This window comes from Callithrix jacchus, chromosome 21, assembly GCF_049354715.1.
Source record: "Callithrix jacchus isolate 240 chromosome 21, calJac240_pri, whole genome shotgun sequence".
Lineage (NCBI taxonomy): Eukaryota > Metazoa > Chordata > Mammalia > Primates > Cebidae > Callithrix > Callithrix jacchus.
In genome coordinates this window covers 2,704,197-2,848,375 of record NC_133522.1, presented here as the reverse complement: position 1 = coordinate 2,848,375, position 144,179 = coordinate 2,704,197, and the positions used below count along the sequence as shown (strand labels likewise).

General features: G+C 36.6%; 1 long non-coding RNA gene across 1 annotated transcript; it reads left to right on the top strand.

Moving 5' to 3' along the window:
* The first annotated feature begins 61,892 nt into the window (after positions 1-61,892).
* LOC118149901 (uncharacterized) lies at positions 61,893-118,614 on the top strand. The gene is made up of 3 exons (XR_013530626.1): positions 61,893-61,942; positions 62,120-62,234; positions 113,175-118,614. It is a non-coding gene; the product is annotated as an uncharacterized LOC118149901 (long non-coding RNA).
* The last annotated feature ends 25,565 nt before the right edge of the window (positions 118,615-144,179 follow it).

Below are 144,179 nucleotides of genomic sequence, written 5' to 3'. Positions count from 1 at the left end.
AGAGGGAACTATACCTCATTATTATCACATACAGTAGAAATTTAAGCTTCCCATAGGGTTGTTGCTTGTACCTTGGTGGCTTATTACAGCTTAGTGGGGATGAAAGTCCCAACTCTCTACTCCACCTTCCAGCAAAATCTCTACAGTAAGGGGTTTGGGCCTCCTTATTACAGCCTGGCAAGTGCGAAAGTCTAGGCTATGTCCTTGGTATTTTCTAGCACCCCACATGGTGGTTAGAGTTCAAAACAGGAAGAAGACCATCAAGCTAGGGTACTATACAATAGATATGTTTAAACAAAAATTTTAAATATGAAAATTATTATTGCAAATAAGCAATATGATATCTAGTACTTTGTAAACAATTAGGTGATTGCATATTAGTCAGAAATAATGCAAATTTGAGTATCAAAAAGAAAGTGGATATGGTGAAAAATGACTATGACATTTAGTCATGGCAATTTCAAAGTAAACAATTTGATGCTATGAAAGTGGGACGGAGAATCAATTGTTATGCAGTTATTAGAAAAATCAAAAATCTCTCAGTTGGAGACGAATGTTATGTCCTAAGGAAGGAAGAAACAGGATTGCAGAACTTAGTTTATTTTGACTTTGTAATTTGTCTACAGGACCAAAAGGAATGAATAAAACTTAAGTTTATATTAAAAAAGCCAAAAACCAATGATTAGCATGAGAGGAACTGAATATAGTTGACAATTAACAGAGCAAATCCAGGCCAAAAAGCGTGGAATAAATGTCCAGCTGTAAATGACAGCAGTGCATCAACTTCATTTTTCCTATTTAAATTTGCTGTTGCAATGATAATATTTACTGATTTGCACACATCCAGCAAGAGAATAGTGAACATAACTTTTGTCTAACATTGTTAATATAGCCTAAAGAATGGAAGTTTTTTTTACTATGATATTATCTACTTGCGTATTCCATTTTGTAATTTTCCATTCAAGAATACCTGGTATTGCTTTAAATAAACACATACACACACACGTATATAAGCACATCTGCCAATAGACTCATCTACGAAACACAGTAACTGCATCGATATTTTTCTTCCCTTTTCTCTTCTGTTTCAGCGGCATAAAAGGGCAAAAGGAAGTCAACATTAATTCATCGAAAATAAATAGTAGTGTATCTTCAGAGCACCATCTTTAAAGGGCTTTAAACCGGAAAGGTGTTCTGGTTATGAAAGGAAGACAGAGTCGTGACAGGACTTTTGTGTCCACACTGCAACATTCAACAGGACCTGCCCTATGGCTTCTTGTTTTAAACCCTTTTGACATCTTTTTCCATGCTGTGGTCCAGGGAATTGACTAGCCTAACTCAAAGCAGCAGAAATGCAAGTTAAAAACAACCTTGGGTTCATCCTAGAAATCAAGCTTGCCCAGGCGAGAAGAGGTAAGGAACCTCCTGAGAAGCAATTACCAAAAGGAAAAGTTCGGTAGAGTCTCACGAATTTGATTCATATTTATTGTGTCAGCACTGGAGAGAAGGGTGAGTCTAAATGGCAGAATGTTTCTGCTAGTCCCAAGGTTGTCCTCCCCGTAAGTTCTGATGGGCACCATGTAAAAAATATTCATGAATAAAATAAAATGTCCAATAAAATAAAAGGGGAGGGAAAGAAAATATTTGGCACATTGAGTGTTGATGATGGATTCGCCACCTGTGAAAGACAGTTTACTATTCTGTTTCATTATTCTGAGCATCAAGAGAAAACAGCTGCACTGCTACTTACGTGGTTGTTTGCGGTCCTGCTGCCATTGTTAACTCAACATTAACAACCCAAAAGAATGTTTATGCCCCAGTGGCTTCAGACAGGAGAGAGAAAAAGTGACAGATATAACATGGCAAGACAGAAAAGAACATCATGAAGCATGGGTGAGTTACAGCCACTAGTGCTTGGAGCATTTATTTTGTTCGATGCCGTTCTTAACTTTTATTTGAGATTCAAGTGCATATGTGCATGTCTGCTATAAAGCTAAATTGAGTGTCCAGGGGTGTGGTATACAGATTATTTTGTAACTCAGGTAACATGCATAGCACCTGGTAGCTTTTTGATGCTCTCCTTCTCCCCAACCTCCACCTCATACAGGTCAGGTCCTGCGGTGTGCTGCTCCTTTTTTTGTGTCCATGTATATTCAACAGTTAGCTCACACTTACAAGTGGAAATATGTGGCATTTGGGTCTCTGTTCTTAGTTCACATAGGAAAATGGCCTCTTGATTTTTTCTTTCTCTTTTTTTTCTTTTTCTTTTTTTTTTTTTTTTTTTTTGAGACAGAGTTTCGCTCTTGTTACCCAGGTTGGAGTGCAATGGCACGATCTTGGCTCACCGCAACCTCCGCCTCCTGGGTTCAGGCAATTCTCCTGCCTCAGCCTCCTGAGTAGCTGGGATTACAGGCTCCCGCCACCATGCCCAGCTAATTTTTTGTATTTTTAGTAGAGACGGGGTTTCACCATGTTGACCAGGATGGTCTCGATCTCTTGACCTTGTGATCCACCCACCTCGGCCTCCCAAAGTGCTGGGATTACAGGCTTAAGCCACCGCGCCCAGCCTGATTTTTTCATGTTGTTGCAAATGTCAAGATCTCATTGCTTTTATAGCTGCCTATTCCCTGATATACACGCACCACGTTTTCTTTATCTGCTCTATATTGATGGGCATTTGGGTGGTTTCATATCTTTGCTATTGTGAATAGTACCATGAAGAACATACAGGTGCATGTGTCTTTATGGCGGAAAAATTTCTATTCCTTTGGTTATGTACTCAGTAATGGGACTGTCCAGTCAAATGGTAGTTCTGTTTTAAGTTATTTGAGAAATCTCCACACAGCTTTTCAAAACGGCTGAACTAATTTCCAGCAACAGCATATAAAGCATCTTCTTCCTCTGCAAATTCACCAGCGTCTGTTATTCTGACTTTTTAATAATAGCCATTCTTAGTGGCATGAGAAGGTATCTCATTGACAAATGCAAGTTTTGATCTGCATTCTTAGTGGCATGAGAAGGTATCTCACTTGACAAATGCAAGTTTTGATCTGCATTCTTAGTGGCATGGGAAGGTATCTCATTGACAAATGCAAGTTTTGATCTGCATTCTTAGTGGCATGGGAAGGTATCTCACTTGACAAATGCAAGTTTTGATCTGCATTCTTAGTGGCATGAGAAGGTATCTCATTGACAAATGCAAGTTTTGATCTGCATTCTTAGTGGCATGAGAAGGTATCTCACTTGACAAATGCAAGTTTTGATCTGCATTCTTAGTGGCATGGGAAGGTATCTCATTGACAAATGCAAGTTTTGATCTGCATTCTTAGTAGCATGGGAAGGTATCTCACTTGAGAAATGCAAGTTTTGATCTGCATTTTTCTAACAATTAGTGATGTTGAGCGTGTTTTCCGTGTTGACCGCATGCGTGTCTTCTTTGGAAAAGTATCTGTTCCTGTCCTTCGCCAACTGTGTATTGGGCTTGTTTTTAGTGCAGTGGCGCAATCTCGGGTCACTGCAACCTCCGCCTCATGGGTTCAAGCGATTCTTCTGCCTCAGCCTCCTGAGTAGCTGGGACCACAGGCGCTTGCTACCACGCCCAGCTAATTTTTTTGTATTTTTAGAAGAGATGGGGTTTCACCGTGTTGGCCAGGATGGCCTCTATCTCTTGACATCATGATCCACCTGCCTCGGCCTCCCAAAGTGCTGGGATTATAGGCGTGAGCCACCGCGCCCGGCCTAATTTAAGTTCCTAATAGATTCAGAATATCCGACCTTGGTTGCATGCATGGTTTGCAAATACTGCCTCCCATGGAGTAGGTATATTTAGTCTGTTGATAGTTGCTTTCACTGCGCGGAAGCTCTTGTTTAGTTTCTATTTGTCGATGTTTCTTTTTGTTGCATTTGCCTTTAGTGCCTGTGTTAGATTTTTGCTAGAGCCTGTGTCCAAAATGATAATTCCTAGGTTTCTTCCGGTGTTTTTATCGTTTTAGGATTTACATTTAAGTCTTAATCCATCTTGAGTTATCTTTTCACATGACATAAAGAAGGGTTCCGGCCTCAGTCTTTAGCATACAGCTAGCCACTTACCTCAGCACTGTTTATTAAACCGGGAGTCCTTTCCCACTGCTCGTTTCTGTCTACTTTGTCAACAGCAGACGGTTGTAGGTGTGTGGCATTACTTCTGACCTCTCTATTCCGTTCCATTGGTCTGGATGTCTGTTTTTGTACCAGCACCTTCTTTTGCTGGGTGCTGTGGTTCACAGGGCTCCTTCAGGCAGGGCTCACAGTTGGAAGACAGGCCATATCTTCGCCACATCTGCCCTATTTTGCTGCCTGAATGTTTGGCTACTAGTGGAGGGCGTTGGTGGCGTTGCCTGTGACCTACCATCTGAGCGCTTCCTGGGACACTAGGAGGCTGATGCCCCTGGCTGAGTTCACGCAAAAGTGGAATCGCTGTGCTGGAAGCTGATGCTGAGCTTCGTCTGGTGAGTAGGGGTAGAGCAGACTTACAGCTTTCGGGCACTGTGGCTGTGGCCTCTCCTGGGGCTATCGCACCAAGGATTGTTTGCTCTGGGGCCCAAGGCTTTTAGAGATCCCTTTGGGCTTAAAATTTGCTCCCTGCAAAACGTCTGCATGGCCCTCTGCCTCAGTCTAGAGGCTCAGTGAGGAGGTGCAGGGGTAAGGGGGATTCTCCCACTCCCAGTCTTGCATCTGTCCCTGGGGAGAGTAAGAATCCCCTAGAGGGCTCTCACTCACTCTTTTCCATGTTGGAGAGCTTTCCCTGGCTCCCAGCTAAGCCCCATCAGGCAGGTTCCCGGGTGTGCACCTGCCTCTACTATGTATCCCCTATGAGAATTATTTGTATCAGTATCTCCTGACTGAAATGTTCTGGGACAAAGGTTTTACTGTCATAATAAAAGAACATAATAGTGAAAATCTAGAGAGATCGTGACTTACTACTCCCTCACACTGGAGACATATTGTCAGGAGTTGTTACCCAGTGCATTTTTTAGGAAAAACAAATAACAATTACAGTTAGAAAAACAGTTTTATGTTTCTTTTCTTGAGAAAGAAACAAAAAGCACATCTATGCTCTCACAGTATATTCAAATATCAGAAAAAAAACAGAAATGTGTAAAATTATAAAGTGGTCAAGTTAATCTTAGAGGAGCCTTTGCTCAAATAAAAAAATAGTGATATTTTCATGGTTAATGTTAACCAGTCAAGAAGCTTTTCCTCTTCTTTTCTCAAGGAAAACAAGTTGTGTGAGATAAAAAAAAAACGTTTTAGAATCTTTGGGATATAATCACAGAATAAAATGCTAATAACAGAGCATATGTGGAGATATTTCCAACAATGTTCTCATGCCAAACATTGTTGGAAGGAGGAATTTCATTATTGGGGGAGAAATTTCAAAATCTATTTAGTAGTGCACAGGTATAGACCTGATGTGTGTCACTGCTCTTCAAAATCTTTGAGTTATGATCATCAACTCTGTTTTCTTAACACAAGAAATAGCCATGTTTTGATTGTGATATTTTAAGATTAAAACTAGCTTTCAGCCTACTTCATCCTCAATTTAGAACATACGTACAATAGAGTCTATTCTTTATTAAATAGTCCCCATTGTGGGAAAACTACTACAGTTCTTTAGAAAAGAGATGATGATCATTTGAACTACATGGTAGCACTAAAAATGGATATACATTGTTAGCTTTAACGTGCATTTCAGAAGTAATGCCATGTGAGTTGAATGTGGAGATGAGGGGGGAAAATGCACACATGACTCATAGATTTTTGTTGTAAGCAATTTTTCAGTGACACTTATGAGATGTTATTTCCATACATTATGAGTTCTGCCTAACATTAACTCTTACTGTTAAAAAAATGTTTTACTTGACATTTATTTACAAAAAAAAAAGAAAGAAAGAACAGAGAAAATAAAGTTTTGAGGAACCAGTGAGTTTGGTTCATTTTACTTTTCTGAATTCTAAAATGATCAGAACTAGAACGATATGATCTAATACAGTGATAGATTCAGATTATCATCACAAGGTGGTTTTATCTGATCTAATTTTTATATTTGAATCAGCATATTTGAGTAAGCTGGAAAATACATAAACATACTCACAAATGATATAAATCTGTCTAGTTACTTCGGTTATATGTTAAATTATTTTACTCATGGCATCAACAATCATGTGATTCTTTCAGTTAATTATTGGTATTCGTAGTTTTCTTAGAAATTTGCATACCTTTATTATTTTATTTTTTTCTTTTTTTAAATTGGATAAATTACAGGTGCCCAGAAGTATTTAATTGTAAGTGAAGAATCACAATGGAGCTATGGCAGCTGCTAAATTGGAAAAATAATAGAAGTCAATTGCAAAGTTAAATGTTAATGCAGGAAACACAGAGGAGTAATTAGAGGCCACAATCAGAGATGAGGAAGAAAATCCAAGAATATTTTCTTAAAGCATTGAAACGGGCAGTTAGTAGCAACCACGTTTCACACTGTGAAAAACATGTTGACTGCAAGGATGTTGTGTCAAAATGACAGGTGTGACAGACCCAAATCAGTGATGGAGATATTCACAGAGACGTGTTACAGCTGTAGGTTTGTTTTCCGTGGCCTCTCACCTCCCTTCCAGCATCCCTGCATCCAGCTTGAAGTTCTCAGTGTCCTCGCCTTGACCCCTCGGTGTGTATGTTGTCCACGTGCCCTGGTGTCCACGTGACCTGCTGTCCACGTGCCCTGGTGTCCATGCAAGTCAGCAAGTCTCTGTCAATGCTTCATAACTGATTCAGTCCAGATCATTCTACCTGGCCTGTGTTATATTTGTTCAGACCCCGACCCTTCCTGACCAACGGATGGAGGAACATACCCCGTTGCTGCAAGTGGCTGCAAGTGTTAACCATCTAAATGCTGTATTTATAGCTCACGTCACATATCCAGACACAAAACGATTGGATTTAAACAGTGATGGTTACAGTGGAAAATGGGGAAGGAATGCTAGTCTTGCAGGCGAGGCAGGATATAACAGGTTTGCTTTTTTAGAAATAGAGAATTTAGATCAGGTAGTGTATGCCGAGTACATATATACCTATGAATCATCAACAAAACATGCTTCTTCCGGTGTCTGTCCAATTAAGAGCAATTTGAGGTGAAAATGTGATTTGTAGCTTCTACTCTTTAAATAATCAATCAGTGGTGTGATGAATCATATGAGAAACATAGCAAGAGACAAGTAGAAATTTTCTTAGAGAAATAATAAGAGTAGGTACATATTTTTAAAGAAAGCTTCATTTATACTAAATCAAATATATCATTTTAGTAAAAATTGTATTTTACACTGAAACTTTTATTTAATGACATGTATTTACCAAGAATATAATTCCAAGTTTTCTTCAGTTAGACAAGAATACATTTGCACAAGACACATGCACATAATTGAAAAAGAAAATTGTATGTAGATGCTTTATAGAAAAGCAACATTATGTTGTGCTGAGAAGCACTCTATGATTACTATGTAAATCAAAATATGATTTAACTCTACCTTTAAAATGCATTTTAGATGTAATTTAATATAGTATTATAGAAAGTAAATATGCTTTAAATAACTAAATAAAATTTCAATTAACTACAGCAGAATAGAATACATATAAATAAAACGAATAAAATTATCAAATAACAAATTATGAAATAAAACATTTGATAAACTGTAACAACAAAACCAACATAGCCTTTGTATAAGTTAGGTCTATAATTATCAATATAATTATTATTTTCAAATCCTAATAGTTTGGTTTGAAACTGAATTGTCCAATAACTTGAATTCTTTAATATTTCGGTGATTCTACAAAATGTAATGCTGTAGCACATACTTACTCCCATTGTTTTTGAAACTGTTTTATATAAAATTTACCTTGTCCTCAGAAAGGACATTTACATTGTCTCAGTGATCTACTCATAGTAAATGGCAAAATGTCTTGATGTTTGCCTCAGATCTTTAGATGTTTGCCTCAAATCTCTAGGTGTGACCTGACATAAAATACTAGAACGCTTCATATAGGGCCTCTGCATGACACATTCTCAGGACTTTAATGACGATTGAAAAAGAAAGAGTGGTTTTTGGTTAAGTCCATACTTTGTAAAATATGCAAATTACTTTATATTGTTAATAAAATACATTAGAAAAATATTAACATAATTTATAAAATAGCTTATCAAAATATATAATATATTTATAAAATATTAAAATATATATTTCATAATAAATACAAATAATGAATACAAAATAAATAATTAAAATAATAAAGTATATTATATATTTACATATAAATACATGTGGACTTATATATCCATACTGTATATATATATTTAAAAATTCATTCTATAGAGATGGGGTGTGTGTCCTATGTGCATATATTACACACACACGCACACACACGTGTGCACACCATCTGCTACGGACTGTTTCTGTCCCCCAACATTCATATGTTGAAACTTAATATCCAGTGTAATGGTGTTGAAAGTGGAGCCTTTGAGACGTGCTTGGGTCATAGAGGTGCAGTCCTTGTGAATGAGATTGTGTCCACATAAAAGAGACATCAGAGAGCTCCTTTCCCCTTGTGTTACGTGAGGACTCATTGAGAAGATGGCTGACTGTATGAATCAGAAGTTAGCTCTCATCAGATGTCACATCTGCTGCCCTCTTAATCTTAAACCTTTCAGCCTCCAGAACTGTAAGAAATAAATTTCTATTGTTTATAAGCCACTCGGGCTATGGCATTCTGTTACAACATCCCAAAGGGACTAAGATATTTATCTCTCATGGTAGCAATTAGTGTAGAAAATTGTTTGGAAAGTATAATTCTGATTACGTTTTCTCAAGTTTTTGAAATACCACCGCTAATCTAACTGGTGGTCTCAGAGCTACAGGTTATCTCCAAAATGACCACCAATAACCTTCAGCTTCCAATATCCACATCAGTGTAGAGTCCCCTCTCACACTGAATGGGACTATACCCTGTGAGACCAACAGGAGATTGTGGACATGGTGATGGTGACTTTGGAATCATTGGAAATAAGAAAGCAAAGCCTGGGTAGCAGCACAAAATGTGTCTGCTAGAATTTGGAAAGGAGAAAAAAATAATGTACTGTGTAGTCTAGATAAAACTATTTCCATGCAGAGTGTGGAAGGTGCCGTGTGGTTTCTCCTTGATGCTTACAGGAAAATCAAGAGACTGCTTTTTAAAAGGAATAATTGCACATAGAAAACTAAAGCCCTCCAGGGTTTGAAAATGCTCAGGCTCTTCAGGTCGCAAAATGTTTAATATTAAGTAATGTCTTTTGGTTGAAGATAAATTGAAGGCATATTTGAGAAGATGCAGTTATATTACTTTCCTCTTGCTGCTGTAACAAATGACTACAAACATGTAGGTATCAAGCTACACACATTTATTATCCTACAGTTCTGGATGTCAGAAATCCAAAATGGGACTTAAAAGGCTAAAACCAAGGTGTCAGTACAGCCATGTATTTCTGGAGTCTCTAATGGAAAATCTGATTCTTGCTTTTTTCTGCATGTAGGGGTTGTCCACCTTCGTGGGGTAATGGCCGTAATGCTCTGACCTCTGATGCTGTCATTACATCCCCTTCTCTGACTCTGACTCTGCTGGCTTTCTTATGAAAATTCTTGTCATTACATTTGGCTCGCCCAGGTAACCCAGGATAACCTCCCCTTTTAAGAGCTTCCAGTTACCTATATTTGCAAAACTTCTTATCATATATGGTAGCATATTCACAGGTTTCAGGGATTAGGAAAAGGACATCTTTTTAGGTTAATATTCTGTCTACCCCAAGGGTCTAATAGTAAAATCAAGGGTGTGACCGTAAAATCCTTCATTAAAAATCTCAGAGAACTTATATGCCACTAACTTCTGAGAATACCAGACGATGTAAGCAGCCCGTGCCTAAGAAATACACGTAGAAAAAGATTTAGCTCACAGCATATGCAGGTGTGTCTTTTGCCTAGTGAAGTCCACCCAATAACAGTTCCAGGAAACCCAAGAAGTGTTTTAGGAGAACCGTCCGACACTGCCCACTTGAAACATGAAAAAGATGTGATGTACGCTAACAATTCCATAGGCAGTACGCAGTTGAGAAAGCCACCACTGAGCAGCAAATATGGGCAACATTTCACGAAAAAGGAGAAATTATTCCTAGGACAGATCCCAGAGCCACAGTACATTATTCTCAGACTTCGAGCCCTAACCAAGGAACTGATGACATGTGCCACTCCAGATCCGGTGACGACGGTGTCTCTCCTGTTCTTCCCCGTTACGAAAATGAAGGTCAGTGCCAGGTAGTCTTTGCCTGTTCCCCCATTGTTTGCTGGGCCTGTGGGGATGACGGGAAGCCAGACCTTGTGTCTTTCATTCACAGGTTCTTATTGAGAAGGCTTGCACTCTAAGTGCCACACCTGAGCTGTCTTACCCCTATCTGAACCTGATTTCACAGAAAATATCCAGTATATGAGCTGACATTGGAAATGAATAAGAATTTGGAGATAAGATGTGGACTTTTTTTATGAAGGAGTGGGTTTGAAGGCATGAAAGTCAAAAGATGGACTGAGCTAACCAGTCATCTACTTGTATTTACACGTGTGTGAACTTTCTTTCCACAATGAATAAAGGTGATTTGTGGACCAGTTAATGGTGTGTGACTTCAGAGGCCAGGCCAAAAACGAAACTGAAACTCCTGCCTTTGTCTCTCATGTCACACTCCTCTGGGAGACGTCATCCAACATGCCATATGGACACTGAAGCATCCCAGTACAGGTGCCCACTTGGAAGGAAACTAGGACTTCACACCAACAATCAATACCAGCTACCAGCCAGGCGTGTGAGTAAACTTTGAAGTGGATCTTCCAGCCCCAGTCAACCTGGTTCTTCAGAAGACGGTAGCCTGTGATGTCTGCTAGCAATCTCTCATGAGACTTAGTTCAAAACAGCCCAGCCAATATCTACCGTTATCTCAAATCACTAATTTTGAGATAATTTCTTACGCAGTGATAAATAATGGATATATGAGGTTTGTCTCCAGATGAAAAGCTATAATTTTGTTTTTCATTATGGCTTTGCTAAGGAGTTCTTGCATGTGACACAAGTAAACAATTCCATCTTTTCCCCACATAAAAGAAATACAATTCATACCAAAAAACTATCATATGTGACAGAACAATTTTTCCTGACTTCAGTGGTCCCATTTCAATAAGTGTCTTATTCAGACATATAAGGTGATATGATGGCAAGTTTCACTTCCTGGGCTTATTGGAAGCTTCAATTTTAGAAAACATTCATTCCTGCTTTGCATTCCATTTAAGTTCCATTTTTCTTTACCCAAATAAAATATAACAATTCAAGTAGCCACATCCTCCAACGTGTGACTCAACAAATTTCAATATGCACATCTAGCCAAAGGATAACTACCTCTACCAATGCTGTAGTTAAATTTGTTAGGCTGGCACAAGGGCATCAAGTATCTACAAAAGAAAAACAGAAAAAGGAAGGTCATTTAGCTGCAAACATGGATCATATTTCTGAAAAATGCGTTATTACTCAGAAAGCAGATACAAGAGCCACAGTATATCATTCCCAGAATTTTTACTCTAATCAAGGAATTGGCATTTTCTCAATACTATTTTAAGAAAAGCCTTCTCATCTTATCATTTTTATTGTTTTAGTATGCCTAAAATGAACTATACTGTCTCGTTTAAAAAATGTGAGCTTATGCTTTTAATCGCATGATAGATGCTTACTGACGATATAGTAAGAATAGCTGTAACTGCTATTATTTCCAATTTTATCCACAGAATATATGTTCAGGAGAAGCTGGGGCAATTCAAGTGCTACTGCAATGATGTATGATTGATGAACATTTTTCTGTACATCGGATTTCAGGAAACTCCACATTATTCGCTTCAACATATAACATTTTTAAAACATTTATAGCATGTTTATATTATTTCCTTTGTAAGCAAATGCTAGGAATTAAAACGAGTACAATGAGTTTTAATTTGCCAAAGCAGGATTGTTAAAGGTGGTGGTGAAGTTTATATGAAAATGAATTTCTATCGTCTGCATATTGCACAAATGTCTCTGTAATATGCTGTATAATACACTCTAATGGCTTTCAATACAGCAAACTGTGAACACTGTCAATTTTCTTATCTTTTTGGAGACTCAATTATCTCACATAAGACATGAAGAAAATAGTAGAATTTTCTTCTGCAGTTACTGTGAAATTAACAGATGCTTGTAACCTGGTACCTAAAGTAGAATTTTAAGTAAGAAAGGTAAAAACCAGATAGCCAGATCCTCAAAAGCCTGAAATCCATTAGTAAATCTTTAACAATTCAAAGTTTAGCCCCAAGTCTTTTAGATGCAGACTTTTCCCACACACAAAGAATATGTTTTGTTCCCTAGGGATTAATTCACTTAAAATATTCTACACTGGTGTTCAACCATATGCTGTACTCAAGTGCTGCAAAGTTATAACTTCAAAGGATCTCTGGACGCAACTTTTCCTGCTGAAAATGTTCTCGTTTAAGGTATCTGACATTGGCAGCCAATTTGCAAACAAGAATTTGTTTGGGGAGAATAGAATCAGATAGCAAACAATCTGAAATTTTAATATTGACAAGCTTACAAGTTCTGAGGCATCCATCTAGAAAATAGAATTGCAGTTGCCACAGTGAGTGAAGAGGTCAGTTTCTTAGGGCAGGACACAATGTTCTTGGCACCAATTTTATATTGGCGAACTTGGTCTTTTTCTTCTGTCATGACTGCAGTCTGCACCTGAGCTCATTCTGTGTACCCAATGTCACATCTAGTTACAAAAATAAACATAAAATTTTTAAACCTCTAAATATTGATCAACATGTGCCTGACATTTAGTCTTTTCGAGATGAACTTGGAAGGCAATTTAGCTTATATTCGGGGTTTATTTTTTTTGTAAGTAAACTGTAGTTTTGTGTGGATATATTCACTGTAACTCAAAATATAATGCATGATCCTCTTTTCATGAATTTTGTCTAGATTTAGTAAACTCTTTGAGAATATCTATCCAGGTAATTTTTCCAATCTGGGAGTTGTTTTTGTATTACAAGTTTGATTATTTTTCCTTTCTTATATGTTAACAAACTATAATAAAAGTTTGTATCTTTATTTCTTCATCCCTAATGTCAACCATCTCATTCTTAGAAAGTTTGCATTACTGGCCTTACAATTGTGATTCTAAAAGAACTTCTCCAAATGTCCTGAGAATAATTATTGTAATTTTCTTGAGGGTGCTTTTGTTCCAATCTGCAAAGTGAATGGATCATAATTTTGCTATTACATTTTCAATTCCCTTTTAGTTTCCCTACTTCCATTTGAGTGCTTGTTTCTCAACAGGATGTTATGAATCTTGGGTCTGCGATCATTCTTTCAGATGTGGCTTTATAGTCCCTCACCTTCATTTCATAGAGGTGATATTGTCTTGTACATTATTACAAGCATAAATCTAACCTTTCTAAATATTTTTCCTTCAGTTGATTAATTTGAAGTAGCTTTACCTACCAGTCTGTAAGATACTATTTCCTTTGTCTTATTTTTCAGAATTATTTCCTACTTTAGATTTAAAATTTTTTTTCTGCTTATTTATCTTTGGTGAAATAGATGCCCAAGCAGCTGTAGTGTTTGCCAAGAAAAAAAATATGAGACTATTTCCCTGCTGTTTCCGCTGCTTGTGCAGGTGTTTGGAGCATCCTGCTTCCTAATCTACAGTCTGAGGTGGATGGATATCTCTCTTAACATAAAGCCGGGTGTCTGTGGTACCTTTACATGGCACAACGTTCCTAGACTTGGGTACTCTTATTTTACAGTGGACTGCCTTTTAGTATTTTAACTTGAAAATATATTTCCCTATACCTCCTTCTGATTCTGCTTTTGCCCATAAACGTTATGTGGTGGCACTATAATGTCCAGATGAAACTGTGGCCACCAGTCCCTACCCAGCATTCTGATAGACTAACTATGAGAGAAGCAGTCTCTGAAAGATACCGGAAAGATATAAATTGATAAAGAAGAAAAGTATAATTTATTTCTAGTTGCCCAGTTTTAACATTGGTAAAAATAAAGCATCTCAAAACCAGCAGGGAGTAATCTGCTGGGAAGTCTTACACCTTCTCAGCTACTAGGAAACAAACCATGCCATTCTGATTAACACATTCAATACAGTCTTACATCTATAAGCCACCAATTATGTTTCTCGATAAGTCTCCAATTCTTTTAACCTAGTGAAAAATCTTCTCACTTTCAGAAATAGGTTGGTCACAACTCTTAGTTTTCAATTACTTAAATAGATAATTTTTAGTTTTGCTTTTTTCTAGTATTTTTTAATTGACTAAATAACTTTAATTCTACTTAATAAATAGATAAGTACTCAATAAAACAGGTATTTTATTGGGACTTTGAGAGAGAATATACAGCGAACTCAGAAAAAGACCATACAATCTACTAATTAGGCTTTATTTTCTAGAAATTTTACTATGACTGGATTCTTTAAAATATCTAAGACATTGACCTTTTTTTTATTTTAGCTGACAATATGTTGTTGATATTAATTCTCTAAAAAGTAGGCAGCATGAAAACATATTTATATGTTGATTACTGCATATTTCTAAATACTTAATTTGGTGAAAATTTTCCAGAGTGGAATCAAAAGGTGAAAACCCTATTTAACCATATTTGGTCCCAGAGGTATTTATTTATCTAAAAATATGCATTTATAATGAACCAACTCTCAATTTTTTAAAACTGCCCTTAAAATTGAAGTAGTCAAAAAATCAATTAGAAATCATATTTATAATACTTCTGATCAGCGTCTACTCAATATTTTTATGTACCTTGACTATTTTTATATATTAAAGCACCATGGCATCAAAAGGAACATATTCATCATGCTCTTAAGGCCTAACAGCATAAAAATCCTAGAAGAAAACCTGGGCAAAACCATTCAGGACATAAGTGTAGGCAAGGACGTCATGCCTAAAACACCAAAAGAATTGGCAACAAAAGACAAAATTGACAAATGGAACCTAATTAAACTCCAGAGCTTCTGTACAGCAAAAGAAACAGTCAATAGAGTGAACCAGCAACCAACAGAATGGGGAAAAATGTTTTTCAATCTACCCATCTGATAAAGGGCTAATATCCTGAATCTACAAAGAACTAAACAGACTTACAAGAAAAAACAAACAAACAAACCCATTCAAAAGTGGGCAAAGGATATGAACAGACTTTTCAAAAGAAGACATATATGAGGCCAAAAAACATGAAAAAAATGCTCATCATCACTGGTCATTGGAGAAATGCAAATCAAAACCACACTGAAATACCATCTCATTCAAGTTAGAATGGCGATCATTAAAAAAGTCTGGAGACAACAGATGCTGGAGAGGACATGGAGAAATAGGATCACTTTTACACTGTTAGTGTGAATGTAAATTACTTCAAACATTGTGGAAGACAGTGTGGCTGTTTCTCAAGGACCTAGGAATAGAAATTCCATTTGACCCAGCAATCCCATTACTGGGTATATACCCAAAGGATTATGAATTGTTCTATTATAAAGCCAGATGCACAGGTATGTTCATTGAGGCACTGTTTACAATACCAAAGACCTGGAACCATCCCAAATGCCCATCGAGGATAGATTGGAAAAGGAAAGTGTGGCACATATACACCATGGATTACTATGCAGCCATAAAAGATGATGGGTTTGTGTCCTTTGTAGGGACGTGGATGAATCTGGAAACCATCATTCTCAGCAAACTGACACAAGAACAGAAAATCAAACACCATGTATTCTCACTTATGGGTGGGTGTTGAACAATGAGGACACATGGACACAGAGAAGGGAGCAACACACACTGGGGTCTGTTGTCGGGGGCCAGGGGAGGGACAGCAAGGGGGTAGGTACGTCAGGGAGAAATAACATGGGGAGAAATGCCAGGTTTAGGTGATGGGGGGATGGAGGCAACAAACCACATTGCCACGTATGTACCTATGCAACAACCTGCATGATCTGCACATGTACCCCAGAACCTAAAGTACAATTAAAAACAAAACACACAGTCATGAGTTGGACTCATTGTTTTTGTTCATTGACGTAGCCTCACAAACTAAAAAAATCCTAAATAAATATTTGGTGCAAGAAGGATTCTGTAGACAGCATGGACCACATATCTAAATCATTAGGTCAGCTGTACACAAAGTGTTTGCTGACAATTAGGTGACTCCAAGTGTTTTTGATCAAATAATGTAAAATAAAATAGCTCACTGGGCTGAACTGCATACACTTTTTCTTACAGTAATGGAAAAATTGAATGGCAGTGGAAAGCTCCTGGGTTTGGGTTTTTTGACTCATGGGCAGTGACCAACGGCATGGCCATACTCCCAGGCAAAAGGACAATGGAAATCTGGTCCTTTAAATGGATATTTCCTATGGAGCCTGGTCTTACGGAAATTTGAAGGATCCTTCAAAGTAGAACAGATCAATACCCATCAGAAGAACTCCCTTCCAGATTCAGAACGTGACTAGGATTGAAAAGCAGATCTCCCCTCTGGTCCCTTGAAGTGGCCACGTGGGTCCATGAAATGCATGATATTGGGTGTCGCAGCAATGCAGAGATGGACTCAATGTAGACATGTTTCTTCTGCATCTTCTTAGGCCCAGAATTCCAGTATGAACTGTTCTGTTTGTCAACAATGGAGACAGAAACTGCCAATGGCTATGAAGCAGATTCACTGGTGGGAAGGCACTGAATACAGCTGAAAGGGAGACTGATGACCCCTGAGGGCCACACGTGGGACGAGACTGATGACCCCTGAGGGCCACACGTGGGATGAGACTGATGACCCCTGAGGGCCACTTGTGGGTCGAGACTGATGACCCCCTGAGGGCCACACGTGGGATGAGACTGATGACCCCCTGAGGGCCACACGTGGGACGAGACTGATGACCCCCTGAGGGCCACACGTGGGTCGAGACTGATGACCCCTGAGGGCCACACGTGGGTCGAGACTGATGACCCCCTGAGGGCCACACGTGGGTCGTGACTGATGACCCCCTGAGAGTCACACGTGGGATGAGACTGATGACCCCCTGAGGGCCACACGTGGGTCGAGACTGATGACCCCTGAGGGTCACACATGGGTCGAGACTGATGACCCCCTGAGGGCCACACGTGGGTCGAGACTGATGACCCCCTGAGGGCCACACGTGGGACGAGACTGATGACCCCCTGAGGGCCACACATGGGTCGAGACTGATGACCCCCTGAGGGCCACACGTGGGTCGAGACTGATGACCCCCTGAGGGCTACACGTGGGTCTTGATGGGAACAGACACTGGCTGCAGATTGAGCCTTTGCTGACCCAGTGGAAATGCACATACTCAGATTGCCACAAAAATGAAAAACAAACAAACAAAACAGAACAGAACAGAAGCTATTGTGTGGACTTGGACAACCTGCTGCTGCTTCTTCAGATCGAGGAAGATACTGTGCAGCCTGCAGTGGCCAGCAATAGGCAGAAGGGTGTCCCCCTCAGAGTACCTGATAGAGCAGTAGAACTGGCAATTAAGATGCTGGTTGTCTAACACATGGGTTCATAAATGCAGGAAGGGGTACCTTACACGCCTTCACGGTTGTGTGCTCACACTCAGCATGAGTGGCACTAGAGTGTCCGTACTAGATCTTTCCATTTTTCTGGTTGATCTGGGGCAGAGGGGTAGGGAGGGTGCAGGTATGATTATGCAACCCTTGCTGTGGGAGGAGTACATTGGTATACTTATTATTTTTTTAAATTTCTTCCCCAGATCATCTTAAAAATTGTTTTTCTATTTTTCCTCCCCGACCTGATGCAGAGGTCCTAGGACCAGGTTACAGCTAGAAGTGCAAAAAGCCGGAATGATTTCTAAACAAGAAACTGTAACTACATTTTTGCACCTTATGTCAGAATTCCAAAGGGCATGATGGAAGTGGGTTGTGCCTTCACCCCATGTAGCAAAATTGAGATTAAGAGTAAATGCAGCTATACTGCCTGGTGGTAAAAATAGCTCAAAACTCCTGGACCTATATAACTTTATCTTTTCTGAATGGGGGTGAAATGAAGTAGGGGATGCTGGTTGCTAGACTAGCAATCTAGACCAGCACAGTGGTGATTCCAATGTCCCTTCCCAAAATGAAAGAGTTTGGATCTTCACGAAGGGATAGAGAAATAGTAGCTAAGAGTAAAGAAATGAATAAATGGGTTATTAATTGAAAGAAATTCAGTATTACATTAACAATGCAAAAGAGTCTCAGAGCAAGAGATGATATTCTCTCTTAGCTTAATTACACCAGATGACTGAAAGTATGAAGCTGTATCTTTATCAAGACCACTCCTGGTTTTGAAATCTGACAAGATTGAGAGAAAACCTGCAAACTTGAGTGGCCTTACCATGGAAGACTTTGATAGAATATCATGGACTGGACTAATTACTCATGATTAGGTACATTTTTTTGATGTAAGGAATTCATGGTTGAAAGCCAGGAATTTGCCTTTTGTGTATGTGTGTACATATGTATGTGTATTGTATAAATGGTTGTCACCTAATTAACTGAACTCGAATTTTGATCTTCTGTTGCTCACTGCTCCCAACTCCTATTATAAAATCCTTGGGATCTCCAAGGTGCTCTTTTCTGTGTGTCTTTTGCCTTATAGTTTCAGGATAGGGTTGGTAACCTGAAAAACCAAGGCAGCATTGGAGAGTGGAGACTTTCATTCTCCAGGGAGGGAAGAGGGGCTGAAAGTTAAGCTAATCACCAGGGGTCAATGGTTTAATCAATCATGTCTATGTAATGAAGCTTCATTAAAAAACCTAAGAGAACAGGGTTCAGAGAGCTTCCAGATAGATAGTTAAACACATGGAGGTTCTTGGTGGGTGGTGTGCCCAGGAAGGGCATGGAAGATCTGTGCCCCTTCTCCTACACCTCCCCCATATATCTATCCATCTGTATCCATTGAAATATTCTTTATAATAAACCAGTAGGCACTAAAAAACATTGGCAATAATACCAAAATGTGACAGCAATTAATGAAAATAAAAGAAAACCAAGAATAATACTCAATTATAAAAAACAATATGGTATATGCTAAAAATGAAATGTCATGTATATCATGTTGAATATCTGGTAAACCCTTTAAGGAAAGTAGAATGTTACATATATTTTTTACTTGTCTGTATGAAATCAGAATGAATACAGATTAAAATGTAGAACCTTAAAATGGGGAAATTACATATTCTTTTATATGTTTATAGTTTACAAGTGTCAGTCCATATAGCTTTTCTCTCAGGCCAGATAAAAATAAATATCTACATTGAGGAGTTTTGTTTTTCAAATTGTCCTATACTAATAATCTGTGATGTCCCAAATGTACACATGTAAGAAGCTATGTATTAGGCTGCTTTTGCATTGCTATAAAGAAATGCCTGAGACAGCGTAACTCATGAGGAAAGAGGTTTAATTGCCTCACAGTTCTGTAGGCTATTCAGGAAGTGAAATGCCAGCATTTGCTTCTGGGGAACCCTCGGAGCCTTTACTCTTGGCAGAAGGTGAAGCAGGTGAAGCACATCAGGTGGCAAAATCAGGAGCAAGAGAGAGCCATAGTGGGGTGGGGGAATGTCACACAATTTTAACTACCAGCTCTTTCTTTGGAACTCACTATCACAAATAGCACCTAGCCGTGAGGTACTCAGCCTCCACCAGGCTGAAATTACTTGTGTTGCTAACTGTTCAGCAGAACACAGTAGGGAAAGATGTCAAACTACCGCCCTTCCCTGAAGAGCGTTTTGTTTTAAGGGTAATGCGACCTGCAATGATTATTTTCCCCAAATTGTACGTTGATGTATTAATACATTAAATAATACAATTTCTATCAATTGCTAAGGTAGTCTTTATGAGATTAGGTATTACTTAGGAAAATGCATTATTCTACAGAAAAACCAAGTTGTTTGAGGAACATTTACTTAGACAAATTGTCTCCTTCCTCTTACATGATTACTGCCACGTTCTGAAGAAACATATATAATAAGGCAACCACTGAGCCAAGCATGTGAATAGCAATTAAAGAGACAACTAGGTATTTATAAAATAATATAATTATCAAATTAATCTCCATTTGCTTTTTCAATGCCACTAACAACATTCTTGTGACATATGCTTCCTAGTCACATGATTACGTTTCTCAAACAAAATGATAAGCAATACGTTCAGATACTTGTCAGCATAATTGAAATGGAGGCCAACCTTCACTGTATTTATGGCCAACCATCCCAATCCAGCTAACCTGAAACAATTTTTCACTCTAGTTACAGATGTTTTTTCAATAGTGTTTGAATTATATGAAAAAAACAACAGCATGTGGAAAAGGGGAATGCCCAACACTTCTCCTCTGTCCTTTATTCCTTAAAAAAGTACATTTCTTGTGGAGTTCAAATTACATCATATGTTTTGACTTCAGCACTGTGACTATAATGTAGTTTAGGCAATGATGACCTAGCATGAGTCAGAAAAGTTTGTTTTTTTTTTTTTTTTGAGACACAGTTTCACTCTTGTTACCCAGGCGGGAGTGCAATGGCGTGATCTCGGCTCACCGCAACCTCCGCCTCCTGGGTTCAGGCAATTCTCCTGCCTCAGCCTCCCGAGTAGCTGGGATTACAGGCATGTGCCACCATGCCCAGCTAATTTTTTGTATTTTTAGTAGAGACGGGATTTCACCATGTTGACCAGGATGGTCTCGATCTCTTGACCTCGTGATCCAACTGCCTCGGCCTCCCAAAGTGCTGGGATTACAGGCGTGAGAGATAAGCACCGTACCTTTGTGGCGAGTCATATTTTCTTAGCTAGGAGTTAGGAAAAGGCTGAATGACAAATAAAATGTTCAGGGATGATATGGACCATGACCTTCACATTCAGAAACTATTACGACAGGCTTTCATATCCTGAGGGCTTGTTTTACTCAAGAAAAAGGCAGTGAGCCACAGATGACCAAAATTTGAGTTCAGTTAATTAGGTGACAACCATTTTACTAATTAGGGAGCATATCTCAAGGACAACAGATAGAGAAATGGGAATAGTGATTTTCCACACTTAACAGGAAATTCATAATTTAAGAAAAATACATTCTTAAGTAAATCAGAACTAAAAAATTATGGAGAAGATGCAATAACAATGTTTCAGAAATGAGTAGGCTTTGCAAATAGCAATGCCAATCACTGGCTCATCTTGACATGATAAGGAGTTATTACCTGATACTAGTTGACAAGGTATAGAGCAAGACAATTTTTTAAATATGATTTTCTGACATGGTGAAGTCAAGAGAAGCAGTAAAAAGTGCATAAATCTGAGAGTCAAAAAACCAGTGTGCCATTGCACTAAGCAGCATTGCCAACTCATTCTGGGAATTTAGCCAGCAAGTTTCGTCTCTCCGAGACTCAGATTTCTCCCCTATAGTATGAAGTGACAGGATCACGTACCTTTGTTAACCTCGGGAATTATCTTCTTCCTGGATGCTTGTTATTGCACTAAAATAAAAACATTATTTCCTCGAACTAACCTGATGTTAAGTAAAATCACTTTTGAACTCTTTAACGAAAAAGTATGTTTAAAGTTGAGTAACTATGAGATGGACTCAAAATTTAGTGCAATATTATCTTTAAAATTTATAGCACTGTATTAGTCCATGTTCATACTGCTGATAGAGACAGACCCAAGACTGGGTAATTTATACGGGAAAGACAGTTTATCAGACTTTCAGTCCTATGTGCCCGGGGAATTCTCACAATCACCGTGGAAAGCAAGGAGGAACAAGTCACATCTTACTTAGACAGCAGCAGGCAAAGAGAGCCAAGCAAAAGGGATTTCTCCTTATAAAAACCATCAGCTCTCATGAGACTTATTCACTACCACAGGAACAGTATAGGAGAAACCGCCCCCATGATTTCATTATCTCCCACTGGGTCCCTCCCACAACCCGTGATAATTATGAAAGTTCAATTCAAGATGAGATTTAGGTGGGAACACAGAGCCAAAACATATCATTTGTCCCCAGCCTCTACCAAATTTCATGTCCCCACATTTCAAAACCAGTCATGCTTCAAAGTCCTAACTCATTTCAACATTAACTCAAAAGTCCACAGTCTAAAGTCTCAACTGAGACAAAGCAAGTTCTTTTAGCCTACGAACTTCTAAAATCAAAAGCAAATTAGTTACTTCCTAGATATAATAAGGGTACAAGCATTGAGTAAAAACAGCCATTCTAAATGGCAGAAACTGGCCAAAACCGAGAAGCTACAGGCCCAGTGCAGGTCCAAAATCAAACATGGTAATCAAATCTTGAAGATCCAAAATGATCTCCTTTCACTCCATGTCTCACATCCAGGTCACACTGATACAAGAGGTGGGTCCCCATGGTCTTGGGCAGCTCCACTGCTGTGGCTTTGAAGAGTATAGCCCCCCTTCTGGCTGCTTTCATGGGCTGGCATTGAGTGTCTGCAGATTTTCCAGGCAAACAGGGCAAAGCTGTTGGAGAATTCACCATTCAGGTGTCGGGAGAATAGTGGCGGCCCTCTTCTCACAGCTCCACTAAGCAGTGCCTCCGTAGGGACTTTGTGTGGGAGCTCCAACCCCACCTTTCCCTCCTGTGCTGCCCTTGCAGAGGTTCTCCATGAGGGCCCCACCCTGAAGCAAACTTCTGCCTGGGCATCCAGGTGTTTTCATAAAACCTCTGAAATCTAGGGAGAAGTTTTCAGACCTCAGTTCTTGACTTCCATGCACACGCAGGCTAAACACCACATGCAACTGCCGAGGCTTGTGGCTTGCACCCTCTGAATCCATGGCCCAAACTGTACACTGGCCTCTTTCATCCATGGCCTGAATGGCTGGGGGCAGGGCACCAAGTCCCCAGACTGCATACAGCATTAAGACCCTGGGCCTGGCCCACAAAATCATTTTTTTCCTTGGCCTCTAGGGCTGTGATTGGAGGAGCTGCCACAAAGACCTCTGACATGTCCGGGAGACATTTTCCCCATTGTCTTGGGGATTAACATCTGACTCCTCATTATTTATGCAAATTTTTGCACCTGACTTGCATTTCTCTCAGAAAATGGGCTTTTCTTCACATGGATGATGTTGCAAATTTTCTGAACTTGTATGCTCTGCTTCCCTTACAGAGCCGCCTGGCTCTAACAGCACCCAAGACATCTGTTGAATACTTTGCTGCTTAGAAATTTCTTCTACTAGTTACACTAACTCATCTCTCTCAAGTCCAAAGTTCCACAAACACCTAGGGCAGGGGCAAAATGCTGCCAGTACCTTTGCTAAAACGTAACAAGAGTCACCTTTGCTCCAGTTCCCAAGTTCCTCATCTCCATTTGAGAGCACCTCACACTGGATTTCATTGTCCAGATCATTATCAGCATTTTGGTTAAAGCTATACAAGTCTTTAGGGAGTTCCAGATTTTCCCACATTTTCCTGTCTTCTTCTGAGCCCTCCCAACTGTTCCAGCCTCTGCTTGTTACCCAGTTCCAGAATGCTTCCTTATTTTCAGGTATCTTTTCAGCAGCGCCTCACTCCACTAGCACCATTTTACTCTATTAGTTTGTCTTCATGTTGCTAATAAGACATACCAGAGACAGGGTAATTTAGGTAAGAAAAAGGGTTTATTGGACTTATAGTTTTATTTGACTAGGGAAGCCTCACAATCATGGTGGAAGATGAGGAGGAGCAAGTCACATCTTATGTGGATGTTGGCAGGCAAAGAGAGCCGAGCGAAAGGGATCTCTCCTTATAAAGGCATCGTATCTCATGAGACGTACTCACTACCCTGGAACAGTATGGGAGAAACCTCCCCCGTTATTCAATTATCTCCCACCAGTACCAATTGTACTCCCATAATTCCTTCCCACAATATGAAGGAATTATGGGAGTACAATTCAAGATGACATTTGGGTGGGAACACAGAGCCAAACCGTATCAGCACAGAGCAACACAGTATAAGACTCTGCAGATTAAAACAGATCGGAAAACTAGCACATTTTGTAAAAGACTACTGTCCCATCATCTTAAATTTTTAAATTTTAAGTATAGGGCTAACAGTAAATTACAGAATACATTTACTTACATGACACATCACATCTCTGTATGTTATATTAAAGAACTGTTGGGCAACTGTAGTGTATGAGGAGAAAAAAGCTAAACAATAACTTTCTTCTAAATTTCAAGTTTGTCAAATATCTTTGAAAATACATCACTTGAAAAGTGACCAACTACCCAAGTTATTAAAAGTATCTGACATTCAATTAATGACCAAATAGTGTAACTTGAATATTTTTCTAAACAAAATTTACTTATTCTATACTGTTTCATACCATGTTAAAATCATAACTATAAAGATCATTATTAATTTCAAATAATAAACATTTCCCAGTATACGCGAAGCTAAATTTATCAATTTGTATATAAAGTTTATAAATTCAAATTTACAAATATTTTCATTGTTATACAAATTTGTTTATCTGCAGCAGATAATGAATATAGAAGCAGAAGTTGATTCAGTGCAGTTGAGAGACCCTTCATGAGGCAGTTTCACAGTATTGTTAAGAGTTCAGTCTTCAGTGCCAGATGTTAAGTGTAACCTCAACTTTGACATTTATCACTATGTGTCCTTAGATGATGTAACCTCTTTGCCACCATTCTTCTGGATGATTGCAATATATAGCTCTGTATTAGTTTGCTAGGGCTGTCGTCGCAAAGTGGGTGGCTTAGAACAACATTAATTTATTGTCGTGACAAATTTATTTTGTCATGACAAAATCACAGTTTTGGAGACAGGAAGGTGAAAATCAAGGTGCCCTCGCTGAAGGCGCTGGAGAATCTGCTCCTGGCTCTCTCCGCCTAGTGTCGGCACCGCTCCAGGCTTCACGTGGCGTTCTTCCCGTGTGCCTGTCATCTCCGAATTTCCCCGTTTGTAAGGACACCGATCGTGTACAGGGTTCACTGTATTCCAGTACGACCTCATCTTAAATCATTACAACTGCAATGACCCTATGTTAAAACAAGGTCACACTCTGAGGTACTGGGGATTAGGCCTTGAACCTGTGAATTCGAAAGGGGAGTACAATTCAATCCATAACAAACTAATGGGACTTGTATAAAGTCGTATATAGACTTATATACAAGAACACGGTCATATGGTAAGCACCCAGCCATGAAAATGTGAATAGACCTCTGCTTCCCATCAAGAATCAGAAATCAAATTTTACTAAATCCAAGCAATAAAATGTAAGCCTAATTAAATATATTCTTAGAATATATTAACTTAATTGGAAGCAACTACAACTGCTGAATTTATTTGACATAGGAGAGATATAAAGAATCCAGTAGAACTATATTTTATAATTTTCTGTCAGTTAATTAATGTTAACTATATGTTAATTCATGTTAACTAATTTTCTATAAGTTAATTAATGTCAACTAAGTAGTTTTGCATTGAGATGCTGCAAAATAACAGAAAATATACAATTGGAGAAAGCTTATTTCTTTAGATAAAATGTGTTTAAAGAACACATGGAGAAGCATAAACTATCAATTAAATATATGATTGATTAATTATATATAAAATCAAATGTTATATTTAAAAAAAGGATGTTTGCCTATATATCAATTCATTTCCCCATTCTTTCATCCATTTTCCTGCTTACTTATTCTTCCGTAGGCTATGTAATTAATAGTCCATCTTTACTTCATGTCTGGAAGTATACAATCTTAATCGACTTCAAAATGTCATAGACTGATACAAATATTTATTTATAAGAATGACAAGAACACCATAGTTTTAGCTAATAAAATATTGGAAGCAGATTAAATACCCAAAACAGAAGGCAGAAAAATAGTTTATCCATACAACATAAAATGTTACAGAATTTTTAAAATGTAACCCCAGCACAAAATTAAATACAAAGTGATTCATTTTAAGGAAAGATATAGAGTCATCTTTATAGTCTGACATTAGAGCAAAATGAAGAAATTAGAGGAAATAAAACACAGGTCTCTGTGTGTGTGTGCGTGCATGTGTGTGTGTGTATGAGAGTGTGTGTACACTGTGTGCATGAGTGTGTGTGTGCATGTGTGTGCACGTGTGCGGCATATGATCCACATGCACACTTTTATCCAATACTTAATAAGTCTTATTTATTGACAGTGAAAATATTAAGTGATTTTATTTTTCAGTGTTCTTTTTAAAAACATAATTGCAAAACTACTAAATGCCACCCAGCCTACCCACCTTATCACTGGAATTTGCCGAATGATGAAATCCATTTATAGCTATATGATTTGACATAGCTACACAGCAATGTAAGTTAAACAAGCAATAAATATTCACATAGCAGTAATATGAACTTCAGACAATCTCAATCTTCCAAAATTTAGTACTCAGTCAAAAGTGTGTATCACAGATAGAAATCTCAGGCAATGTCCACATAACTTGTATTAGTGAAACCAGAAAGCTTGTGTAAAATCATAGCTTTATAATCCAGAAATATTAAGTTTCTAACCTAAAATTATTTAACAAAAATAACTCTGAGGACGAAAAATTATCCCACTCACACATCTAATCTATCGGAACTGTTGAATTTATTTCCATAATTCATTTCGAATCATATCTCTTTCTGTCTTTGTGAAAACTCACTCTAATCTGCATCATACTTATTTTTTACATACACTACACCTCTTATTGCCTTTCTATCTTGACTCTTACTCATGTATAGTTCTCCATACAAAAAGCAATGGAAGTAATATTTTTAAAAACCTAAATCAAGTCATGACCATTCCACAATGTAAACTCATGCAGTGCCTTCTGGCTACAGAAGGAAGAATCAGGTGTCCACTCACGTTCTATAGGACCTTTTTGAATTGACCCTTTATTACATCTCCAACTTTATTTCTGTTTTACTAACGCAATATTGACCTCATCTCCGTAACTTAAAAGTTTTCTTCATTTAAGTTGCAAATTTGCTCAAAAACTATTGTCCAGTTTTTGTGCGCCTGGCTCCATTCATATCTCACCTCAAACGTCAATCTAAAAAGCACTGTTCTTAAAATCATGTGAACTACTAATAAATCTGTAATCAATAAAACAATAATACTGGCAATAGATGGCATTTGGGATCATTATTCTGGGAACTCTTCGTGTACTATTTTAATTAAATCTCAGCACAATACTTTAGGTTACATAATATTGTTGCCATTTTACTGAAAAAATTGAGATTTCCTTCGTTACTAACTTTGCAAGTTCTATGGTACACTCTTCACTCAAACCTATATTTTTATGAAGCAAAACGTGTGTTATGTTAATGACTAGTGAATACTAATCATAGCTATAAGAATAAAGTCAGTTTGGCATTGGGTCATTTACAAAAATGCTATAAAGTCTGAAAAACTGACACACGATTTGCAAATTATAAAAATTTAGGGCATTCAAATATAGAAATAGACAATTTTATAGGCTTTAGCAGTTTAAAGTTATTTTATATAAAAGAATACAATAACATCTATAATTGCAATCCTCGAGCATCAAGAAAACGTTTACATTAGGAAATTATTTCCACGAAGGTATCAAATAAACGAAATCAGTTTTAGAAAAATGCCTGTGTTATGATTAATACTAAATTTGATTCTTAAGGAACAGTGTTTCGGACACTTGATGGTAACCCTATTCCCTGATGAGAAAAGGTGTGATGAAACATTTGCAGGTTTGCCATCTAATTTGCTTTCTTAAATGTGTTTTTCTCTGAAATGAATTGTTCACGTATCATAGCTCAGATAATAGCATCTTGTGAGAAATATGAATGTCAAAGAGAAAATCCATACCCAGACCTAATGTTGGTAATTCAAAGTAAAGCAAGTAAAAAGAGGCATCCAATTGTAATTAACATTCAATTCTATTTATTGTTTGTGAAAGAATACACATCAAGATAACAATTTGTCTGAAATCTATAGCAAAGATAGACAGCTAATTATAGTTGATACAGAAATAGAATTTTAAGTACTAATTAACCCAATGGTAGAAAATAGAGTGAAGGACAAACTTTATGTTCGTGCAGTAAGTACTTAATGCAACACTTTACTTTTCCAAAAGACTATGCTTGAGTTCCAAGAGGCAGAACTGACCTCACAATATGCATTTTTAACTATACCAAGGGCTTTTAAAATTTGCTGCTAGAGTCATATTGACAAAACTGGTTAACGTTCTGTAAACCTAACTCAACAATTCCACAGGAACATAAGGTTGGCAAGGAAGAATTCATTTATACTTGTTTTCCTCTTAATAAAATTATGTTAATTTCAGAACTTATGTTATTCTTGAGAATATTAATTATTAAAGCATATTCATATTTTATTTTGCAGTATTTATAAGCCACTGTCAAAATATGACCCTGTTTAATGAATATAATTATTAGAAGGGATATTTGGTTCTATTGCAATTTTATTGTAACTTTCCTGCTAGACATAATTACGGCTTTGGTTTTTCTGAAATATGCATTTATTTTATTTTTGTTGTTGTCACTTGAAAGTTTCTTGGGAAAGCTACAAACTCTTCTTGCCAATTAGGTGCTGACAATGCTGAGACAAATCTAAACTAATTCAGATTTATTCTGTTATTGGCACAGTTGAAACAGAAATATTCTAGGTTCTCAATTGAAGGAATAGGGTTTTATGAATATATTTATAACCAGAGATTTTAGTGCCACTTTTATTTTCTCTTTATGCTTCTCAGCAACCTTATTGTAGTAGTGTAACCATGGCCTTTATTTAATGTTGCCACAGAGGTGAAGCTTGTGACAGTTTTATAATATTTTAAAATGGGAATTCTCCCTTTTGGTTGAAAATCTCCATGGGAAAATCATGAAAAACAAACGAAGTTTTGAAAACTATTGCAGGAATAGGGTTTTAATAATAATGCTTGAAGGGAGTCTATCCGAAGGGAGTTTATCAGCATATTTACTGTGATGGTGAAAGCAGAAGGGAAAGAGCAGTGCAAAGAAATCCCCCATGGCAGATGGTTCGGCTTCCACTTCCAGGACATAAAGGGCCAAGAGAATGAGGTTGTACAAATAGCACTGTCAAAATGGGAAATAAAATGACTTTCTCTTCATGGCACATAATGCCATCCTTAGTGTTCTGAATAAGGAATTAATGGGTTATAAAACAATCTAAATTCTGAGATTTAAACTAAAACTTGTGTATGAAATAATAATGTATCAATAATTATGAATATTTAATTATGAATATATAATTATGAATATTTAATTGTGAATATATAATTATGAATAATGCATCAATAATTATGAATATGAATAATTTGTGTATGAAATAATAATGATACAATAATGTATCAATCACGTTTAAACATCTCAGATATGTAACAATTAAATTTGCTCTCATAGACATTTCAAGGAAAACTATCAAATGATAGTCCAGCCATTGAGACCTAGAGTGCAGTATTTTTTCAACATTCATTCCTTTTTTTATACCTGAAATTTAAGGAGAGAAAATTAGCTTCATAGTTAAATTTAGCACATTTTATAGTTAAAATTAATCAGTACCCCTTCTCACACAGCAGTTGATTCCAAGGTAAATTCAACCAGAATATAGCTGTTGTAAGAAAAGTGATTTACTATGGAAAACCTGCAACATGGGCGTTACAATGGGAAATACAAATTGTTTCAAACATTACTGCGTGATGCTGGCTATGTATATTGACAAAAACAGAATTTAATAAATGCAAAATCATTCATAGTTTTCTGTCAATATCTTTGTTTCAATGTATAGCTTAGAGAAGAAGAAAACCTTGGATTATTGTCAAGTGGCAGCTTTATTTTCTCAGGCAAATCACTTTACCTCTTCAAACTCAACCATCGTTATTTTAAAAATGAACGGGTTGTCTAGCTGCATTCTGCTAGGGTTGCCAGGGACCAAAACATAAATAAATCAGAGTTTGCTTTCAGACTGTGCAGCCTGGGGAAGGGCAGAGAGGGAAACTAACAATTGCAGTCCAGTATATAGTCTAAGGTAAAAGTGCAAAGGGTCCTGAGAGCAAAAAGGAAAAAGACTTCTAACTTTGATGATTTGTAAAAAAAAAAAAAAAAAAAAAAAAAAATGGACAGAGAAGAGCATCAGAGCTTCCAAATTACAAAAAGAACTGGTGATATTTTCACTTCCTGTGACATATTTAATTGAAAATTGGCTACACATTATGAAACATATGAAAATTTGAAATGACTCTTTTCAGCAATGGTCATCTCAAATATATACTCCGCGATTGCGTATGTGACTGTGTTGCTATACCTTCACAGGTAGAGTATATGTCACAGTACTACTTACTGAGGATTTGTTTAGTTCTAGCTTTGTAAATGGTTATCCATTACGAATTTGAGAATTAAACCATTATGCAACTAGTTCATTAAAATGACTTCATGAGCATAATAAAAGTGTCAAGAATCATGGTTTTTTCAAGTACTTTTTTTTTGAGGTGGAGTCTCACTCTGTCGCCAGGCTGGAGTGCTGTGGTACAATCTCAGCTCACTACAACCTCCACCTCCCAGGTTCAAGTGATTCTCCTACCTCAGCCTCCTGAGTAGCTGGGGTTACAGGTAAGTGCCAGCACGCCTGGCTAACGTTTTTCGTATTTTCAGTAGAGACCAGGTTTCACCGTGTTAGCCAGGACGGTCTGTGTCTCCTGAGTTCGTGGCCCTCCCGCCTCGGCCTCCTAAAGTGCTGGAATTACAGGTGTGAGCCACCGCGCCTGGCCAAATACTTCAATTTTTAAAACCACATAGACTTTATTTATACTTCACAATTTAAATACCGTCCGAAAGGGAATGAAAGTTAAGTCAGTTCTTAAGAAGTGGGCATGATTTGAACTTGTAGGAGGAAATAAAATGTGATCCAAATGGGAATTGTGACGTGAGGCTGGCCACGCGGCAGATGGATGTAGAAAAGCGTGGATGTTGATTGTACCGGACCGATGGTTCTCAAGGAACTAGACGTGCATCTCTGAACGCCAGGCGTGATCCCCCACAGAAATAATCTACCAAGTTATCATGAATCCCGGGCGTGTATTGTAGTTACAATTTAAAGTTACAAACAAAACAAAAATATACAAACACGTATCGGATATTTTATTTCACGGCTTCCGTGACCAACAGCTTCTATTAAAAGGTATGTCTTTGCAGCATTACCAGTTTCAAAAACAAATTTGAATGTAAATAAGTATTGTGGTAGTTTTTAGTTTGTTGTAGGGAAAAGTAGTAGAAAATATCAACATTGAGTGCTAGCGTAAGCAGTCGATTTTTTGAATAACATTACTTTTTAACGTTTGGAAATACTATAGACTATCATCCCAACGGTTTCCATTAATCTGACGCAGTTTTAAGGTGCCTACCCCTTGTCTAGACGGAAAAATGTAAGTTAGACCTAAAGGACTGAGAATCTTCGTCAGGAATCCATTGTCCAGAATGCAAGAGCAAGCGTTGCCACTCTGATTAATTATCTCCTCATCCTCATTTTGTACCTCTCATGAAATGTGCTTTTAAAATAATGTTTGCTGAACAATGAAAACATTTCCATGAGAATAATCCCTGAAGGATTCAGCCTGGTGACATGTGGCTGCTTATTTTCCCCATTTCTATTTAACATGCAATGCTGTGTGCCACTGGGAACAGAGGCGGTATATATTTGGCAAAAGGAGTCACATGGGCCATAGGAACCCAAATAAAAGTTCAAAGACACAAAGCGTATTGCAAATGCTAGCAGACATAAAACAGCAGAAAGGACAGGTGCTTCGGAAAACGCAGGAGTCCGCAACGCAGCAATCAAGCCAGAATATGATGACTTCCTTCTGGGGGAGCATAAAAGTCGAGAAAGCACCCTTTAGTTCAAGTCACGACAGAAGAACCTGCTAACAAATGCAGAATGGTACAATTTGACAAGTGCTTGGTGTCCTGCACAGATTTTAGAAAAGAAAAACAGTGAATACAAGAGCAGAGAATGGTGTGCGTTGGTGCCGTAATTTAAGGACTGATCAGTGCGACTTTGAGACAAAGGGAAAAAACGCTTTTTGAAATATACACACCAGAAAGTGGTTAATCCAGTCTGAGGCCTGGGAGTAAATAATTCAAGCAAATATCAGTTTAATTCAATATTAGGACAATTAAAAGTGAGCCAGGGGCCAGGTATGGTGGCCCACACCTCTAATCCCAGCACTTTGGGAGGCTGAGGCAGGTGGATAACCTGAGGCCAGAGTTCAAGACCAGCCTGGCCAACATGGTGGGATGCTGTCTCTACTAAAAATGCAAAAAGTTACCCAGGCACAGTGTCGTGTGCATGTAGTTCCAGTCACTTGGGAGACTGAGGCAGAAGAATCATTTGAATCTGGGAGGCGGAGGTTGTAGTGAGGTGAGATGGTGCCACTGCCCTCCAGCCTGGGTGACAGAGAAAGACTCTGTCTCAAAAAACAAAAAGCAAAGTGAGCCAGGACAAAGATACAACTATTTACTTTAAATCTATCACCTATGGGCCAGGCATTTTAATAATCTCTCTATCTCCATAATCATCTATGCATTATACATATGTGACTGTGTGTATGCATCTGTATATGCACACATGAATACACACACAATGACAACTGACAAACGCAACAGTTCAAGCAATTCTCCTGCCTCAACCTCCCGAGTAGCAGGGACTACAGGTGCACGCCATCATGCCTAGCTAAATTTTGTGTTTTTTTTTTTTAGTAGAGACGGGGTTTCACCACGTTGGCCAGGATGGTCTCGATCTCTTGACCTCGTGATCCACCTCCTCAGCCTCCCAAAGTGGCCACTGTATTTTTTTAGGATCAAGGAACCCAAAATAAATATTTATATATAGTCAACATTTTTCTCAGATTCTTAAAACCGATAAAATATTTTCTCTGATCTTTTAGCTTCATTGTCTCTCTCTCATTTAGCAAACTTTGCTTGTCACTGTGATTTGCAATTGTCTATGTGCTTTTTCTATTTCTCAAAGGAAACTATACATTCCTCAGGTCGGGTATCACTCAATCATATTCGTCTCTATCCCACACTCCTTGCTTAGTTTCTCTGGGAATAGTGGACTTCTGCAAATCATTCTTTTCACCAAAGTTGACCACAGTGTTGAAATACACTTCCCCATTGTACTCATTTCCTAGGAATGGCCATAACAAAGTACCACAAAATAGTTGGCTTAAAACAACAGAAATATATTCTCCCTGTCTGAAGTCAGCATGTGAGCAGGTCAGCGCTCCCTCTGAGGGTTCCGGGGAAGAATTGTCCCTTTCCCCTCCCAGCTTCTGTTGGCTTCAGGCATTTCTTGGTTGGTGGCATCATAGCTCCAATCTCTGCTTCCATTTTCACATACCTTCTGCTTGTGTGTTTTTTTCCTCTTACAAGAACACCAGTCATTGGATTTCATGCCCACCCTAAATCTAGGATAATTTCATCTCCAGATCCCTAAGTATAACGGCAAAGTCTCTGTTTCCAAATAAGACTACACTCTGAGTTTCCAGATGGATGTAACTTTAAGGAGAACACTTGATCCACTGTACCTGTGCATCAGACGTTCCTATAAGGCAGTGTACCATGCATCAGTTCTTCATCCAATCGGTGTTCGTTGAGCTTACTATGAATTAGGCAAAGGGAAATACTAGTGAACCAAAAAGGGAAATTCCCTGCTCTCAAGGTGCTTACATTTTCATTAGAGGATGGATGAGAATAGCAAAATGAAGACATGAGAGTAAGTAGAAGAGTGGGTAAGTAGATGTGGAAATAGAGATAAATATAGAAATAGACATAGAGATATGGCTAGAAATAGAGAGATAAGGAAAGCGGTGTAGAAAAATAAAGTAAGATAAGGCAGAGAGAGTGATATTATTAAATTTGCAAAGTCTATATAAACCTCCAAGTTATATTTGGAATAAGAGTCTATTTTACCTAGTGTGTTATCATAACTTAGCCTCTCAGAATACTTCACATTCACAGAGTACTATTATGTGCAATGAGTTAAGGTAGATATTTTATCGAGTTTTAATTTTTAATATTTATTCTTGACAAAACAAAGAATTCAGCTTGCTATGAAAATAAGCGTGTCCTCCATGCAAACAGAACTTTTTTAAAGAAAAGGTAATTTGTCTGGGCACGGTGGTTCACACCTATAATCCCAGCCAGCACTTTGGAAACCAAGGTGGGCTGATTACCTGAGGTTGGGAGCTCGAGACCAGCGTGACCAACAGGGAGAAACGCCGTCTCTACTAAAAATACACAGTTAGCCAGGCGTGGTGGGACATGCCTGTAATCCCAGCTACTTGGGAGGCTGAGACAGGAGAATCTCTTGAACCGGGGAGGCAGAAGTTGCAGTGAGCCGAGATTAGGCCATCGCACTCCAGCCTGGGCAACAAGAGCAAAACTACAACTCAAAAAAAAAAAAAAAAAAAAGGAATTAAGAAAGAAAACAATCATTAAGGGTGGTTGAGAAAATTCACAGATTTGCCCTTTAATAAATAGTGGTGTTGAGATTTGATTTCTTCATTTTAAAATAGGAACCGAACGCATCCTTCAGTGAATACTTGTGAGGAGTAAATGAGAGAGTATATGTGGGGAGTGGCAACCCAGCACGTTGTCTGAAACACACTAGTTTGGAAGCAAACGTTAATGGAGTCTGAATGCTTCCTTAATTATACTTTTCCTTAAACTTCATCAGAGAAATGTGGTATTGTCTTTGCTATCATAGTATACATATTAACTCTTCCATTTTAATTGCATTGATGTTTTCACTTTAGGCCATAATGAGGTTTCTTTTAAGAAAGCCAAGAAAAGGTAAAAGTAAAATGGGATTCATTGTTAAAGAGTACTTAGCTGCCCCACTTTTTAATTATTTTAACCTATGGATATAAATGCCCCTATTAACGGTCTAATTATAGTTTCTTTAATTTAAACGTATTAAAGGTAAGTGATTTTAACACAGCAGACATGCTTTTATCATTCCGCCAGGAATTTTATTTGCCATACATAGGTCATGGGTTTCCTGTTCTGATCGTTGCAAGCAAGTGGATATTGAATAACATCCTCTGTAGTGCCCCCATGCTAAGATAAGCAGTTTGCCTACGAATGACATGGATAATCAAAAAAGGCAATTGCATTAATTTGAGGATGGGGATGATGTCACTCAACCTTGAAAACTGTGCCAGTGTTTTAGACAGAAAAATGCTTTTGATTAAGTGTGCATATTTCTTTCCCATCTCATGTGCTTTGCTCTAATCAAACCGATGCCAATCCTTTTATTTTTAATTCAAGTCTAGGTATTTCTCTACTTACTGTCAAGAGATTTAGGTGAAGTATCTGTTCCTTTTGACGGAACAAACCTGTAAGAGTACTTGCCATCGTTTGTCATGCAGTATTTCATAATTCTCTCCTTGAATTTAGAATTTCTTGAAATGGGCTGAAATCTAAAAATATTTCTGGCAGAAGCAGTTACAGCAGACATCTTAATTATTATGTTTCCAAGGAAATGGCAGGCTGTGTAAGGGAAGCTGACAAGTCTCCCTGCAGCTATGTGGGTTTTACATTGGAACTTTAGGTTATTATAAATTACCTGAGACTGGCGAGCACAATGCCTCAGATTTAAACCAGCTGCCACACGATGAAGCTGCAGATTAACCCTCCAGATTTCCCCTTTCTGCTTTGCTTGCGGTGCACTTCCCAAATGTAATGGTGCTGGCACCTGCTAAATGGGCAGTAAAAACATCTAGCTCTCTCGTTCTCTTGACTCTCTTCGACCTTTGCTGCTTCTTCCCTACTGCTGGCATTTGATCATGCCTAGAGATCAAATTGAACAGGAAGATGGCGTAAGCTGGAGGTGAGGAGGTCTGAGGACTACAGAGAGCTGGCAGATGTTCTGTAGGGCTGATGCTCTTGACAACTATTGTTTGATTTGCGTCTCTGCCTACTCTGCTGAATGCCATGTTTCCACATCAGAAAAGGAACTTGATCTTTGCACCTTCTGCCTCCTCCTTAGATGGGCGGGAGAAGCACTGGGCCATCTTTGAGTTAAGCAGCTGACATAACAGCAAGGCACAGTCAACTGTACAGAGCGAAGGAGTTAAACTGTTTCCTGCCGGGATGCATTTTGAATTGTGCTGCCCTACTCTTTTGCTTGCTTCCCGAATTCAGACCACTTGACAAAGTATTCCATTGCTAAAATCCTCAGCCAAATCTAGGTCCTGCTGCTAACTGAAAAGGCAGTAATTAGTAAAACTGGCATTCTTCACATATCTAATGAGAATTCACAATGAGAATCATATATCTAAATAGTGGTGTATCCATGTTTCTTCAACTACAGGCAAGTATCATATGGAGCCTACTTTACTTTGTAAGTGTTATTAAACTTTTAGCATTATGTGACTGATATATTTCATTCATAAAGAGAAAATAACATAAGGTATTTTTACAGCCATATTTTTAAAATCCTCTATTATCTGTTGAGAAAAAGAAAAAAAAATCACTGTAATTTTATAAATGTTAGAAGACCTTGTGGATATCTGGAAATGGGCTACAGTCTGGTTTTGGATCGAGCCCTTCCTGTCTTACCTTGGATATGTTTGAGTGTCTGTTTTCTACAAAAACATGCAAAAGGAAGCAAAAAAGAAATCCACACATGGTATGCCCTGCCAACTTCATAGTGCAGTTGCAAAAATCCAGTGAGAGGGAAAATGTGACAATGGTTGAAAGATTACATAGTGCTATAAAATACAAATTTGTATCACCATTTCATGGGCTTCCTTTTATTGTTAGAAATTTCTCATCCTCTTCTGAAAACACAAATGAACAGTGTGCAGATGAAATAATGAGTCCTGTGATTTCAGTAAGTAGCCTATTGATAAATCTAGTGGAATAAAAGGACCTTCACCAACAATAGAGCATTTCATCTGTCTTCTCTTTACAAATAAAATCCAGCAAAATCCATCAGGATGCTGACAGAGCTGTTAGTGGGGCCTCCTGTTTATAGACAGCTGAGCCTGATGGATGAGTATATAAAAGCTCAACCCCTGCACCACTTCTCCATTAGCTATTCCAGAACATTTTCCAAAGAATTTATATTAAACCTCAATTATATATATCTATAGTGTGTTATGAATAGCCTATATTAGCACAAGCCTCAGACATAAGGGAATACAATTTTCAAAGAATATTATTAACAAATAATATAAATAGGACATTATAATAAAAATATTCTTTCCTTGCACCCATATTAATTTTTTATTAAGTAGAATATTTGGTTTTGTGCCCAAGATAGAATATATCAAGTGGTGATATCACCAATGATTTAGCAACTTAATAGAATTAAGTAAATATTATCTTATTACTAATTCCAAAGGCTGTAATAAATGATCTTGGATTATAAAAATAGGAAGAGATTATTATATAATTCCATTTTAAAACATCAATTAAGAGAAAACAAAATACATTCAGTAGAGATATTTTCATTTTTTTGATAAAATGAAATATCAACTACCTTGGTAAGTTAATAAGTTGAAAATTATGAAATTACATATTATTTTCAAAATCTAATTGTTCGCTTTGTCATAACTTGCTTGTAGCAGAATTGCAAATCCGCTTTTCTGGGCCAGTACACCCAATCCCCAGCTGTGATAAGTGTTGACTGCTAATCGCTGGTTGCCCTTGGTACAACAGAAGCTGCATCCTCAGAGGAGTTTTCTCCTCCCAGAGGCAGCCTGCAGACAGTGACTGCCTAAGAAGGGAACAGAAAACTGGGGTCTCTTTGCCTGAAGATAGACCAACTTTGTGTGGCATGCAGTTCATACGATTTAGACTCCAGTGGACACCACGTCTTTCTGTTGCTCCTCCACGGCATTTTTCCATGTTTTTTGTTTGTTTGCTTCGTTGGTTGATTGTTCCATTGCTTTTTTTTAAATGGAAACTGTTTCTCCTAATAGCAAATCCTCCATAGATCTTTCCTGCCCAAATTCTTGTCCCAGCCTCTGCTTCTAGGAAACCTAGTCTAAGGCAGATGGTCCCAGAAATGACCTTATGAAGCAGATCCTAAGGATAGTTGCATTTGATCACTTACCAGGGAGTGAGCAATGAGAATGACATATCTAAATAGTGGTGTATCAATGTTTCTTAACATCTGTAGAATGTACTTACTAAGATTTTTGCAGGTGGTGAACTTGGAAAGTAGGAGACAGACTGGCTTATTTCTGACATTAGAGAGGTGAGTGGCAAATAACTATAAGGACTGTTAATCAGGTGCCTATTATTGCATACTATTGATGATTCGAAGAGAAAATATTACTACTTTAAGCAATTAAACCCCAATTAAAAGAGAGCAGAAGGCCTCTAAAGGAAGCAGTCTTCATATACTGTAGCCTAAGTACCGTGAGTGTGTGGACCAGGCTCAGGACTCAATTCTAAGAGCAGCAGAAATTTAGAAAATAGTGAAATCTCATTTTTAGCAAGTGTCCAATATTAGAACCCTGAAAAGGAAGGAATGGGAACCTTGCAAGGGGAATATCTGAGGAGTGTCTTTTGAGATTATCCTGAAAATTTGGGGGTCAAATAGCCAAATCCTAATTAGAAAAAAAAAAAGGGACCCTCCCATTTTGAAGATTATTTTAAACTGTTTAAATGAGGCGGATGTTCTGCCAAATGCTTCCTGCTCACTCTTTGGTCCCAGCTGCCCTCCCCTCATGAGTAGGGAAGAGCTAGGCCTGATACGGAAGGACAGGTATTATAAACTCTGAAAACTCCAGGTATGGCTGGAATGTACTGCAAGCAACTAGGAGTGATGCCTAGGAGTGGAGCATAAGGCTCCGGAGCAAGGGTGGCCTAGGAGTGTCCGGAGCAAGGGTGGCATATTCGGAAACTGTACATACGAGATTCTTCAGTATGGCCTTCTTCTACAGCCCAGAACTTAACATTCAGGAAAGTACCACTGAATTTAAATTACTGGAATGCTCAAGTTTTTTTACTTTTGAGAACGGCACCCTGTATTTTCTTACATACAATGTGAATCTCTGTAACCCTCTAATACAGAGTTATTTATTGGCTATGATCCTCCCTAGGTTTAATACGACATCTCCATGGCCTGTTTTGGTTTCTACACATGTGGCACTTTGAATCAGCAGCTTTCTGGCCTCAACAACTCTCTTTTATTAGAAGGTATATGTTCAGAAAAGCTGCCTTTAATGTGGTAAGAAAAAATACAATGCTTATACGTGTGAGCCAGGTATTCTAACATAACCCCATAAGGGGCTGCCAATGGTTTAATGTCCACAGATTATACGAGGGTCCCAAATTTGTTTTAGATGCTACTCGACGGGTCCCCATAGGATCGGGGAACAACTCCTGACACTGTCATTCCCATGTAGTCTGTTTATTACCCTCGGCTGGAGAATGATCCTTCCCTTATATTCAGAGCGTGTGTCACCCCTTAACCATCTGATGATGTCTTTGGTTCTCAATTACAAGCAATATTTTTAGTAGAGAGTTGCTTTCTTATTTGGACAATGTCAATAACTCTCTAAGCTAAGGCTCAGCTAATAGCATGAGCTTGAAATGGTCTTCACAGTTTTGAGATTAGTTAATACTCAGTTTCACACCCCTGCATGCTGTGCTCAGAGCCAGGTACCTGAGAGAGTATGTGTCAAAAGATAAAAGAGTAAAAAAAATGTAAAAGGAAAACATGAGCTATGAAGAACTGTATGTTGGTGTTCTGGGGAAGCTAATGATTGGGTTTAGTTTGAAATAGAAATAGTATTTTCAATATTATATGGAATATATTTAAGAATAGAAATAATACCTGTAAGTAAAAATAATATTGAGAAACAAATTTGATTATGAACTCACTTCTGATGGATTTAAAGGCAATGGAAAAAATAATAAAATACTTCATACTTTTCTGTAATATCCAATTATTCTCTACTTTATGTGTCTGAATGTGTATGTGTTTATTGCAGCTAAAATATTTTCAACTCATCTGTTTCTAGTTAAATAAATAATTACTTTTGGGCCAGGCACATATTTCACTCCTATGATCCCAGCATTTTGGAAAGTTGGCCAAAGTGACCAACTCACTTGACCTCAGAAGTTCCAGACCAGCCTGTTCAACATGGTAAAACCTCATCTTTACAAAAAATAGGAAAACTATCTGGGCAGTGCAGCGCACACTGTATTTCCAGCTATTTGGAGGGCTAAGGCAGGAGGATCACCTGAGCCTAGGAGGTTGAGACTGCAGTGAGCTTGTACGTGCCACTGCACTCTAGCCTGGCGACAAAATGAGACCCTACCTAAAAAAAAAATGGCTTCTAATTCTATATTTAAATGGTATTATATTTTAATACATTCCCTGGATTATTTTGTAAATTTATATATATAGTCACCTTAGGCAGATACATAAATATTCTACACAAACAGTAGGCTCTGCATAAACTGGCATTGAAACAATTTAAAACAGAATGGAAAATCCTGAGGCAACATTTCTTTACTCCACAGTTCTTTATGGTCCAACTCAATTCTTTTATATATATATACATATATATATAAAATATATATAATTGCACTTTTATATATATATTTTTATATATAAATTATATATATAAAGTGCAATTATATTTTTATAATTATTATATATATTTAATATATATAAATATATATATAATTGCACTTTAAGCTCAGGGTACATGTGCAGATCATGCAGGACTGTCGCATAGGTACATATATGGCAATGTGGTTTGCTGCCTTCATGCCCCCAACACCTATATGTGGCATTTCTCCCCATCATGTTATTCCTCCCCAACCTACCTACCCCCTGCTAGCACTCCCATAGTCCCCCAACAACAGACCCCAGTGTGTGATGCTCCCTTCCTTGTGTCCATGTGTTCTCATTGTTCAACACCCGCCTATGAGTGAGAACATGCAGTGTTTGATTTTCTGTTCTTGTGTCAGTTTCCTGAGAATGACAGTTTCCAAATTCATCCATGTCTCTACAAGGGACTCAAACTCATCATTTTTTATGGCTGCATGGTACTCTATGGTGTATATGTGCCATATTTTCCTTGTCCAGTCTATCATCATTGGGCATTTGGGTTGGTTCCACACCTTTGCTATTGTAAACAGTGCTGCAATGAACATACATGTACATGTGTCTTTATAATAGAACGATTTATAATTATTTGGATATATACCCAGTAATGGGATTGCTATTGGGTCAAATGGAATTTCTATTTCTAGGTCCTTGAGGAATCACCACACTGTCTTCCACAATGGTTGAACTAATTTACACTCCCACCAGCAGTGTAAAAGTGTTCGCATTTCTCCACATCCTTTCCAGCATCTGTTGTCTCCAGATTTTTTAATGATTGCCCTTCTACCTGTCATGAGATGGTATCTTAATGTGGTTTTGATTTTGCATTTCTCTAAAGACCAGTGATGATGAGCATTTTTTCAAATGTTTGTTGGCCTCATATATGTCTTCTTTTGAAAAGTGTCTGTTCATATCCTTTACCCACTTTTGAATGGCTTTGTTTGTTTATTTCTTGTAAATCTATTTTAGTTCTTTGTAGATTCTGGATATTAGCCCTTTGTCAGCTGGGTAGATTGCAAACATTTTTTTCCCATTCTGTTGGTTTCTGGTTCACTCTAATGATTGTTTCTTTTGCTGTACAGAAACTCTGGAGTTTAATTAGCTCCCATTTGTCTATTTTGGCTTTCATTGCCAATTCTTTTGGTGTTTTAGTCATGAAGTCCTTGCCTATGCCCTGAATGGTTTTGTCTAGGTTTTCTTCTAGGGTTTTTATGGCGTTAGGTCTTATGTTTATATCTTTAATCCATCTTGAGTTAATTTTAGTGTAAGGTGTCAGGAAGAGGTTCCATTTCTACTTTCTGCACACTGCTAGCCAGTTTTCCCAACACCATTTGTTAAACAAGGAATCCTTTCCCCATTGCTTTTTTTTTGTCAGTTTTGTCAAAGATCCAATGGTTGTAGATGTGTGGCATTGCTTCTGAGGCCTCTGTTCTGTTCCATTCATCTATATCTCTGTTTTGGTACTAGTACCATGCTATTTTGATTACTGTAGCCTTGTAGTACAGTTTGAAGTCAGGTAGCATGATGCCACCAGCTTTGTTCTTTTTGCTTAGGATTGTCTTGGCTATGCAGGCTTTCTTTTGGCTCCATATAAAGTTTAAGGTGGTTTTTTCCAGTTCTGCCTAGAGGGTCCCAGGTAGATTCATGGCAATAGCATTGAATCTGCTAGGAACTGCACTCCAGAGCTGTAGTACAGTTTGAAGAGCTGTTCCTATTTGGCCATCTTGGGAAATCCTGCCCCCTCAATTCTTTATTATAAATTTTTCCCATTGCTGTATTTTTAACCAGAAAAGTGTGATTTATTTAAAAAATAAAGATTACCCAAAAGTGTATTACTGATTTAGTAAATATACTTTTATTTACATATTCAAAAATGCATACATAGTAAATAGGAACTTAAGAAATCAGCACAAATTACCTAAGACGGAAGTATATCCATGCTGTTTGTATGGTAGCTTATTCATATTTGTTGCTATATTACCTTAAACTAATCTGCAGAATTTATGTATCTATTCTACTGTGGATAAATGTGAATGGTTTTAATTTTGTCTATTACAAAATTTTTCATCTATGAACATTCCTCTACATAATTTTGATGGATATTTATATGTATTATGATCATGTAAATATATAGGACTTTGACGTAATTTGGGAAAAGTGAGTATAGTCCCAAGTTAAAATACATACATCTATTGCATTTCTATGTACTAGCTATGGAAAACTGAATTGCAAATACATATAATAATCCATTCACAATAGCATCAAAACCAAAATAATCAGGAATTAATTTTCTTAAAGATGTGCAAGGTCTCTACAGTAAACTAAAAAAGTATTATAAAGGGAAATTTAAAAAGTCCTAAAACATGGAGAATCAAACTGTCAACTTTGTGCAAATATGTCTGTATATTAAAAGCAATCTAAGATATAATCCCCATGGGATTTTGCATTGGAAATTTAAAATTGTATTATAAAATGTATGTAGACTACAAAAAGCATAGACAATTAATAATATTTTTAAAAGAACATATTTTTAGGTCTTACAATACCTGACATCAAGGTATAATACAATGTTACTATAATCAAGACATAGGATCAAGCAATAAAGGCCCCAGAACTAAACTCATATTTATACAATCATTTTACTTTTGACAAAGGTGTAAAATTATTTGATGAGGAAAGAAAAGATTTATTGGAAAAAATGTCAGAGTAACTGATGAAATAAGAGCAAAGACACAAAAATACATTGTAATTAAATTTCAGAACACCAGTGATGAAAAAAACATCCAACAGCAGCCAGAGTAAAGAGATATATTACGTACAGAAAACCAACAATTGAAAATACCATAGAAATTTATCAGAGATTAAAAATAAATGAAAATGAAACAGCACCATTGAAATACAAAGGAACAAATATTAAGATGAAACCAAACTGTTGTATACGGTTGAGAAATAAAATCAAGTGGTAAATGACAAAACAACTTTAAGCAAACATATCCAATATAGACTAAAGCAGAGACAGAGAGTATTTAAATAAATAACTAATCCTTCAATGCAGACAGTGATGTACAGCCACAAGAAACAAAAGCAGAGAACCATAACCTCCACAAATGGCCAAAGCCAGACTGACTCTCAAAGACAGTAATACGTAATCTCTCTGATCAGTTATTCAAAATGGTAGTTTTAAGGAAACTCAGTGATCTCCATAATAACAGAAAAGCAATTCAGAAATTTAGCAAAGAGATCGAAATAATCATTTAAAAAATAGAAATCTTGGAAATGAGAAACGCATTTGCTGAACTGAAGAATACAACAGCAGAATGAATCAAGTAGAAAAAATAATCAGTATACTTGATGACTGGCTATTTGAAAATAAACAGAGGAGAAAAATGAAAAAAAATGGAAAGGAACAAAAGTCACTCGAAAGATACAGAAAATACCTCAAAAGCCTAAAACTAAGAATGACTGTTGTTGAAGTGGTAGTGGAGCAAAATCAAAGGGAAGGAAACTTACTAAAGAAATAATCACAGAGAGCTTTCCAAAACTTGAGAAAGAAAGAAAGATACAGGTGCAGGAGGGTTAGGCAACACGAAATAGACTCAACTCAAATCATACTACCCCAAGGCATGTAGTAATTACATTTTCTAAGTCAAGAACAAAAACGGAATCCTAAAAGCATCAATAGAAATGAAGAAACAATATATATAACAGTTTCAATTCATCAGGCAACAAACTTCTCAGTGAAAACCATAGAAGCCAGGGGGAAATGGCATCACATTTTTAAAGTACTGGAAAAAAAATTGCCACCCAGAAATACTGTTTCCAGCTCACGTATCCTTCAAATGTGAAGGAAAGATAAAGTCTTTCTAAGCAAACAAAAGCTGAGAGAATTAACCACCATCAATCCATAGGCATCTTACAAAAAGTGCTAAAGGGAGTTCTTCAATCTGAGAGAAAAATAAAAATGTTAACATACAAAAGAAATCATCTGATGTTGTACAACCCACTGGTGAAAAGAAGTGCACAGACAAACCCAGAATACTCTAATACTGTAATTGTGGTATATAATCCACTCATAGATCTAATATGAAACCTAAAAGGAAAATCTACCAAAACAATAATATTTATAGCAACCTGTTAAGAGGTAGAAAATATAAAAATATTAAAATTGAGACAACATAAATTTAAAATGTTGGGGGAGTTTGTTATAATGTAGGGATTTTGTTTTGTCATTTTTAATTGATTTAAAAATATTTTCTTTGTGATCTAAGATAGGTTGTTCTCTTTAAAATAACCTGTTGTTCACTCATAGGTGGGTGATGAAAAATGAGAACACATGGACACAGAAAGGGGAGTACTAAACACTGGGGTCTATTGGGGGTAAAAGGGGAGGGCCAGTGGGAGGGGGAGGTGGGGAGGGATAGCCTGGGGAGAAATGCCAAATGTGGGTGAAGGGGAGAAGAAAAGAAAGCACACTGCCATGTGTGTACCTACGCAACTGTCTTGCATGCTCTGCCCATGTACCCCAAAACCTATAATCCAATAAAAAATTAAAAAAAAAAATAATAATAATATTAAAAAAAAAATAACCTGTTGTATCTATGAGAGTTTTGTAAGCTTTAGGTAATCCCAATGCAAAAACCCATCATAGATTCACTGAAATAAAAAAGCAAGAAATAGAACATACAAGAAAAACATAACCACAAAGGCAGACAGGAAGAAAGGGAAAGAGGAGACACAAAACAACCAGAAAAAAGGCAGGAAAAAACGGCAGTAGTAAGTCTTTATCTGTCAACAATAAAACTGAATGTAAACAAACTCCGTTTTTCAGTTAAAGGGCAAAAACTGGGAGAATGGGTAAAGAAAATTTCACCCACCTATATGCTGCCTACAAGATACCTACTTTATCTATAATACATATATACTGAAAGTGAATGGATGGAAAATTATTCCACACAAATGACAACCAAAAAGAGCAGGAGTTGCTATACATATATCAGATAAAATAGACTAAAAATCAAAGACTAAAAGAGTGAGTTTCTATATACAGATAAAGTGGTCAATTCAGCAAGAAAATATAAGAATTATAAATATCCATACACCCGAAACTGTAGCTCCCAAGTATATAAAACAAACATTAATAGGCCTAACAGGAAAGCTAGATTGCAAGACAGAAAGAGTAGAGAACTTTAACACTCCACAGTCAGTAATGTATAGATCATCCTGACCAAAAAGCAACAAAGAAATATTAGAGTTAAACTACACGCTAGACCAAACAGCCCTAACTGGGATTTACAGCCCTAACTGTTTCACGCAACAGCTGCAGAATTGTATATTCGTTTTATTAGTACATGGAATATCCTACAGAATAGACCACATTTTATACAACAAAGCAAGTCTCAGTAAATTCAAAATGCCAGAAATCATAGCAAGTATCTTCCCTGGCCAAGACTGTGTAAAACTAGAAATCAGCAAGAGGAACACTGAACATCACACAAACATGGAAGTTAAAGAACATGCTCCTGAATGACCAGCGAGGAAATGAGGAAATTAAGAAGGAGATTAAAACTTTTTTGAAACAAATGAAAATGAAACACATACCAAAATCTATGAGATACACAAAAGCACTACTTAGGGAGAATAGTTTTTGCAATAAATGCCTGTGTGGTGTTTCATCCTTGTAATCACATTTTAGGAAGCTGATGCGGGAGGATGGCTTGATGTTGGGAGTTCTAGACCACTGAGCAACATAGTAAGACCTCATCTTTAAAAAAATTAAGAAAATAGCCTGGCATGATGGCATATGGCTGTAGCCCCAGCTAATTAGGACACCGAGCTGGAGAATCATTTGAGCCCAGGAGGTTGAAGATACAGTAACCTATGATAGTGCTACTGCACTCAAGCCTGAGTGACAGAATGAAACCTTGTCTCAAAAAAAAAAAAATAGGAGAGAGACTTTAGATAAACAATCTAATGATGAACCTAATAGAACTAGAAAAGCAAGTGGAAAAAAAAGCCCAAAATTAGTAGAACAAAAGAAATAATAAATATCATGATAGAAATAAGTGAAATTTAGACAAAATACAGGTCAAAGAAATGAGTCATTTTTAAAGACAAACAATATTGACAAAGCTTTAGTTAGACTAAGAAAAAAAGAGAAGACCTAAATAAGAAAACATATGTATGAGACTTTGAATGGTAGATCATATTATCGTGCTTAATTATTCACTCTTTCTCTACAGGCAGATTATACGATTCTGTCCTATACCTTCAATTATTAATTTCCTTGGATTTTGAATGATCACCTTGCTTTGGCCAGCAGCACATGAATGAGATGAATGCACAGCACATCCAAACACACATTTTGGATGCATTGCCAGGTTTCATGGGCTCTTCTGTTCCTGTGCCCAGTGCCTATGACAAGGACATGTCCCACAAAGTGCTTCTGTATATTGGGGTAACAAAATCTGAAGACATACTGAACCTGGACTACATCCTAAAGTAAAGTCACAGCACACAAAGGTGACGTGACAGAGAAATAACGATTGGATGTCTAAGTCACCAAAAATTTTAGGTTGTTTATTTTGTAGCATATCCTAGCAGTATCTGATAGATCCAGCTTCGGCATTTAGTACTGAAAGTCCTTGGTGAAAGCACGTAATTATGTATGTATGTATGTATGTATGTACTATTTATTTACTTTTATTGTTATACTTTAAGTTCCAGGGTACATGTGCAGAACTCGCAGGTGTGCTACATAGGTATACATGTGACATGCTGGTTTGCTACATCCATGGCTCCATCATCTACATTAGGTATTTCTCTTAATACTATCCCTCCCCTAGCTCCTCACCCTCTGCTATCTCTCTCCAGCTCCCGACCCTGACTTTTTAAACCACATTCTAGTCGTCTGTACCAATGGTAAAGTGAGCTCTAACATGACATAGACACTTAAGAATTATAATGGAAGGCATCAAATGCAATTTCTAAAAGTATTGGAAATCTTTTGGTTTAGTTTTGAAATAATGATTTCATTTTGAAATATGTAAATTCTCATAGAGTGGTGTGGTGTTTGAATGAAGTAAATGTTTAATGTGCTTCAAAAAGTAAATCTCATTAATTGTAGAATACTGTATGTGGGTTTTTTTGTACTTTAGGTTCTGCGGTACATGTCAGATTATGCAGGAATGTTGTGTAGATACACACATGGCAATGCGGTTTGCCGCTTCCCTCTCCCCATCACCTACATCTGGCATTTCTCCTGATGTTATTTCTCCCTGACCTCCCCATCCCTCCCCCACTGTCCCACCCTTGCCCCCCAACAGACCCCAGTGTGTGATGCTCCCATCCCTGGGTCCATGTGTTCTCATTGTTCAACACCTGCCTGTGAGTGAGAATATGTGGTGCTTGATTTTCTTTTCTTGTTTCAGTTTGCTGAGAATGATGGTTTCCAGATTCATCCATGTCCCTACAAAGGACACAAACTCATTGTTTTTGATGGCTGCATAGTATTCCACGGTGTATATGTGCCACATTTTCCTTGTCCAGTCTATTGTCGATGGGCATTTGGGTTGGTTCCAGGTCTTTGATATTGTAAACAGTGTTGCAGTGAACATACATGTGCATGGTATTTATAACAGAACAATATATAATTCTTTGTGTATATACCCAGCAATGGGATTGCTGGGTCAAATGGAATTTCCATTTTATTTATTATTTAGATTGCATTGAGAACCCAATAACATTATGTTAATTTGACTTAAATTTCTGTTTGAAAGGTGAAGAAAACTTTGAATGGTAAACTCAATCTGATTTCTGAGCTATGTACTGTTTTCATTTAAGTAATTGACCTTGTCTCTTCTCAGGGAAAAATTTGAAGTAGCCATATTAAATTATTAGTGGGAGGCAATATTATTCAATATTAGTGACATCCTTCATCACCTCCCTCTGTCTGCCTGGAGTTTCCTATAGAAAAAATGTCTCAAATAATAAATAACTCTTAAGAGGATTTGAGACGTAATCATAAACTTTAATATACTCAGTATAGGCAGCTTTTTTATATATTCTTTAACAGAACTTTTATAAATTATTTTACAGCTAACAACAAGCTATGATGAAGAAAATGACACGATTTACTAAATTCTGTACCATAAATACTACAGTATAAGTAATAAAGAAGAAATCTGTATAGTCAAAATTAAAATCTGTTTTCTAATGGAAGAAATTTTTAAAGATATGGTGGTGAACATATTGGTCGCTTATTATTAATTTTTAGAGATACTTTCTTTTTTCAAGATTTAGATATTTAATTACATATTAAATATGATTTACAGGTTGTTAGCTGTGATTATACTGATGTCTTTGGTGCTATTTTCAAAGATGACCTATTACACATTTTGGTAAATAACCAGTTGATCCCTGTGATATTTTTTAAAATATTAAACAGCTTAGAAATCTAAGGCCAAGAGGAAAGCATTATTAAAAAATTTTCACCTAGCAAAATAAGGATATCCAGTTTCTTAAGAAAAGAGAGGCTGTGCCACATTTTCATCATGAGATTGAGAGTTTAACAATCTGTAAACAGTATAATTAAACCAATCTATCAACTTATGTAACATTTAAATTTTTCTGAGGAAAATGATTTTATCTAATATAGCTATTCCTATTTATTTTTGTCAGCAAGGAATATATAACCCACTGAGTATATGTTAAGTACAAATGTTGCACTACAATAGAAGGACTTAGCAATAAATGTGCCTCCATCACTATAGAAACAATGTACTTGGCCTTCTATTAATGAATATAATTTTATCTGGAATCTCTTACAAATCCTTGAAGTTTTAGTAGTCTTAATCATTCAGTAAGACTGGTATGTAACCTTTTAGTTTCCTTTCCATGACAACCAGATGAAACAAACTGTAATGTTCCATATAAATATATACATGAAGTATATGAAGTGTGCGTGTTAATTAGAGAGAATTAATTTCACATTAAAAACTCAAAATTACATTGTCTTGCCCATTCGGAAAGTGAATAGATCTACGTGATTCCTCAATTCAATGACAAATGCTCCTTAGGCCCTTTCTACAGTGAGGTACTCCTTAAGGATGTGACCTAGGAGCTGTCAGATTGATGCATGTAATGAAAAGCTATGTGAAATGATATTTCTCGTGTAATTTTATTACTGGTAACTGTTGCTAAAAGTATAAAGTCATATCTTACACCTTTCACATCCTTATTTAATTTTAGGGTCCCAAGAATTTAGATGATGCAAAAGTATTCTCAAGGTTCAGAAAGGTTCTTGGCAATTCCTAATACTCAGAAATACCAATTAAGAAAGTGGGAGAAAGAGCCTGGACGTCTGCTTGGGGAATGCCGTCCTGGTGATATTACTACTAATGATAACGGAATGCAGTTTGGTTATGAGGTTGACAGTGTGTGTTTATGAGGCTGACTTAGTGCAATAAAGATTTCTGTAAACTCCAAAAATGATTGAATACCTGTTTTTTCTTTCCTTATCTTGTCCTTGATAATACCGTATATGAACAAGATCACAAAATTCTGAGAATTTGAAGTTGAAGAACCTAATGTTTAAGAGTTAGAGTCTCATTGGCTGAGCATGGTGGCTCACGCCTATAATCCCAGCACTTTGGGAGGCCAAGGCGAGTGGATCACGAGGTCAAGAGATCGAGACCATCCTGGTCAACAAGGTAAAACCCAGTCTCTTCCAAAAAATACAAAAATTAGCTGGGCATGGTAAGCGTGCCTGTAGTCCCAGCTACTCAGGAAGCTGAGACAGAAGAATTGCTTGAACCCAGAAGGCGGAGGTTGCGGTGAGCTGAGGCCGTGCCATTGCACTCCAGCCTGGATAACAAAACTCCACCTCAAAAAAAAAAAAAAAAAAAAAAGAGTTAGAGTCTTATTTTATTAGCAGAAAAGTAGAAGTAATGCAGAGCTATTGTGACCATAAATTTTGGTACAACACTTGAGTGACACTCTAGTTAGAGAGCTGAGGCACAGTCGCTGCTCCATTTTCAGTACTTTCTTGCTTATGGTCTGTGACTTAGAGGCTCATCATAAAAGCCAATGGTGGTGAATTCACCAAGTGGTGAATCTGCTGTCATAAACTGCCATGGGTTATTAGAGATGATAATGGTAATCTTCAACTTCTTTATTTTGAAGATGACAAAAATATGTATAAAATTATTCAAAGGAAATAACCTTACTCTTACATAACAAACATCCTACAATCTACCCAGAAAAGTATATTTTTAATTTGGAAATTACCTTTGTCTTCCCCAAACCAGATTTTCTTCTTTTTGTATTATAATAATGCTTCTAGATGTATTTGCAGTAACTATTCCTAATTACTATATCAGTTAATTTTGCTCTAAAAGTTTGTGGCTAATAAATAACTATCAAATAGTTATTTATTACCTAGCCATTCTGTGTATTAGCAGTGACCTGGGCTCAAATAGGCCATTGTACTGCTGGTCTGTGCCAGGACCTCACAAATGTTCTCAGATAGGCTCACTGTTATATCTGTAATCAGTTTCTAGTTTATCTCGGGGCTGGCTGACTTCCTATTAGGACGTATCTGTTCTTTACTGTGGGGCTTCTGTCTCCAGCAGGCTGGGTCTGGCTCATTCACATATGTTTGCAGGAATTCCCAAGACAGGAAAAGAGCAAACCTCAGAGCACGGTGCTTTTTAAAGGCTCTGCTCACATCGTGTTTGTCAATGTCCTTTTGCCCAAAATAAGTCTCAAGGCCAGATTCAAGGACTGAGAAAGTAGACACCACTTCTTGATGAGAAGATCTGCGATGTTACTTTGCCAAGGATGCAAATGGCAAGTGCTGAGATATTCTGGCTATTTCACAAAGTGCCACAACTTGATTAACTCATTCTTGTTGCTATTTATATGCCCAAGTGTTTGAGAGTCTTTCCAGCATCTTTCCAGCAACCTGCATTCAGTATGTGTATGAATCCTTTTCTTTAAAAGATTGCTCACTTGTTAGTTTCTTTCTCTGTCTGTTAATCTTAGTTTTTTTTTTAACCGAACTACTCAGTCTATAAACATTTAGTCTAATTACTTGTATATTTGTATTTGTTTGCTGTTTGACCAGTTTCTTTTATCTTTACTCCTTCTTACCTTATTTTAATTATTTTCACTGTTCTAGTTTTAAATTCAGTTAGAAAATTTTAACAATCAGTATCTTAGAAGAAAATAAGGTTTTTAATTTTAAACATACCGTGATTAATGGACTTATTTTATTGTGTCCCAGGTTCAGGGACTCAGGGAAGAACAACGGATTGCATGTAGCAAGAGAGAAATGAGAGCTGCTGGATCCTGCAGTTGCTAAATAGAGCTGCCCAGTGTAGCCTTAGCAGGATGTAGCAACTGGCAGGGACAATGGGAACGAGGGGTACATACTCACATTGTATTCTCTTCACCTCAGATCTGTCGCCAGTGCCCTCCATTTAACAAAACCAACAGGGACATAGAGAGCAAGAATGCCCATGTAAAGACAGCTCTTTTGTGTAAAGAACAGGACAAAGAAAGAGAGAAAATTGATCTATCTTGAATATGACAGAGAATAAACGGCACAGAACTTATAAACTCATAAGCCAATTTCTAAAATTTTTATTTTAAGTTCCGGCATACATATGCAGAACGTGCAGGTTTGTTACATAGGTATACATGTGCCATGGTGGTTTGCTGCACCTAACAACCCACCCTGAAGGTTTTAAGACCACATGCATTAGGTGTTTATCCTGACGCTCCCCTCCCCTTCTCCCCAACACCCAACAGGCCACAGTGTGAGTTCCCCTCTCTGTGTCCATATGTTATCCTTGTTCAACTGCGACTTATGAGTGAGAACATGCGGTGTTTGGTGTTTTGTTCCTGTGTTACTTTGCTGAGAAGGATGGTTACTGTACAGGTACAGCCATGAATTTTTACTCATTTTGGTCTAATGTTATCCATACTATTCTTCAAGGATAGTTGAAATAATCACTCCCCAAAGTATGAAATTTCAGATACCTTTCTCAAGTTCTGTGCACTGTTCTCATGTATTTTATTTTTGCTTTTGTCCTGCTTCTCATCAAACCCAATTTCACCTACCATCAACCAATTTTTCTTTTATTGATTTATTTCTCTGATTTTGTTTTCTTTTTCTTGTGGGACTTGCATACTGATTGCAATATCCCAGACAGAAACCCTAGTGTTTCCTAGGCCTTTGTTTTGGTGCGATTTTCAGTTCCATTATCGGTCCACATGGGCACTTCCACCCAAACTTGTGGAATTCAAACATCGGCATAATCCAGTTTATTCACTCATCAACCACTCCCATGTCTCTCCCCACCGCCATCACTCTATAAAGAAAGATACACGCTGTAGGCAGAGATAAGGCAAAGAAAGAAATCTGAGCAAATTTATGTCAAACTATTTGCAAGCCATATGTAACTGGCAAAAAAAAAAAGCCCTGTATTTACACTTAGGGGCTAGGTGAGGCATAAATGGAAAAAAAAAAAAGCAGTAATCAAATCATTTGGCCCAGTGCCTGACACTTAATAAATCCTCAGTAAATATTCATTTTACTGGCCGGGCACGGTGGCTCAAGCCTGTAATCCCAGCACTCTGGGGGGCCGAGACGGGTGAATCACGAGGTAAACAGATCGAGACCATCCTGGTCAACATGGTGAAACCCCGTCTCTACTAAAAATACAAAAAATTAGCTGGGCATGGTGGCACGTGCCTGTAATCCCAGCTACTCAGGAGGCTGAGGCAGGAGAATTGCCTGAACCCAGGAGGCGGAGGTTGCGGTGAGCCGAGATCGCGTCATTGCACTCCAGCCTGGGTAACAAGAGTGAAACTCCGTCTCAAAAAAAAAAAAAATATTCATTTTACCTGTCCGTGGAATGATGCCTTGTGCTGGGGAAAAATTCTCACTCACATTGCTTTGTTTGTGCTGATGTGCTTCCCCTGCCTAGCACTGGAATATTTTAGAAACTCTAACATTGACCTAAAGCAATAAATATACTTTGAGATTTACCCAGGCAAATCTGTTTTCATAACTTTTAATTCATTTTAGTTATTAAGATAACCTCACATGAAGCAGAATCGAAGTAATTATCCAGCACAAATGACAATGCATAAATATGAATATATGCATAGCATATGTATATATACAGATATACACGTATGATAGTAACTTTCTCTTCTTTTTGCCCACCTGTGGGCTTGTGCTTCACACATATTATCATGCTGATATTCCTGATACTTTTTAAGTTATTAATAACTCCCTTGGCCACTGTCAGGTTGTATAATGATTGAACTTTTAATAGATATTTAATTTGGATTTCTAATGATAAGTCTTTAAAAATGTAAAATATCATGTGTATGAAGGTTTACAAGGTACAAAGTTGGTGTGCCATTCAGATTTTATAATAACCTCTCCTGAGGATAAGGAAGTTCAGAAAAATTTTAACAATCAGTTTTTTGTCTTCAAAATTGACTTTTGTTTCAAAGTATGAGAAGCACCTATTGTTTCTTTTGCTTTATTGCAGTGAAATACAGAAATATAACACACAGTACATAGGAAGTGGGGTCTAGTTCGCTACATACATATGAGTTGACTCTTCTTTCTATTCATACAAACATACAAAGTCAACCTTCATTTTGATTTTTATGTCCTGCAAATTAAATAATTCATTTCAAATTACTTCACCCACTTCAGATTGTGAGCTCTAATTCACAATTTTCAGCTCACTCAATGAATATAAAAAGTTGACTTGTAAATTCCAATTTATGCATGAATACTGTCACATATTAAAAGATAGTCCAGAATCCTTATAACAAGTTATAAGCTTATATAACAAATTAATTTCAGAGTATGAAACTGGAAAGATATATTAAGGTATTTATTCATTAATATAAAACAAGAGAAGGATTATCTTTAGCTATACTGTCATTGATTCTTTGTAACTTATCACTAATGGAAACTTCTTGACAGTGCTCACACTTTGCTATTTTACTGTCTTTATGTAGTGAGAGAAACATTATTTCTAATAATTAGTCTCCCAAAACTCAAATATTATTTCAACTTATGGCATATTTTGATGGAATCAATAAAATGAAGAAGTAAAAATGCCTGGGTTTTTGTCCTAACTCAGTCACTCAAAATGTTTGTAATTCTAGTCAAGTTATTTATGAGCTTCAGTTTTTTTTTTTTTGACTTGTGAAATTACATAATTACTTTTACACTATTAATTAACCTCATAAGCTTTGTTTACTTATCAAATGAAATAATATATATAAAATTGCTGTGTATAAATAAAGTTGTCTAATAAATGATCTATTACTATTGTGTCAGTATGATAAAGTTACAGTGCGTCAGTTTTTAAAATCATTCTTAATTCAATAATCATTATTAATTCAATATGTTATAAACATATTATCCTTAATAAATGAATTGATTTCTATCTTTTGAGTAAATCCATGACTAGTACTTGCCTATGATTTCTCAGGCACTTTTGGTTATCCTCTAAGTGTTTAGGAAACTCATTTGTTAGGAAAGCCATATTACTATATATTTTGAGATGAAAGAAATTGTGACTCAGGGAACAAGTAATTTGCCCAAAGGTATAACTAGTAAGTTCCAGTCTAGATTTAAATTTCCGTCTCTTTGATTTTGAACTGAAACATCTTGAGACACCTTCTTTTGTCTCACTAATTATTAATCAGTGTGGAATAAACAAGCATAGGGAAACTACCAAAGATAAACATCATAATTTTAAAATTTATTCATGAACCAGGCATCATTTAGATTTTAGGAAAGTCTATGCATTCTGTATATATGAAGAATTGTCATCTCTTTGAAAAAAATATATCCTCTTCAACATGCAATTACCATTTTAAAGGAATGGTATTGTTTGCCTGAATACAAAATCAACATGCATAAACTTACTTGGGAGAAAACTACCATAGGTCAAGACACCCCAACAATAATTTGTTTCACTAATGGCAATAAGAACTTACCAATGCCAGCTAGCCTATACCTACTACCCTCTGTGTTAATAGCTTTCAACCCAACTGCGAAAAGATATAATTATTAGGACATTTTGATATGTCCAATAAGCACGATCAAATATAAGAATGCTGCTTCTGGTTATTTTGCTTTCTTTCAAATGATGTAATGTATGCATAATACATGCTCTAATTCTCACCTTCACCCCAGCATAAAACTATGCCTCATATAATTCAGACTCATTCTATCCTTGAATAAAAACCTATTTCTTCATTTGTTTTTAGCTACACGTAGACAGTGGATAAGGATACATTGTGACCAGGTTTATAGATGAATTAATAGATCAGTAAGTGTGGGATGTGTTTTGAAGAAATAATAAAATTGCATCGGATGGCATGCAAGCCCCAGGAGAGGATTATGGTAAAGGATCAGGTAAAGATGTAGGAATGCTAATGATATTGCAGGACTCAAAGATGCAATTAAGGTGTTGCTGAGTAACCTTCATGTAAACAAAAAGTGCTTATTTTTACGGAGTAAAAATGCCCTAGTGCTTATTTTAAAGCATCCATGTCAAGAATGATTCAAAATTCCTCATTTGTAAAGCGATTTTTTTTTCATTTTTAGCTAACAGTTTCAGACTCAGGTAAGACTTACTGAGTTTCCCCAAATATGCCAGCCATTATCACATTTAATTAGTTAACTCCTCATAATGACTTTGGCAAGCTAGTATTAATAATCCCACTTTGCAGATGAAAAAGTAACATCACTAGTTTAAAGTAATGCATTTTTAAAAGTATCTGAACGAGATGCATTACTCAGTATCCAATATTTCCTTAAGTGTGCTCCAGTTCTGAGGACATTTTTCTATTATAACTGAAATGTCTCAACTAATTTTACTGGAAATTTGGATTTTCACAGACCTAACACAGAATGCAGATGATTCCTGAAATTCTTTTTCTCTGACTACCAGCTTCTCCCTATTATCAGCTTTCCAGTGCCTCATATTCATGTTACTAGAAGAAATAATAAAATCACATAAAGCATTCATACAAGCTAAATTCTATTATCTTTGTACTCAAATTCCAAAATCCAGTCTAGTAATGCTCTAGTTACCCAGTTATGAATTACCTGCCTTGTAAATTTTCTATTACATGATTACACCTCTAGCTGGCTACAGTAATATTCTCTTCTCTTGGTGAGTTCAATGTTCAGTGTTAAAAATCTTATTGTAATGTTACTTTCATTATTTACCTACCACAATTCCTTTATTGAAGCTAACCCAGAACAAGTTCTACAGCAAACGTGCACATAAATTGAAAATAAATCATGTCAAAGACACAAGTAATAAACAGAAAATAACATTAATTCAGAGAAACTTAGGGCACCAACAGATATTAAGGGTTATGTATTCTAAAACAAAAATCCTCTTCATGACCTCTCTGACAAGGAACCATTATAGGTTTTCCCTTTGAAGGATATCTCTTTTGTTCCACGGTAGAATAAGGCAATTTCAAAAAGTAACAATCTATTAACTGAGCTAGAGAGCTTGACTTCTAAAAGATACAATCCCAGCCCTGTACATTCTATCCCACTCCTGGCTGAAATGTGGCAAATGTGGCTTTGTAGATTTCTGTGGACAGCTTCCATTGAAGAGATTAAACCATTGTTCAACCATGACTATATATCCTCTGTAAATGAACACATGCTTCTGAATTGATCTTCAGTCAGTCATGTACCTCTACTCTCTTCTATCTAAAAAAAAAGCATGACCTTTCCAGCATAATGTATATTTCACTTACCAAGTTATGTATTATAAGAAAAGTATGCATTCAGAAGAAACTTTTACGTGTTAGAGAACTATAATCAGCTTATTCTTGTAAAATCTCTTCCTTTTTAACCTTTTCAAATTAGTGTATATTTTATTTGTATTCACATATGGATTGGGGAGTAACATGAAAATTCTGAGATTATATAAGACACTGTACTTTTGAAATTTAAAGGGCAACATAAACTATAAAGAACATAATTTTCAGTTGAGGATACAATTGAAACTCAGCCACATTTTCCCCTGAGATGTAGATATGACCATGTTTTATAAACTTGTGGGTTCGTCAGCCGAAAGCCTCTTGATAAACATTTGAAAGGCATGGAGTAGTTACAACACCCTCAGCATTAAAAGGAGTTTCTGAGAGGAGCAGAGCTCAGCCTCTCACATCTGTTTTCTGTTCAACTTCTCAAGGACTAATGTGTTTTCTAGACAGAGAAGCCTTTCATAAAAGCTTAATACATTATATTTTCAAATGACAAGGCTGAAAAATTTATCCACATTAAAAAAACTAACTTTCAGTAAAATAAGAGAAAAACAAGAAATACAGTATTTCTCCACTTGTTGTCATATTTGGTGGACAACTTGATCAGTGGCATCTACATTATGCTTCATGGGGGTTGACAGATCAGTTTCATAGATTAACATGGGTTTCTCCTAAAGAATACTCAGAAGTATTGGAGGAAATGTTGTAAAGTGTTATATTGGTAAGGTCCTAAAGTAACAGTCAGAGATTACATCCAGAGAAATATGTTACTTATGCCTACAGAAGGTCAATTTTTTCTAAAGGCTAGTGTGGTCTATGTTACATACAAACATTTCAAAGAGTAATAATCCTTAAAATTTGTTGTTCTCCCAATGACAGATATTTACATATAATGTGGTAATTATTTTCCTATAATTGGCAATATTATAAGATGATTTACGTTATGTTCTTTGAATTGTTCTTATATTTATAGACTTAGTAAATAGTAGCTATTAATATAGAATATGAGGAGTTTGCATGCCATTTTAAGGACTTTAAGCAATGGAATCCTGATATATTTAAACTTTTAAAAATGAACACCATTACAACAATGAAGAAGTTGGACAGGAGACAACAAGACAAGTGATAGGAAGTCAGGTATGAAGGCATTATAGAATTCAGGTAGAAAATAATAACGAAATATGTAGGATTTTAGAGAAATTAAGAAATATAATCACTAAGACTTGTGGACAGTTATACTGAACACCATATGCCAAGGATTATCATGTGTAATGTTCTCTCAAATTTTCCAGTCAAGCATGGAAAATATAATATCAATAGTTATAAATATGTGACATGATACAAAGTATCTTGGGGCAATGTAGCAGACACTGTTAACGTCATGACCTGTATCAGCTCTGGTCACGTGGATTCACCTGCACCGATGGTCCCAAGTAACCAGCAGGCTGTGAGCTTCATTTGAAACCCCTTGCCTGCATGTTTTTCAGCACTTTGCAAGTTTGTTCCACCTACCACTATAGACGCAAGGTGGAAACCGAGGAAATCGACATACCCACATGAGAAGAAGCCCTCAACTAGTAGGGGCTGGTATTTACAGAATAATGCCAGCTTCCTGTTTTCTGGTGGGGTGATTGTGATGTGTGTTCCACGCAGTTTCTCAAAGTGTTTCCGGCACGATTGAGTCCCTGTTTCCCACAGTGGTGAAATGCTCACTGACGCACGCTTTTCCTTTCTTTAATGCCTAACCTTCCCCACTCACTCACTGGTGCCACTCACTGGTGCTTCCTGGGATTGCCTCTCGAATGAACAAACTGCATATCGGTTTTTGTCTCAACATCCTCCTTCCGTGGGAGGTTTGGCAAGGTGGGGGAGTGAATGGATTGCAAATTAAGAGTTACCAGAGTGGCGTTAGAGAACAGTTCTTCAGAATGAGCTTTAAAAATTGTGTCACCCCTTGGTCAGATGTCAACAAGGATCATACTGTTGGTATAAATAGGATGGTGACAACCGCTGGCATGGTGCTAATCTGTGGCATGACGTAGCTTCCCAATTATTAAGATGCTTTAGATAAATGGGAATGGAACACACGTGCAAAGACTCTGGTTTATGCAAATGCCCCCACACTTGAAAGATATGAGACAGTAATAATTAAATAATTGTGTACGCTGGCGTGTGCTGCAAGAGCCTTAACTAGAAATAACAGACAGGCTATGAGCTAGCCTCCTGCTGGGGAAAGAGATCAACAAACATTTCTTGGAAGAAATGAATATGTATTAAGCTGCTAAATGGAGCTGACAAAAACATTGCTTGTAGTAAAAGTGAGACATCAGTGCACGAGGAGAAAACTGCACACTAGGAAACTGTAGGCTAGAGCGAGCGACTTCTGACAAATCTAGGCAAGTGAGGTGTCCAAGACCAGGTCAGTGTGGCTTTTATATGCCACTTTAAGAAGCTTGGACTTATCCCAGGGATAACATGGACTGATTCCTGCAGTCTTTCTCAATTCTACTGAATAATAAATGATTTGACTGTTTTCTCAATTTTTTTAAGGATAGTACATAAATTGTATCATTCTAGATACACAGAAAAGCAGTTCATTCATTATGTTTAGTGCTTGTCTGAGGACATTAGGACTTATTCCTCTGTAAGAATTTTATTTGAGAAAGGATAAAGGGTTTCATAATGGAGAGTACCACAGCCTTGGTTTTAAAATTACCACTCCTCACTTACACCTGTAGTCTATGAAATAAAAATAAAATTGAATGGGACAACACACTTCCCCCTCCCTCATGTTCACAAAGTAAATCAAACCAGATTACCTGAAACAAAATATTAGACTTCTTGGCAAAAATACCTTAAACATCTTATGAATGATTACTGAACTGCATAAAATAGGAGAGCTCCGATCTGCTATTCCCTTTGAATTATGCATGTCATCTCCAAAGCAGCAACTCATACAAAAAATATGGTTTCATAAAATACGTTTAAATTCAGTACTGCAAAATCAAATGTTTGGTTCCAAATTGAAAAATTAGTATTTGTTTTCCTTACAATCTGTGCAACATGTCTTAGTCCACTCAGGTAACTATAACAGAATACCATAGACGTGGTGATTTAAAAACAACATAATTCTAATTCTTACATTTCTGGAGGCTGAGAAATCTGAGATCAAGGTATCAACAGGTTCCATGGGTAGTGAGGGCCTGCTTCCTATCTCACAGACTGTTAGTTTCTCCCTGTATCTTCACAAAGCAGAAGGGAAGAGCTTTGGTACCTTCAGTTCCTTGTAAGGGCGTTACTCCCCTTCAAGAAGACTCCCCGGTAAGACCACTTCCAGAAGCTTTACCTCCAAATACCATCACTCAGGTTTATTGTTCAAAAATAAATTTGAGGGGGAAACAGATACTCAGCCTACAGCACAATGTGAGAAATTTGGGTTTTTGTTTCATTTCTGCATTTGTAAATGTCTACACGAATGGGTTAGCAAGAAACTTTGAAAAACAGGATGCCATTGTTGTTAAAAAAGATTTTATTTTAGATGTGAATGTTGAAGATCCTATGACTGAATTTATAACCTATCACAGTAAGTCAACAAGTGAATGCTTTTTCTCTGTGTCCCTGGTTCTATGATAGTTATTTAAACGTTATGATGAAATAATACATCAAATAAATTTATAGCTTCATGTAAAAGAAAATGTATAAGCAACACATAGTTATTTATAATTCAAAATTTAATTATAGTTTCACAAACTAATAAGGAATTTTTCTGATTCACACTAGAAATAAATTGGATGTAATATCATATTTATATAAATATAAGGTAAACTTTTTTCAGTTATTTAAGAAATTAAATAAAACATAGAGCTCTAATTATTCCATGTTGTGTTGATATGTTAGTTTTGCTGCCAGAAAAATATAGTAATCCAAAACCTCAATGTCTTAAATCGGGAAAGGTTTTTTTTTCTCATCTACACTAAATGTTTGATGCAAAAGAGCTGGGAAATGGCAAGGAACAATGCTCCATGTAGTTATTCATAAATTTAGGTTTGCTGGGGTTCAACAATATTATTGCCTTTTGCTGCAGCTCAGAAAGAGAATATCGTTAAGCTTCGCCTATTGTTCTATAATTCCGCCTACAAATGACACCTACTAATTTTTTCCACAATCTATTGGCTTGAAATAGTCACACATTCAAACCATGCTTTAAGAAAGCTTAGAATTTTAATATTCCTTGTGCTGAAGAAGAGAGAACCTCTGGAGAGCCTAAGCATTAGTAAGATTGAATACATACTCCCTGTTCCTGAGGACTGTAATTCAATTATCCAATTTTAATGTGGAAACAATAAATATCATGTCATTGTCACTATAATGAATTAAAGCAATTTATTTAAATCTCACGCCTTGAAGCACTGTTATATAATAAATCTATTTTCTTATCGCCTATTCACAGCCTATTCACAGCCATTCACAGAGGTGCTGTTGGAACAAGCTGATCTTGTCACGAGCACCTTGAATTTCTGCAAGCAGTTCCGTCAAGAAGCTGCAAAATACATTTCTTCAGACTGGTGAGTAACTCACAGACTCAGATTTGCCTGGGATTTAGCAAAATATTCTGAATTAAAATACACAAGTCAAATCATGTTTACTAACTATAAGGTAATGAAATGCTTGGATTTTCAGAATAAATTTGGTTTTTATAACTCAGCACCATTGTTCCAACTGCTAGTTCTCTCCACTTCACCTATTATTTAGTATTCTCTAATTTTATATTTCCCATTTATTATCTACTTAAGAAATACAATAAATAGAGCATGTTGACAGGTCTGAATATATAAAAATATATGCTGTAAATTAATTCACTGATGATGTACAGTTTAAAAGTCTAACTTGATTGTCTAAGAATTTTAATTTCTCTGTCCTCATGATAGAATGGACAAAGAAACAAATAAACAGATTAAGTTAATGAGCCAAAAGTCAATAGCAACTGTCATTTCTGATTGGCAAGATTAAGGTATTTCTTATATTTTGGGAGGTTTTGGTATTTCATTTATTTATCGTATTTTGAGACAGGGCCTCACTCTGTCCTTCAGGATAGGGTGCAGCGGTGCCACGACAGTTCACTACAGCCTCCATCTTCTGGGTTCAAGTGATCCTCTTGCTCAGCCCCCCAATAGCTAGAAATAAAAGCGTGCATCACCAAACAAGCTAATTTTTGTATTTTTTGTAGAGACTGGGTTTTTTCATGTTGTCCAGTCTGGTCTCAAACTCCTGAACTCAAGCAATCCACCCACCTTGATCTCTCAAAGTTTTGGGACTACAGGTGTGAACCACCACACCTGGTCTCTCTTATTTTTTGACAATTAATATCCTTTTCTCAGTATAATTCTGGAAAACATCTAGACACATTATGTAAAATCCTATGTGAAGTTATCAGAAATTCTAAATTAAAAAAAGTAGTAATGAGAAACTGAAGACAAACTTTCTGTCTGTATATACTCCATTTATGAATTGTTTCAACTTTGAGAAATTACAACTTTTCAACTCACGAGTACATTCTCTTGAAATATATTTATAGACATGGTAGTTTTCCATCAATATGCGGATACTCCTTTCTCAGAAAGAATTTTTGGATGTATAATCTTTCAAAATGAAGACAATATTTTCTATTTTCCCTTCCCTCATTTATGACGATTGCTGACAAATGCAAGCTGGAATGTGTCTGTACCTGGAAAGCTGCTCTTTTCTTCTTCCTCACCCTTTTCTTCACGCCCTTCCTTCCCAACCTCAACCACACTATCAGGAACTCAGTTTCTCACTGTGAAGCAGACAGTCTGAAAGAGCCTCAGCCTGTAAGGATTTTATGGAACAGAATGATCACATAAATTATTCAATTATTTTTGAGAGAAACAGGCACCTGCCTGCATTAAGCTACTGTCACTTTATGTTTTCTGTGAATTTGGGCTAAATATAATCTTACCTTGATATATAATACCTCAAAAAAAATATTGTTGAAATTAAATAAGATTTTTTATGTGTTTAACATGGTGACTCTTTAGCTGATAAATATTTTGTACATTTTCTCTATTATTTCTTTTTTCATGGTTATTCAAAACTATTCGTGTATGTTTAAGAAAAAGAAGTCAATTCAGTATGTATTTGTTGATTAATTCTCTTTCCAAGACTTTGAAACAAAGATCAGAAAGCCAAACTTCTGCTGGGCTACAGGTAAATACTGAAATAATTAGAAGAAAATAAAAACATATGCAACTTTGCACTTATCAGTGAGAAAACTATGTATGATACCAATTAAAAAGCAATTTAGGAAGTCATTATTTCATAGAAAATCTGTATGTAGATTAAAGTCTAGGTCACCCATTTTACAATGAAGCACTTCATCAGGTTTATAGCTCCCTTTGGACTGATTCCAGAACTTTACATTTGGAAACATTTACTTCTAAACCTCAATTTCGTTTTATTTACAAACTATTAAATTACATATAGCTTTCACATTCAAATTCAATTATTGAAGATTCTTCTTTGAAAAACTTTATATCAATAAATTTACTCAAGTATTTTTCTTCTAAAAGATTGATTTCAAATGATTACAACTATTGTCCCAGATCTGTTAGTAAAAATGTATCGATCCTCAAAGTTGTATCTTTTAAGTGATATTTGCTGAATGTTATTATATAATTGGTCTTTCATGGCCTTGTACTTTTATAGCTCCTAATGCCCACAAAAGTCAGAGAATGCAGTTTGAATCTTGGTTTCATTTCCATTTAGCATCATGTTTATTGATAGTAAATGCTCAATACTTATTTATTATAGGACCACCAGCTGTTTTTTTTAATTAAGCAAATTGCGCCAAGACTTGCTCCTTATTAAAATTCCAAATTTATGATATTCAGGTCAATGAACATATTTATTCCATTTGAAATTACATATTTGTAAGCAAATCTTTTTTTTTTTTTTTTTTTTGAGACGGAGTTTCGCTCTTGTTACCCAGGCTGGAGTGCAATGGCGCGATCTCGGCTCACCGCAACCTCCGCCTCCTGGGTTCAGCCACCTGAGTAGCTGGGATTACAGGCACGCGCCACCATGCCCAGCTAATTTTTTGTATTTTTGGTAGAGACGGGGTTTCACCATGTTGACCAGGACGGTCTTGATCTCTTGACCTCGTGATCCACCCGCCTCGGCCTCCCAAAGTGCTGGGATTACAGGCGCAAATCTTTTAAAGTAATTACCCAAGCAAAAGAAATTATCAGGTTAGGTGAGATATTATACCTTTCTATTAACCCTTAACTAAACACTTGTAGCTAATATTAACCGATATTACAGACTATTTTTAGCTTTTAAATTCAAATTCAAATATCAAAGATTATTTTCAAACGAAACTATTTTATTGAAGTTATTACAATTCATAATGTTATAAATGTATAATAAAATATACAATGATAAAATATAATATGTATATTTTGACCTAAAAGATACTAAAAGTATTTGAGTTCTTTTTTCTGCTAAGAATACTTATGTGCAAAGCAACAAAAAAATTGTATGATACATATACAAATAATAAAATATCCAATAATCTTAAATCATTTTGTTCCAGTTAGTTTGGTGATTTTTATGAGTAAATTGAATTAGACATCTGTTAATTACCTATCCAGGAAAGTTCTTGAAAGTTTATGAATCTTTCAAGGTTCCTCAGGCAATATTTAAGGATTAACCTATTTTTTAAGTCTTAGAAAGAAGCATTAAACATTTCCCCTCAGCATTCTGGGACTGAAAAAATGCAAATACTAAAAAAGTACACCAAAATGCATAGATAATATATATGTGCATAATAAAAATTAGCAAACTATATTCATATATATTCCTGTCAATTCCATCACAAATTGTTATATCATATCTTCAGCAAAATTAAAAATGCCACTACTTTTTTGCTACTGATCTGTCTGACTCATATTTTGAGAGAGTTCAGAGACCAATTAAAAGGCTACTTCCATTTTTAGTTGGATTACATACAACAGTGTATCAAAGTCACAACAGTGTATCAGAGTTGACATCGAGTATTAACTCTGTTTACTGAACAAAATCTATGCTTCTTTCTTCCAAAATTCATAGGTTGCTGAGAATAAAGGTTAATCTGGCACCACATGATACTTAGAAATGTCCTATTACAATGAAGAAAAAAATATTAAATGAAACATTAAATTAAATGTTTCTAATATTAAATAGAAACATATTAAATATGTTTCTGTCTTCGACCATTTTGTACTGTCATAACAGAATGCCTAGAACTGGATAGTTATGTAAAGGCAGAGATTTATTCCTCACAGTTCTGGATGCTGGGAGGCCCAATGTCTAGGAGCCTACATCTGGCGAGAGCTTTCTGCATCATCCCATGAGGGAGGGTGGGAGGACAAGAAAGCATGTGCGACACAGAGGGGGAGCAGGGCTGAACTCATTCTTTTAGTGGGATCAAGCCCACTTCCACCATGACCCGCATTCATCCATTCATGTCACCTCTTAACTCTAACCTCTCAACACTGGTGCAGTGGTAATTATGTTTCTAACACATAAACTTTCTGGGACACGTTTAAACAACAACAATTTCCAACTGCTTCTTTGAAAATAAATTCAAAACAGCTACAGGAAATAACTGTGAGACGTAAAGAAAAAAATGAATGATAATATGTAGGTAAAAAAGAATATGTCTTCTAGTCAAATAGAATAAAAAGAATGATTAATAAATACATTCCATAGACATTATATATCCCATTTTAAGATAATGTTAAAACTGAAATTATAAGAGATAAAATAAATGGAAGGAGAAACAAAGTCTCATTTGTTGGATCCTTTCCTAAAAAATGCCTATGTAATTCCTTCTATTCTTTTAAAATACCCTCACACATAAGGAAAATGGGACGGCCAGAGCTTTCGTGTCCCCAAAATATCATGCATTGAAGACTTAATCCCCAATGAAACAACGTTGAGAGGTGGAAACTTTAAGAGGTGATTAGGTCATGAGGGCCCTTCCCTCAGGAATACATCAACGTAATTACATTGGGGGTGGGCTGGTTATAACAGCCAGTTCTGCCTCCTCTTGCTCTCTCTGGCTCTCTCTCGCCCATGTGATATGCCTTCTGCCATCTTAAGACAGAGAAGAATCACCGTCATCAAATGCCAACACCATGTGCTTGGACTTCCTACGCTCCAGAACAGCAGGCCAAATAAATTTCTATTCATTGTAAGGAAAGTATTATGGTCCATTACCCAGTGCGCTGTTATAGCAGCACAAAAGGAACTAAGACAGGGGCCAAGAAAATTAGTGACCTGGGGGGGGGGTCTTTGTAATTCTAAAAGTTAGAAACTGATCACAATCCCAATTCATGCTGTTTTAAGCATACTGCTGTATTCCTGTGACACTGCACAGAGTGCATTATGTGAATACTATCTAAACTAAAAAGAAAGCATTATTATTACTTACTCTTTTTTATTTTACTTTACGTTCTGGGTTACATGTGCAGAATGTGCAGGTTTGTTACACATGTGTACATGTGCCATGGTGGTTTGATGCACTTATCAACACATCATCTAGGTTTTAATCCCTGCATGAATTAGGCATTTGTCCTAATTCTCTCCTTTCCCTTGCTCACACCCCCCAACAGGCCTTGGTGTGCAACATTCCCCTCCCTGTGTCCATATGTTCTCACTGTTCAACTCCCACTTATGAGTGAGAACATGTGGTGTTTGGTTTTCTGCTCCCGTGTTACTTTGCTGAGAATGAGGGCTCTCAGCTTCATCCATCTTCCTGCAAAGGCGATGAGTGCATTCTTTTTTATGGCTACATAATATTCCATGGTGTAAATGTGTCACATTTTCTTTACCTAGTCTAGTATTGATGGGCATTTGAGTTGGTTCCAAGTTTTTACTATTGTTAATAGTAAAAACATACACATATGTGTAATATGTGTAATACACATATGTGTGCATATGTCTTTATACTTGCATGATTTATAATCCTTTGGTTATATATCCAGTAATGGGATTGCTGGATCAAATGGCATTTCATGTTCTAGATCCTTGAGGAATCACCACACTGTCTTCCACAATGGTTGAACTAATTTACACTCCCACCAACAGTGTAAAAGCGTTCCTATTTCTCCACAGCCTTGCCAGCATCTATTGTTTCCTGATATTTTAATAATCGCCGTTCTGGCTACTGTGAGATGATATCGCATTGTGGTTTTGATGTGCATTTCTCTAATGACTAGTGATGATGCATCCAATTTTTAAAGATGAAACAGTCCCAAACGGCCTGACTCATCAGAGTTTGTCGACATGAATAGTTGAGGATTTTTAAACTCTTTAACTCTTCCTCTCTAGCTTTGAGATTTTCCTTTTTGACATATGATTTAAATTGGAAATAAAATATTTTATATACCTTATTTCAATGGATTTGCAAATGAAATGATTTTAAATTTGTTTTTGCTAGAAGGCATTATCTCTTTATTAGCCTCCAGCTGGGAAAACATCATGCATATTGATAAAATTATTATTAAAAAATAAAAACATGATAATGTTCAAATGTTGATGCCAGTAAATTTTTGTTTATTGTATTCCAAAGATAATAATAAAATTTATTTCTTACAGATATTGTCATGAATATCTGAGAACAAGATAAGCCATTTGTTTTATAGGATAGTTTTTACTATTCCTTAATAAAAATTGTAAAAGTTGACATTTGGAGCATAAATCTTCCAGAGTAACTCTTGATTCTTATTCACAACCATCTGAACTTTTTTTATGTCAACTTTCCGCATTTGTTTTATTGTATATGTTGCCATAGATAGACTCTCAATATGTGATGACAACTTTATTCTCTGTTTAAACTGGAAAGAACAATGTTTCTTTATAATCAATGAGATCTACTGCTAGCTAAGCTGTATAACCTTGGCTATGATTGGGCTTAGCAGTTGACTGATAGCCTGGCCTGACTGATATATCATAGCCTAACTGTTAGAACAGGGGAGGGAGAAATTATAAAAACAAACTTACCTATGTTCTTACATGGGGCTAGTTTATTTTAGCTAAAATCCTCCTCCTTCCTTTTAAATTAAACTGTACGATTTAAAATTTAATCTTTAAGACTAGAGACAGCTCTTATAAGTAATAATATAAAACGATTCCCTCAGCATTAAGGATTAATTATTATAGTCCCCTTTAATTCTACTCCTTCTTTTTGTGGGGATTTCTCTTATTCCTCTTCAATGGTTTATTCTTCTGCATGAAATGTGAAAGTTCACGTAGTCTCCTCAGCTCCACAGAGATCACATTTACTTATTACGTTTTCTTTACTTTTGGAATAAATAGCTATTTTTTCAAATAATTTTTCGCCTATGCCTGTTTATATTGTTAGCTCATTGAATACAAACAGTTTAAGAAAGTTAACATATGTAATACTACTGTACTAAGATAACTACAATTAACATTTTAGTGACAATTCATATATATTTATGTATGTACGTGTGTGTGTATCTGTGTGTGTGTGTGTGTATATATATATATATATATATATATATATATATATTTTTTTTTTTTTTTTTGAAATGGAGTTTCATCTTTGTTGCCGAGACTGGAGTGCACTGTTGCGATCTCAGCTCACTGCAACCTCCACTGCTCAGGTTCAAGTGGTTCTCCTGCCTCAGCCTGTAGATCAGCTGGGATTACAGGTGCCAGCCACCACACCCAGCTAATTTTTTTGTATTTTTAGTAGAGGTCGGGTTGCACCATGTTGGCCAGGCTGGTCTTGAACTCCTTGCTTCAGGTAATCCACTTGCCTTGCCCTCCCAAGTGCTGGGATTACATTGCACCCAGCCCATATGTTTTTAATGTATATGAGCACGTGCATGATTGTGTGTTTAAATATTTGAATCTGAAGCCAATCTGCTTATAATATTGTAGTAATATGTATATGTCTCTAGGCATTTTTGTCACTTTTTACTTTATAAAAATGAGATCATTTTGGCTTCATGGCACTGTGCAGCCATTAGTGGCTGTGTAATATTTACTAAGTGAATGAATCAGAATTTATTCAAGCATCTGTGGTTGGGTAAGCATTCACTGTGTTGCAGGATTTTGTCTTGATCAATAAAACAGCAAACTCATTGTTTTATATATATTCATATGGTTTGGTGGTTATAAATGTATGAAAAAGTTCATAAGTGGGCTTTTGGGATAAAAAATATAAGGATTTATAATTTAATAAATATTGTGCTAGTAAGGTATGTTTATTAATTTTTGTTATTCCATCCAACATTAAGTAATTTAATTTTATTCATTTTTGCCCCAAATTTCTTAATTTATTATTTTTGCCTATTAAGTGAAAAATAACATCTCATTTTTTTCTTTAGTATGCAATTCACTGAATATTGTTGATTTTACTGAAATGCTTATTGATATATTTTCCAGTGTTTCTACTACTCATTGTCTTTTTCTTATTAATTTTTGTGGATTTGTTGTAAAGCACAGATATTATTCCTTTATTTTTTATATTTTCTGAAAATATTTTGCACATTTTCTGAATAATTGTGTAGCATATATTTATAAATAATTTTGATTTTTGTCAAATACTGCCTTTTGAATTCTATGTATTAAATTATTAGTGCTAAAACATTGAGATGCGTATTTTATACTAAATCATTTAATTAAATTTGAAAATTGAAAGTGTTTATGTAAAATTTTGATTTTATTTGTGGTTCACTGTAGAAGTGATTTCTTTCCCTGTAATTAATCAGTAGTGATGATCCCATTTATTGCTAAACATACTTTATCCCACTCAACTGAAATGCCAACCTGGTAAATATTAAATACCTATTAATAAACAGACCAAACACTGGGCTCTTTTTTATATTCCTTATTTTTCTCTCCACAGAGCAATACATTCATATTTTCTTTGGCATATTTCATGTTGTATATAATATTTTTAAGCATCCCACGCTTCAACTTTCACATTAGGTTATTAGATATTAGGTATTTCTCCTTTCATGTAAAATATAATGTTTTATTAAAATATAAGGGAAGCCATTTCTTGTGTTCATTTTTGAAATAAAATACAATTATTATATGTAACTTACAAGTATTCACAATTTACTTGTCATTCCATATAAAATATTTATAGACTTTATTTATTTGGAAATTCTAGACAGAAAGTATATGGCTATTGCTACCATAAGTGAGGTTTTTAGAGTATATACTCCTGAGTTCTGCTGTGCAGCTTCACATCGATACAACTCCTGAAAGCATCTAAGGTGATGAGTCGGCTCAGCCCTATGCAATGTGAATCACCAAGTTTCAAATATCACATGTTAGAAAGATTCTAAAGATGGAAGAAACTGTGGGTCTGAAATGTGATAATGAATGATTCACTAATGGTAAAATAAAAATCATGCCTTGTGCTCATGAATACATAGGCTGGCATCTAAATAGAGTATTCTGAATGTTTATAGTAAGTAAATAGGCATTTCACTGGTCACTCAGCTTAGAATTTTCCTAAGAAAGCAATTATTTTTTCAAGTATTTTGTGGAAATTATATTAAATTTATCTTAATCAGTAGAATAAGTTAGAGATCTCCTTCATGGTTTCTTCTATATAACACACAAATACTGGTCCAATATTTGTTGGATCATTGGAGCAAACTCAGATCAGGATTGACTAAAAAGACTACATTTTTTTTTTTTTCTTTTTTTGAGACAGAGTTTCGCTCTTGTTACCCAGGCTGGAGTGCAATGGTGTGATCTCGGCTCACTGCAACCTCCGCCTCCTGGGTTCAGGCAATTCTCCTGCTTCAGCCTCCTGAGTAGCTGGGACTACAGGCATGTGCCACCATGCCCAGCTAATTTTTTGTATTTTTAGTAGAGACGGGGTTTCACCATGTTGACCAGGATGGTCTCGATTTCTTGACCTTGTGATCCACCCGCCTCGGCCTCCCAAAGTGCTGGGATTACAGGCATGAGCCACTGCGCCCAGCCAAGACTACACTTTTTAAAACTTTCTCTGTGTCTTATTTGAATAAAAAATTAGAACAATTATTCATTAAATAACTTTTTACTCTTTGATAATCTATATTCACAGAAATATTCCATTGATTCCCTACCCTAGTATCTAAAGACATTGGTATAGTTTTAATTTTTTGTTTTCATTTCCTCCTCATTAAGAAACTGGTGATTGGCCAGGCGTGGTGGCTCACACCTGTCATCCTAGCACTTTGGGAGGCCGAGGTGGGTGAATCACCTGAGGTCAGGAGTTCAAGACCAGCCTGGCCATAATGGTGAAACATCATCTTTAAAAAAAAGAAAAAATAATTTTTCAGAATTAAAAAAAAAAGAAAGAAACTGGTGAAAATCTTAAAACTTCATAAGGGTTGTGAAGAGTCACTGGTCTAATCAAATCCAGATTTTTCTTCACTTTTATAACCCACACTTTGAAAAATATCTGTTTTTGTGTCCCATAAAATATTTATTTCTTGACTTTAAATTACAATGGTCTGGAATTGTTTTATAAAGAAGAACATTTCTGTATTAGTAAATGTTCCATTCCATTATGGTTTAAGTTTTATTAACAAGCTGATTTCTGAAATGTAAAAGGTATTTTTTTTATTTTTAATTTTAGGCTCAGGGGTACATGAGCAGGTTTCTTATATAGGTAAATTGTGTGTCACGGGGGTCTGGTGTACAGATTATTTTGTCTTCCAGGTAATAAGCATAGTAGCCAATAGGTGGTTTTTCAATCCACACACTCCTCCCACCCTCCACTGTTCAGTAGGCCCTGATGTCTGTTGTTCCCTTCTCTGTGTCCATGTGTATTCAATGTTTAGCTCCCACTTACAGGTGAGGGCATCTGGCATTTGGTTTCCTTTTCCTGCATTTGCTCACTCATTTAACAGACTCCAGCTCCACTCATGTTGTAGCAAATGACATCAACTTATTTTTCATAGCTGTGTAATATCCCACAGTGTGTATGTACTGCCTTCTATTTATCCAGTGTATTATTGATGGGCATTTAAGATGAATCCATACCTTTGCTATTGTAAATGGTACTGTGATGAATATACATGTGTATGTGTCTTTATGGTAGACCAATTTATATTCCTTTGGGTATATTTCCAATAGTGGGATTGCTGGGTTGAATGTAGTTGTGTTTTAAGTTGTTTGAGAAATCATCCACTGCTTTTCACAATGGCTGAACTAATTTATATTCCCACCTGCAGCATATAAGCATTGAGTTTTCTCCACCATCTCACAAGCCTTTATTATTTTTTGACTATTGATAATAACCAATCTGACCTCTGTGAGATGTATCTCATTGTGTTTCTGACTTATATTTCTCTAATGTTAGTGATGTTGAGCATTTTTCTGTGCTTGTTGATTTCTCTAATGGTAGTGGTATTGAGCATTTTTCTGTGCTTGTTGATTTCTCTAATGGTAGTGGTATTGAGCATTTTTCTGTGCTTGTTGATTTCTCTAATGGTAGTGGCATTGAGCATTTTTCTGTGCTTGTTGATTTCTCTAATGTTAGTGATGTTGAGCATTTTTCTGTGCTTGTTGATTTCACTAATGGTAGTGATGTTGAGCATTTTTCTGTGCTTGTTGATTTCACTAATGGTAGTGGTATTGAGCATTTTTATGTGCTTGTTGATTTCTCTAACGGTAGTGGTATTGAGCATTTTTCTGTGCTTGTTGATTTCTCTAATGGTAGTGGTATTGAGCATTTTTCTGTGCTTGTTGATTTCTCTAACAGTAGTGGTATTGAGCATTTTTCTGTGCTTGTTGATTTCTCTAATGGTAGTGGTATTGAGCATTTTTCTGTGCTTGTTGATTTCTCTAATGGTAGTGGTATTGAGCATTTTTCTGTGCTTGTTGATTTCACTAATGGTAGTGGTATTGAGCATTTTTCCGTGCTTGTTGATTTCTCTAATGGTAGTGGTATTGAGCATTTTTCTGTGCTTGTTGATTTCTCTAACGGTAGTGGTATTGAGCATTTTTATGTGTTTCTTGGCCATATGCATGTTCTTTTGAAAAGTGTCTGTTCACGTTCTTCCCCACTTTGTAATGAGTGTGTTTGCTTTATCCTCGTGAATTTGTTTAAGGCCTGTATAGATTCTGAATGTCAGGTCTTTCTTGGATGCTTAGATTGCACATGTACTCTCCCATTCTGTAGGTTGTCCATTTACTCCGTTGATAGTTCCTTTTGCTCTGAAATGGCTCTTTAGTTTAATTAGATCTCATTTGTCAATTTTGTATTTTGTTAAAATTACTTCCGGCATCATTGTCACAAAATCTTTGCCAGGGCCTGTGTTCAGAATGGAATTTCCTAGGTTTTCTTCCAGGTAGAAACAAACAGCGCCATGCTGTTTGATTACTATAGCTTTGTAGTATGGTTTGAAGTAGGGCACTGCGATGCCTCCAGCTCTCTTCTTTTTGGTTGAGACTGCTTTGGCTATTTAGACTCTTTTTTGGCTTCATATTAATTTTAAAATAGTTTTTATAATGCTGTGAAAAACATCCTTGGCAGTTTGATAGGAATAGCATTGAATCTGTAAATTGCTTTGAAGAGTATGGCCATTTTAATAATGACGATTCTTCCTATCCATGAGCACGGAATGTTTTTCCATTTGCTTGGGTTATCTCTAACTTCCTTGAGCAGTGTTTGGTAATTTGCATTGTAAATATCTGGTTAGCTATATTTCTAAGTATTTTATCCCTTTAATGGCCACTGTGAATAGGATCGTGTTCTTAATTTGGCTCTTGGCTTGGATGCTATTGGTGTATAGAAACACTACTGATTTTGTACATTTTGTATCCTGAAACTGTGCTGAAGTTGTTTATCCAATCTAGGAGCTTTGAGGCAGAGACTGGGATTTTCTGTGTGTAGAATTATATCATCTGCAAACAGGGATCATTTGACTTACTCCTTTTCTATTTGGATGCCTTTTATTTCTCTTGCCTGATTTCTCTGGCTAGGACTTTGAGTGCTATTTTGAATAGGAGTGGCAACAGTGGGCAACCTTGTCTTGTTCCAGTTCTCTGGTGGAATCCTTCCACCTTTCACCCATTCAGTATGATGTTGCATGTGGTTTTGTCATAGATAGCTCCTACTATTTTGAGGTATGTTCCTTCAATGCCTGGATTGTAGAGGGATTTTAACATGAAATGATACTGAATTTTATCGAAAACATTCATGCCTCTATTGAGAGTATCATGTAGTTTTGTTTATATGATTAATTACACATATATTGATTTTTATATGATGAACCAACTTTGCCTCCCAGGGATAAATCCTTCTAGATTGTGGTGGATCAACTTTTTCTGTGCTGCTGGATTTTGCGTGTTAATATTTTTTATGATTTTTACCTCTGTGTTCATCAAGAATATTGGCCTAAAATTTTCTTTTATTGTTCTCTCTGCCAGGTTTTGGTATCAGAATAATCCTGGCCTCTTACAATGAGTTAGGGAGGAGTTCCTCCTCCTCAGTTTTTTGGAATAGTTCAGTAGGAATGATATCAGCTTATATGTATGTATGTATATATATATATATCTTGCAGAATTTAGTTGTGAGTCCATCTGGTCCAACGCTTATTCTGACTGATAGGCTTTTATTACTCAATTTCAGAACCTCTTATTGGTCTGTTCAGAGCTTCAATTTCTTCCTGGTTCAATCACCGGAGGTTGTATGTCTCCAGGAATTTATCAAATTTTGTAAGAGTTCTAGTTTGTGTGACAGGGGTGTTCATAATAGTCTCTGAGGTTTTTTGTATTTCTTTGGGGCCGATGGTAATGTCCCCTTTGTCATTTCTGATTGTGTTTATTTCAAGTTTCTTTCTTTTTATTAGTCTAGTTGGTGGTTTATCAATCTTATTTATTCTTTCCGGAAAACCCAATTCTGGTTTCATTTATCTTTTGTATGTTTTTTTATGTCTCAATTTCTTTCAGTTAAGCTTTAATTTTGATTATTTCTTGTCTTCTATTAACTGAAAGCTCTTGCTTTTCTAGTTTCCCTTGGTGAGATGTTCAGTTGTTAACTTGAAATGATTCTAACTTTTTGATGTCAGTGTTTAGCACTGTATACCTTCTTTTTAACACCGTTTTAGCTGTTTCCCAGGGATCCTTCTGTTTTGTATTTTTGTGTTCATAGTTTCCAAGAATTTCATGATTTATGCCTTGATTTTGTTGTTTACCCAAAAGTCATTCAGTACTGGGTTGTATAATTTTCATGTAATCATACAATTTTGAGTGATATTCTTAGTATTGGTTTCTATTTTTATTGCACTGTGGGCTGACAGTGTGGCTGGTATGGTTTTTTTTTTAATTTGCTGAGAATTTTTTATGATGGATTGTGTGGTCAACTTTAGAGTATGTGTCTTGTGCAGAAGAGAACAGGGTCTATTCTATTGATTTGGGGTGGAGAGTTCTGTAGATGTCTGTTAGGTTAATTTGGTCAAGTGCCAAGTTCAGGTATCTGTTAGTTTTTACCTTAATGATATGTCTAATAGTCTCAATGGAGTGTTGCAATCTCTCAGCATTATTGCGTGGTTATCTAAGTCTCTTCTTAGGTCTCTAAGAACTTGTTTTATGAATATGGGTGTTCCTGTGTTGGGTACATCTACATTTGGAATAGTTACATTTTCTTAATGAATTGAACCCTTTACCACTATGTAATGCCCTTCTTTGTGTTTTGATCATTGTTTAAAGTCTGTTTTGTCTGGAATTGGAATAGCAACCCCTGCTTCCTGTCTTTATTCCATTTGCTTGGTAGATTTTTCTCCATCTCACTTTGAGTCTATGGATGTCATTGCATGTGAGATGGGTCTATTGAAGATAGCATAGCATTGGATCTGGCTCCTTTATCCAACTTTCCACTCTGTGCCTCTTAATTGGGATCATTTATGTTTTTGGTTTATATTGCTATGTACAGATTTGATTCTGTCATTGCATTTTTAGCTGGTTATTATGCAGCTGTGATGCTGTAGTTGCTTTATACTGCAAGCGATCTATGTACTTAAGTGTATTTTTGTGGTGCCAGTAGCGGTCTTTCATTTCCATATTTAGCACTTTCTTAAAGACTTCTTGTAAGGCAGGTCTGGTGGTAACAAATTCTGTTAGCATTCGTGTGTCTAAAAGAAATCTTATTCTCCTTTGCTTATCAAGCTTAGTTTGGCTGGATATGAAGTTTTTGTTTGGAATTTCTTTTCTTTAGCTGAACATAGGCTCTTCAATCTCTTCTGGCTTATATGGTTTATGCCAAAGGTTCATCATTAGCCTGATGGGGTTCCTTTTTGGTGAACAACCCCTTCTCTCTAACTGCCTTTAATATCTATTATTTCCTTTCATACTTGGAGAATCCAATGATTACATGTGTTGGGGATAGTCAAGTTGTATAGTATCTTGGAGGGGTTCTCTGAACTTGAATGTTGGCTTCCTAGTGAGGTTTAGAAATTTTCTTTGGCAATATCTTCAGGTTGCTTGCTTCAAGTCCCTCTCTTTCAGGGATGCCAGTGAGTCACAGCTTTGATCTCTTTCCATAATCCTATATTTCTCAGGTTTGGTTTTGTTTTCCCTCTATAATTTTCTGACTGAGTTAACTCAGAGAATTGATTTTCAAACTCTGAGATTCCTTCATCTGCTTTGCTCTTCCACTGTTCATACTTACAAATGTATTTACTGAATTTTTCTAGTGAGTTTTTCAGCTTTATATCAGTTTGGTTCTTTCTTAAAAGGCCATCTTTTAACTCCTGTATCATCTTATTATATTCCTTAGATCTTTGAAGTTGGTTTTGACCATTTCTTGAGTCCGTTTTAGGCTGGTTAAGAAGCATTGCTGGGGAACTTGTTTGGATGTAAGGAGACACTCTGGCTTTCTGAGTTGCCAGAGGTCTTGGACTGGTTCTTTCTCATCTGTGTGGGCTGATATTGCCTTCTTCTTGGAAACTGCTGTCCTTTGGGTGGGTTGTTTTGCTTTTATCTTCTTTGATGATCTTGGGGGTTGATTATTGTTTCAGTAGACTGGCTTCATTTTTTTAAGAATTTTATGGAGCCACTGTTCAGCTAAGCCCTCTTAGACTGCATGCTCTAAATCTGGGGTGCTGGTTCTGGGCCCCCAGCTTTGTTCTCTGACTCCCAGAAGTCAGGAACATGCTGCACTGGAGGGCCAAGGTGTTTCAGTCCACTTTCCATGACTGTCTGATGGCAGGGGGGTGTCAACTGAAGCGCTTCTTTTGAGTGTTGGCAGCAGAATTCGGGCTCACTTGTGCATGTCAGCAGCTGTAGTAGCACTGCAAAGTGTGTGCATGTTAGCCAGGGTGACACACCCACAGGAGCAGGCTGCAGCATTTCTGCATGGGCTTCTGGAAGCCATGGTCCTGTTTATGGTTGTACCAATGGCAGTGGCACAGCAAGGTCAGGGTGCTGGTAGGGACAGGATTGCCAGTGACAAGCCATGGTCCTGTTTATGGTTGTACCAATGGCAGTGGCACAGCAAGGTCAGGGTGCTGGTAGGGACAGGATTGCCAGTGACAAGCCATGGTCCTGTTTATGGTTGTACCAATGGCAGTGGCACAGCAAGGTCAGGGTGCTGGTAGGGACAGGATTGCCAGTGACAAGCCATGGTCCTGTTTATGGTTGTACCAATGGCAGTGGCACAGCAAGGTCAGGGTGCTGGTAGGGACAGGATTGCCAGTGACCGTGCTCACATTCACACCAGCTGCAGCAGCATGGCATGGCATGGCAATCATGTGTCAGCAAGGGCAGGTTAGCAGGGTATACTCATGCTGGCAGCAGTGGAATGGGGGGCTGCATGTGGGTGCACATGGACACACACACACACACACACACACACACACACACTGGCAGGGAAGGGGAGGCAAGGCCCACCATGTGCACTCCAGCAAAGTGTGGCTGGTGCCATGAGCAAGAGTATGCTGGTGGAGTGGCGTTATGTGAAGGAGGATACTGTGGTGGGGAAGTCTCCAGGTGGGCTGGTGCACATTGGCAGGTCCAGTCTGCTGGAGCTCTAACAGTTGGGCATGTTCAGCCAGCAAAGAAGCTATGAAGAGGCCCCCCGGAAGTACCCTAGTTGGGCATTGGAGGTGGCATTGCAAGTGAGTGCAGCCCCCCTGAGGCCCAGGAGTGTCTGGCAGACAGGGGACGCTCAGAGCCAACTGGCCCTGTATCATCGGCAAGACTGCCATCCTCTATTCGGGTCTGTCAGTCACACAAATGCTAACGCCTTTTGAAGGAGCAAAGCTTTGGGGCAAAGGTGTCTGGCTGTGCTCCACGACAGCCATTCCTGCATCAAATCCTTTGGGCTCTGCAGTCTGCAGTCCAGTGCCTGCCACCTCCCTAAGGACCTGCCTGCCACCTCCCTAAGCAGCTCCCTAAGCACCTGCCTGCCACCTCCCTAAGCACCTGCCTGCCACCTCCCTAAGCAGGCCCCTAAGCACCTGCCTGCCACCTCCCTAAGCAGGCCCCTAAGCACCTGCCTGCCACCTCCCTAAGCAGGCCCCTAAGCACCTGCCTGCCGCCTCCCTAAGCACCTGCCTGCCGCCTCCCTAAGCACCTGCCTGCCGCCTCCCTAAGCAGCTCCCTAAGCACCTCCTGCCACCTCCCTAAGCAGCTCTCCCTTCCAGCTCAAGTGTCCGTGGGAATCTCGGGTCTCATGCTGCTAGGATTCTGGATGTCTGTGATAAGAGCCGGCTACTCTTCACTTGTTCAACTCACCCCTTTTACAGTAGTCACTGCGGACCAGAATCGAGTCCTGTGCGCAGCAGCCCCGTGCAGGGTTCCCAGCTTTCTCCTCCTTAGCCCAGCCTCTGTGTCCTCCCTCTGTTTACTCTCAATGCCTTCCTTCCAAAGGTCTACTCGGAGGGTACCAGTCTTCCTGACATCCCAGTCTCTCGTAAGAGACCTTCCTCTTGGCTGAGTCTAGTTGGTCATATTGGCTCAGAATTCTGAGATGTAAATTTTAAAGCCACAGTTAGATAAGATCCCAAAACTCCATTTGTGAGTGGTTGTGCTCTGAAGTTAGACCAGGTTCTAGCTCATGCTCCTCAGGTTACAAGCCATTTGCCAGCAGGCAAATTCACTATATGTTGTGCCTTTTATTTTCTATCAAACTCGGTATGTTGTTTTGATGATTACATGAATTAATCAGGTAAATTCCTTATAAAAGTGTCAAGTGAATGCTCAAAATGACAGTTATCATTATTTTTATAATAATATTCAAAATTGACAATTTTGAATAGTTAATTTTGGGTTGCACTTACAAACACACTTCTACATAGGCCCAGTGATACATATCCATCTAGTCCTTTTATATTATCAGACCAGCTTTTCTTGTTTTTTTTTTCCATTTCCATTTTGCACACTGCTACAGACAAGTTTTGCTTGTTTATGTGATATATTTAAAATACAGAAGGAAAAAGTTCAAGCTTTTAAGAATGTGAGGTTGAGGGCGTAGCTATGAGCTGTAATAAAAAATAAAATTTCATCTTGATTTAACTCACTCCTCTCTGGTTCTCTACCGGTACCCACATACTTAAAAATCGCTGGGAAAAATCTGATCATGTTGACACATCACACTTTAAAGCCATGACGTAAACTTCAAATAGACCTTCAATGCTACTGCATCATTGGACCGCATGAGGCTCATCCATCTACCCCCTCATACCTTGCAACATTACCTATTCATTTTTATGCTCCTTTCTCTTCAAACTTCAATCATCTCCTCCCTTTACTCAATCTATGGAGGTAGGACCTTGTATGATATTTTCTTTTGCTTTGATTTTCTCAGTAAAATCTTAAACAATTCGACTGAGACTGTCCTTAATGTCTCCAGTAACCTTTTTTCCTAAATCCAGTGTCCAAATCTCTGTCATATTATTTCAAGTACCAACAGTGTTTAAGACCTGGCACCATAAAAACCCTAGAAGGAAATCTAGGCAAAACTATCCAGGACATAGGAGTAGGCAAGGACTTCATGAACAAAACACCAAGAGCATTGGCAACAAAAGCCAAAACAGACAAATGGGACCTAATGAAACTCCACAGCTTCTGCACGGCAAAAGAAACAGTCACTAGAGTGGATCGGCAACCAACAGAATGGGAAAAAATTTTCGCCGTCTACCCATCTGACAAAGGGCTGATATCCAGAATTTACAAACAACTCAAGCAGATTTACAGGAAAAAAACAAACAAGCCCATTCAAAAGTGGGCAAAGGATATGAACAGATACTTTACGAAAGAAGACATATATGAGGCCAACAATCATATGAAAAAATGCTCATCGTCACTGGTCATCAGAGAGATGCAAATCAAAACCACATTGAGATACCATCTCACGCCAGTTAGAATGGCGATCATTAAAAAATCTGGAGACAACAGATGCTGGAGAGGATGTGTAGAAAAAGGAACACTTTTACACTGTTGGTGGGAGTGTAAATTAGTTCAACCATTGTGGAAGACAGTGTGGCGATTCCTCAAGGCCTTAGAAATAGAAATCCCATTTGACCCAGCAATCCCATTACTGGGTATATATCCAAAAGACTATAAATCGTTCTACTATAAGGACACATGTACACGAATGTTCATTGCAGCACTGTTTACAATAGCAAAGACCTGGAATCAACCCAAATGCCCATTGATAATAGACTGGATTGGAAAAATGTGGCACATATACACCATGGAATATTATGCAGCAATCAGAAATGATGAGTTCGTGTCGTTTGTAGGGACATGGATGAATCTGGAAAACATCATCCTCAGCAAACTGACACAAGAACAGAAAATGAAACACCGCATATTCTCACTCATAGGTGGGTGATGAAAAATGAGAACACATGGACACAGGGAGGGGAGTACTAAACACTGGGGTCTATTGGGGGGAAAAGGGGAGGGCCAGTGGGAGGGGGAGGTGAGGAGGGATAGCCTGGGGAGAAATGCCAAATGTGGGTGAAGGGGAGAAGAAAAGCAAAGCACACTGCCATGTGTGTACCTACGCAACTGTCTTGCATGCTCTGCTCATGTACCCCAAAACCTATAATCCAATAAAAAATTAAAAAAAAAAAAAAAGAAAATTGGTCACTTTTTCTTCCTCAAAATACCTTCTTTACTTGGATTCTCCCATCAAGACTTTTTTCGTATTCCTTGTTAATCCTCATCTTATTTCTAAAGTCTTAAGACTCTTAGACCAACCCAAATGTCCACCGACGATAGACCGGACTGGGAAAATGTGGCACATATACACCATTGGCTATTATGCAGCCATCAAAAATGATGAGTTCGTGACCTTTGTAGGGGCATGGATGAATCTGGAGAACATCATTCTCAGCAAACTGACACAAGAACAGAAAATGAAATACCGCATGTTCTCACTCATAGGTGGGTGAGGAACAATGAGAACACATGGACACAGGGAAGCGGGTACTACACACTGGAGTCTACTGGGGGGAATAGGGGAGGGACAGGGAGGGGGGAGCTGGGAAGGGATAGCTTGGGGAGAAATGCCAAATGTGGGTGAAGGGGAGGAAGGCAGCAAAACACACTGCCATGTGTGTACCTAGGCAACTATCTTGCATGTTCTGCACATGTACCCCAAAACCTAAAATGCAATAAAAAAAGACTCTTAGATCCTAGAACTTTTCTCTTCTCTTTTACGCCCACTTCATTACAGACCTCAATAAATATGTGTAAAGTCTGATAGCTCTCAAATATTTACCCCGACTTTGGTTCTTCGGACTCATACATGCAAATGCTTTCTCTACTGCTACACTCGGACGCCTAAGCAGACATCCCTTACTCAGTACTGCTCAGTTTTAGCATGAAATCCCTCCCAAAAACCAGTACAACATCAGTCTTACTCTTCTGAGATAAAAACAGCTTCATCTTCTAATTATACAAGATAAACATCTCTGAACCATCCTTGATTTGTTTCTTGCTCCTATATTCCGCAAATGATCCATTAAGCTATCATATTAGCTCAACTTTCAAAAAATATTAAGAACTCAGTTGCTCACATCAGTTCCACTGCTATCACCTTAATCAAGCCTCGTGCGTGGATTACAGCAATGCAGAATCTATTCATTCTCCATTTTTCCACTGTGTTCTCCTTATCATTTATTCTCAAGATAGCTTCCAGACTGTTTCTTTAAAAATGAAATTTGGATCACATGCTGATATATTTAAACCCCCAAAGACCTGCCGTTTTTAAAATTCAGAGGAAAAGCCATGAAAAGCCCTGTCCCCACAGATCCCCATGGTTTGGTCTTTGTTGCATCTTTGACCTCTTTTCACGTGACTTATACTTCTCTCACTCTGCTCTTGTTACACTGACCTTGGCTCTGCTGTTTGAACAGTCAGTAAGCCTTCCATTTACAGGCCTTTGCATTCGCTATGTCATCTACCTGCAATTCTCTTTCCTCATATATAAGGCTGGGATGCTTTCTCACCTACTTCACTTCCCAGGTGTCACCTTTTCCTCAAGACTGAGCTCGTAATTCTAATTAAAATTTTACTCCTTAGTCAAATTCTTTTCTTCACCCAGCTTTAAATTTCTTCATGTAATATCATGACTGCTACATGATACAACAACAAAAACTTTATCATTTACTGTCTTTCTTTTCCAAGTTGAAGTTATTTTTTACCTCTGTGTTACTTCCATATCATTAAGCCTGAAACATAATAATGCTTAAATGATTTATAGGCTAAATTAATAATTGCTATTTGTTAAAAATGTATCCATTGTAAATATATGATGAATAATTATAATGCCTGCTGTTTGCTGAGTTCACTGAGTCTATCTATATTTTAGTGTCTGTGCCACTTACGTTGAAAAATTATTGATCAATATTTCTTCAAAATTTTTTCTGCCTATTATTTATTTCTTCTATGTTATTTCAATGACACATAGATTGCACCTTATGAAACAGCACCACAGTTACTGTATATTCTGTTCTCTTTTTTTATTCATTTTTCTCTGTGTATTTCAGTTTGGGAAGTACGTATATCTACTTAGACATTTCAAGTTCACTGATCTTTCCTTGGCCATAATTCTACTGATAAGCAAATATGTTCTGCATTTCTTCCTCAGTGTTTTTGCTTTTAGTAGCTTTCAAAAAATACTTTCTTGGAGTTCTCTCTGTTTGCATTACTCATCTGTTATTACATCTGTCTGGGTTTTTTAGACTGCTTAACACTGTATCATAGTCGTTTTATAATTTCCTGATAATTCCAGTGCTTGGATTATATCTGAGTCTGGTTTCATGATTGCTTCGTATGTTTCAAGTCTGTCTATCTATCTATCTATCTATCTATCTATCTATCTATCTATCTATCTATCATCTGTCGCCTTTTAGCCTACCTCATAACTTTTTGTTCATAACTTTTGTAGTTGCCTTGTAACTTTTTGTTGAAAGTTAGATGTGTTGTACCAGGTAATAGGAGCTGAGGTCCATAGGCATTTAGCATGAGGTTCAATGTCAATCCGCTGAGGAGTTGGGCTGTTTTTAATGTGTGTTTAGCTGCAGAGGCTTCAAATCCTTCTTATGCTCTTGTCTTTGTCTTCCCCCATGTTTTGGGGCTCCCGTAGGATCCCCTCCTAAGAGACAGTCTGTGTCTTGCGGCTTTTGTGCTGTTATACCGGAGCACTGTTGTAGCAGGAAGGTATGTAAAATAAAGTTTCTTTTATAGCTTTCTGTGTAAATCTCAGTCATTCAAGGGCCTGTATCACAGCGCTGTGATTTTTACAAGTGTCTCTCCAGTAGTGGACATTCCCTGTGTGCCTTTACATGTTACAGAAATACTAAAGTGTATGAATGTGAGGAATGCCCTTCTTCACCTGGGATAAAATTCTGGTAAAATATTATTTCCTAGAGAATGGACCTTCATTGCGAATATTCTGGGCTTATTTCAAAAGAATTGCATTTTGTTTACCATCACAAGAGCCTGGAAAGACTCTTCCTTGCACACTCACTATGAGAATACGATGAGTTTCAGCAACTAAAATCCATGAACGTTTGGGCTTCTCCTGAGACTATTTTCCCCAGGAATTTTCCAGTCACAAGCTCGTCCATCTTCGGGCTGCAGCAATTGACCAAAATTATTAGTTGATAGGTCCAGTGACTTCTGTTCCATGAAACATCAAATTGACATCAAATTTTGGCTGTGACCCTCCCAATGTGCCTGTCTCTCCAGATTTGGGGGGGTGGGTAAGAGGAAGAAATGTTTGCCTGAAATTTCAGTTCTCTGATAATTCCAAGAAAAGTTGTTTATTTTCAGGTTTTCCAGCTTTCTAAGAATGGACATGACAACATCTAAGGGTGTTTTTTCATATTGGAATGGAAACCAGAAGCAACAGAATTGACCCTTATCAATTAATTACCACCTCTCTTTGCCACATTATGGCCCAGTCAAGTTGACACATAAAATTAGTCATCACAACAGCCTTGGTGAAAATTGTGTTATTATAACAAACACATAATTGAAGATTATTTTAACTAACTACCTTTAGCTAATATACCACTTAAAAGTTATATCTATATTTTCTGTATATTTATTAATACTTGCCAGTAGTGTAGAGGTAATATCTAAATTAGTAGGGGAAAAATTATATTTTTTCTGAGCTGGATAGGTCCATATTTCATGATACGGAAAGACCGGGAGATCATAGACAGCCCATTTATTTACTATATTTTGAAATATTCATATACAATAATAAAATGTTTTTCATTTTAAGTCATAATCTGTAGTCTCAAAATTGAGTAAATTAATACTTCCTTTAAAAAATATTGGCTGGGCACAGTGGCTCACACCTATAATCCCAGAACTTTGGGAGGCTGAGACCAATGGACTACTTGAGGCCAAGAGTTTGAGACCAGGCTGGGCAACATGGCAAACCTGAGGCGATATGGCAAACTTTGTCTCTACTAAGAATACAAAAATGAGCTGGGTATGGTGGTGGGCTCCTCTAATCTCAGCTACTCAGGAGACTAAGTAAGGTTGGAGAATCACCCGAACCCAGGAGATGGGGGCTACAGTGAGCCAAGATGGTGCCACTGTACTGCAGCCTGGGTGACAGAGTGAGACTATATGTCAAAAAAAAAAAGTTGTTATGAGTTTAATTAGTTGCTGAGGTCTTTCTCACTTCCGCGCATGCCTGAATCTGGCTTAATAGTAGAAGTGTTTGTTTAGCCATAATATCGCATGAAAAGTTTCCAAAGTGCTTTGGAAAGAAAACTGATTTTGCTGCCATTAAACCTGATTCAGAATGTTGGCTCTGCCCCTGGTTGCTTGAGTAACTGCAAACAAATTGTGATTATACCTGTAAATTTTCATTTTCTTCACTAATAGAAAGAATGCAGGTTGAACAACTCTAGTCAGAATATCTGAAATTTAAAATACATTCAAAATCTGAAACCTTTTGAACACTGACATGGCACTACAAGTGGAAAATTTTACACAAGTGTCCTTCGTGTGATGGGTCATAGTCAAGACACAGGTGCACAACACATAATGTATTCGGTGTCTCCCACCCCACTTCATCTGTGATATGTCTTTTCCATGCACACCCACATCTCCCCATGCAAGTATATCCACAAAGGGTAATAATGCTGTGTGTCCAGGCTGAATAAACCAGCAGCAGCTTCCTCACCATGCTCCACCTGGGACCAAAACCCATGGCCATTATTCTCTGTGATTTTTGCTTATTCTCTGCTTTGTGGTTCAAAGATTTTACTGAAAAAATGTCCAAAAAGCCTGTAGATTCCCCTATGAGTAACAATAAAAATGTTCTCACTCATAGGCGGGTGTTGAACAATGAGAACACAGGGACACAGGGAGGGGAGCACTACACACTGGGGTCTGTTGGGGGGAATAGGAGAGGGACAGTGAATAGGGGAGTTGGGGAGAGATAGCATGGGGAGAAATGCCAGATAAAGGTGAAGGGGAGGAAGGCAGCAAATCACACTGCACGTGTGTACCTATGTAACTATCTTACGTGTTCTTCACATGTACCCCAAAACCTAAAATGCAATAAAAGAAAAACAAGTAAGCACTTACATTTATCTATAGCACAGAAAATCAAGTTGGAGGAAATGGACAGCAGTGTAAATGTGAAATGTCTTATGGAAGAGTAAGACGTTTGGAATAAAATAAGATGGTTGAAATTACCACCATGTATGATCTGAAGAAACGGAGGGATAAACTGTTGAAGTGCTATGCTGAAAGTGATTAAAACGTGAACACTTTTGAATGGTGTATAAAGCTAAAAATGAAGATTTCCATTATGTATGGAAAGAGTGGATCCATCAACATCACAGGTGAATATATGCTACTTAATAGTATGCTGATTATGAAATGAGCAAAGGTCTATCGTGATGAGCTGAAAATGGAAGAAAACTGTGAATATTCAGCTTGTTGCAGGAATTTAAGAAAACACCCATGACATTCCATTTTTAAATATGTGTGGTGATGAATCATTGGCTGATTATGAAACAGTGGAGAAATTCTTTGATGAGTGTGCCAAGGTCATCCCTAATGAAAATCAGATGCCGGAACAAATCCATCATTCCAATGAATGAAACGTCACTGTTTTGACACAGTTGCCCCAGCAAGACACTCACGAGACAGCTCTTACAGGAATTAAGGACACCAGGAAGAGGCAAACTGCTGAGATGCGCTAATGCAGCAGACACACATCAGTGTAAACTTTTTGTGATAAGCAAACGCTTCAGTCCTCACTGTTTTCAAAGAGTGAATTTCTTACCAGTTAATCATTATGCTAACAAAAGACATGGCGCATCAGGGACAGCATTTTCTGATTGGTCTCCTAAATATTTTATCCCAGCAGATCACGCACACCATGGGGAAGCTGGACTGGATGACACTGCAATATTTTCTTATTCCTTAACAACGTTTCTGCTCCTTCACCAGCTGAAATCCTCATCAAAAATAATGTTTATGCCATGTACTTTTTTCTCAATGTGACTTCTAATGAATTAATATTCAGCATGTGAACAAAGTGTCCTTAGGTAAATGAAGAGTAAATGTAGAAACATTTTTTGAACACCATGCTAGCAGCAAGGAGCAGAGGCATGCGTATGGAAGGTTTTCCAAAGTTGAGTAAGGAGGATGTCATGTGCTGTTGCCAACACTTGGAACACAGTGCCTAAAGACACAGCTGTGCATGCCTGCACCCAGCCTCTGGTCTGCAACTATTTTCAGTGATCATGATGCACAAGGTGCTGCTTTTGAAGGATGTCAAGTGATGGGCTTCTTGGAGGGCTACAGCAGTGAGTATTCACAACAGAACAAGAAATCAGGTAACTTCATAAAATCAAAGAGACTTCTAAGGAAGAAGAAAGCACAATGTTGATTGGACAGATGCCTCTAGGAGCAACATTTCTAAAAAGCCATCCAGTGGAATGCTTCCTCTTCCCTAGAAGATTCATCTCCTGGTCCCTCAATTGCCTGTGATGCTTCAACTCACCTAAAAAAAGTGTTAACGGAAACACAGCCTTGTAGATGAAGACGGAAAGCAGCTGTTGCTTTTTGTTGTTCTTATTTAACAGCTGATACAGGCATTCTGTTGATGCTATTATGCTAATGTACCCTAAACGCATTAGTTTTCTTTCACCATATTTATGGTATTCTCATATTTTTTTCATGTTAGGTTCTTTTATTTTTCTTTTTACATATACATATTTTATTGCACTTTAGTTTCTGGGGTACATGTGAGGAACATGCAGGATTGTTGCATAGGTACATACATAGCAAAGTGGTTTGCTGCCTCCATCCCCATCACCTAAATCTGATCTTTCTCCCTATGTTATCTTTCCCCAAATCCCTGCCCCCCACTATCACTCCCTTAATCCCCCTCCAACAGACCCCGGTGTGTGATGCTCCCCTCCCTGTGTCCGTGTGTTCTCATTGTTCAACACCTGCCTATGAGTGAGAACATGTGGTGTTTGATTTTCTGTTCTTGTGTCAGTTTGCTGAAAATGATGGTTTCCAGATTCATCCATGTCCCTACAAAGGACATGAACTCATCATTTTTTATGGTTGTGTAGTATTCTATGGTGTATATGTGTCACATTTTCCTTGTCCAGTCTATCTTCGGTGGGCATTTGGGTTGGTTCCAAGTCTTTGCTATTTAAACAGTGCCAAAGTGAGCATATGTGTGCATGTGTTTTTATAATAGAATATTTGAATATATACCCAGTAATGGCATTGCTAGGTCAAATGGAATTTCTATTTCTAGGTACTTGAGGAAGCACCACACTGTCTTCCACAATGGTTGAACTAGTTTGCACTCCCACCAACAGTGTAAAAGTGTTCCTATTTCTCCACATCCTCTCCAGCATCTGTCTCCAGATTTTTTAATGATCGCCATTCTAACTGGCATAAGCTGGTATCTCAGTGTGGTTTTGATTTGCATTTCTCTAATGATCAGTGATGATGAGCATTTTTTCATATGTTTGTTGGCCTCATATATATCTTCTTTTGAAAAGTGTCTGTTCATATCCTTTGCCCACTTTTGAGTGGGTTTGTTTGTTTTTATCTTGTATATCTGTTTTAGTTCTTTGTAGTTTCTGGATATTAGCCCTTTGTCAGATGGGTAGATTGCAAAAATTTTTTCCCATTCTGTTGGTTGCTGGTTCACTCTAACAATAGTTTCCTTTGCTGCACAGAAGCTCTGGAGTTTAATTAGGTCCCATTTGTCTATTTTGGCTTTTGTTGCCAATGCTTTTGGTGTTTTAGTCATGAAGTCCTTGCCTATGCCTCTGTCCTGAATGGTTTTCTTCTAGTGTTTTTATGGTGTTAGGTCTTGTGTTTAAGTCTTTAATCCATCTTGAATTAATTTTAGTGTCAGGTGTCAGGAAGGGGTCCAGTTTCTGCTTTCTGCACACTGCTAGCCAGTTTTCCCAACACCATTTACTAAACAAGGAATCCTTTCCCCGTTGCTTGTTTTTTTCAGGTTTGTCAAAGATTGGATGATTGTAGATATCTGGCATTGCCTCCAAGGCCTCTGTTCTGCTCCATTGGTCTATATCTCTGTTTTGGCATCAGTACTATGCTACTTGGATTACTGTAGCCTTGTAGTATAGTTTGAAGTCAGGTAGCGTGATGCCTCCTGCTTTGTTCTTTTTGCTTTGAACTGACATGGCTATGTGGGCTCTCTTTTGGTTCCATATGAAGTTTAAGGTGGTTTTTTTCCAGTTCTGTAGAGAGGGTCATTGGTAGCTTGATGGGGATAGCATTGAATCTGTAAATAACTTTGGGCAGTATGGCCATTTTCATGATATTAATTCTTTCTAACCATGAACATGGAATGTTTTTCCATCTGTTTGTGTCCTCTCTTACTTCCTTGAGCAGTGGTTTGTAGTTCTCCTTGAAGAGGTCCTTTACATCCTTTGTTAGTTGTACTCCTAGGTATTTCATTCCCTTTATAGCAATTGTGAATGGCAGTTCATCCTTTATTTGGCTCTCTTTAAGTCTGTAATTTGTTTATAAGAATGCTTGAGATTTCTGCACATTGATTTTGTATCCTGAGCCTTTGCTGAAGTTGCTTATCAGTTTCAGGAGATTTTGGGCTGAGACAATGGGGTCTTCTAAATATATGATTTTATATATATAATCATGTTGTCTGCCAATAGAGACAATTTGACTTCCTCCTTTCCTAATTGAATACCCTTTCTTTCTTTTTCTTGCCTGATTGCTCTGGCTAGAACTTCCAATACTGTATTGAATAGGAGTGGTGAGAGAGGGCATCCTTGTCTACTGCCAGATTTCAAAGGGAATGCTTCCAGTTTTTGCCCATTCAGTATATTGGTTGTGGGTTTGTCATAAATGGCTTTCATTATTTATTTTGAGATACGTTCTGTCAATACCTAGTTTATTGAGAGTTTTTAGCATGAAGGGCTGTTGAATTTTGTTGAGGGCCTTCTCTGCATCTATTGAGATAATCATGTGGTTTTTGTCTTTGGTTCTGTTTGTGTGGTGAATTACATTTATAGTCTTGCATACGTTGAATCAGCCTTGCATCTCTGGGATGAAGCCTGCTTAATCGTGATGGACAAGCTTTTTGACATGCTGTTGCAATTGGGTTACCAGTATTTTATTGAATATTTTTGCATCTATGTTCATCATGGATATTGGCCTGAAGTTTTCTTTTCTTGTTGAGTCTCTGCCAGGTTTTACTATCAGGATGATGTTGGTCTCATAAAATGATTTGGGAAAGATTCCCTCTTTTTGGATTGTTTGTAATAGTTTCAGAAGGAGTGGTACCAGCTCCTCTTTGTATGTCTAGTAGAATTCGGCTGTGAACCCATCTGGACCCGGAATTTTTTGGATGGCAGGCTATTAATTGCCACCTCAACTTCAGCCCTTGTTATTGGTCTATTCAGGTTTTCAAATTCTTCCTGGTTTAGGCTTGTGTCCAGGAATTTATCCATTTCTTCCAGGTTTACTGGTTTATGTCTATAGAGTTGTTTGTAGTATTCTCTGATGGTAGTTTGTATTTCTGTGGAATCGGTGGTGATATCCCCTTTATCATTTTTATTGCGTCTATTTGATTCTTTTCTCTTTTCTTTTTTATTAGTGTGGCTAGTTGTCTGTTTTGTTGATCTTTTCAAAAAACCAATACTTTGATTTATTGATTTTTTGAAGCATTTCTTGTGTCTCTATCTCCTTCAGTTCTGCTCTGATCTTAGTGATCTCTTGTCTTTTGCTAGCTTTTGAGTTTTTTTGATCTTCCTCCTCTAGCTCTTTAAATTTTAATGATAGGATGTCAATTTTAGATAATTCCTTGCTTCTCATGTGGGCATTTATTGCTATAAATTTTACTCTAGACACTGCTTTAAATGTGTCCCAGAGATTCTGGTATGTTGTGTGTTTGTTCTTGTTGCTTTTGAAAGATGTCCTTATTTCTGCCTTCATTTCATTGTTTATCCAGTCAACATTCAAGAGCCAGTTGTTCAGTTTCCATGAAGTTGTGGGGTTCTGAGTTAGGTTCTTAATCCTGAGTTCTAATTTGATTGCACTGGGGTCTGAGAGACTGTTTGTTATGATTTCTGTTCTTTTGCATTTGCTGAGGAGTGATTTACTTCCAATTATGTGGTCAGTTTTAGAGTAGGTGTGATGTGGTCCTGAGAAGAATGTATATTCTGTGGATTTGGGGTGGAGAGTTCTGTGAATGTCTACCAGGTTTGCTTGCTCCAGGTCTGAGTTCAAGTCCGGGATATCCCTGTTAACTTTCTGTCTGATTGATCTGTCTAATATTGACAGTGGAGTGTTAAAGTCTCCCAGTATTATTGTGTGGGAGTCTAAGTCTCTTGTGTAGGTCACTAAAAACTTGTCTTATGTATCCGGGTGCTCCTGTATTGGGTGCATGTATATTTAGGATCGTTAGCTCTTCTTGTTGCATTAATCCCTTTACCATTATGTAATGCCCTTCTTTATCTCTTTTGATCTTTGTTGGTTTAAAGTCCATTTTATCAGAGACTAGGACTGCAACTCCTGCTTTTTTTTTTTTGCTCTCCATTTCCTTGGTAAATCTTCCTCCATCCCTTTGTTTGGAGCCTAAGTGTATCCCTGCATGTGAGATGGGTTTCCTGGATATAGCAAACCAATGGGTTTTGACTTTTTATCCAATTTGCCAGTCTCTGTCTTTTGATTGGAGCATTTATTACATTTACATTTAAGGTTAATGTAATGTAAATATTACATTTACATTTTAAGGTTAATATTGTTATGTGTGGATTTGATCCTGCCAATTTGTTGCTAGCTGGTTGTTTTGCCCATTAGTTGACACGGTTTCTTCATTGTGTTGATGCTCTTTACCATTTGGTATGTTTTTAGAGAGGCTGGTACTGCTTGTACCTTTCTATGTTGAGTGCTTCTTTCAGGAGCTCTTGTAAGGCAGGCCTGATGGTGATGAAATCTCTCAGCAATTACTTGTTCCTAAAGGATTTTATTTCTCCTGTGCTTATGAAGCTTAGTTTGAAATTCTAGGTTGAAATGTATAAAATTCTAAGTTGAAAGTTTTTTTCTTTAAGGATGTTGAATATTGGCCCCCACTCTCTTCTGGCTTGTAGGGTTTCTGCTGAGAGGTCCACTATGAGTCTGATGGCCTTCCCTTTGTGGGTAACCCAACCTTTCTCTCTGGCTGCCCTTAGAATTTTTTTCTTCATTTTAACCCTGGTCAATCTGACGATTATGTGCCTTAGGGTTGCTCTTCTTGAGGAATATCTTTGTGGTGTTCTCTGTATTTCCTGGCCTTGAATGTTGGTCTGTCTTGCGAGATTGGGCACCTTCTCCCAGATAATTTTCTGGAGAGTGTTTTTCAGCTTGGATTCATTCTCTCTGCCACATTCAGGTACACCTATGAAATTTATATTAGGTCTTTTCACATAGTCCCATATTTCTTGGAGGCTTTGTTCATTTCTTTTTACTCTTTTTTCTCTAATATTGCCTTCTCATTCTATTTCACTGAGTTGATCTTCAATCTCTGATATCCTTTCTTCTACTTGGTCTATTCAGCTATTGAAACTTGTGTACGCTTCATGAAGATCTCATGTTGTGTTTTTCAGCTCCATCAATTCATTTATATTCTTCTCCAGGCTGTTTATTCTCAATAGCATATTGTCAAATCTTTTTCAAGGTTCTTAGTTTCTCTGCATTGTGTTAGAATATGTTCTTTTAGCTCAGAGAAGTTTGTTATTACCCACTTTCTGAAGCCTGTTTCTGTTAATTCATTAGACTCATTCTCCATCCAGCCTTGTTCCCTTGCTCGTGAGGAGTTGTGATCCCTTGGAGGAGGAGAGGTGTTCTGGTTTTGGGTGTTTTCATCCATTTTGTAGTGGTTTCTTCCCATCTTTGTGGATTTATCTACCTGTCATCTTTGTAGTTGGTTATTTTCAGATGGGGTCTTTGAGTGGACATTCTTTTTGTTGATGATGAAGTTATTTATTTCTGTTTTTTAGTTTTCCTTCTAACAGTCAGGCCCCTCTGCCATAGGACTGCTGGAGGTCCACTCCAGACCCTGCTTGCCTGGGGATCAGATTGCTGCCAGTTTCTTCTGCTGCTATCTTTGTCCCAGAAGGATACCCACCAGATGTCAGCCTGAGCTCTCCTTTATGAGGTGTCTCTTTGGATATATGGGGGCTGGGGAGCTTCTTGAGGAGACAGTATGTCCCTTATAGGAGCTCAAGTGCTGAGCTGTGAGCTCCATTGGTCCATTCAGAGCTGCTTGGCAGATATGTTTAAGTCTGCTGCAGCAGAACTCATAACTGCCTTTTTTTCCCAGGTGCTCTGTCCTGGGAAGGTGGGGCTGTATTTGTAAGTTCCTGACATGCTGCTTCCTTTTTTCAGAGATCCACTGTCCAGTGAGGAGGCAACCTAGTCACAGTCTGCCAGCAGAGGCGTTGCTGAGCTGTGTGGGCTCTGTCTGGCTGCCGTGTAAGATTGCTTGCAGTTTTGTTTATAGAGTTAGAACTGCCTCGGTAATGGCGGTCTGCCTCAGTAATGGTGAACTGTCTCAGTAATGGTGGACTGCCTCAGTAATGGCGGAATGCCTCAGTAATGGGGTACTACCTTGGTAGTGGTGGACTGCCTCAGTAATGGTGGACACCCTTCCCCCCACAGAGCTGGACAGTCCCAGGTCCAGCTATACTTGCTGTGAAACTCTCAGTCCAGGGCGTTTCAGATTGCTGGACTTTGTGGGGATGGGACCCACTGAGCCAGATCACCTGGCTCCCAGTTTCAGCCCCCTTTTTTTCAGTTGAATGGGTGGCTCTGTCTCCCAGGCATTCCAGGCACCAGCTGAAATGGCGCACAGATTTGTGTGAGTTTTTGTGTGGAAACCCACTGTCCTGGCTGAAACAGCTGTGCCGGAGACTAGGGGCACTATTCTGCCTGAGAATCTCCTGTTCTGTGGGCAGGAAAAATTCATTTGGAAATGCGGCGATTGCTCACCCTCTGCACTCTCGCTGAGAGCTGCACTCCAGAACTGTTCCTATTTGGCCATCTTGGATCCAGAGAATCCTGTTTGGTTCTTATGTGTGATTAAGTGTGAAAAATGATTGTTTAGCAGTAGCGTATAAATTCAGAGTCAGATATAAAGGTGATATCAAACAACCAGATTGTCCACATGGGGACTTAGATTGTGACAGCAACACCTTTGCTTTCTGATGTCTTAAAGTACACGAATTGTGTTTCAGGAACAAAATTATTTTAAGTATTTTGTAAAATTGCATTCAGTCTTTGTGTGTATGAGGTGTTTAAGGAACATAAGTGAATTTTGTATTTTTACTTAGGTCCCATTCCCAAGATATCTCACTACGTATATGCGAAGATTCCAAAATAAAAAAGTCTGAAATCTAAAACACCTCTAATCCCAATCATTTCAGATAAGGGATACTAAACTTGTAGCATCATTTGCCTTAGGTGTTGGTTGTGAGTAATGTCTGGCACACAGTAGGGACTCAATGCTATGTAGTATCTATACCATTTTTCCTCTTGATGGCAGCACATGATGCCTATTTACATCTTAGTCACTTGTGTTTTAGAGACTGCATGTGTTTGTGGGGGGCTGTGTGTGTGCACATGTGTGTGTGGAGAAAAACTGTTTGCACTGTCTTGGCTTTAAAGGTTTGCTGAAATTTCATAAATTTTACTTTAATCTGGTATCCAGTTCCCAAATGTAATTCTATTAAATGATTCTGTTTTATCATTGAATACAAGCTCAAGGGATAAAACAGAATCACAAAAAAGCTGCTAAATAAAATGGTAATTTACTAGCTTACTACAACAAACCAAAATGTGTTACCCTAGAACCAAAGAAAAGTGTGCAATGATGGGAAGTAAAGTCATAATCAGAATGTTTATTGTCGATCTTAGAATAAATTCAAAAAGATTGATTATGTGTCTATTTCCAGTTCAGCTATAAATTTGGACTAACTTCCTAGGTGGTCTAGTTCCTTGAACAGAGTTTAGAAAAGCTTTTTATGTTTCTTTTTCTTGACTCTAAGTTAACTGGCTATGTTTTAAAAAACGTATGTTGTTTTTCAAATATTGTTTACCAAAGTTTAAAGGATTATCTTTTCTTTTCTCAGATACAGGTCTCTTTTTTTTTTTTGGAGGTTTCAGTGGGATGGGAGAATCACAAGGACAGGTGTTCAGAGGAATGTATTGAGTAGAGGTGAGGAACTAGAATGTTGAAAAGTAAAAAAAGGAGAGAAGGAGAGGAAGAAAGAGGAAGAAAAAGAGGGAGAGAGAACAGGAATATTGCTTCATTCTAAAAATGGGTATTAATAATGGCCAATCAATATTTTGTGTATTTAAAACGGAGAACTCTATAAATATATATTGAGTTTACTTGTTCCGGATCTGAGTTGAAGTCCTGGATATCCTTATTAACTTTCTGTCTCATTGAGTCTAAATCTCGTTATGGGTCTTATGTATCTGGGTATTAAGATCTCTTATTGTTGCATTGATCCTTTTACCACTGTATCTTTGTTGCTTTGAAATCTATTTTATCAAATGTGAGAATTGCAAATCCTGCTTTTTGTTTATTTATTTTTGCTCTCCATTTGGTTGGTAAATTTTTCTTCAACTCTTTGTTTTGAGTCTTTGTGTATCTTTGGATACACCATTAGGTTTTGGCTGTATCTTTTGATTGGGGGATTTAATCGATTTAAATTTAGGGTTACTGCCATTTGATGTTAACTGGCTATTTTATCCATTCGTTGATGTAAATTCTTCTATATGTTGATGCTCTTTACTTTTTGGTATATTTTTAGAAAGGCTCATACTGGTTGTTCCTTTCTATGTATAATGCTTCTTTCATAAGTTCTTGTAAAGCAGGCCTGGTGGTAATAAAATCTCTGAGTGTTTGCTTGTTCATAAAAGATTTTATTTTTCCTTCAATTGTGAAGCTTAGTTTGGCAGGATATGAGATTCTAAGCTGAAAGTTCTGTTCTTTAAGTATATTGAATATTGGCCCCCACTCTCTTCTGGCTTGTAGAGTTTCTGCTGAGAGATCTGCTGTAAGTCTAATAGGCTTCCCTTTATGGGTAACCTGGCCTTTCTCTCTGGCTGCCCTTAGTATTTTCTCCTTCATTTCAATCCTGGTGAATCTAACGATTATGTGCCTTGGGGTTGCTCTTCTTGAGGAATATCTTTGTGGTGGTCTCTGTATTATCTGGGGTTGAATAGTGTCCTGCTTTGCTAGATTGGGAAAATTTTCCTGGATAATATCCTGAAAAGTATTTTCCAGCTTGGATTCATTCTCTCCATCACATTCAGGTACACCAATCAAATGTAGATTGGGTCTTTTCACATAGTCCCATATTTCTTGGAGACTTTGCTCATTCTTTTTCATCCTTTTTTCTCTATTCTTGTCTTGTCATTTTATTTCTTTAAGTTGGTCTTCGACCACTGATATCCTTTCTTCTGCTTGATCCATTCTGCTATTTAAACTTGTGCATATTTCACTAAGTTCTCGTGTTGTATTTTTCAACTCCTTTAGTTCATTTATATTCCTCTCTATATTGTCTATTCTTTTCAGCATTTCATCAAACCTTTTTTCAAAGTTCTTAGTTTCTTTACATTGGGTTAGAACAAGTTCTTTTAATTCCCAGAAGTTTCTTATCATCCACCTTCTGAAGCCTACTTCAGATAATGGAACACAGTCCTTTTCCATCAGGGCTTGTTCCGTTGCTGATGAGGAACTGCAATCCCCTGCAGAGGGAGAGGGGTTCTGATTTTGGGTATGCTCGGCCTTCTTAGGCTGGTTTTTTCCCTTTATTATACATTTATCCATCTGTCATCTTTACAATTACCACCTCTCTAATTAGTTTTCTGAGTCGAAGTCCAATTTATTGATTCCCAGTGCTGGGATTCAAGCAACCCACTGCGCCGGCCAAAATAGCAGCTATAAGACTGATGGTGCTCTTCTGCCCGGGAATCTCTGGTCTGGCTTCCTTCTTGAGTCTGCAACAAGCGGCTCTGCCTTCCCAGAGCTCCAAACATGGGTCAGTAGGGGAAGCAGTCCCGTTTACTCTGCATGAAGAGCTGCCGCGCCAAGGTGCCGGCAAGACCACTGCGCCGGCCACAAGAGTAGCACTGGTGACCCGTGGGGCTCCTCCACTGGGAATCTGCTGGTCCGTGAGCGACGAAAATTCATCTGAAAGTGTGGCGTCCTCTCATTCTCTGAGCTTTCACTGGGAGCTACAATCCTGAGCTGTTAGTGATCAGCCATCTTGGATCTCTCTCCAGGCTTTCTCAGATACAGGGCAACAGATACAGGTCTCATTCTGTTGCCCAGACTGGAGTTCAGTAGTGTTCGACTTTAATCTCGACCTCCTGGATTCAAGAAATCCTCCTGCCTCAGCCACCTGAGTAGTGAAGACTACAGGTCTATGCCACCACACCTGGCTAATTTTGTTTTAATTGTTCTTGCTATGTGTCTGTGTTACCTAGACTGGTCTAAAACTCCTGGCCTCAGGCAATCCTCCCACCTTAGCCTACCAAAGTATAAAAGTGGGAAACTACCATTCACAGCTGGTTGTCATTTTCAGTTCATTATAATTTTGGGAAATACAAAGCCACAATATTGCAAGTCATCACTTTAGGGTCAGTCATACATAAAAATGGCCAGTTTTATTTATCACATGCAATTTAAAAATACCTCATAATCAATGAAAATTCCAACTCCGCCATCTAGAAGTGAACCACGGATACACAAGGCCTTCATTCAATTGTGAGTACTTATGCATACTACAATGATGGATTTAAGAAACGGGTCATTGGGAGACATGCTGGTACCAATAATTTTGTCATAACTATTCTATATAGAAAAGATTTTGTAAATTTAAATCCAATATATGTTACATATAGTTTCATGTTAAGCATTGTTTCTGTGTATACATTTCCAGCATGTTGTTTTGCTGTCTTACCCTGTATTTACTTCCGATTCCTTCCCTGCACTCCCTCTTTGATTCAATCCAATTAATAGCCTCATAATAATTTCTGTTATCATTCTCTGGTCCTCAGCTTTACTCTCCTGCCTTCATTCAGCCTTACATTAATCTTTCATAAGGGCGATTTTAGCATCCTCCTAATTGTTTTTCTCATTTTTATAATAATTTGTTCACATAGGATTGGAGTCATCATTTTGAAACCCAAAAATCTCCATAATTAATTTTAAACTACCATTTGGCAGATTTGCAGCTCCAAGAAAGAACCAGGTATTTTCAGAATCATGTAACATTCTTCTGCCTAGTGTTCTTCCATTTTAATCTTAAATAATTTAAGGTTCAGTTGAAGTGTTACTTCCAAATACAAGTCTTCTCTGATTCTCAGGCCGACTTTTTCCATTACCACAGAGTGCGCTGATTTGACTGACGTTAGTCAATTTGCTTAAACTCTTGACTTGAGTTCCTGTCTCTGAATAAAAATAGGTAATATGTGTAGATATGTTATACAGTGTCTATAACTTATTAACAACGATATAATACTGGCTATTAGTATGATTACTCTAACCTAGTTTTGTTGATATCTATTTCCCACTGAACTGAAATATTCCTAACATCAGGGAAATCATATAAGAATGTTTTTTCACCTGCAAAATCAGTCACAATACCTGCATTCAGTATGTTTCTATAAATATATGAACATTAATAAAGAAAACAATGAGCTAACACTAATTAAGAAGTTATACAGGGAGGAAGTTGGAGAAACTTGAGTGAACATGAGATTTGATCAGTGACTTGGTTTCATACTTTCAAACTTGGCGAAACTGCTTAGGGGAAGGGGAAGTGGTGAAAGGAGGACTGTGATTTTGCATCTGGACTCAGTACAAAAGGATGAATTCACACCGGGTCCTGCACAGTTATCACCAACAGAGCTGCTCTTGCTAAGGAAGTAAACTGTCGAGTTCTCATTTGTGCCATTCAATGCCGCTCTTATGTTCAATGCTTACTGTAACTATAGTATTGTTGATAGACAGTTACTGAGATATATTAGAATTATTGTTGGCAAAATCTCTCAAGTTTTTTTTTCCCATTGGTCAGATAGAATTATGAGGCTCTTAGTAGAAAGCAAAAGCACATGGAACAAGCATAGACTAACAGCAATAATATACTGAGTTAATGGAACTAGTCTACTCAGCCTGTTTTGCATTAAAGCAATGATTACAGTGCACAGGAAATCCATGTCACTAGAGTATGGGACTTTGTACTTAGAAAGTAACTTTCAGTTAAGGAAGGTCCTTATGTACCAGTAGCTTCAGCCTAATACAAAACACAGATTTTGAGAGCAGAATAAAGGAAATTTAGGAAAGAAAATCAGCAAGGTCACATCATTTAATATTTTTGTCACAGAAATATAGAATTCTGAAGGCCATTTAAAACAAGCAGAATGTATAATTGTACGGCAACTAGACAGCATAGAAAATCAAGGAAATAGGCAGAGACAGGGAAGAAGTGTCCTAAACACAGTGATCATAAAAAGTAAATAATAGGGCCAGGCGCGGTGGCTCACACCTGTAATCCCAGCACTTTGGGAGGCCGAGGCGGGTGGATCACGAGGTCAAGAGATCGAGACCATCCTGATCAACATGGTGAAACCCCGTCTCTACTAAAACTGCAAAAAATTAGCTGGGCGGGGTGGCACGTGCCTGTAATCCCAGCAACTCGGGAGGCTGAGGCAGGAGAATTGCCTGAACCCAGGAGGTGGAGGTTACGGTGAGCTGAGATGGCGCCATTGCACTCCAGCCTGGGTAACGAGCGAAACTCTGTCTCCAAAAAAATAAATAAATAAATAAATAATAATTATTAAACTCAAGTTCTGTGATGTAACAGTAACGTAATCTAAATTTCCTATAAAAGTTGCATAACTGAATAGTTCCAGAAGTCAATTACAGTGCCAAAAACTGCCCATTTTAAATAGATCTTTTAGCATATACCTTGAATAGTCCTTATTTTTCTAAGTGACTTTGGACCTGGGCTTGCATTTGCTTTTAAAAACGTTCTTAAAGGGTTTAAAAGCCAAAGACTTTATTGTTCCTGTTTTGTCCTCATTATCATCTGCCAAGCACCAGTGATTCCAGTTTTCCTTCCACACCCCTTTCTAGTACTCCAGCTAAAGTTTTAAACTTTTTCTAAAAATTCAAGCTACCTCATTTGAACAAATCATTTTTCTTTCTGTTCTCTCATTTCAAAGACAAGATGAAATGGTGAGAAGGTCACAGGCTCTTTAATTGAGAAATGGCTTTGAATCCTTAACTACATACTGTTATTTAATTTATTTTTCTGGTTCTATGATATCCTGTTTTTCAGATGTAGGTACAAAAAACCCTCAATCCCAAATTTCACCCAGTGTTTCAAAAATATAATTAGATCTTTTATGTGCTCAAACTGCAGAAAATTCAGGCCTCTGTCCCTCTTCAGGATATTACTTCTTCATTTGGCGAATGCCATCCAGGTGTTTATCTAAATGACAAATGCTTTTTACTTCTGTCATTATTTGAGCCAGCTTTTTGAACAACCACTCCTGAAAATTTGCAAGTTCATAACTACTTCTGAAAGCAGGTGGCTCCGAGTGTCCTGCTGCATTGCTTGATATAGTCGCAAAGCTGGAGGCATCCAGAATGTTCACTATCTAGAGAAATTCCTCCCAAGTGCTGCCATTGTCTTTACTCTGGGGGATGAGGTCCTCCAGAATGCTGCTGCCCAGGGTCAACACAGATGGCTTCTCTACAACGTAGGAATGAGAACCGAGCTGGTAGACTCCCCAACTACAGATCAATTATTTATGCCGCTGTGCTGTTACAAAAGGCAGGAATGCTGAAAACGGGGCATTTGGATGGTAGTTTTCATTTTGCACTGACAGTTTTGAGCAATAAGTAGCTGCCTTCCCTGTTACCAGCTCTATACCGACCTCATTAAAGCTCGACATAAACAAGTGTTCCATAATAAAATTTACCTAGACTTTTAAAGGTTTAATTCTCATCACTGTCGAGTATTTCCCCAAAGCACATTCCTACTCAGAGAAGATGCTGATGAGGGAAAGCTTGGAGGTCTGCTTAATTCCTGCAGTGAGTTTTTCTGCTGGTCATTTGCTTCCACGTATATAGTTTTGTTTCACTGCCTTTGCCTTAACTGAAAGGTTTCTATGACTATGAATTTCAGAAAGTAGTGATTATATATTAAGACCATTTCTGCTAGTAGATTACTTGCAGGTTTTTTTTAATTGCATTTTAGGTTTTGGGATACATGTGCAGAACATGCAAGATAGTTGCATAGGTACACACGTGGCAGTGTGTTTTGCTGCCTTCCTCCCCTTCACCCACATTTGGTATTTCTCCCCAGGCTATCCCTCCCCAGGTCCCCCCCACGCTGTCCCTCCCCTATTCCCAATAGACCCCAGTGTGTAGTGCTCCCTTCCCTGTGTCCATGTATTTTCAGTCTTTTGCTCCAATAACCTGGAAAATTCGCATTCTGAAAGTTTCTTAAATATTTTTTGCTGCATCAGCAATCTTTCTCATTATCATATTTAGATTTTTCATTATCACCTTCGTCAATAGCAACCACAGAAGCAGCTCTCAATTATGCCAGCAAGTGCTTCAAATGGATATGTTTATGATTGCTTTTAACTCTAACAGTCTACAAACTTTGTCCAAGATTTCAATATTATTATATTCATCAAAGAATGGATTTTATAATATAGAATTACTATATCCTAATTAAATAAGATTTTAAAAAATAAAAAATGAATTAAATAGTAGTAATTACTAATAAATTATAAATTATTTCAGTTTTACCTGTGTTTCAGTTCATTTAACATTCACTTCTAATTCATGCTTTCAATATTATTTCCCTCCTACTTAATTTATTTGTATAGTGGGTTTTTTTGTTAAATTTTTGTTTTGAGTTCTGGGGTACACGTGGAAGCTGTGCAGGTTTCTTACATACGTAAACACGTGCTATCACGGTTTGCTCCACCTATCAACCCATCACCTGGGTACTGGTTTATTCTCTATAGTAGTCATGGTTCAACAATTCATGTTTTCACATAATAGTAATATGCCAATCAACAAGAGATAAGGCCGTTTTCTCATGTAGCAGAGTACCATACAGTCCTCTGTATATGTGTATGTAAAGGCGATAACATTTGTATAAGCCTCCTGTGCATGTTAGGAATTATTTTAGTAATCATTATTCAGGATTTTAAAATGTTTCTTTCTGTTGATCTTGTATGATTTCTAGAACAATATAGTTCTTCCACAAATATGTCATCAGTGACTAATCATTTCAGGCGCTCTAATGTAATAGACAATGAAATTACTTAAAAGCATAAAGAATAAATGTTTGGGGTTTCTGGCTTTTATCTTCTCTTTACACCAACTGGCTTTTGGAAGTAAAGACCCTTAAAAGTCGATGAAAATATTCTGTTAGAAATAAATATGATAGTAACCTGTTTCTCCTTCTAACAATATAATGTGTATAAAAAGACACTATCAACTGTCATTTCATGTTACAAAACTATAAAAAAATTGTAGGTAAGCCATCTATAAATGCTAATATGGCAGGAAATTTGAACAATTTTCTCCCTACAAACATTTTAGTTCATTTATTGTATTTAAAAATATGTAGGCTTGCATAAATACACCATATACATATTCCAAAATTAACTCTTTTATTGGTTGGGAAAGATTTATCTCATTGAGTGAAAAAGAAATCTGCTTTCAAATGAGACTTTCTGTTTTAGAGAGGACACATATGAATTTTGGAAAAATAATAAATACACTATATTGTACCTGTGTACATTTTACAAAGCAAAGGAGATGCATTCTGTAATGAGTTCATGTGTACTCCAGCTGCTATGAAATCGGAGGAAGAAAAATTCTTGTGATTTTTCCTATCAATGTATAGTATAAATAATTTATTGTCAATATTCTCAACATGCAGAAATGCTTCAGTCCCATAAGCAGTGTCATTTTTTCTGGTTAAGTGTTTTAAAAGAAGAATATTCTATTTTATTTCTGAAAACTTGTCTACATTTCTGGAATTCCCTCTCATAAGCTCTGTAATACACAGTAAGGGGAAACAGTAAGAAAGGAAGCTTCTCGAGAAAGCACTGAAATTTTGCTACGTAAACTTTTTTATTAAGATTCCAGACTGTTTGAGAATGCAATTAAAAATCTATGGAAATCTGTCCATTTAAAAAATTATCTTAATTCCACAAGTTTAACATTCTACATGTAGATCTCTTTACTGAAGTATACATAGTATTTCTCCATTTAGGTAGAACATATGTAATATTTTAAACATATAAACCTTCCATAATAATTTTACTATGTGAAAAGTCATCAACTATCTGAAAATGAATTAAAAGACTATAAGTTTGGCAAAAAGTCTGTTTTCTTCAAACGTTAGTGCAACTTGACGTCTACCTTGGATATGAATTGAAAACTGGAGTGCTCAAGGAGCTCTTTGGCATGTGGATATACATACCATCTCTCACATATAATTAATTTTTAATATCGTCAGTAATACCTTAGATTCACATTAGGAGTATAAATTACATCAAAGTTCCCAAATCACCATACGAAAGTTGTCCTGGGATTGGCGTATAATGATAAAGACAAGATTTTCTAAAGTTAAGTTAAATTCATATAACTTCAGTTCACTTTCCTTGTGTAGATTAAACCTTTAGGAAGACATGCGTTACTGGCCCTGATTACGTCCGCAGGGAAAGGATTTTCAAAGAACATTTAAATAATACCATATGTGGAAACCTAAACTTCTATTCCTTTCTCATTGTTTCCAAGACCATGAAGTTATTCTTGCAAGTAAGTTGACCAGGATTTCTTATTCTTAACTCATTGCTACAGAAGTTATTCTTCCATCGTTCTTACATCTACATCCAGATTCTTTTGCCAAAATCATGACTTGGCTAAAGAATACATAGTTTTTAAACCATATCAGAAACAGTCATTGCAAGACTTTTAGTTAAAAGGTTTGTCTCATTGATGTCTAAAAATACTTGAAAATTAAACAAAGTTATAAATATCTTTGCTTTCAAATGATGTGAGGTCGCTTTGTTGTTCAAAAACAAAACTCTTTATAACATAATCAAATAAATCAAGACCAAACATCAAACATCTAGGAAGCCAGTACATATATAAGTTCTATGGAATAATAGTACAGTTAGCCTCCATGTCTTAACAAATGTTCTTGAAAAAGTAGTGACGATTTTGAAATTATGGAAAAGGAGAGGAAGTAGGATAAAAATGCAAGATTTTGTTGAGGATTTTTGTATTATTTTGTTGCCAACCCCAAGCATTGAAATATTATAGTATATGAAGCTCCTTTCAATACCAAAGGGGGAAAATAAAACATATCTATTGTCCAAAATAAAAAATTTTTCCATCTCTGTAGTGAAAACTAGGCTATTTTCTTCTTTATTTTTTGTTTATTTTACTAACAGGTAAAACTTTATTTCTTGTCACCATTTCAAAGATTGGAAGTTGCTAAACGTTTTGTAAAAATCCTAACAACACTAAACAATTTATCGTCTCTGTTACAAACAGAACAGCTCAGAAAATTGTAAAGAAAAAATTGAATTAAATCAAGAAACAAAAAATTACAATGTAATTGTGGGTTGATATTGTCTGTCTCTGTGTCCCCACTGAACTCTTATCTTGAATTGTAATCCGAATTGTAACCCCATGTGATGGGATTAACAGCTTGTGGGGAATGACTAGATCATAGGAGCGGTTCACCATGTTGTCCTTGGAATAGTGAGTACTCACAATATCTGATGATTGTATAAGGGACTTTCCCTGCTTTGCTCTGCACTCATTCTCCCTCCTGCCACCCTGTGAAGAGCTACCTTCCCTCATCATTGTAATTTTCCTGAGGCTTCCCCAACCATGCAGAACTGAGTCAATTAAACATCTTTTCTTTAGAAACTACCCATGCTCAGGTATTTATTCATAGCCGCATGAGAACAGACTAATACACTAGTAATATGAAACTTCATGTTTAAAGAATAATTGTTTTAGGCTGGGCATGGTGACTCCTGCTTGTAATCCTGGCAATTTGGGAGCACAAAGTGGGCGGATCACCTGAGGTCAGGAGTGCCAGACCAGCCTGGCCAACATGGCAAAACCCCATCCCTATTAAAAATAAAAATAAAAAAACTTGCCAGGCATGCTGGTGCATCCCTCTAGTCCCAGCTACTTGGCAACCTGAATCACAAGAATCACTTGAATCTGGGAGGCAGAGTTTGCAGTGAGCAGAGATTGTGCCACTGCCCTCCAGCCTAGGTGACAAAGTAAGACTCCATCTCAAATAAATAAATAAATATTTAAAGAAATTAAAACTGAAAAATTCTCTTTAGATTTTTACTTTTCACATTGCAATCATACATGTATATAGGTATAGAATCTTATGAAATTCATTGTAAAATTCAATGGTAAAACTCCCAATGAAAACTAGATTACTATTATAATTTTTTGGTTACAAAAATTTCTTTATTGATCAAGCTCCAGGCCAGATGCAAGCTGTAAGTTTTAGTAACAGAGGCAAACCTGAGGTCTGTTCAGTTTGGCAAATATGATCAATAGTTGGGACCCCAGGAACCCCTAAAGCAAGGAAGTGAATTTGGGTAAAATTGTTCCAACCCACTTTTTCTGTTCCCTGCCTTACTAAACGTCCTCCTTCTTTCCCCAAAACCATGCAAGTTCTTACACTTACAATAATCTTAGACATGGTATAAATAACCTGCCAAGTATGCATTGACTGGCTTTGTATTAATTTAGACTTGACTTTAAGTATCAAGATCTCAAAATAACACCATTTCCTTTAAAATGGTGGAAATGCATTTAACTCTCACATCATGTGGGCACTCTAGAGTCTACATGTAAAGTGCTATATTTCCAGGTTCTAGGCATTATCTGACTTGGTTCTCTCTCTTTATATCCTCTTTATCCACCCATTCCAAAAGGATCCTTCAGTTCTAGCTATTGTTACACTGGCATTCCAGATACTGGGAAAATCATAAATGAGACTATCACACAACCCATCACTTCATAAGAATCATTATAGAATGAGCACACACCACCTCTGTTTATATCCCACACTCTTGAAGTTAGTCACCGTGATGGTTCATACCGAGTGCCAACTTGACTGGATTGAAGGATGCAATATATTGCTCCTGGGTGTGTCTGTGAGGGAATTGTCAAAGGAGATTAACATCTGAGTCACTGGACTGGGAAAGTCACACCCACGTGGTCTGGGTGGGGACAATCTAATGAGCTGCCAGCATGGCCAGAATAAAAGCAGACAGAAGAACGTGAAAAGACCAGACTGGTGTAGTCTTTCAGGCTTCATCTTTCTCCCATGCTGGATGCTTTCTGCCCTCCAACCTCAGACTCCAAGTTCTTCAGCTTTGGGATTTGGACTGGGTTCCTTGCTCCTCAGGTCCCAGACAGCCTATTACAGGATCTCACCTTGTGATTTTGTGAGTCAATACTTCTTAATAAACTCCCTTTTATATAAACATCTATCCTATTAGTTCTGTCCCTCTAGAGAACCTCACTGAGCCACAACTATGCATAAAGGATAATAAGAAATGTAGTCTTTAGTGCAGGTGGCCAAGTATCAACATAAAAATCAAGGATCCTACTAGATTAATTATTTTACTATGATTTTCCAGTTATTTCCCAATTGAATAAACTTGATCTTCTGCAAGATGGCTCTGTATGAGTGGGAGAATATAGTAATTCTTGTGCTCTTGTTTGTGAGAAAGCTAATCTTCTGAGGATTTGCTGATTGAGAATATCTTACATGGCTAGTATATTGTTGACTTACATTTTGCCTCCTTGAGTTTCTTAAAAATGCATCTCCAGTTTTTTCCAGTCTTATATGCTGCTTTCAAAATTCTGAGGCCAAACTAATTTACTTTAAAGTTTCTAAAACATTGTGCTTAGAAACCTACAGGATTAAAGTTTTACCTTTAAGTCCCAGAGGTTTTACTTCTGTATCTTGAAGTAGATCATCCCAGGTCAAATTTTCCAAGTACAAATTGGGTTGTTATAAAAACCTAGATTCAGATCTACATTTTCTCAAATTTCTTCTTATACCTTATCTTGAAAATTAGAATCCTTGTTTCAATTCTTCACAAACTCCAAGATACACATGTTGAATATTCTTATGTTGTTACTATATCTATAATTTTCTGAGTCATTTTACCTCCCAAATATTTTTTAAATGTCCACTCTATTAGCTATTTTTATTAATTTTATCAATTCTTCTAATTAAATGATCAATAAAGTGTATTTTCATTTGGGCATATTGAATTTTAGTGTTAAATTTTAAATGATTTTGTCTTTTTCATCTATTCAGTTTTCAGTTCAGTCAACTATCATTTCATATCTTCCTGCTTTTGTTAAACTTCTGCGTTTTTCATGTGGATTTGTTTAGATTTTGATTTAAGTATAAATGCCTGTTTGAGGATATTTGATTCATGTTTCAAAATTGTTTTTTTTAAGAGAATTTTTCTCTATTTTGAGTGTTTTTGGAATTTTAGTTTGTTGCCAAAATGTTTTGATTATTTTTTTCTGTGTAGAGGGGTTTGGAGCAAGTGGACTGAAAATAATCAGTAAACTTCATGGTCAGGCTTTTAAAATTATTTTCTTTCCTCCTCCTTTCTGACTTTTCTCTCTTGTCTTCCAGCAAGAATCAAAGGATTCATCTGAGATCCAGAAACCCAGGGATGGTAAAATCCCCAGATTAAAGGACTGCAGTGAATATGTTGTACAAAAAGAAAAGAAAAGAAAAAAACACTTCTTCCACCTGCTGCCTACGTTTTGACTGTTATAAATTAATAGTCAACTTATTCAAACCTGATTCCCAGTCTCTATACTCCCTAATTCTTCCATCGTTTTTTGTTCTTGTTTTTTTTTTGTTTGTTTGTTTGTTTGTTTTTAGATGGAGTTTCGCTCTTGTTGCCCAGGCTGCAGTGCAATGGTGCGATCTCGGCTCACTGCAACCTCCACCTCCTGGGTTCAGGCAATTCTCCTGCATCAGCCTCCTGAGTAGCTGGGATTACAGGCACACCCCACCATGCCCAGCTAATTTTTTGTATTTTTAGTAGAGAAGGGGTTTCACCATGTTGACCAGGATGGTCTCAATCTCTTGACCTCGTGATCCACGTGCCTCGGCCTCCCAAAGTGCTGGGATTATAGGCATGAGCCACCGTGCCTGGCCCATCGTTTTTAAATTTAACAAACATAGACATCGTGTTTACTATACAATGGCAGATACTTTGAAATCTCAAATGTCATGTATCTGGAAGTGTTGGCACAGTCAAGTTTGACCACACTGATTCACTTTCAAACATGGTAGTTGCACTGTTCTCCATTGAACTCTTTTCTCCAGAGTTTCAATATCATTCATATTTTATTATATTGCATATTAATATGTTTGAGGAAACAAATTTAATTTTGCATTGTAAATTTTCAATAAAAAGGACTCTTTTAATATTACTTTGAGAATGTATGATGCTCCCTTCAATTTTAATAACTCATTTCCATCTTCTATTCAGGCATAAATCTACTAAGATCTTTCACTTATCTGTTACTTCATATATAATTAAGAATGCATAATGTGCACTTGAACAATGTAGGTAACTAATGAGGAATAATTTCAATCCTTATAAAATATAACATTTGGAATGTTATAAAAATAGTCTGTGGATAACTGAAATAAGCTGCTCTATGCAAAAAATATTTTTATTTCCCAGTAAAAAGTCTTTACCTTTTGGAGATTTTTGTTTTGTTTTGTTTTCTTGAGGCTTTCTGGGTTTTGTTTTGTTTTGAGAAAAGATGTGACATTTTGATTTTCGGATAGAGAAACAGAAAGCTCCACCAATTGTCCCTGATGTCCTGGAAACAAGGACATCAGAAAAACACCTTCAAAATAAAAAATTAGGTGAGCACTAATTTTTAAAACCAGTGCCTGGTTTTAAATTTCTGTCTCTGAGAGAGGCACTGAAGACATAGGGAAAACAGCCCTGAATCTCAGACACCATCACTCCCCCATCCACAGCTGCAACTGCCCAGGTACAGAGAGTTTTCTGGGTCCTACAGGAGAAGGAGCACAGCAGTTGTGATGCACTGAACTTAGTGCTGTTCTGTGAAATCAGAAGAGAAAACCAGAGTAAACTCAGCTGAGGCCCACCCACGGAAGGAGCATTTCATCCAGCCCTGGCTAGAAGGGAATTGCCAATCCCAGGCGTCAGAGTGTTTGCAAACCTCCTCACTCTTCATTTCTAAGTCAACTTGAAAAACAATCTAGGTCATAAGGACTGTAACTAATGAAAGTTTTAGTGCTGAAGTAGGCCAAAGGGCAGTGGACTGAGGGGCCCTGAACATACAACTGGGACAGCCCAAGAAAGCCTTAGTATCACCCAGGCTGCACAGCTCTAGATTCAAAAGAGACTCCTTCCTTCTGCTCGAGGAGAGGAGAGGGAAAATGGGGGAGGACTTTGCTTTGTGTCTAGGATACCAGTTCAGCCACAGCAGAACGGGACACATGTCAGAGTCATGAGGCCCCTGTTCCAGGCCCTAGCTCCCAGATGATATTTCTAGACACACCCTGTTCGTGGAGTAGTATCTGAAGAAACACGGGCAAATCCTCTCCTTCAGGTTATCCCATGACCTCTTTCCCAGTTTTTTGTGAGTACATCTCACCACCAGGTCAGTTGCCCTAAGTTCTCATCCCTGGGTTGCTTTATCAAATGTCATTCAGCCTGGCATTCAGAATTAGGCTTTTCAAATGCTAGTAAGCATAAAACGATATCCTGAGCCTCTCTGCCTAATCTGGCCATTCTTACAGCTTCTTGCAGTCGAGCTATAAAGTTGGCATACGGCTCTTTTGGCCCCTGCTTAACAGCTCCAAAGCAAGGGTTTTTTTCACTTCCTGATGTAATTCTCTCCCAAGCTCTGAAACATACTTTCCTAAGCTGCCCTATGACCAAATTGGGCCTAGCAGCTTGAGCCTGCAGGGAAGCCCATTCACCAGTTTCTGTAAGCTCTTCCGCGGCAATATTAATTGCAGGTTGAACATAAACATTTATATTAGCTTGAATATTAGCCTCATCAGCCCACCGGGTCCTGAACTGCAAAAACTGAGAAGGCAGTGAATTAGTTCAGGTTAACGTGGCCCAGTGTTTTGGAATCAGCCGGTAAGAAGTAGCTATGTTACTCAGTAATCCCAGCACAGATGGAGACACAAGCCCATACCGGTTGATGGCCTGTTTAAACTCCTTCAGCAATTTGAAGGGAAAGGGCTCAAAAGAAACCCATACTGGCCCCTGCTGATCTTGAGGGTACATAAGAACTGGAAATTGCCATGCCTCCAAACCTCCCTCTTTTCTCACATGTTGAATTCCAGCTTGAATGGAACCAGTTACCGTAGTTCTAGGAATGCAAGCGCCAACAGAAGCAGAGGTAGAAATATCAGGAGGATTTGGCCATCCCTCAACAAGACACTGAGCAGCGGCTTACGGGCACACCCTTTCCTCATTTGAGTTCTCAATTTTTTGCTCTATGATTTCTCTACATACTTTGTCACACTCCTTCTCCTCTCCTGAATATTCTCCTGAATCATTTTCCTCATTGTCTGTTAGAAACAACTCCAGGGCAGAATGCACAAAGCCCAAACAGACCACATCGGAACAGAACTATCCTTTACTCCTTTTCTGTGTACCTTCCTTAAGATAGTATCCACTTTTCCCCATTCCTCCATGGTCAACTCTCCCTGCTCAGGAAACCAGGGACAAAATTCCTCAAACACATCAAAAATTTGTGGCAGACTGTCCTCTCTACCTTCAATTCCTCCTCTTTTAAGCAGCTGACAAAGCAAACCAGGACAAGCCTCTGGCTTGCTTGATCCTTGTCCCATGTTACCCCAATATTACCAAGCTCCCCCAGCTCACCCTGGGAGATTTTTTCAAGAGTTCTCAGTCTACTTCTGGGCTCCACCTAACTCACCTGAGATTCTTTCAAAGGTTCCCAGACTATTTCCAAGCTCCCAACTTACCCTGGGGATTTTTTTCCAAGAGCACTCAGGATACCTTCAGCTTAGCCTCTCCTCCCTCTGTTGCTCACACAACTCTTCATCCTTGGTTTGAGTCCCCATACTCGGGCACCACTTACCAAATACCAGTTCAGCTGGGGAAACCCCCACCCAGGCAGCGCTGAAGACAATGAGAGGCAGATACCCAAACAGAACAGCAAAGCGAACCTATCCAGGGGGCCAGCAGCCTACTGAACTGAGAGCCTCAGGGCCTGACAGCATTCCAGGCTGAAAGCCACAAGATTCTCATCCATGTATTTATTCTCTCTAACAGCTGATTCTTATTAATAAACAGGTGTTCTGTATTTACTCATAACTCATAAATATTCCAAGTAGGAAGCTGTTACCTGCCTTCCTCTCCTAGTATGGTGAAACGTTTTTTACTTAAATGGTTATTTAGTTCTATTTTTTTCTGTCTATTGATAATATCATACATCTTTTTCTTAATAATATAATGGATTCTATCTGTTGATAATTTTGATATCAAAACAATTTTTCATGTGTGAGGAAATTCCTACCTGTTGAAACTTACTAGCTTTCTATATACTGTTGTATTTTATGTGCAATTTATCAATAAGGTTTTTGCATCTATTTTTGTGAAAGATATTTAGCTGTAGTTTACTTATTCTGTGTTTCGTTGATTATGTTGAGACTTAAGATGATTTATCATATACTTAGCTTCTGATGTCAATTTACACTTAGCCCTTTATATCCATGGGTTCCATACCCATGGGTTCAACCTAATTGTTATTTAAAATATTTGTTTTAAATGTAATGAACATATAAAGACTTGTTTTTTTGTCATTATTTCCTAAGAGCTCAATTATTTCTTAACAGCTCAGTTACACAAATAACAGCTATTTGTGTAGCTTTTACATTGTAAGAGCTGTTATAAGTAATCTAGAGATGATTTAAGATACTCAGGAGGATGTACATAGGTTTTGTGCAATTACTACTTGATTTTATATCAGGAATTTGAATATCTGAAGATTTTGGCATCCATTAGAGGTCTTACAACAAATCCCCTGCAACACTGAGGAATGATTGTCAATTTCGGTGTCAGTGAAGATAGGTTAATATATTCTTAATAACATTAAACTCAAATATAGTGTGCTAGGAATAAAAGGAGATTTGCTTACCTTTTACTTTGTGCAGGGTTATATTGGTCTTCATCACAAGAGTGATCACAAGAGTAATCAAGAGGTAACTATACCCATACACCTGTACAGTTAGGGAGTTTTGCCTGTATTTTGAAGGCTGTCTCTGACACTTTTCTTTTTCTTTTCTTCTTTCTATTTTTTGTGATAGCTTAAAAAAACAATGGAAGGAGGTTGGGTCAAGAAGCAACTCATGTTTGCTGCTCTCACAGAGAGAAAAGAACATGGACCTGTGCACTGATTCTCCAAGCCAAGTATTTATACAATCATGTCAAATTCATTGGGCCAACACAAGGGCACACAGACAGCAGAGAGGAACACAGCTGTGTAACAGCTCATCTGGGAGCAGAGTTAAGGCAGACACTCCCCAACACAGGGAAAGCGCGAGTTCACGAGAGCCCCTCGGAACAGTCACACTCTCCACAGAGACCTGGACTAGCGAGAAAAAGGAAGAATCTCCAACACCCTCAACCTGCACCTCTAAGCTAAGGCATGTTTATACACCAATAATGTTCTAGTGGAGAACCAAATTAAGAACACAATATTGTTTATAATAGCCACAAAGAAAATGAAATACCTAGAAGTCATTCTAAACAAGGAAGGGAAAATTTCTGCAAGGAAAACTACAAAGCACTGTTGAAAAAAATCAGAGATGACAAAACAAATGGAAAAATAGTCTATGCTCATGGATTGAAAGAATAAATATAGATAAAATGGTTATACTGCCAAAGGTAATTACAGATTCAGCATTATTCCTATGTAAATATCAATGTCATTTTTTACAGAATTAAAAAAATTATTCTAAAATCATTTGGAACCAAAAATGAGCCCATGTAGCTAAATATTCTAAGCAAAAATTAGAAAATCACATTGTGTGACTTTAAACTATAGTATAAGGCTATAGTAATCAAAACAGCATGACACTTGTACAGAAACAGACATGTAACCTAAACGGATTAGAGAAACCAGAAATAAGGCAGCCCACCTACAACCTATGATTTTCAATAAAATCAACAAAAATAATTAGTGGGGGGAAGAACTCTGTATTCAATAAATGGTGTTGTGATAACTAGCTACCCACATGTAGAATAATGAATCTGGACCTCTCACCATATTTATAAATTAACTCAAAATGGATAAAAGACTTAAAGGTAAGGCCTCAAACTGTAAAAATCCTAGAAGAAAACCTAGAAATACCCTTCTCAACAAAGGCCTTGGCCAAGAATTTATGGCTAATTTCCAAATCAATTGCAACAAAAACAAAAATTAACAAGTGAGACATAAAGAGCTTCTGCACATCTGAACATGTATAAAAAGAATTATATACCCCAGTTTACTCAACATGTGCAAGGTGGTTGAACATTCAAAAGTCAATTAATGTAATCAACTACATTAATAGTCTATAGAAAAATATATGGTCATATCAATTAATTCAGGCAAAACTATTTGACTATATCTAACTTCCATTCATGATGAAACTGGAAGCAAATCAGGATTTGAGGAAAAGTTCAACAACTTGATAAAGAACATCTATGATAAACCCAGGGCTAATGTTTAATGATAAGAAACTCAACACTTTCTTATTAAGATCCAGAATAAGGTGAGAATTTAATTTCTCAGCATTCCTTTTCACCATTGCAATGGAAGTTTGAGCTACTACAATAATACAAGAAAAGAATACAAAAATAATCAAGTTTGGAAGGAGAAAATAAAATTGTCCCTGTTCTCTGATGACATAATTACCTATATAGAAAACCCCAAAAAACTGATGATGAAGCTTCTGGAAATAAAAGGTGATAAGAGCAACATCTTAGTATGCAAAGATAATATACAAATATTGATTGCATCTTATATACAACCAATGGAATCAAATTTTAAGAAAGTTGAAAAAACACTGCCATTTATAAGAGTAACTCCCAAAATGAAATTCTTAAGGATAGATTGGACAAAATATGTACAGAACTTGTATGCAGAGAATTATAAAATTTTGATGGACTAATTTAAATATGTAAATAGATATTCCATAATCATAGATCGGAAGATTCAATATGGTTAAGATTACCATTCTTTCCCACTTGATCAATAAATTCAATGTAATCCCAATCAAAATACATCAAAGTATTTTGTAGCCATTGAAAAATTGATTCTAAAATGTATGCAGAAAGCCAAAAGACTTAAAATAGCCAAAATAATACTAAAGAATAACAATATTGTAGGTCTCACACTATTTGACCTCAAGACCTATTATAAGCCAAATAAATACAGATGGCACTGGTGAAGGATGAATACATAGCTCGCTTCATAAGAATAGAGATCCCAGAAATAAACTCACATAAATATAGTCGAGTTATCTTTAACAAAGGAACAAAAGCATTTCAACAGAGAAAGGGTAGTTCCTTCAACAATTGCTTAGCCATGCTATATGCAGAAAAATAAAATCAAAACACAGACTTTATACTTTTAATAAAATTTGCTCTAATAAATTAAAAGCCTCAATGTAAGATGCAAAATATATTCTCCTAGAATAAACAGAAAAGTAGAGGACCTTAGTTTTGACAATGAGTTTTTAAATTTAGCATCAAAAACACAAGCCAGTTTTAATAGTTTGACTATAGTAAAAGTAAAACATTTGTTCTTTTAAACATACTGGAGTTGCAAATTACATTTACCAAAATTTATATAACAATAATAACCGTAAAGGAATGAATGTAGTAGAAAAAAAATTGAAAACCTAGGTTTAGAAAACCTTGGCCCAAACACTTTGGGTTAAGACAATGGAAAGACAACCTAATGACTTGGGGAAAATGTTTGTAAAACACGTTTTCCATTAAGGACTCGTAATCAAAATATAAAAATGACTCTTTAAACTCAACAGTAGGAAGATAATCCAATTTTTTAAACAGGCAGAAGATTTTAATAGTTGCAAAAAAATAAGTTATGGCAAATAAGAACATGGAAAAACAACAGTATTTATCATAAGGTAATTACAAACTGAAACAATGTGATAACACTACGCTACTATTAGAATTACTAAAATAAATGTTTTAAAGACTGAAAGTTTTAAAAAGAAATGTTTTTTAGAGTGACAGGAACTCTTACTCATTGCTCATAAAATGGTACAGCCAATTTGGAAGACAGTTTCACAGTTTCTCCTACAGCTAAACTTAGTCTTACTAAATGATCCAGCAACAGCCTTCCTAGGTGTTTACCCAGTTCAGTTGAAAACTTATCCACACAAAAGTGAATGTGACTGTTTGTGTTAACAGCAACACTAGACATAACTGCCAATGGGTGGAAGCAGCCAAGTTGTCTTTCAGTAAGTGAATGAATAAATCAGTCATAGTCCATCCACTGATAGTGACAGGAGACAGATAAGTTCCCAGGCAGACAGGGATGAGTCCCTGGTAAAACCCAACCTTCAGGCCAAGGACAATCTAAAGCCTGAAAACTGAACTACCAGTTCTGGATAGAGTTCATGGCCGGAGTGAGAACTTCCATCCCCATCTTTCCCACTCCTTCTTGACTGGTCCTTTCTGCATTATGCCTTTTAACCAACTGAATAATGCTTTTTTCAAGAACACCCATGGACCAGTCAGTACAGATTCCCCTATTCTAAGCCCATAAAACACCCAGACTCAGTCTCACAGATGGCTACCCACTGTCAGTCCCCACTCACTGTTGAGAGCTTTTCTTTCCCTCAGTACAATTATTTTCTGCCCTACTCACTCTCCCATGTCCATGTACCTCATTCCTCCTGGTCCCAGAAAAAGAACCTGGAATTCACCAAACTGCAGGAGCAAAAAGAGCTGCAATGTCTCTGCTTGTTGAGCTATGGGTGGCAGAAGTAAAACAGCTTTAGCACTGTCCCCCACTCTTCAAACTAGAGATTAAAAATTGCACTGGGTGCCACTCCCTCCTGCTCGCCGAGCTGTGGGTGGTGGGAGTAAAACAGCTGTAAAGCCCCCTCCCACTTGCTGAACAAGAGGAGAGAAGAAGCCACTGAGTGTCACTGCCTCTCCCTGCTGAGCTTCCGGAGTAACTCAAGTGAAGCCTCTGCCTTCAGGTGCCACTCCCTCCCGCTCACCAAACTGCAGGAACAAAAAGGCCACAACAGAACCATCTGAGCAACAAAATAAATGTTATACAGAGAGGAAGGTGTAAGTTCACAGAGGAAAAATCAGGCAAACACTACCTCAACCAGGTAATCAAGCTCAACATATACCTAAATCATGTTGATAGTGTGCTCACTTGATATGGTGTGATGAAAATCTTATTCTGTGATGAAATTCCACTACTGTCATCTTCCTTTCCGAACCTCCTAACCCTAATATAAACATGAGGGAAGCACAAAGCAAGTTCCAATAGCGGGGCATAGTACAAAGAATTCAACCAGTATGCCTCAAAATTGTCAAAGTCATTACAAAACAAGGAGGTTCCCCTTCCCCCATCCTTCAAAAAAAAATACAAAAAAGACAGTCTGAAGAACTGTCACAGCCCAGAAGACCCTGAAGAAACATGATAATTACATATAATGTAATATCTGTAATATCCTGAATGGGATCCTGGAACAGAAAAAAGAAGCGTAGGTAAAAAACAAGATAATCTGAAAAAAGTATCAATTTTTATTTAATGATAGTGTATCAAAAATGGTTGATTTATTGTAACAAATATACCATCTAAATGTAAAATATTAATAATCTGAAAAACTAGGTTCAGGATATATGGGAACTCTGTACTATCTTCTCAATTTTCTGTAAATCTAAAAGTGTTCTAAAAATGTGTTTAAAATAAATTTCAAAATGAGAAAAGATACCTTGCAAACTTGATTTTTAAAAAGCAAGAGTGACTGTACTATATTACATAAGGTCAAACTTAATTTCTTTGCATAGTTAATATTTATGAATAAAACTCAAGAAGCCTAAAACAAAATAATATTACAATTTGAGTTTGATGATGTCTATTCACTGGGATTCCTTTTATACATACTAACTTGAAATCAACAGATTATCTCTATAATATATTACTGTATTATGTTGAAATTCTAAAGGTTAAGTTTTATGATGAAATATGCATTTCTCCATTCATTTGTCTTTTATGTTCTTGAAAATTTGCTAAGAAAAATGCCTAAGGCTCACTCATTTAGGGAAAATAAGAAGAGAAACATTGGGCATTTGGTACAAAATTGGTTATTATATTTGAAAAGGTAAAAAATAAGTTTTCCATTTGCAACAAGATATTTCTTGTACTCAAACTCAAGAAAAGGCAATTATCTGAATTCAGAAGGCCTAGAAAACAATAAAGTCAAAAATTTATTTTAAATATAACCTATTCACATATAAAACTAATATTTCATAATACTTCTCACATTAAATATCACTATGCTAAAGGTTATTTCCACTGCCAGTCAAGAGGTAATTCAAACCATTATATTACATTCTTGTTCCTATTGTACCATTACTGTATATTTCCTTTTATAAATTTCTGGAAAAATTATTTAATAATCATTTTGTTTAATGATTAGTAGTTACTGAAAGTTCTCTATTTCATAAAATAAGTAGAAACAAAAGTAAAATAAATTGTGTATATCAAGTGGAAATGCTGTTTACATTAATTTCTTGTTCATTTAATTTCTTTTTATACTTAGGAACTTAGTATAAAAGCAGCCAACTATATACATAGTTTTGAGAATTGGGCTGACGTATAAAATTTATGTTAATTATATTATTTAGAAATATATTTTACATTTGTATTTCTGGGAACTTTTTAAATTTCTACTTATATATCTGTGGAAACACTGACTACTTAAACATTAAGTACTTGAAAAATTAACTCAAAATTTATAAGATACTCTTGATTCCCACACTACCTCTATGACCTCCAGGATTTTCTGCCTTTAATTTGATGGGACAGAGGGCAAAGAACACAATGTAAAATTACAAGAACCTAAGTTATTTGCAGATCATGAAACACATCAGTGAGAGGAACAAGAGTCCTCCTGTACACCTAAACATGCAACGCACAAGGTTGGTATGATCGCAATTATCTATAATTCACATCTGTCTCTATTGGATCTCATACATTTTTTCAATGAAAAAGCAAGGATACATCTCACTCATCCCAAATCAGCCCAATGTAGGGTCAGCCAGCACCAATTCCTGTTTAATTTTTTTGAGTAATAGTATAATTATTATTCAATATGATATCATTATATCATTGTGAGAAAAACTCGTGAGTCTATTTTTGTTGAAACTTTCATCCTACTTTGCAAACTATAACAATATTCTTATTTAATCACTTATGAGTTCTCAACTATGTAAACACTGAAGCCTCCCAACCAGTTAACTTTCACCCATTTTTACACATCCTCTAACAAATTTCAGTTTTCCTAAATGGAACCATTTAATAAATAGTGTGTTTTATTTATACCAACACCACTACAAAAAGAGGTAAGAATGAAATAAATTAAAAATGTGATATGTACATGGAAGAAGATCAAAAAATCCACTGGGATACATAAATGAGGCTGAAAGAGGTTTATAAGTTATCTGAAAAGGGGAAATGCATACATTCTTAATAAATTAATGTTGAAATCTGTGATTTTTATCAGATATTGCTTTGTTCCTTTTTTTGTTTTGCTTACTTTAACTTTTGTTATTGTTTTCGTTGATTCTGGTAACTTCACAAATGAGTATAAGTTCGATCTAGTAAAGCAAATGTTTATAAAGAGCTAGCTAATTGTTTCATAAAATGTTGTGAAGGTGTTCACATTATAGTAGATACTGAAACGTGATATAGAATTACAGTAATTAAAACTGAATGGTAATGGTTTATGATTAAACAGATTCAACTGAAATAACAATCAGTAATTAACCTGAAGTACAAATATGGACTTGTTACATACTAAATATTATGTCAGTGAGCTACTTTACAATTCCAAATGGTTGGAACCAAAATGACTTAACTACAATGATAAAAGGACTCACTATTCAATAAACGGTACTGGGATAGCTGGCTAGCCCTATGCAGAAGAATGAAACTGGACCACTACCTTTCGCCATATGTAAAAATTAACTCAGGATGGATTAAAGATTTTAACGTAAGAATTCAAACTATTAGAATGCTAGAAGAAAACCTAGGAAATACCATTCTGGATATGTGCTTTGGGAAAAAATTTTTGACTAACTCTTCAAAAGCAATTGCAACAGAAACCAAAATTTAAAAAGTAGGACCTAATTAAACTAAGCATTTGCACAGCAAAAGGCAATTATCATCAAACTAAACTCACAACTTACAAAATGGGAGAAAATATTCACACATTAAGAACCCAACAAAAGCCTAATAGCCAGAATCTGTAAGAAACTTACACAATTAAACAAGCAAAAAACAAATGACCTCTCATTTTAAAAAATGAGCAAAATACATGAACAGACACGTCTAAAAAGAAGACATACAAGCTACCAACAAACATGAAAAAAATGCCCTGCATCACTAATCATCAGAGAAATGCCAATCAAAACCACAATGAGATACTGTCTCACACCAGTCAGAATGGTTATTATTAAAAATTCAAAAAACAACAGATGTTGGTGAGGCCGTGGAAGAATGGGAAGGCTTATACATTGATAGTGGGAATGTAAATTAGTTCACCCACTGTGGAAAGCAGTATGGAAATTTCTCAAAGATCTTAACACACAACTGCCATTCAACCCAGCAATTCCATTACTGGATACATATTCAAAAGAAAACAAATCATTCTACCAAAAAGACACATGCACTTGTATGTTCATCACAACTCTAATCACAACAGAAAATTCATGCCATCAGTGGTGGATTGAATAAAGAAATGTGGTACTTATATGCCATGGAATACTATGCACCCATAAAAAATGAAATCATGTCGTATGCAGCAATATGGATGCAGTTGGAGGCCATTATCCTAAGTGAATTAATACAGGAACAGAAAACTAAATGCTGTGTGTCCTCACCTATAGGTGGGAGTTAAACATTGAGTACCCATGGACATAAAGATGGCAATAATAGACACTGTGGACTGCTAGATGGAAGAGGAAAGGAGGAGGGAAAAGGCTAAAAAAATTAACTGTTAGGTACTATGCTCAGTACATGGATGAAGGATTATTCATACCTTAAACCTCAGCATCACACAATATACCAAAGTAACAAACCTGTACATATAACCTCTGAGTCTAAAACAAAAGTTGAAAAAGAAAAAAAAAAAACTTAAGCAAAAGATTTTGGTTGACTTAGCAGAGTTTAAAAGGTGCTAAAATTATGTCCATGTCATCAGATTTTCTCTTTCTCATCTCCTTTCTCCTCCTCAGAGTTTTCATTTTCAGCCAGATTTCCACTCAAACCTTCAATATACATAAATAGCATAAGGTCCTACCTACATCTACTCTCATTTAAGTTTCGTTGGAAAATCACAAAAAGACTTTTCAATAATCCTGGTTCTTTTGTGTGTCTAAAATGGCAATACTGAAACTAACCGATGTGCTAAATGACTGAAGCCTGAGTCATTTTCTGTGTAAATAGAGTTTGGACTCATGAGGTATAGATAGATAGATAGATAGATAGATAGATAGATAGATAGATAGATAGATAGATAGATAGATAGATAAATAGATACATAAATACATACATACATACATACATACATACATAGAGATATGTTAAGTATTCCCTATGACGCTGTTGCCTAAAGAAACTTATATATCTGCAAATCATACATGTCTGGCCTTCAACTAGTTTTCAAGTTTTATTTTATTATTTAAAGGTTAACTATTAAAACGTCCGAATATCTATAAAAGAGAGAATGTTGTAGAACCATGTGATGGAAATCAGGAAGAAATGACATTCAAAATGAGGGTGAATATATTTGTTTTGGATAAAGGGAAGGAACATTTCTTCGATTGATAATGGAGCAATCAGTAAATATACAGTAAAGCTGGTGGTTGGTAGCAGAAGTGAATATTGCCTAATGACCTAAACAGCCAGAAAGTTTGCATAAGGGGAACAAAAGAGGAACTTATGAGGTGAAAAAGTAAAACGTATTGAGAAACTAGGGTAATAGAGGGTGGATTTAACAGTCCACTTAAAATTAGAGAACAAAAATTATACTGGTATCAAAGTAAACATACAGTTGTTGTTTTCCAAAAGCGACCCTGGAATAAAGATGCATCATATTTGTTTGACTGGGGATTGCAGAACAATAAAACTGAGTGTAACCATAAGAGAGTGGCCGATGTCATCGATGATGCGCTCTGGGCTAGATAGAAACGAGAAAGAAAAGTGCAGTGTCCTAAGAAATAGAAAAGAACTTGGAGCTCTTGGTGAAACTGAAAAGATGGCTGTTGACGTTGGAGAGTGATACAGCAGCAAAAATCAGAGCCTGTATCCAATAAGCGCAAGTTTAATTCCAGATCTGAAGAGATTTTAGAAAGTGAGTTCTGGGTTGCAATCCTGGGAATGAGGTTACTAAAGTGACCGATAAATAAAGGTTATTCAGATTTAGCTGGAATTCATGCAAGTTTTAATGTGTCTTCCCGACTAATTCAGGTTTAGCCCAATGTCGTGATAGAATGGTTCTGTGGGTGCTCAGAAAAATCTGATCTAGTTCTGGATTCTACATACTGTGTTTTACAAAATAGATATAGAAATACGGAAGTTACCATTGATGACACAAAGATCCCTAAATAGTGTCTAAAGTTTCGCTTATGTATGTGATAATTCACCTATTCCTTCTTCAAAAAATGTTTTAAGGGTCTAGATTTGTCAAACATAGCTATATACACGAGGGATATAAAGAATAATATGACAAGATCTCTGCTTCAGAAACAAAACGTATACTAGAGATAGAACATGGAAGTAGACAAAGAATATAGTGCAGAAAAGATTGAAGAGTAGAAGCTAAGAAAGAAATACAGAGGAGAGTTTCTTATTATCTAAAGTTACTGGAGGAAAAGAGAGGAAGGAAAATAGGTGTTTTACGCCAGGGAAATATTTTAGGTATAGTTTTTTTAAACTACCAATTTAGACTAAACCCATAATCCTTTTAATCAAAGAGGTAAAGAATGCTTGGATTATCTAAAAACTACCCTAATCAGAAAAATTACTAGAATTTCTCTCATTAATATCATATTCAGATGATTATTAACAAGAAGCAATGTAGTGCATTAATATAAAATTTTAAAATATTAAATTCCATATATTCTCAGATTCTCACAAATGAATAAGAAAAATTGTAAGGCTTAAATCTGGGAACATAAAATTTACTCAAACTTGAATGGTAGCACATATTATAAAAACTACTAGTAAAATAATTCTAAGCACACATGTAATATTTCATTTGTGGTACTTTCCATCTCTTGTGTTATTCACATAATGATGGAAAAATGTTTTAGGGTATACTGGCCAAGAGAGCATGTATGCTTTAACTTTTATTTCTAATGTCACATGTACTAAGAAGACCTTCAAAATCTAATTTATAATGTATTCCCATTTTTCATTTACCAGGGTTCATAACTGTAAATCAGCTTTTCTTTGTGATTCTAGGTTGAAAATTGGCACCCAAGCTGTTTGCTGCTAAGATACAGACATTTTGAGCACGTCTAAATAACTCCTAGGTCGAATCTCTATATACAGGGATATTGGGTAGGAGATAGGCACAACAAACTTGAACTAATATTGAGTCTTATTTTTCTGAGTCAAAGAAAAATGTATGCAATACAACATCTATCATACAGTTTTAACTTTTGGCTTAGAATTCAATGGATTAATCTCTCAGTTTCTATGGCAGGGAGGAAACAGGAATTAAAAGCTGAAAAAGGCATGGCACTAAATTTCTTAAAACCTTTGGGCACATAGAGAATTCTTTTGAGATTTTTCTAAGATTGTAATAAAAAAGAAAAAAAACGCTTTTCCAAATATTTGCCAACATAAATATATGTAATGGCTAAACACAGAAATGTAATGCTATGCTATGTAATGGATGAACACAGAAATCAGTCTGATGTGAGTTGACCAGTATTTATCCAACTAGTTTTTCTCCAGCTAGAACATTTCAATCACATCATCTCCAAGGACACAATATTAGGGGAAATGAAGAAACCTAGGGAAGGCACACTAGCTCTCACCTTCCTTGGCTTAGAAGTGCCTTTGGCATTTCCACGGATAATTCAATCCTGTTATTCGATCACAATGTTTCAACTAACTGCAGGAAAGTTTGCAAAGTCAAGTGTTCCCAAGAGTTCCAAAAAAAACGCAACCCAGCAGTATTTGGTGCAACCTAGCATTTTATCTTTCTCACACTAACCTGTCACTTGGAGGCTGATCGACGTCTCCTCAAGGTGCACTGTGCGAACAGGGTGCAAACATCCCCAGTAGGCACTAAGTATTAGATTAGCAGGAGGTAATTTGGAAAGGCAATGTGAAGGATTAAAGTACAAAGTTGAATTCCTTTAGAGTAACAGATGATCCATATAACAGGAGCAGCCATATATACAGGAGGAAAGGACACTTCTCTACGATTAGCAGAGTGGGCCACAGAAGGAGAACTCTGATGTCTGGGCTACAATCCATGATAACCAGCACAAGTTAGTTGATGAAACTTGTTAATGTAAAAAATGCTGATGAGGAATGAAGAAACTAAAGTTACGCATGTTTATTTCATACTTTCTCTAATTTCTACTTTTGTTCAATTTGTTAAGGGATCCTACTTTTGAAAGTCATCCTTGTGCAATTAAATAAAATTATTGGTACCTCGAAGGATTTATTGGTAAACTCAGGGTGAATTGAATTTAAGTAGTGTCTTTGAATTTCCAGCTCGGAATATTCTTATTCTATCATATTCTGGAAATATTTGTTGCTGCTTTTATATGTAAGACATTACTAGAGGCAGTAAGGGAAATAAAAGTTGAGTAAATGTCTCTTCTCCCAACAAACATTCAGAAAGTGAGAACAGTGAGTTACATTCATAAATAATTATGGGGCAAAACAAACAATGGTATATCTAGTGAATGTGGTACAAAGTGATGTAGGAAATCAACAAAAGACAACATGTCTATTTCAGAAATGAAGAAAAACTGAAAAGAAATGTTTTCTGAAAAAATTAATCTTCTCTTTAAATTTCCACCCAGAAATTCTAATGAATTTAAACATAGGTTTTGATGGAATTGACAGATCAATTCCTGATTTTCCCAAACCCCAGAGTATAATTTCCAGCTTCTTGCTGAGCATATCTAATATATTGCCATTTCCTCCTGACTCCTACTGTTTTCCAGTCAAACTAACTTAGAAGAAATATGTTAACTTTCCTCTATGAATCTTTTTTTATATTTGATCAGTTAAGATCCATCTTCCCCCATTCACACTCAACTCTATCATAATTGAATACGATTTCTCCGTTACGTCTTACAATATTACTCCCCATATACTCTATCTATACTTCCCTTACTTAATATCTCTTTTTGCATCCTACATCACTGCATTCAGCTGTCCTAATACAAATACCACACTAGAAAATTATTCCTAGTCCTCTTAGCCAAATGGACAAATAAATTATTCAGAATTTATTTAGTTAGTAACTTTTTAGTCTATTCAGTATTACACAGCTTTGCTTGCTTGTTTTATAATTAACCCTCTCCCCCATCCCCCATCTCTAGTATTTATCTGCTTGAAGACAGGAAACATGAATGACTGTATTTTGAGCTTGTTAGGTTCTTAATACTATATATTTTGAGATGAAGTGAACTCCATACCGCTTGAAATGGAAGGAGAAGCCACAAATCCAGCAGCAAGAGATAGTAAAATACTTAAAAAATTGTCTCTTCAATATTCTATTGTTTATAATTTAAACAATGATAATTAGAGAATTGATTGTATAGTAGTACATGTCCAACTTTAAAATACAAATTTTTATCATTGATAGTCCTTTGTAATACTGCTTTACTAAAATAATGGCAGTTTTCACTTCCCAAAACAAGAAAATTATCCACATAGACCCAATATTTTCTTCTGGCCCCAACAAATATAAAAGTTTTAGAAACTGAAAAAGAAAGTACTCCTATTTACCACTTTCCAGTAGTGAAATATTGCAACATTATTAGCTCTAGTACAGCTTGCCAAGTCCCACTGGACGTTGCAGGGGAAGGTCAAATTATTTATACATTATTTTATGCTCTATTATTAGTAATAGGTTAAGGGAAAGCAACAATTTAAGAAAAAAATGAACCTTTTAGAGTTCTGAAGTCGAAGCACTGTCACAGAAAAAAATTATGGGATCATACAACTCTAGTAAAAGTGTCAACTTGCCTCTTTCTGTGCTTTATACATTGGTTAGTAATAGTGCCAAGATATCTTCTCACAATGGAAAAGAATAAATTATGCCGCTATTATCTGAAATGTATGGGCCCCCACAGAGAATGCTGTTCTTTACAGATCCTGGTGCACTGTGGCCTCAGTTCAGCTCATAAAACACGGACCTGTCAAAATATCTTATGATTAGTAGAGAAGTATATTTTGAGTGTGTCAAGGGGAGGAGTTGGTTTATCATTCAGAATACAGATTATATTTCAAGAGAAAATGTCTCATACTAGAAACAATAAAATTATGATTATATGATGTTATACATTGTCTTTTGGCAGAATATGAGCTCATTCATTAAAGTAAGATACTTAATTCTCTTTAAACATATTTAAAATTTTATAAGATTATGATAGCAATATAAAACATAGTCTAAATCACCAAGTTTTTAGTTTGTAAAAAAATAAAATCTATTCAGATCCTTCATGCAAGTTTTGATGGGATTGTTTGTTTTTTATTGTAAATTTAAGTTGTTTATAGTTTCTGAATATTAGCCCTTTGGCAGATGGATAGATTGCAAAATTTTCTCCCATTCTGTAGGGGACCTGTTCACTCTGATGACAGTTTCTTTTGCTGTGTGGAAGCTCTTTAGTTTAATTAATCCCATTTGGCTTTTGTTGACATTGCTTTCATTGTTTTAGTCATGAAGTCTTTGCCCATGCCTATGTCCTGAATGGTATTGCCTAGGTTTTCTTCTAGAGTTTTTATGGTTTGAAGTTTTAACATTTAATTATTGAATTCATCTCAAGTTAATTTTTGTATAAGGTGTAAGGAAGGGATCCAGTTTAAGTTTTCTGCATATGGCCAGGCAGTTTCCCAACACAATTTATTAAATAGGGAATTATTTTCCCATTGCTTGTTTTTGTCAGGTTTGTCAAGGATCTGATGGTTATAGATGTGTGTTGTTATTTCTGGGGCTTCTGTTCCATTCCATTAGTCTATATATCTGTTTTGGTACCAGTACCACACTGTTTTGGTTACTATAGACTTGTAGTATAGTTTGAGGTCAGGTAACATGATGCCTTCAGCTTTCTTCTTTCTGCTTAGGATTGTCTTGGCTATATGGGCTCCTTTTTGGTTCCATATGAAATTTAAGGTAGTTTTTTCCAATTCTGTGAAAAAAAGTCCATGATAGCTTGATGGGGATAGCATTTAATCTGTAAATTTTCAAAGTAAGACATTTATGTGGCCAAGAAACATATGAATAAAAGCTCTTCATCACTGGTCATTAGAGAAATGCAAATCAAAACCGCAATGAGATACCATCTCACACCAGTTAGAATGGCAATCATTAAAAAGTCAGGAAACAACAGATCTTGGAGAGAATGTGGAGAAATAGGAACACTTTTACACTGTTGGTGGGAGTGTAAATTATTTCAACCATTATGGAAGGTAGTGTGGCAATTCCTCAAGGATCTAGAACCAGAAATACCATGTAACACAGCAGTCCCATTACTGGTTAAGTATCCCAGAAATTATAAATCATTCTAATATAAAGACACATACACACATATGTTAATTACAGCACTGTTCACAATTGCAAAGACTTGGAACCAACCCAAATGCCTATCAATAACAGACTGGATAAAGAAAATGTGGCACATATACACCAAGGAATACTATGTAGCCATAAAAAGGATGAGTTTGTGTTATTTACAGGGACATGAATAGAGCTGGAAATCATCATTCTCAGCAAACTAACACAGGAACAGAAAACCAAACACCACATGTTCTCACTCATAAGTGGGAACTGAATAGTGAGAACACATGGACACGGGGAGGGGAACATCTTATAACAAGGGGTCGGGGGATAAAGAAGGGGGAGCATTAGGAGAAATACCTAATGTAGATGATGGTTTGATGGGTACAGCAAACCAATGGCATGTGTATACCTATGTAACGAACCTGAACGTTCTGCACATGTATTCCAGAATTTTAAGTATAATGAAAAAATAAATAAATAAATCTAGAAGATTTCTTTTTTCTGGATTCATGATCTTAACTATTTTAAGACACTACGGGGTCCAAAGTGGCTCCTGCCGGAGGTCATGGCGCTCACGAAGGCGAGGTCATCAGTTCAAGGCTAACCTGAGCAACTTCATAAGCTCAAACTGATTGGCAAAAAAAAAAAAAAAACTATTTTAAGACACTATAAGAATATTATAATTGATAGTTCATATATGCATTAAAAAGTCATTATTTAGTCTCTTTTTGTTGTTGTTTTGTTTTGTTTTGTTTTGCTTTTTTAGGTAAGGTTTTATTCCCTTTGCTTGGGCTGTGGGGCAATGGTGCAATCCTGGCTCACTGCAACCCATGCCCCCAGGCTCAAGCCATATTCTTACCTCAGCCTCCTCCGTAGTTGAGACCACAGGTGCCTGTCACCAAACCTGGCTAATTTTATATTTATTGTAGAGATGTAGAGATTAGGTTTCACCATGTTGGTCAAGCTGGTCTCAAAGTCCTAGGCTCAAGTAATCAGCCTTCCTCAGCCTCCCAGAAGTGTTGGGATTACAGGCTTGAGTCACTATGCCTGGCCTATTCATTTATTCTTACATAGGTATCTTAGGTAAAAAGGTGGGAGGCTGAATAGGAATTAACATGCACCTAAAGATGAGATGGAAGATAATTTTATCTTCTCTTATGGAAAAAGATAATGTATGAAGCAGAAACTCACTTGCAGGTAGAAATCCATACAGTTAAGAAGTCGATCATAAACAATGTACAGAATCCCCACATAAACAGCTGACATGACCGAGTCATATCGGTCCCATTTCTTCATCTACAGGTATTTGTTGACAACCTATTACAACCTAGGTACATTTCACTTTTCTAAGTGGTAGAGTAAGAATAGTGAATAAAAGGAAGAAACAAACAAAAGCATTTTCTCATGGGGTTTACATGATACTGAAGAAAAGGTAAGCAAAATTATAAATATAGAATTATCTGACAACAATACTATAAATAAATAAATAAAATTGGCTAGGGGAATAGCCGGCTGCTGTCAGGCTGTATGAACTGGGAATACTGGAGAGGACTGGAAGCGTGGAGAGGAAAGAAGGATGCCGTTTCCTTCCTGTTTCCAACAGAGTCTGAACTGGGAATACTGGAGAGCACTGGAAGCGTGGAGAGGAAAGGAGGGTGCCGTTTCCTTCCTGTTTCCAACAGAGTCATCTTAGCGATGGCTTTTCCTCCTGTGGTGACAGTAGAAACCAGCAGTGGCAGTTGATCACAATTTGTTGTCTTGCCAACAATCCAAGAAATAGTCTCACTGGGTCCCCTCAGAGAAAACATAACGAACTTCTAGCATCTTCTACTTGTTCCTATCCCCACATAACTCTCTCCTTCCTACCCCCGACTTCAGAATACTAGGAAGAGCCAAGCCGTATTCTCCCTTCATGTCTGTGTCCCAGCTGCAAGGTGCCCTCTCCACAGTTCTTAATTTTCAGTAATTAACTTTTTCTCTTCGTTTCACAAGGCATAGGAGACATAGCTACTTCCTGCAGTTACATCAACATTCTCTTTTTATTATTTTGCTCAGTTTTTCAATACCTAGTTATATTCTTGGTGTTAAAATAACTTGTATTATTTCTGTTCCCTAACATGACCCTTCATTGATGTGCTCCTAGAATACAAAACTGTAATTCCTTTCCGCAATCATTACTTCCAAGCGTGTACACACATACACACATACACACACACACACACACACACACACTCACTCACATAAAACTGCCGCTTCCAGCATTCAGTATCTCAGTTCATGGTGCCATCACACACTTAACCTTACAAGACAGAAACCCCCAAAAAATGTTCTTGAAAACTTCACCCCTTCCCCATGGACAAATTATCTCCCTAAAATTCAGTTAATTTTTCTTCTTAAATATCTCTCAAATTCATTCTCTTGTCTTGTAGTGCTCCGCCGCTTCCCTGATGAATGCTTCCACTATATATTATATATGCTCCTCCTTGTATTTTCCTGGTCAGTAGGTAAAATACTGGTGAACTACTGAGCTATTTTCACTCACTGTATATCTATTCTTTTTTTTTAGAAGGACTCTCACTCTGTCACCTAGGCTGGAGGGTACTGGCATGAACTCGGCTCACTGCAACCTTTGCCTCCCAGGTTTAAGCGATTCTCCTGCCTCAGCCTCCTGAGTAGCTGGGATTATAGATGTGCACCACCATGCCCAGCTAATTTTTTTTTTTTTTTGTATTTTCAGTGGAGATGGGGTTTCACCATGTTGGTCAACCTGGTCTTGAACTCCTGACCTCGTGATCTGCCGGCCTCAGCCTCCCAAAGCACTGGGATTACAGGCATGAGCCACCACGCCCAGCTACATCTATTCTTTAGTTAGTACTGAAACCATTTAAAAATTTAAAATGGGTCATCTCCCCCTCCTCAACCCTCAACCCCTTCCTTAAAGTACAAACTGAAATCTGACGGCGCCTATAAAGTCTTCCAGCATCTGTCCCTTGTCTGTCACTGCCGGTTCGTCTTTTATTGTGTGTGGCGCATCACACATTGTGTGTCCTTCATCACACAGTATTCTTGTCGCTCTTTGTTTGTTGCAGGCGTCTTTCAAGGCGTTCATATATGCCGATTCTTCTTCTTCTTTTTTTTTTTTTTGAGACGGAGTTTCGCTCTTGTTACCCAGGCTGGAGTGCAATGGTGTGATCCTGGCTCACCGCAACCTCTGCCTCCTGGGTTCAGGCAATTCTCCTGCCTCAGCCTCCTGAGTAGCTGGGATTACAGGCACATGCCACCATGCCCAGCTAACTTTTTGTATTTTTAGTAGAGACTGGGTCTCACCATGTTGACCAGGATGGTCTCGATCTCTTGACCTCGTGATCCACCTGCCTCGGCCTCCCAAAGCACTGGGATTACAGGCGTGAGCCACCGCGCCCGGCCCAGGCCGATTCTTCTGTCTGAAATGCACTTTATCCACAAACCCCAAACTAGTTATCCATGACCTACCCTGCGTGGCTCAGTTCAAATGTCCTTTTCCCAGTGAAGCCTTTCCTGAATCCACATATTACACTGAGCCTTTCTTTTTCCACAGATTTCCTGGCGTCGGGCATGTTTCTTCAGAATCCAACTCACTGCTCTGTAATAACCGTTCATACAATATGTGTGAACAAGAATAAATTCCATTCGGTGTTGATCGAATATGAAGGTTTAAAATACAAATTAAATTTCATGTCGCAAGAGACTATCTGAACAGTGGTTAACGCATGGCTTTACCTGTCCCTAAGTCAAAACTTTCAAAGACATTTTCAAGGTTTTCAACTAACATGTTCACTGGATTAATGTTGTTTAAAATGATTTACTAAAATATCATTCTGAAAAAAGAAGTATTAATAACGTTAAGATTCATAAAGTTAAACAAAATTGATGTTTGGACTTATCAAAACCTATCATTTGTTAATGATTCTAAATATGTTATGTTAGTAAATCTTATAAATTAGTATTCAGTATTTTTTAAATATCTTTTGTAGGGCAGTAGGATTCCTGCTAACATTTAGGATATATTTCTTAGAAAACACTTAATACTGAGATTTACATCTGCCTTTTATGGCTTTTTGTGAGTACTGTAATTATAAAAAAATAATGATTCATACATTCTAATGTTTAAAAAGCATAAGGAATACTAAATAAAATAATTCTAGAGTTTCTAAATTACACGAAAAATCTGGGGTTCAATTTTAAACTTTTGATAAATCACTCAAAAAAGCATTTATTGATTTCAATCAGTTGGGTGAATGAATGCAATTCTAATCAGCTCTTGATATTTAATTTTTTGGTTCTGGCACCATTCTTTCTCTTTTTGGCTATTTTTGTAATGTAGGATTTTTTATTCCATTATCATCACAATCAGCTTTTATCAGGTACTTATATTAGGTAATAGGTGAAGTATTTATGAAATATTTAATAAAATGTGGAAAATTAATTCCGTTTTTTTCTATTAGTATTTTCAGAGTTCATTGTAATTCCATTAAAAGTTCTATTATATTATATAACAATATTTGAATATTAAATATATAAAATTTATAGTAATGCCTAGAAAAAATTAAATTCATTTAGCTTTAAGTGTTTTCTTTTACTTTTTGCTGAAACAAAACATTCTGCTTAAAATAGTTGTAAATATGTAACTATCAATATGACAAAGAAAAAATTAATAATATTTAATAGATTTCTTCTGTTTGTTTCTTTTTCAAGAGGAAGATCATTTTTAACAGCTTAGCTGTTTCTCCTAATATTTATTTCCTTATTTCTAAATTATATGCTAGAGGGATGTCTGAATATTTCAATTTTATTCATGGATATTACAATAGATTAAAATTTTGTTATCTTACACTATTATTTTATCTACTGCATTCTTCTAATTCTAAAGTCAGTAATACTTATTAAATCAATGCAATGATGAGGTAAAGATTATTCCCTGCTAAGGTAATTAATGCTGTCTGATTTTTTAACCTTGTCATGTACAGTCTGGGGTCTCTTGGAGATTATTGTCTCAATTTTACATTCATACATTTTAAATTTTTTCTTTCAATTTTTCTAATTTTTCTATCAAATTTATCGTTTGCCTATTCTCATTTGAAATTTCTAAGGACATGAAATATTCTGTGAAGCCCTCCTTCTCTTCTAATTTGCTGATATCATTCTCCCAGATATTCTCCTATTCAAATATGAAGCAAATGATATCTAGGTGGTTGAAATACTGTCAAACTTGAACTTCTCAGCATTTCTGAGTTTAATACACTATTTAATTCACATATGTTCCCATTTATGGTTTTACTACATTGTTCTACTGGCAAATAACAATGGATAAAGGATGATGATATAGTATATAAGTCATAAATTTTGAGTCATATCAAATTTATGGAAATCTTCACTCTCACCTTGCATGTAATACATAATTTGATTGGGCATAGTATTCAAGATTTAAAAGATTTTTTTCATTATTTAAAAAAGATTATTCCATGTGTCTTAGCATCATGTATCACTCTTGATCTTTTCAATATTATTTTGATCTCCCTTTCTTTGTGTTTGACTTAATTTTTTTATTAGCTTAATTATGTTTTTCTTTTCTAAAAGTACTGTTAGATATTGATCATACTGGTTTTGTTTCTATCATTAAAAAAAATCTCTCATGGGTTTAAAATACTCCCTTGTTCTATTCTCTGAAAGAATTTTTTAACTCTTCTTTCAATATTCCACTTTTGTAATATATCAGCAGTATTAATTTATTTGTAAAACAAATTATTCTTGTCCTCTGAGTTTCTCACAGCATCCTATATCTTTCTGAGAATATTAAGCGGAGAAATTTGAGGTCATTTATAACTTCGAATTTCTCTCTTTCTTTAGCCCCCAACGCCCTTTTTAGCTAGTTTATTTTGGTGACTCTACCAATAGAACCCTGCCCATATCCTCTCCTCATTCATTGTACGTTTCTTCTACAGTAGCTTCCTGTTGTAAACACCTGGAAGTGTCTTGCTTCTGTACAATCTCCAGACCTGAGTCCTTACTCTAGATATGAGACAGTTTTCACTGAAATTCCAGGAAATTAATGCCACGGCAAACATCCCTAGCAATAACTGATGGAAGTAAATGATAAATATGCAGCTCTATTGCTCTTGGTTAGGACAACTCATATTTTTAAACCTCCCAGAAATTCTCAGGAAAAATGAATAAAAATTGCTCATAATTAGAACCTGTTCTGTTACCCAACTGTTATAGTCTTCTTTCCCTTCTTTTTCTCATCCTTTCATTCAAATATCAGAGTTTCCTGTGATCACTTCCCAAATAAACTGCTTGTATTCACATCTTTTTCTGAAATTTGCTCAGGGAGAACCTAAGTTAAGATATTTTTTATTGTGAGGTCTTTGCTCAAATGTCAGGTGATTGTTGCTAGTTAGTTCATATTAAAATTAATCCCACAAAAGTTAACAGAATTTTCTATGTATATGAAGATTTACATAAAGAAGTGGTCAATTAGGGATGATTTTGCCTCTGCTTCCCAGGAGCACTTGGCCATATATGCCAACAATTTGTATTATCACCACAAGATGGGGAGCTATTGACATTTACTGAGTAGAATTGAGGGAAGCCACGAAACATCTTATAATGCATAGGTTTGCCCCAATACACAAAACAAAAGCACCCTGTTCAAAAATCAATACTGCTGAGAATCCCTGATTTCCAGTAATGTGGCTGGAGTCAGTAGCACGTCTGTGGTATTTATAATTGTATAGCTTTAAAATTATTATATTACTAGGAATGCAACTAACAAGGGAAGAGAAGGAAGTCTTCAAGGAGAACTGCAAACTACTTCTCAAAGAAATCAGAGAGGACACAATAAAAGGAAAAGCATTCCATGCTCATGGATGGGAAGAATCAAAATGGTGAAAAGGGCTATATTGCCCAGAGTAACATATGGATTCAATTCTATTCCCATTTAATTAAACTGTTTTGGACATTCTTCATGAAATTAGAAAAAAAAAAAACTATCTTAAAATTCATATGGAACAAAAAAGGAGCCCAGTGGCCAAGACAATACCAAGCAAAAAGAACAAAGCTAGACACATCACCGTATCCAACTTCAAAATATACTACAAGCTTACAGTAACCAAAACTGCATGGTACTGGTACAAGAACAGACACATCAACCAGTGGAACAGAGTAGAGAACTCAGAAATAAAGCCACACACCTAAAGCCATCTGATCTTCAACAAACCTGACAAAAACAGTCAATAGGGAAAGGACTCCCCGTGTAATTAATGGTTCTGGTAGAGCAGGCTAGCTATATGCAGAAAATTGAAACTGGACTTTTCTTTATATCGCATACAAAAATTAACTCAAAATAGATAAAAGATTTAAATGTAAAATGAAAAACAATATAACCCCTACAAGAAAATCTAGGCAATACCATTCAGGACATAGGCACAGGCAAATATTTCATGACAAAAATGCCAAAAGCAATGCAACAAAAGCAAAACTTTACAAATGGGATCTAATTGAACTAAAGAGCTTCTGTACGGCAGAAAAACCTGACATCAGAGTGAACAGACAACCTACAGATGGGAGAAAATGTTTGCAATTGATCCATCTGACAAGGGTCTAATATCCAGAAACTATATATAACTTAAACAAATTCACAAGAAAAAAAAACAGACAACTTTAAACAGTGGGCAAAGGACATAAACAGACCCTTCTCAAAGGAAGACATACATGCAGCCAGCAAACATGAAGAAAAGCTCAGCACCACTGATCATTAGAGAAATTGAAATCAAAACCACAATGAGATATCATCTCACACCAGTCAGTTTTATTTTATGGTTATTAAAAAGTCAAGAAACAACAGATGCTGGTGAGGTTGTAGGAAAAAAAAGGACACTTTTACACAGATTTGGGGAGTGTAAATTAATTCAATCATTGTGGAAGACAGTGTGGCAATTCCTCAAAGACCTAGAGGCAGAAATGTCGTTTGACTCAGCAATCCAATTACTAGGTAAATACTCAAAGGAATATAAATTATTCTATTGTGAAGATACATGCACATGTATATTCATTGAAGCACTATTCACAATAGCAAAGACATGGAATAAACCTAAATACCCCTCAATGATAGACTGGATAAAGGAATTGTGGTATGTATATACCATGGAATACTATGCAGCCATAAAAAGTAAGGAGATTTTGTCCTTTGCATGGATGGAGCTGGAAGCCATTAACCTCAGCAAATTAACACAGGAACAGAAAACCAAACACCTCATGTTCTCACTTGTAAGTGGGAGGTGAATGGTGAAACACATGACCACATGGTGGGGAGCAACACACAATGGGGCCTGTCATTTCAAGGGTGGGGGAAGGGAGAGCATCAGGAAGAAAAGCTAATGAATTCTGGGTTTAATACCTACGTGATGGGATGATTTGTGCTGCAAACCATCATGGCACACATTTACCTATGTAACAAACACGATGGCACATGTACCCCTGAACCTAAAATAAAAGTTGAAGGAAATAAATAAATAAATAAAGTAAAATTATTGCATTAGAAAAGAAGAAAGGTCTATAATCAAACACCTGAATCTCTCCTTAAGAAGAGATTTTGTTAAATAATTAACACAAAACTACATTTAAAATTGATAGAACAAATTAAAATGGCCGAAACAAAAAGACATAATAGCCAAAATTAACAAAGCTGAGATTTGTTTTTTTAAGAAATATCAACAAAATCAATAACTATCAATGCTTATTAAGAGAAAAAGAGTGACACCACAGTTAGCAATATGAAGAATAAAATCTGAAAAATGACTATTCTCTTGATATTAAAAAGATAATAAGTGAATATTGTTTTTAAAAACTATATTCTCCCAAGTGGTGTGACTACTTAAACCAAATAGAACATACTCTTATGGAAGTAACTTATAAAATCTGACACATGATGAAATATAAAATCTGAGTATCCCGGTGTCTATTCAAGAAATTGAATTACCTATAACGCATGGTCATATAAAGAAAACTTCAGGCCCCCATGATTTCACTGGTGAATTCTAACAAACATGATTTGAATATTGTATTAGTCTGTTCCCATGCTGCTCATAAAAATATATGTGAGACTGTGTAATTTATGAAGAAAAAAAGTTTTAATGGACACACAGTCCCACATGGCTGGAGAGGCCTCACGATCATGGATGATAGCAGTGAATGAGGAGTCATGTCTTACATGGTGGCAGGCAAGAGAGCCTGTGCATGGAAACTCTCCCATTTATAAAACCATCAGATCTTGTGAGAGTTACTCACTATCATGAGAACAGTATGGGGGAACCACACCCAGGATTCAATTTTCTTCACTTGGCCCCACCATTGACATGTGGATACTATTATAATTCAAGATGAGATTTGGGTGGGACACATCCAAACCATATCAAATATATATCAATAATAGCACAGAGATTCTTCTCAGGAGGTACAATGAAGAAAAACCTCCAAACGCATTATATGAGATCTACATGACTTGAAAGCAAAATCTAACAGATATTAAAATCAGAGAAAATTTCACACCAATACCCCTTCTGAATGTAGACAAAAAAATACTTAACACATTAGCCAAAATATCCAATAAAAAATTGAAAAGACAATAAACTATTAAGGCAAAATTGGTTTAAAATTTGAAAATCTGTTCTTGTAAGGCATACTATTAACAGAACTAAAAGAAAAAAGCATAAGGTCATTTAAATAAACCTAGAAAAAGAATTTGTTAAGATGCAATACACAACTATGAAAACTCAGCCAGCTGCAAATATATGAAGGCTTCCTTCAGCTGGTAAAGGCATGTATGAAAAATGTATAGCCTACATAATAGTTAATAATTAATAGACACCTCATAAAGAAAGCAGGAAAGTTGTCAATAAACATTAGAAAAATGTTCAATATTATTTTTTATGAGGCAAATAAAAAATAAACCCACAATGAGTGGGCACATCCATCAGAAAGACAGAAAAGAAAAACAGACTAACATCACCAAATATTGGCAAGGATGTGAAGCAATCAGTACACTCACACATCATTGGTGAAAAGAAAACAAACTAAAGCAAAACAAATAACCATTTTTATTCTACATCACAGTCATTCCACCTGTAGTTATTTAACCAATAGAATTTGAAATATCTATCCTCAAAAAAGCTTTTACAAGAATGTTCCTAACATCTATATTCAATATATAAACAAACCTGGAGGCATTTCAGGTGGCCATCAACAGAAAAATGGCTAATAGCTATGAAATATTCTTACATTGGAATAGAAAAGAACTATTGACATGTGCAATAAACAAGATCAATTTGAAAAGCTCTTATGACAAGTGCTCTATTAACTAAAGCCATGATGTGTTCATATGAATATACAAGTAGATCACTGGAATAGAATAAAGGTCCAGAAACAGACTCAGCTACACACAGAAATTTATCATATGGTGCATGATAAATGTGGCGTTTCAAGCTACCAAGGCAACAGAGGACATCTTAATAAAAGGTTCAGGGATAATTGGTTAACGATTCAAAAAAAGATAAAATTACATCCGTACCTCACTACCATATTCAAGAACTTATCTCAAAATGGATTACAGAGCTAAATGTAGAAAAAATGTAGCAATACAAGTTGGGGAGGAAAACACCTGTGGATTCCTCTTTAATTTCAATTTAAGCAAAAGATTTTCCAGTTAAATTTCAAAAGCCAGATAAATAAAATATCAATAACTTTACCTACAAATGACAGCAAATTTTATGACCAAAAGACACCATCCACTCAAAAGACAACTGCAAAAAACGAGAGAAATATTTGCACTGCATGCTACAAATGAAGGGCTGATGTCACTAATAATATAAAGGACTTTTAAAAATTAGCAGCACTAGACAAAAAATTGAAAATTAAGCGAAAGATACATACAGAAAACACATTAAAGGTATGTAACTGGACTCTCAAACACATGTAACCATACTTATTCTCACTTATAATTAAAGAAAAGCAAATTAAAACATCATTAAGATAACACTTATCATCTATCATATTGGTGAAAATGTAAAAGACTGACCTCGCGTTATCCAGCACGGCTGTAAGCAACCTGACACTAGAAAACATTGCTCTTGGCAAGACAAAGCTGGAACCATTCTAACAGAAAATTTTTCAAAAAATAATTTAATTAATTCATTATTTATTTATAAAAGTCAATTATTTTGGCTTTTATATCTAATATAATTATATTCAGTCAAGTTTTTAAAAGTGCATTTGGCTGAATGTTTAATGAAGGTAACTTTCAAGGATGTTTAAATTTTACTTCCTATTTGATCAAGTTTTTATAAAGTCATATTTTTAGCATAAGAAGATTCAACTCTAACAGATTATAATTTGCATGCATATTTATTTCATAAATTCCTTCATTCTTAGGTCAATAATAAACTCCATTTGTGAAAGGATATACCCATTCTTAGTAAATCACCTGGCTTTACATGAATGCTATAAGAACGTGTACTTAAAATATTTCTTTAAGTATTTTAACGTGGTTTTAAATTCACTGCTGTGAATAAAAACTCCTTTTGTATGTGAGCAGTCACTCGACAACTAAGATTACTTTATGGACATTTCATTTTTAACTAAGCCTTGCACATCTCTTCTATCCACAAATTACAATTTCCAAATGATCATAATTCAGAATTCGGCCATAAAAGAGTAAGATCGAGTGATTTAAATGCATCAGTACAATCTCTGCTCAATGCACCATGTATTTATAAGGTTTCCTCAGGTTTAAGATGTAAATTATACAATATATTCTCTTTGTTTGTAAATTAGCTTCGCAAGAAAAGAGTTTTGTGATTACTACATATTTATGACTATCCAGACACCAATGTAAAGTTAATTTTAAGTTCAAATTTTAAAAATGCAGAAAAAGGAACGATTTCATAATCTATCTTTCTCTTATCTGTAACATCATAAGAAAAGGACAATTGACATCTCCAAAGGGAAAAAACAATTGAGATGACAATGATGCTTTAGCCTATAGGACTTCAGTCTTTGATGGCATTTATACAAGTAGAATTGTACTAAAATTTAATTTGGAATGTAATGATCGCTGAGAGATAAATACTTCATTTAAGCTGTTAATTGACTGCAGAATTTTGCCGGTAACCAATTGGATGAATGAGTTAAAAAGAAATTGGTACTTTTTATGTATAAAGCCGTTTCTACATACTTTTAAAGGTATATATTTCTAGGTATTTTCTGCTCACTAGAAAGAATTTAATCAAATATTATAGCACAAACCACTTCAATAACTTGTTTTTCATTATGTAGTCTTCACATGTAACAGCCATCTATTCAATTAAAATTTTAGTCACATAGACACTAGATGTTTTTCTCACAAGTATAAAGTTAGCAAAATACTACTTAATATTTGCAGTTAGTATAACAAACCATGCAACATATTAAAAGCACTAAAATGCATTAAAATGTGTTTTATATCTAAGGAGAAGCCGTGACCTACATGATCAGTTCAGTTACATTTTAAACATCAGGTAATCTTACTGAAATCAGTGTGTGTGTGTGTGTGTGTGTGTGTGTGTGTGTGTGTGTGTGTATTTTTAATTAGTGGTTCTAAAATGCTTTTAAACATTTTAAACTTAATTTTGATGGATGGTTTTATTGATGGGTATGTGGGTAGATGAATATCCAGACTTAATTTAGTTCATCTTTGCACATGAAGAACAGTCATTTCATGCACATATGAGTTTAGAAATATAGGAATAGGAGGATTAATTAAACAGTCATTTCTGAGCTGTAGAAGAAAACTCCAGAACATCTGATATAATTCCCAATTTAAAGTTTCCACCCACTCCAGAATATCTCCAACTAGTGTTTAACAAGCCTGTTTATGAAACCTGCATTATTAATAGGAAGCCATATCTTTCTAGCCAGTCACAGCAGTATTATTGCATAAAATTGAATTTGTTTAAATCACTGACACAGAATGACAAATCTTAGTCATACAATATGTAAATACAAGCTGAATTGACTGAATATGTATTATTACAAAGCAGTGAATATATTTAACACTATGGTTATTTTTCAGAATCCGAGTAAATATGACAGGTCCAAATAACTACAAAAATAATTGGATACAATCCACTTACAGCTATAAGCCATTGAACAATTCATTCTGAAAATGAATATTCAAGGTGTCATTCATAACAATCACAATAAAGTGCCTCTGAGGTGGAGGCATATACTGCTATGTGCGGAATTCTGTTTCCCCCAGATTCATAGGCTGAAGCTCTAACCCCCAGTACCTCAGAATATGATTGTATTTGGAAATTGAGACTTTAGAGAGGTAATTCGTTAAAATGATGTCATTAGGGTGGAGTCTAATCAAATATGGCTGACGTCTTTATAAGAAGAATATATTTAGACACAGATAGAGAAGACAACATGAAGACACAGAAGATGGTCATTTTGCAAGTGAGGGAGAGAGGCCTCAGAAGAAGTCAACACTGCCAACATCTTGCTCAGATTTCAGCCTCCAGAATTGTGAGAACATAAATTTCTGTTGTTTCAGACACCCTGTCTGTAATACTTTGTTACGGCAACTCTAGCAAACCAATACAGTGGCCCGGGAAGTCCCCTCTCAGGAGGTAACAGTTTAGTCAAAAGCAGCAAAGGTCAATGGCTTTGTAACAAACAGTACAACTAGAGACCTTCATAACTGAGTTAATCTGAGCAGAAGAGTAGGAGGAAAGTCGTTGAGGATATAGGCTGAGCACGTTAACATTAGTGCCTACAAGTCACTTTCCCAGGGTCAATGATAAGAGGAAAGCACATTTATTATTCATAATTTCCTATCTCCTTTTGCAGTGCACTAATCCGGGACACAAAATTGAACAACTGAAAACTAACGTTCTAGATTTTCCAGCCTCTGAAATCTAATTACAACCAGCACAGTAGAGATTGAAGTCCCAGTCACTGTTGGTTAGAATTTGACCTAGTAGTCACACTGACACAGGAGTCCCATCTTTAAGCATCTTTTTCCAAAAATGAAGACACAAATATTGAAGGATACAAGCACAGTGATATTGGTTATACTACTGGTCATAGAAAAAAAATTGAAAAATATTGACTAAAAATAAAAAACATTATAATACAGAGTTTACAAGAACACATACAAGCTAAATATCCAACACAAAGAACATCTACTGAGAAATAATTTGCTTTTTTCTTTCTCCTCAGAGTACAATTTTTAAATCCTGCTGCATGTGATATATTATAAACTGGAATATGGTCCTTTATAACTTTCAAACCTTTTTTCTACGTACTTTTATATTTTGATGACAGCAACACTGAGAATTAGATATCGTCTCTGAGGTAAAACCACAAAATATAATAAGATTGAGAATGGTAAAATATGTGATTTCAAAACTAGTGAGCAGATTTTAAAATCACCATCTCCCAGGTAAGTTGGACGATGGCAAGAGGAGTTCTCAGATTATCACCATGTGAAGATTCTACTAACCTCTGCGTAGCAAGAAATAAACTACCGTTGGAGGCAAACATGACGCTTTGGCTTCTCCACTATAGCACTTCCTGCCGTCTCTTGTGTGACTAGTATGAAGAGAGTTTTGTGGTTTGAAATCTAAAACTACACTTCTGGTCTGTCACTTCTGAATGATTGGAACATTGAAAAATTACAGATAATATCATAATGTAAAGCATTAAATATTCAGTTCTAAATGAAAAGGGAATTCTACAAAAATTGAGATAGGAAGCAAGGATACTTAGAGTATCATAGCTGTAATACTTACATCGGAAAAAAAGGAAAGATACAAAGCTCCAGACTAAGTATTCAATTTAAGAACAACATAAAATAAATAAAGAAGGAGGAAAATGTAAACATAAAAGCAGAAACAGATGAAATGGAAAGCAAAGAAATAGAAGATCTTATCCACAAAATCATATGCTAGTTTTCTGTGAAGACTAATGACTTGAATGTGGAGCATTAGTAGAGAATCTGTTCACAGGGATAGCACCATGACTACATTATATAGTTTACACTATATAGTTGATATCTATGGTAGTTTTTAGAAATGGATAAATTCTGTCATATATAAAATGTTGGTTAAATATTTTAAAAGAGAAAAATTACAAATTTTTTACATATCGTTTAATGTAATAGTAAGAATAGAGAAAGGCACTTGTGATGGTTACTTTTATAACTCCAGTGGGCCATAGGTTGCCCATATATTTGGTCAAACATTATTCTGAGTGTTTCTGTGAGGATAAGTTTCAAGTGAAATTAATATTTAAATTGGTAGACCACGGACGCTAGTGTGTTGCCTGTTGCTTTTCCTTGGATGCCTAGACCGTTACAAAGTGAATCCCCGTGGCTCTGGTTGTGCTTCCTATTTCTGGGGCTGGGAAACCCTCCTTGCATCAAGGGGCCACTTACAGAACAAAGTATCTTTTGGAAAAACTTTCTCTAAAACCCTCTCATATATAGACAGCTTTCACTCGAGGGTACTTCTTTTCTTCCAGGATGGTGTTACTACAGTTGAAAGGGCAATATGAAAAGTTATTTTCTTAATGTGACCTAACAATAAGCACAGCTATGTGCCACTCTATTCCATCTGGACTCAATGTATACTCTAACTTAAGAAATAAATAATGCAGAGCAAGAAAAAAATTTTTAAATTAAAAAAATAAATAAATAAATTGGTAGACTGAATAAAAGCACAGAAAATTGTGGGGCAATTGTTTTTATTAAGATAAACACAAAACCATAAAATAAAGAATACCAGTGATATAAATGCATATATGTTTATTTACACACACACACACACACACACACCATGATCAAGATGAATTATTCCTAGGAATGGCAAAGGATCTAATTAATATTGATACATGAACATATTTAAAATGACTTTACTGGGTAGTTAAGTTAAAAGAATTAGGTGAAATTTAAAGTTCATGTATGAAACAGATACAGAATTATAAAAAAACACTATTTTACTTAACATAAGCTACCTATCAAAACATCTGTAGCAAACATCAATGGGATAAAATAATTACAAAAATATTACCTCAAAGCACAAAAAAAATAAAATTACCCATTAATGTGGATTCTATTCAGCAGCATATTTACTAGAAGTCCTATGTAGCCCAACAAAAGTAGAAAAAGGAATAAATTATACAAGAATTGCAAAGGAATTATTTTAAATTTCGTCATAATTTTCT